The 144,179-nt window shown below is 40.2% G+C and overlaps 1 long non-coding RNA gene across 1 annotated transcript; it reads right to left on the bottom strand.

Annotated features, from left to right (window-relative positions):
• Positions 1 to 28,601: 28,601 nt before the first annotated feature.
• On the bottom strand, positions 28,602 to 138,324 carry LOC133621197 (uncharacterized). Its single transcript, XR_009817617.1, has 5 exons — positions 138,285 to 138,324; positions 134,238 to 134,279; positions 129,916 to 129,994; positions 58,870 to 59,004; positions 28,602 to 28,715 (listed from the first exon to the last, which is right to left on the bottom strand). It is a non-coding gene; the product is annotated as an uncharacterized lncRNA (long non-coding RNA).
• Positions 138,325 to 144,179: the final 5,855 nt, after the last annotated feature.

Raw genomic sequence — 144,179 nt, 5'->3', positions numbered from 1 at the left:
CCGGAAAAGGGTGAAGTGCCATCTCCGGATTGGGGAGGAGATCTTGCCCCAAGTGGAGGAGTTAAAGTACCTCGGAGTCTTGTTCACGAGTGAGGGAAGAGTGGATCGTGAGATCGACAGGCGGATCGGTGCGGCGTCTTCAGTAATGCGGACGCTGTATCAATCCGTTGTGGTGAAGAAGGAGCTGAGCCGGAAGGCAAAGCTCTCAATTTACCGGTCGATCTACGTTCCTATCCTCACCTATGGTCATGAGCTTTGGGTTATGACCGAAAGGACAAGATCACGGGTACAAGCAGCCGAAATGAGTTTCCTCCGCCGGGTGGCAGGACTCTCCCTTAGAGATAGGGTGAGAAGCTCTGCCATCCGGGGGGAGCTCAAAGTAAAGCCGCTGCTCCTCCACATCGAGAGGAGCCAGATGAGGTGGTTCGGGCATCTGGTCAAGATGCCACCCGAACGCCTCCCTAGGGAGGTGTTTAGGGCACGTCCGACCGGTAGGAGGCCGCGGGGAAGACCCAGGACACGTTGGGAAGACTATGTCTCCCGGCTGGCCTGGGAACGCCTCGTGGTCCCACAGGAAGAGCTGGACGAAGTGGCTGGGGAGAGGAAAGTCTGGGCTTCCCTGCTTAGGCTGCTGCCCCCGCGACACGACCTCGGATAAGCAGAAGAATGGATGGATGGCTACAAAGTAAACAAAAACAGAATGCTGGACGACAGCAAAGACTTACAGCGTGTGGAGCAGAGATGGCGTCCACAAAGTATGTCCGTACGTGACATGACAATAAACAATGTCCCCACAAAGAAAGAAAGCGTCCGCACCACTGAAATAGTCTTGTTTGCCAATAGAAAGCAGGGCAGGCAATAGCACTCAAAGGAAGGCGTGAGGCTGCTACAGGAAAACACCAACAATACAGGAAGAGACACCAAAATAACAGCGCAAGACAGGAACTAAAGCACTACACACAGGAAAACAACAACAAACTCAAAATAAGGCACGACAACCTGCTAGAGTTTCATTTTTTAACGTTTTCCGCTGGTGGTGTATTTTCTTTATTAAAAAATGTACCTTGGCTCAAAAAAGGTTGATGAACACTGCTCTAAAGTAACGGTACTCTTACTTGAGCACAATTTCCACTAGGGGACAATTTCCACTAGGGTACGGCGTGGCGAAGTTGGTAGAGTGGCCGTGCCAGCAATCGGAGGGTTGCTGGTTACTGGGGTTCAATCCCCACCTTCTACCATCCTAGTCACGTCCGTTGTGTCCTTGGGCAAGACACTTCACCCCTTGCTCCTGATGGCTGCTGGTTAGCGCCTTGCATGGCAGCTCCCGCCATCAGTGTGTGAATGTGTGTGTGAATGGGTGAATGTGGTAAAACTGTCAAAGCGCTTTGAGTACCTTGAAGGTAGAAAAGCGCTATACAAGTATAACCCATTTATCATTTATTATCATTTATTTATCTACTCTACCCATCTCTGGACAAATATCCTTTTATTAAGTGTGTTACATTTTAAAAGTTTGGCCAGCGATTCGCAAAATCCCTAATTGTCTTATAAGACCAGTAATTGTTAAAGGTGGATTAATCCAATTGGGCATCTGAATTTTCTCATGCATCCAATAAGACAAGTGGATGTAGGCAAATTACAAATTACTATATGTATCGTTATAGATCGGTGACTTTTTTGTTAAATTCTCTAATACTGTTATAAATACATCAAATTTGAACTTGCTCCAAATTAAACTGACCCTTCTGTTCTGCACACACACACACACACACACACACACACACACACACACAAAAATCAGCGTCCACGGTCACCTAGATGAAATATAAATACAATGTTTCCCTGTGGGATGCAATAAATGGTGTCTGAAAATGGTCAATTAACCTTGCAAGGTAGCCGAGGCATCATGCCAAGCCCAAAGCCGCTTGTCCAAAAATAACTGGACCAATCAGCATAACTCTTTTGTGGAGAAAGGGCGGGCGGCGAGGTCAATCCAAAAGTGAGAGGTGACTGCAAGTATCTGAGCAATGGCAGCCCCTGAAGAGATTAGTGGGGATGCTATCATAGCAGCGGTTTAATCAGAACTGGACAATGTGTTTTCATTAAAAGAAAGAAAAAAAAAGTTTAATAGGAGCAAAAGTGCTGTTTGAAGCAGATAGGTGACGGCTTAGAGGGCGCTCGCTCGTATTTGAACGAGTGTTATACACTATATTGCCAAAAGTATTTGGTCACCCATCCAAATGATGTTAATCAGGTGTCCTAATCACTTGTATAAAGTCAAGCACTTAGGCATGGAGACTGTTTCTACAAACATTTGTGAAAGAATGGGCCGCTCTCAGTGATTTCCAGTGTGGAACTGTCATAGCATGCCACCTGTGCAACAAATCCAGTCGGGAAATTTCCTCGCTCCTAAATATTCTGGGTTTGGAAGTTGCCAGGAGAATGGTACATTTCGGACTGCATTGTGCCGTATGTGACATTTGGTGGAGTAGGAATTATCAATCAATCCATGTTTATTAGTGATGGGTTGATGAGGCGTCATGAAGCGTTTCGACACATTGCAAAACTGTATTGATACTGTGTCGATACTGTGTCACTAAATACTGACATCTGTTGGACATTAAAAATCCCTACAGGCAACCTATGGACCGACTCAACTGACACTGATTTTATGCCCTAGTACAGGGGTCACCAACCTTTTTGAAACCAAAAACTACTTCTTGGGTACTGATTAATGCGAAGGGCTACCAGTTTGATACACACTTAAATAAATAAATATATTGTCATTTGTAAGTTACACGTAAGTGTGATTCAAACAAGAATAGCTAAATAAATACATTTATATATATAAAAAAAAATGGGTATTTCTGTCTGTCATTCCGTTGTACATTTTTTTTTCCTTTTACGGAAGGTTTTTTCTAGAGAATAAATGATGAAAAAAACACTTAATTGAACGGTTTAAAAGAGGAGAAAACACGAAAAAAAATCAAATCAAATTTTGAAACATAGTTTATCTTTAATTTCGACTCTTTAAAATTCAAAATTCAACCGACAAAAAGAAGAGAAAAACTAGCTAATTTGAATCTTTTTGAAAAAATTAAAAGAATAATTTATGGAACATCATTAGTAATTTTTCCTGATTAAGATACATTTTAGAATTTTGATGACATGTTTTAAATTGGTTAAAATCCAATCTGCACTTTGTTAGAATATTTAACAAATTGGACCAAGCTATATTTCTAACAAAGACAAATCAGTATTTCTTCTAGATTTTCCAGAACAAAAATTTTAAAAGAAATTCAAAATACTTTGAAATTAGATTTAAATTTGATTCTACAGATTTTCTAGATTTGCCAGAATAATTTTTTTGAATTTTAATCATAGTAAGTTTGAAGAAATATTTCACAAATATTCTTCGTCGAAAAAACAGAAGCTAAAATATTTATTATTCTTTACAATGAAAAAAAAAAAAATTTACTTGAACATTGATTTAAATTGTCAGGAAAGAAGAGGAAGACATTTAAAAGGTAAAAAGGTATATTTGTTTAAAAATCCTAAAATCATTTTTAAGGTTGTATTTTTTCTCTAAAATTGTATTTCTAAAAGTAATAAGAAGCAAAGTAAAAAAAAAAAAATGAATTTATTTAAACAAGTGAAGACCAAGTCTTTAAAATATTTTCATGGATTTTCAAATTCTATTTGAGTTTTGTCTCTTTTAAAATTAAAAATGTCGAGCAAAGCGAGACCAGCTTGCTAGTAAATAAATACAATTTAAAAAATAGAGGCAACTCACTGGTAAGTGCTGCTCTTTGAGCTATTTTTAGAACAGGCCAGCGGGTGACTCATCTGGTCCTTACGGGCTACCTGGTGCCCGCGGGCACCGCGTTGGTGATCCCTGCCCTAGTATATACAATAATATAAACCAAGTCATTGTATTTCATTTAGGATTATTTCATATCTTCATTTAAATAAAAATATATTTGTATCTTTTTTAGATACAGTCAATAAATAATGTGAACATGTATCATAACATGGAAATCTAAGAGAACGTGTTGTGGATGATTGTGGACTGGGAATTTTTTTAATTTTATTTTTTTACACATTTTTATAAAAAAAAAAAAAAAAAAGTTTTTCCGACGTATTACATTTTAGACGATTTCTCTTCTTAGTTATTATTTCTCGGGCTGTAGAAAAGAGCCGCTCACAGGGCACAGAGGAGGCGTCAGTGCGACACAGTTCGCGTATCGGTCACGTGACCAAAACAGCTCATGATCGGTCACGTGACTTTCTAAAAGCGGTACGCGCACCGACACAGGGTTTTGCTCTATGAGCTCGACGCATGCGCCGATGCATCGGTGTTGCCGGATCCATCACTAATGTTTATTTATATAGCCCTAAATCACAAGTGTCTCAAAGGGCTGCACAAGCCACAACGACATCCGCGGTACATAGCCCACATAAGGGCAAGGAAAAACTCACAACCCCAATGGGATGTCGATGTGAATGACTATGAGAACCCTTGGAGAGGACCGCATATGTGGGTAACCCCCCCCTAGGGGAGACCGGATGCAATGGACGTCGAGTGCGTCTGACATAATAGTGTGAGAGTCCAGTCCTTAGTAGATCTAACATAATAGTGAGAGTCCAGTCCATAGTGGGGCCAGCAGGAGACCATCTCTACAACCCCACATCAATTATGGTGTGGGGTTGTTTTTCAAGAGTTGGGCTTGGCCCCTGAGTTTAGAGTTTTGACACATTTTTGTCATAGTAACAATAACTAATTTGTGCATCATTTATTATTAGGGATGTTTTTGCTGGCATCGAACCGTAATCCAATATACGATATTGAAATCCGATGTCAAGAAAAAAAAACAAAATTATTGGGTGATATTGGCTTGCTTGTAAAATGTCCAATACAATATCCTTTATAAGCAGTCCTGCAGCAAGTTTACTTGTGCAAAGTTGGACAGCCAGTTAACACATACTTGCCAACCCTCCCGGATTTTCCGGGAGACTCCCGAAATTCAGCGCCTCTCCCGAAAAGCTCCCGGGACAAATTTTCTCCAGAAAATCTCCCGAAATTCAGGCAGAGCTGGAAGCCACGCCCCCTCCAGCTCCATGCGGACCTGAGTGACGTCAGGTGCGCAACACCACGTAAATCGTTGGCCAACCAAAAAGTAACCTCAGTACGCTATAGCCAACATTCACCAGGAGATGGCAACAGACAAACATAGATCACTATTACATTCCTCCCCTTTTAGAAATGTATAGAAGTTACTCAAAATGAATAAACAACCCAACCAAAAAATGCAGCAGCTCAATTAAAAAACTGTACTTAAGCCACATTCTTTTCTTTTTTTTTTAGTACTGAACTCTTAACCCTCATTTGTAAAAAATAACATGCTTATTATACAAACAGTATTTGTACACCTTTAACACAGATTTTTATACTGTCTTCAGAGATTCCGTTTTTTTGGTGGTACTCGAAACCTTTCTGGGTACCTGCGGAAGGGTGTTCAGCATGGTTGGAAAAATAGTGACACAGAATAGAACAAGGATGGACAATTCAACCCTTAACTCAACAATGAGTAGATGAGTGTTATGTGTGAGTATATGTGTAAATAAATGAACACTGAAATTAAAGTATTTCTTTTATTTTTATATACATATATATATATATATATATATATATATATAGATAATATATATAATAAAATAAATATATATATATATAGCTAGAATTCACTGAAAGTCAATTATTTCTTATATATATATATATATATGAAATACTTGACTTACGTATATATATTTACGTGAATTCTAGCTGTAAATATACTCCTCCCCTCTAAGCCCCGCCCCCAATCAGGCCCCCGCCCCACCCCGACCACGCCCCTCCACCCCCCACCGCCCCACCTCCCGAAATCGGAGGTCTCAAGGTTGGCAAGTATGAGTTAACATCAAAGTGTCCTCCAATAAGCACACAAGGTTGGTCTTTTCATGTATTTTAGTCAAGTCGTTTACAAAAAGGTAAAGATGGTAGGCTATAGGCCAAACTAAGGCCCGAGGGCCGCATGCGGCCCGTTGAGATTTTCTATCTGGCCCGCCGGACATTCCCAAATAATTGTTTTAGATCTTTAAGATCGAAATTGTAGCTGCCATTACGACATACTTGCCAACCCTCCCGAATTTTCCGGGAGACTCCCGAAATTCAGCGCCTCTGCCGAAAACCTCCCGGGACAAATATTCTCCCGAAATTCTCCCGATTTTCAGCCGGAGTTGGAGGCCACGCCCCCTCCAATTCCATGCGGACCTGAGTGAGGACAGCCTTTTTTTTCATGACGGGAGGACAACAGGGTGACAAGAACTAAATCATCCAGACTAGAGATAAATTGTATTATTATGTTTATCTTACCTAAAAATAAATATATTTATTAATTTAAAATTTTTTTTAAAAAAAATACATTTTTACTATATTTTGCTAAAAACATCAAAATTAATTGTATTTTTATTTGTATTTTTTCTGACTCCTTATTCCATCCAGCCATAGAATTATACATTAAAATAAACATATTGGAAATAATTAATTTTAAATGATCATAATAATTAATTTAAAATGACCATATTGAATTATTAAAATAATTGCTTGTTTATCAACAACTTTAGCATTTCATTCATTACATTTTGAAGCTCTCAGAAGCCAAGTTATGTTATATTCCTTAAGATTTATTCATGCAAGTTTGAAGTATCAGTTATCTAAACACAGTTTTGTTTGCATATTTTGAGGATGTAGATTATATATATATATATATATATATATATATATGTATGAAATACTTGACTTGGTGAATTCTAGCTGTCAATATACTCCTCCCCTCTTAACCACGCCCTCCCCCCCGACCACGCCCCCCACCCCCTGAAATCGGAGGTCTCAAGGTTGGCAAGTATGCATTATGATGTGCAGTGATGTTTACAAATTACAATAAGTATTTCACTGGTTGAAATCTGCGCTTTTGCATGATATACTAGTTACTATGGTAATGTAATTAGTTACTATGGTAATCTAAGTCACAGCAGCTCAGACGAGGCACCAAGCAGTGTGGGTGTGGAGCGTTGAGTGTTTCCGGAACGGCCAGCCTGAAATGCGGAAGGAGATTTTTACAACAAAGTTCTAAAGCTTAGTGATGCATCAGATGTATCAGATTGTAGGTGGGGTTTTTTTTACCTTTCGCGTTCATATTTCGCTGTGTTTGTTGCATTTTTGTTGTGTTTCGCTTGATTGTAAAACATGATGCAGAAGTGGTGTGACGTTCATATGTTGTCAATATTCAGTGTTTTATTGGTCATAGATGATATTGTAAATCCCACATTCTTAATTGAATGTACATTCTGGAGTTCTCATTCAGTAAAAAAACTTAAAATTCCATTCCGTTTTTTAAGGAGGTCTGTCATAACGTTTTTAGGATTCAAATCAGACATTATAGTGAGGATTTGTATTAGTGTTCCTAAAAATCAGATATACCGGCCCCCAGACGCATTATTGCCCAAGCCTGCTATAGGCTCTTAAAAGCTAGCAGCTACACAACAGCTGAGCACACAATAACAAACAAGCTAGACACACGTAGTATGTGTCCTTACTTAAAGAATATTGCAGTATAAAACACCACACCGCTGCTGACCCGTCTTCGCTCGGGATGGTTTCCTGCTGACCCCACTATGGACTGGACTCTTACTATTATGTTGGATCCACTATGGACTGGACTCTCACTATTATGTTAGATCCACTATGGACTGGACTCTCACTATTATGTTAGATCCACTATGGACTGGACTCTTACTATTATGTTAGATCCACTATGGACTGGACTCTCACTATTATGTTAGATCCACTATGGACTAGACTCTCACACTTATAACTAGATCCACTATGGACTGGACTCTCACACTATTATGTTAGATCCACTATGAACTGGACTGTCACTATTATGTTAGATCCACTATGGACTGGACTTTCACACTATTATGTTAGATCCACTATGGACTGGACTCTCACTATTATGTTAGATCCACTATGGACTGGACTCTCACACTATTATGTTAGATCCACTATGGGCTGGACTCTCACTATTATGTTAGATCCACTATGGACTGGACTCTCACTATTATGTTAGATCCACTATGGACTGGACTCTTACTATTATGTTGGATCCACTATGGACTGGACTCTCACTATTATGTTAGATCCACTATGGACTGGACTCTTACTATTATGTTAGATCCACTATGGACTGGACTCTCACTATTATGTTAGATCCACTATGGACTAGACTCTCACACTTATAACTAGATCCACTATGGACTGGACTCTCACACTATTATGTTAGATCCACTATGGACTGGACTGTCACTATTATGTTAGATCCACTATGGACTGGACTCTCACACTATTATGTTAGATCCACTATGGACTGGACTCTCACTATTATGTTAGATCCACTATGGACTGGACTCTCACTATTATGTTAGATCCACTATGGACTGGACTCTCACTATTATGTTAGATCCACTATGGACTAGACTCTCACAATATTATGCTAGATCCACTATGGACTGGACTTTCACAATATTATGTCAAACCCACTCGACATCCATTGCATTCGGTCTCCCCTAGAGGGGAGTGGGGGGTTACCCACATATGCGGTCCTCTCCAAGGTTTCTCATAGTCATTCACATCGACGTCCCACTGGGGTGCGTTTTTCCTTGCCCTTATGTGGGCTCTGTACCGAGGATGTCGTTGTGGCTTGTGCAGCCCTTTGAGACACTTGTGATTTAGGGCTATATAAATAAACATTGATTGATTGACATGTGTCAATATAAACAAAAAGCAAATAATTATAGTTGCCTATTACTTACACATACAAAATCTCCAAGGCATAAGCGTATCCAGTAACAAAGGTGTCAACATCAATCAGTTTGTCAATTAATTATTGTGATTAGTACATGTCGCCAAAAACAATTTTTACACCACTTTAACTTAAATAACTTCTACACGGGTAATGATAAATAGGTTAGTGTTTTCCATACCTACCGTTTTTCAATGTTTGACTAATTTCACTTGTTTAAGTCTTTTTTAACATTCTTAACAACAAAATAATAAAAGTGTATGATTCGTGCTGATATCGTATTGGATTGATGTTGGTATTGTCCAATACTCAAAGCTCCAATATTGGTAGTGTATCGGAACTGAAAAACTTATATCAAAACACCCCTATTTATCTTTTAATAACATCTTTGCCAGAACATGTATAGTATAATAAGGTGCTTAGCTGCCAGTGGTTTATTTGTGTACTTCTGACAACTTTTGTTGAATCTTTTTTTGTTTGTTTTGTGAAATGAACTTGTCACGGCACACATTAGTAGATGTTGGCAGGGTTCCCCAAAACACCTCTGTGGATCGTAACGACAACCAAGAAATAAACACAGGGTGGCAACATCAATCCCGACTGTCGACCAAACCTCCCTCAAAGCGCCCGAAACGTGCCCTTGCTCTGTCAATCCCGAGCCTGTTTCCTGTCAACATCGTTGTCATTGATTGGCACTTGTCCTATCTGCCACACACATGTGTGAAACATTCAGTCACTATTCTGACATCTTTAGCAGCAAAACTACTTTTAAATGTCTGAATTGGAGCGATAATGTTATGGTTTGTTATGATATTCTGTGCACAAGTATTCCGTTTGTCATAATCGAGAAGTAAGGGGATTAGAAACGTTGAGTCTTGATTAGTCTTACTAGGAAAATAGTAAACAAGATGTTAGACTTAGACTTAGACAAACTTTAATGATACACAAGGGAAATTGTTCAACACAGTAGCTCAGTTATAATGATGGAAAGTGTAAGGATGGAAAGGACAATGCAGGTATAAATAGACTAGGGATGTCCCGATCCGATATTTGGATCGGATCGGCTGTCGATATTTGCCAAAAATTGCGTATCGGAAAGGCATGGGAAAATGCCGATCCAGATCCAGTTTAAAAAAAAACTCCGATCCGTGTTTTCCAACGCACCGATTTAAATAATACATTCCACTTTTCTGCTGCTCCGTAATTTCCGATCCGCATTTTCCAGCACACCTTCAACACATCCACAGGTCTGTGGATTCTCACGCAGTTGCTTTTAGCTGCTGGCATTACACGACAGGCTCTTCAGTGGACCCCGACTTAAACAAGTTGAAAAACTTATTGGGGTGTTACCATTTAGTGGTCAATTGTACGGAATATGTACTTCACTGTGCAACCTACTAATAAAAGTCTCAATCAATCAATCAAAACACATAGAATCATCATACTGCTGTGATTATATGCATCAAGTGTTCATTCAAGGCTGAGGCAAAATATCGAGATATATATCGTGTATCGCAATATGGCCTTAAAATATGGCAATATTAAAAAAAGGCCATATCGCCCAGCCCTAGTTCAATGATGCCATTTCTGTTTGTCATGTATAATTTTGTCTATTTTGTGTTTATCCTTGAATAAACAGGTCAGTTTCTTTTCTTTCTTTCTTTCTCTTAGTTTATTTTGAACATGAACACACTTACAGCATAATACATCACACAATTTCATATCATTTCATTTTACATCATGCCCGAAAAGGAGTAGGAAGAAGCAAAGCTTATTTAATCCTACCCCTTTCCCACTTCAAAGCGTTTACAAATATATAGAATCATTTACTGACCTTTTTATATAATAAAATAACATCTATGAATTAGTATACAACAGTTTTGTAATATGTAATTAATTAATTAATTCAGTCATTATTAACATACTGAGATGAAGAATATCTTATTTTCAATAAGGTTGAAAGTATTTCTCATAATTCTTCTTCTTTGTACTCTGTAAGCACTTTTATTTTGAACAACCTCTTAAACTGGATCATATCAGTACAATTTTTAACTTCTTTACTTAATCCAGTCCATCATTTAATTCCACATACTGATATGCTAAAAGTTCTAAGTGTTGTACGTGCATACAAATGTTTTAAATTATTTTTTCCTCTAAGGTTATATTTCTCCTCTTTAGTTGAGAAGAATTGTTGTACATTCTTTGGTAGCAGGTTATAGTTTGCTTTGTACATCATTTTAGCTGTTTGCAATTTTACCAAATCACCGAACTTTAATATTTCGGACTTAATAAATAAAGGGTTTGTGTGTTCTCTATATCCAACATTATGTATTATTCTAACTTATCTTTTTTGTAACACGGTTAGCGAATGTAGCGCACATTTGTAGTTATTTCCCCATATTTCTGCAGTTTCTTGTTACCAACCATTGTGTATTATTCAAACTCCCCTAATTCAGCTGGCTAGTTGTTATCAAGAGTACTAAAACCCTTTTCAACATGATTCTGACAACTAAGTAGGCTAAATAACTTTAAACTTTAATACATGCTCGGATAGGCCAGTATCGGTATCGGTCAGTATCGGTATCATATCGGAAATGCAAAAACTATATCTGTATCGGATCGGAAGTGCAAAAACCTGGATCGGGACATCGCTAAAATATACTAATATAGTGATAAAAAAAATCTAACATATACGAATATATACATATGTGTACAGAATAATATATATACAGATATATTATATTATGTCTATAACATATACCAATGACCATGTACAATATTACAGTACTGTATAGATTAATAACTGGGAATCACTTAGTGTCTATGACTGGATCGCAATAGTTTCTCTAGTCTGTTTTGATCATGTGGTAAGAATATCATCACTACGTTAACAAACAAAAGTGCTTTTTGGAACTAACTATATTCTGAACTATTATTTTGCTCCGTGGCTCCCCCTGCAGTTGTAAAGTGTAATTTCAGTAACAATTGTAAAGATTGTACAGTGGCTCAAAACATTGAACAATAGAAAGTGGCAGAGGCTACAAAATTGCACTTAAATTGCAGGCTAATCTCACATCTTCCAAATACTATCGAAATGAAGCATATAAATATTTTAAAGTAGTCAGTGCAGAGATTGTATAGTATTATAGATTCACAATCCACTGAGAATATCTCAACACGAAGCAATTACTGTCGAAATAGCTGGCAACACAAGTGAGTACCGATATAATTGTGTCTTTGCCTAGTCAAGCATGTTGGTATCAGCTTAAAAAACGGGCTGGATGGATGTGCAGAACGATCGACCGCCAGTATCTGATTTCTGTAAAAAATGTGATCGGCAATTGCCTTTCAATGCCAATCACATTTTTGCTAACATAAATATGTTTAATAAACACTAACACATATTCTCCTTTATCTGGACACTCTTTGCTTATGCAAACTGATACATTAAAAACTATATTTGGTAAAAGGTCTGTATTTACGTAGCGCTTTTCTATACCTGGAACGATACCCAAAGCGCTTTACATTATACATCCCATTCCAGAGGTGGGTAGTAACGCGCTACATTTACTCCGTTACATCTACTTGAGTAACTTTTGGGCTAAATTGTACTTCTAAGAGTAGTTTTAATGCAACATACTTTTACTTTTACTTAAGTATATTTATAGAGAAAGAACGCTACTTTTATCTACATTCAGCTCGCTACTCGCTACTAATTTTTATCGATCTGTTAATGCACGCTTTGTTTGTTTTGGTCTGTCAGACAGACCTTCATAGTGCCTGCCTTACTGGTGACGTTTCACTTCGTTCCACCAATCAGATGTAGTCACTGGTGAAGTTGGACCAATCAAACAGAGCCAGGTGGTCACATGACCTGACTTAAACAAGTTGAAAAACTTATTGGGGTGTTACCATTTAGTGGTCAATTGTACGGAATATGTACTGTGCAATCTACTAATAAAAGTTCCAATCAATCAATCAATCAAAAGTGTGAAGGAAAAAAGATACTTTTTTATTTCAACCGTACATCCCGTCAAAAGCCTAAAGACTGACTGCACAGTTCCTGTCTTCACAATAAAAGTGCCGCTCCATCGCACCTGCGCTTTCAAAACAAGAGTCTCCGAAAGCCAGCGCAAACAAGCTAGCAAGCTAAGGAGTTTGACGCCAATATATTTCTTGTAAAGTGTATAAAAACGAATATGGAAGCTGTACAAATAAGATGCCAAAAACACACCACTTTCATGTGGTATTAGACAGAAAGGAGGAACTTTTCTTCTCCTCCATTTGAAAACGTGGACGCTATCATCACTACTGTCTGATTACAATCAATGCAAGTCATCAGAATCAGGTAATACACCAACTTATATTCTAGTCTTCATGAAAGAAAGGAATCTATATGTTAAACATGCATGTATATTCATTAAAACATCTTTAACATGTAAAAAAAAACAGCTAAATAAATACATATAAATTATATACTGTATATATCAATGTATATATATATATATATATATATATATATATATATATATATATATATATGATATGAGTGTGTATGTTACTCATCAGTTACTCAGTACTTGAGTAGTTTTTTCACAACATACTTTTTACTTTTACTCAAGTAAATATTTGGGTGACTACTCCTTACTTTTACTTGAGTAATAAATCTCTAAAGCAACAGTACTCTTACTTGAGTACAATTTCTGGCTACTCTACCCACCTCTGTCCCATTCACACACTGATGGCGGAAGCTGCCATGGAAGGCGCTAACCATGACCCATCAGGAGCAAGGGTGAAGTGTCTCGCTTTAGGACACAATGACCGTGACTAGGATGGCGGAAGATGGACTCGAACCTGGAACCTTCAAGTTGCTGGCACGGTCGCTCTACCATCTGCTCTCCACACCATACCCGTGATTACCGTATTTTTCGGACTATAAGGCGCACTTAAAATCCTTTCATTTTCTCAAAACTCGACAGTGCGCCTTGTATCCCGGTGCGCCTAATGTACGGAATCATTTTAGTTGTGCTTACCGACTATTTTATTTGGTACGTGGTGAAATGATGAGTGTCACCAGTAGATGACAGTCACACATAAGATATACGTGTAGACTGCAGTATGACTCAAGTAAACAACACCGACATTTTATATGATCCATTGAAAATATAGAACATTACACACTGCGCTCAAAAATGTTTTAGTTCGACTTTGGTAAGCTATGAAGCCGCACCGCTTGATGAATTGTACTGTGCTTCAAAATAGGAGTATTATTATGGTGTGTGTATAAGGTAAGACATTATCTGGCGTTTTGTTTCGCAATATTATGCAAAAGAAACTTTTCTTACCTTCTGGTACCTGCTGATCTGTATTTGGGATCTGCATGAGTCCTGAAAATTTGCGCGTTCCGCCTTGGTAGTCTGTAAAGACGCCGTAGTCATAAGCATCTTCTTTTCCTCTATCTTCTTGTTATGGGACATTCATCCTCCGCTGTTGCCATTTCTAATATAAAGTAGTGTAAAGTTCTTACTTATATCTGTCAGTAAACTCGCCATGAAAGCGCTAAAACATACCGGTATAGTGAGTTTACATTATCCACCCAAAGAACTTTAGTTATTCATCTATGCAACATTTTGACCAAAGAACCACCATTACATGTTATGTAGACCACAAGGAAGTGTTTTACATTTAGAAAAAAATATATACGTACAGTCGTGGTCAAAAGTTTACATACACCTGTAAAGAACATAATGTCATGGCTGTCTTGAGTTTCCAATAATTTCTACAACTCTTATTTTTTTTGTGATAGAGTGATTGGAGCACATACTTGTTGGTCACAAAAAATGTTCATGAAGTTTGGTTCTTTTATGAATTTATTATGGGTCTACTGAAAATGTGAGCAAATGTGCTGGGTCAAAAGTATACATACAGCAATGTTAATATTTGGTTACAAGTTTCACTGCAATAAGGCGCTTTTGGTAGCCATCCACAAGCTTCTGCTTGAATTTTTGACCACTCTTCTTGACAAAATTGGTGCAGTTCAGCTAAATGTGTTGGTTTTCTGACATGGACTTGTTTCTTCAGCATTGTCCACACGTTTAAGTCAGGACTTTGGGAAGGCCATTCTAAAACCTTCATTCTAGCCTGATTTAGCCATTCCTTTACCACTTTTGACGTGTGTGCACCCAAGACCCGACCCAACCATCAAGGCTGATGATTTTAGGTTGTCCTGAAGAATTTAGAGGTAATCCTTCTTTTTCATTGTCCCATTTACTCTCTGTAAATCACCAGTTCCATTGGCAGCAAAACAGGCTCAGAGCATAATAGTACCACCACCATGATTGACAGTAGGTAGGCATGGTTTTCTTGGGATTAAAGGGGAACATTATCACCAGACCTATGTAAGCGTCAATATATACCTTGATGTTGCAGAAAAAAGACCATATATTTTTTTAACCGATTTCTGAACTCTTAATGGGTGAATTTTGGCGAATTAAACGCATTTCTAATATTCGCTCTCATCACAACATGCAACGTGACGTCACATCAGGAAGCAATCCGCCATTTTCTCAAACACCGGGTCGAAACAGCTCTGTTTTTTTCCGTTTTTTTCGACTGTTTTCCGTACCTTGGAGACATCATGCCTCGTCGGTGTGTTGTCGGAGGGTGTAACAACACGAACAGGGACGGATTCAAGTTGCACCAGTGGCCCAAAGATGCGAAAGTGGCAAGAAATTGGACGTTTGTTCCGCACACTTTACCGACGAAAGCTATGCTACGACAGAGATGGCAAGAATGTGTGGATATCCTGCGACACTCAAAGCAGATGCATTTCCAACCATAAAGTGAAAGAAATCTGCCGCCAGACCCCCATTGAATCTGCCGGAGTGTGTGAGCTATTCAGGGACAAAGGACCTCGGTACCACGGCAAGCAATGGCGGCAGTTTGTTCCCGCAGATGAGCGAGCTATCGACCCTAGCTTCCCTGGCCTGCTGACATCAACTCCAAAACTGGACAGATCAGCTTTCAGGAAAAGAGCGCGGATGAGGGTATGTCTACAGAATATATTAATTGATGAAAATTGGGCTGTCTGTACTCTCAAAGTGCATGTTGTTGCCAAATGTATTTCATATGCTGTAAACCTAGTTCATAGTTGTTAGTTTCCTTTAATGCCAAACAAACACATACCAATCGTTGGTTAGAAGGCGATCGCCGAATTCGTCCTCGCTTTCTCCCGTGTCGTTTTCGTCGGTTTCGCTTGCATACGGTTCAAACCGATATGGCTCAATAGCTTCAGTTTCTTCTTCAATTTCGTTTTCGCTACCTGCCTCCACACTACAACCATCCGTTTCAATACATGCGTAATCTGTTGAATCGCTTAAGCCGCTGAAACCCGAGTCTGAATCCGAGCTAATGTCGCTATAGCTTGCTGTTCTTTCCGCCATGTTTGTTTGTGTTGGCTTCACTATGTGACGTCACAGGAAAATGGACGGGTGGTTAAAATCAGGCACTTTGAAGCTTTTTTTAGGGATATTGCGTGATGGGTAAAATTTTGAAAAAAAACCTTCAAAAAATATAATAAGCCACTGGGTACTGATTCTTAATGGTTTTAACAATTCTGAAATTGTGATAATGTTCCCCTTTAAAGGCCTCACTTTTTCTCCTCCAAACATATTGCTTGGTATTGTGGCCAAACAGCTCAATTTCTGTTTAATTTGACCGCAGAACTTTCCTCCAGAAGGTCCTATCTTTGTCCATGTGATGTCATTTTGATATTTGGCCACACATGATTTCTATATGTACATTCATATGCTCTTCAAACTGCTCATGTTTCCAGGTAGTGACCATGGACAGCCTTGTCTGTTATTCATATGTCACTTTGGCTCGTCGTCCCGCATCAACACTTGATGTGTCACATCCAATAATAAGGCAAAGTCATACCCCTAAATATTATATGAGATGATGGACACAGGCAGAAAAATGAAAGCTGAGATCAAGTTGAAAATAATGTAAAATTCCAAAACAGCATACGCCATAAACCCTGACACACTCATGTACAGTATGTATCCACAAAGGCTGGTGCAGTTCTTTCATTATTAATACACACAGACAACCTTCCTAACTGCAGAGCTATTTCAGGGGGCACAATGATCTTCAAATCATCTGCCAGTGAGCCATTCTCTCCCTGCACTCATCACTCTCATCTTTTTTCCCTCCCTCTGCACAGCACCCCTTTTTTTTCTTTTTTTTTATCCCCGAGTAAAGGAGGGAAGGTTGGGGGATGGGGTGGGCTGACAGCAGCCAGCACCGGACAGGGTGGAGGCATTGGAGACAGAGGCAGACAAATAGAGAGAATACTGAGATCATGCAGGCGATGGTGTCACTGTGAAGTCACACAGCGACCTCTATAGGTCACTAAGCAAACTGTACACTGTTATAAACGGGTCAACGAGGTCATAAGGGTGACAAGTGTAAATCACATTCAGATTTACATGTAATATAATCTGGTATAAACTATCTTCATGTTGGCAGTAGTTTACAGTTCATGCTTGCATGCACTGCAGAACATCAATTACAATCAATTCAATGTATATCAGGAGTAGGGTTGTACGGTAAACCGGTATTAGTATAGTACCACGATACTAATGAATCATTTTCGGTACTGTACCGCCTCTGAAAAGTACCGGTCTGCCATCCCCCCGCGCCCCTGTCGTCGTCACCTCGTGTCATTGCTGGTTTTACGAGCAGATGAGCATGTTTGGCAGCGCACAATCACGGAGTACTTACAAGCAGACACAGTGTGTAGCAGTGACGTGCGGTGAGGTTGATGGCTGGTGAGGCACTGACTTCATCACAGTCAGATTTACAAACATATGAACCCTAAAGAGTATCTTATTCACCATTTGATTGGCAGCAGTTAACGGGTTATGTTTAAAAGCTCATACCAGCATTCTTCCCTGCTTGGCACTCAGCATCAAGGGTTGGAATTGGGGGTTAAATCACCAAAAATGATTCCCAGGCGCGGCGCCGCTGCTGCCCACTGCTCCCCTCACCTCCCAGGGGGTGAACAAGGGGATGGGTCAAATGCAGAGGACACATTTCATTACACCTAGTGTGTGACAATCATTGGTACTTTAACTTAACTTTAACTTTACACATACAAACTGTAGCACACAAAAAAGCACATTTAATTAAAAAAACGTTATTATGGTCTTACTTTTATTTAGAAAATAAGTCCATGCGCCGCTACTAAAGTCCTCACTTCAACTTTCCACGTGCAAAATTGAATCTATTTAAAAAAGTGTAACCGAGGGTCGCCTATACTGTATGAAACTACAAAATAACAAACACGTAGGCTCCAGTTTACACGAGGACCACTTTATTTACCTTCTTTCAAAAACCTCCGCAACGTGACATCACTTCCGCTCTTAGCGCCTTCAAAATAAGAGCTCAAGGCATAAACTGTATAACAGCGCATAACAGGAACTTAACATCACAAAGAGGAAAGCCCATAAAAATAGGTTACAAAAGTTATTTAATAAGAAGCCAAAAAGTGCAAAAACAATCATGTTCGTGTTGGAGGAGTTGTGAATTAGATACACCTGCAGTCTGCAGGTGTACCTAATGTTGTGGCCCTGCAGTCATTCACAACTCCTCCAACACGAACATTATTGTTTTTGCACTTTTTGGCTTCTTATGAAATAATTTTTTAAATAGATTCAATCTTCCACGTGGAAAGTTTAAGTGTGGGCTTTAGTTGATATAACAATTCTACGGCGGGGGTGCAGGAGGCGGGGTTACTGGAGCCTCAGCCAGTGCGTCTTTTGCAGCCGTTTTATGATCGCTCAGCACAAGAAATACGTTACACACATACAGTTGTTGACAAAATACACTGTACATTATATACCTCAGATAACTAAACTATGGAAATGTATAATATAGTTCATATAGCAATACAGTCTCACTGCACAGCAGACCAACAGTTAGCCGAGTCCGGAATCCATGTTGAGGCACTGAGTGACGTGCCTCAACTAGCTGCTGTTCACCGCACCGTCTCTTCTCAGTATTTGAACGGCAAATGTGAAAATTCAGCGATTTTGAATAAAAATAATCTAAAACTGGTGAAGTTAAATGGAAAATAACTTTATAGTATAATCACTGGATACATATAACAATTTAATTATTTTGTTTTCTTTTTACATTTTTTTCTTTCCATGATGGCAGGTGAGGCCCCGCCTCACCTGCCTCTAGTGACTGCACGTCACTGGTGTGTAGACAGAAAAGGGAGAACGGACGCATTTTGGCTTAAAAAACGAACGATAAAGGTGAAGTTATAATACTGAAAATGTACCCAACTCAGGCAAGTTAATGTTATTTTCATGCAGGGTTCCCAAGCTGAAGATGACTCATTTGAGTAACATAACTAAAAGTTAAAGGAGTGTTTTTTTAGCATAGAATTAGCCAATACATGAATTATAGCCACATGACATTTAGGCAAATAGTAAGTTGACACTAGGGTTGTACGGTATACCGGTACCAGTATAGTATCGCAGTACTAATGAATCAAAAACGGTACTATTCTCTGTCTGAAAAGTACCGGTTCGTCGTCGTCACGTCGTGACATTGCTGGTTTTACGAGCAGAGGAGCATGTTCGGCAGCGAACAATCACAGAGTACTTACAAGCAGACACAGTGTGTAGACAGAAACGGGAGAATGATCGCATTTTGGCTTAAAAACTAACGATAAAGGTGAAGTTATAACACTGAAACGCCCTCAGGAAGAGGTGCTTCAAGACAGTGTTTTTCAACCACTGTGCCGCGACACACTAGTGTGCCGTGAGATACAGTCTGGTGTGCCGTGGGAGATTATGTCATTTCCCCTATTAGGGTTAAAATATTTTTGGAAAACCGGTAATTATAATCTGCAAATGATGTGTTGTTGAGTGTCGGTGCTGTCTAGAGCTCGGCAGAGTAACCGTGTAATACTCTTCCATATCAGTAGGTGGCAGCCGGTAGCTAATTGCTTTGTAGATGTCGGAAACAGCGGGAGGCAGCGTGCAGGTAAAAAAGTGTCTGATGCTTAAACCAAAAATAAACAGAAAGGTGAGTGCCCCTAAGAAAAGGCATTAAAAAGCTTAGGGAAGGGTATGCGGAACAAAACTAAAACTGAACTGGCTACAAAGTAAACAAAAGCAGAATGCTGGACGACAGCAAAGACTTACTGTGGAGCAAAGACGGCGTCCACAATGTGGAACATGACATGACAATCAACAATGTCCCCACAAAGAAGGATAAAAACAACTGAAATATTCTTGATTGCTAAAACAAAGCAGATGCGGGAAATATCGCTCAAAGGAAGACATGAAACTGCTACAGGAAAATACCCCAAAAAAATAGGAGCGCAAGACAAGAACTAAAACACTACAAACAGGAAAACAGCAAAAAATACAAAATAATTCAGGGGGTGATGTGACAGGTGGTGACAGTACACCTACTTTGGGACAAGAGCTATATTGATGCATGCTTGGTTATGGTTTAAAGTCATATCCAAAAATTGCGACGACGACTTTTTACTGTCACCTGAGTTTTGTTTTTTAGTGATTTCTGCCGGTGGTGTGCCTACGGATTTTTTCAACGCAAAAAATGTGCCTTGGCTCAAAAAAGGTTGAAAAACACTGCTTTAAGACATGGCGAGCTAGTTAGCGGCTAACGTCCAGCTGCAGTCTGCAGTGTTTTAGTTACTTCTAAATCACTAATCCTCACCTCCATGGCGACAAATAAAGTGAGTTTCTTACAAGTATCATCCCTGCAGGACGAGGAACAGCTAAACATGCTTCACTACACACCGTAGCTCACCGGCGTCACAATGTAAACAAACGCCATTGGTGGATCTACACCTAACATCCACTGTAATGATATCAAGTACAGTAGCGTATCTAGTCGATACTACTATGATTACATTGATATTTTTTATCATCACAAACATTTTTTTCATTGAAATAAAAATGATATTATGTTTATAAACTCAGGAAATACGTCCCTGGACACATGAGGACTTTGAATATGACCAATGTATGATCCTGTAACTACTTGGTATCGGATTGATACCCAAATGTGTGGTATCATCCAACACTAATGTAACCTGTGACTCATCATACAAACACCAACCAATCATTATGGATTTTCTTCTGCATGTATAGATGTTCTCATTCATCCAGGTCATTGTATTTTCCCCATATTTTATTTATTTTTTGGCCTGTATTCACAGTCCATTTTCTCTTTTTGTAGCTTGTAGCTTTGATGTTAGCTACCTCACTACATGGGTCTAAAAGGTAGCTGAGCTACAGGAAAAGCTACTGGAAAATGTGGTTAAGCCACATAGCTTAGCTACATGTAGCTTGTTACTGCCCATCACTGCAAATATATATCACTTACTATATATATACTGTATATATATATATATATATATATATATATATATATATATATATATATATATATATATATAAGAACATAATGTCATGGCTGTCTTGAGTTTCCAATCATTTTTACAGTTCTTTCATGAATTTATTATGGGTCTACTGAAAATGTGACCAAAAAGTATACATACAGCAATGTTAATATTTGCTTACATGTCCCTAGGCAACTTTCACTGCAATAAGGCGCTTTTGGTAGCCATCCACAAGCTTCTGGTTTCTTCAGCATTGTCCACATGTTTAAGTCAGGACTTTGGTAAGGCCATTCTAAAACCTTAATTCTCGCCTGATTTAAAGTTAAAGTTAAAGTACCAAAGATTGTCACACACACACTAGGTGTGGCGAGATTATTCTCTGCATTTGACCCATCACCCTTGATCACCCCCTGGGAGGTGAGGGGAGCAGTGGGCAGCAGCGGTGGCTGCGCCCGGGAATCATTTTGGTGATTTAACCCCCAATTCCAACCCTTGATGCTGAGTGCCAAGCAGGGAGGTAATGGGTCCCATTTTTTTATAGTCTTTGGTATGACTCGGCCGGGATTTGAACTCCCAACCTACCGATCTCAGGACGGACACTCTAACCACTAAGCCACTGAGTAGTTAGCCATTCCTTTACCAATTTTGACGTGTGTTTGGGGTCATTGTCCTGTTGGGACACCCAACTGCGCCCAAGACCCAACCTCCGGGCTGATGATTTTAGGTTGTCTTAAAGAATTTGGAGGTAATTCTCCTTTTTCATTGTCCCATTTACTCTCTGTAAAGCACCAGTTCCATTGGCAGCAAAACAGGCCCAGAGCATAATACTACCACCACCATGATTGACAGTAGTCATGGTGGTCCTGGGATTAAGGGCCTTGTCACGCCAATTTTCTTCCCCCTACAAAAACCTCCCCCCCATTTCCTCTTACTTACGTAATTTCCTCTTACGTCATTGACAGCGATCGATACAATCCAAATCTCCTGAAAATGGTGGTGTCACTGAATGACATTTGTCTTTATCTTTCCCAGGGGACTTATGTCAAACACCAGCAGGCTTCGAAAAATTCCAGGTGGAGTGTGTCGCGTTTTGGACCAGTTGTTCCTCCCAGGGAATTCAAGTCACAAGTCGCTCCCAAGCTCTTTACGACACTTAAAGCTGAGTTGAAAAACCACCAGAGACAGAATAGGTATTTTGTAATATATTTGCAAAGCTTTGCAGATATACATTCGGACCAGTCCAGCATAGAACATTCAATTGCGCCCCTAAGATCGTCTGTCCCCCGAAACACCCTCTCCCCTCTTAAGTCCCTGGCAGTCCTGTGTCTCTAGCCAAAACAAATGTCCATTATCTCTCTCTCTCTCTAACATTCCTCATTCAAGGTTAAGCACACAGTTTTGCAGACAACCAAAAGACATAGTATAATCACTGGATACTGTTGCGTTTTGGACCAGTTGTTCCTCTCAGGGAATTCAAGTCACAAGTCGCTCCCAAGGTCTTTACGACACTTAAAGCTGAGTTGAAAAACATCACCAGAGACAGAATAGGTATTTTGTAATATATTTGCAAAGCTTTGCACATATATATACATTTGAGACCAATCCAGCATAGAACATTCTATCGCGCCGCCAAGATGGTCTGTCCCCCGAAACACCCTCTCCCCTTAAGTCCCTCTTCCTCCCCCCCTGGCAGTCATGTCTCTCTAGCCAAAACAAATGCTTATTATCGCTCTCTCTAACATTCCTCACTTCAAGGTTAAGCACACAGTTTTGCAGACAACCAAAAGACCACAATTGGAAGAAAAACACTAGCTGTTTTGTAATATGATTATGAAATCAAAAGAAGTAACACTTAAATTCGGATATATGTAAATATCTGCCTCCGACAATTGTTAGGGAAAATTTCAGGCGGAGTGTTAGGGCCGATGCTGGGAACTTCTGTCTTCGTGGTATTGTGCAAAAAATATTAATATATAATACTGTTAAATGTCTGTACTTTAAATCAACATTATTGTTGAAACCATTTCACTAATATTAATTCATATATAATACTGTTAAATGTCTGTACTTTAAATCAACATTATTGTTGAAACCATTTCACTACAATATTGTCACACCGCGGTGAGGGAAGTCTTGTCTTGGTTTTTTCTGTCTTGTGATTTACATGTTTTATTTTGAAAAGCAACTCCTCTTGTTTCAGATCACGGGTCCTTCCTCTTGTGTCACCAGTCTGACGTCATTCCTGACCCTTGATTGTTTCCACCTGTTTCCCATTACCCTCATGTTCTTTATAAGCCCAAGCCTCCCCTTGTTCTGTGCCAGATTGTCTCGAGCTTTCGTGCCTGTCTTGCGTTCCATGTCCCTGTTCATGTCCATGCCTTGCCTTGTCTCACGTCTACGTCCTTGCTCCCAGAATATCCCACGCTGTAATTTTGAATTGACTTTTTTCCTCCCTCAGAGCGACTTTTGTTATCCTACCTTTTTCTACCGCAGTGGTGAGTTATTATTTTTCCTTAAAGATTTTTTCCTCAAAGTTTGTTGAGTGATTTTTTGTTTACATTGATTAGAGTAGCTAAGTCTTATAGTCTTTATTTTCTTCCTCCTGTTTGGAGCGGTTTTTTTTGTTAAAGTTTTTGATAACAGATACGGTGCTAATTATATCGTCCTTATTTTTGTATTCCTCCTTTTTTTTGGAGTGATTTTCGGTTTTTCCCTTTTGGAACATTTTGTCAATAGTATTTTTGTAATTTATAGTAATTGAATTTACTCGGCTCTGGAGGCTTAAAAGAGTATTTCAAAATAAAAGCTTTATTTGGAATCACCTCTCTGCATCTGAGTCCCTTCCTCCGTCCAAGCCTGACAAATATTGTGTGTGCTGCTGTCCTGTGTCAAAGCCGAAGTGTTATCGATCGATGTCAATGACGTAAGAGGAAATGACGTAAGTAAAAGGAAATGACGTAAGAGGAAATGACCCCGGAACATATTGCTGGGTATTGTGGCCAAACAGCTAAATTTTTGTTTCATCTGACCACAGAACTTTCCTCCAGAAGGTCTTATCTTTGTCCATGTGTTGTCAATTATTGGAACCTCAAGACAGCCATGACAGTATGTCCTTCACAAGTGTATGTGAACTTTTGACCACGACTATATATGTCATTTATTGCACAACCCTAATACAAATATGAATACGATTTTAATAATTTGGGTGATGTTTGGCCCGTGGGCTGCCTATTGCAGACCCCTAGTCGTAGGCAGTGGTACAAGATGGCCTGAATATAAAATGGTCCCTTTAAAAATTTAAAAATGTCAGTATATCTCTTGGGTCCTGGTATTTAAAAAACTTTTTTTCAGCTTTGTGAGGAGCCGTACTTGGTACAATAGTCCCTCTTTTCATTTCAACTGCTAACCATGCGTGGTATTAAATACAATATGCATGTACTGTAGTGTGTGGTTTTTCAAGTTCTTATTTTGGACCAGTATTTTTTTTATCCTCAGAGTATTCTGTTGCAGAGCTACAGTGCATGTTTGTTTATGTATAAGTGTGTGTGCATGTGTGTGTGTGTGTGTGTGTGTGTGTCACCCACACGCTTTGACTTTAGTTCCTGCCAGGGCTCCCTGCAGGTATCGCTGCACTCCTATTTCATTACTCACCGCATCATGACTCCTACCTCTCGTCTTCCTATCACACACACGCCTCATAACTGTTAAGCTGCCTCCCCACTGAATCTTCCACAATGAAAAGCTCCTGTGGTGTGGCGAGAACGAACAAATAAAATAAAAATAACTTCATGAGAAAGAGCGTGTGATCGTCCCTCTCGTCCGTGCTTTCACTCGGTTTATCCTCCTTTGGTTTGTGAAATTACAGTTTTTCCACCATGCGCTTTTTTTTCGCTGTTTGAAAAAAAAATGAGAAAAAAAAGATACAGGTGGTCCTTGTTTTGTGGTCACGACGTACTCATGAATTATCACAGTAATGTTGTACATAAAGAAATAGAACGACAAGCGTGTGGCGGGAAAATAATATACAGTATATATATATATATATACACATACATATATATATACTGTATATATATACATATATATATATATATATACATATATACATATATATACATACATATATACATATATATATATATACACATATATACATATATATACACATATATATATACACATATATACATATATATGCATATATATATATATATATACACATACATATATACATATATATATACATATATACATATACATATATACATATATATATATACATATATATATATACATACATATACATATATACATATATATATATACATACATATATATATATATATATATATATATATACATACATACATACATATATATATATATATATATATATATATATATATATATATATATATATACTAGAGATGCGCGGATAGGCAATTATTTCATCCGCAACCGCATCAGAAAGTCGTCAACCATCCGCAATCCACCCGATCTAACATGTGATCAGAACCGCATCCGCCCGCACCCGCCCGTTGTTATATATCTAATATAGACGATGCAAGGCATTAGTGAGGTTATAAAGCTTTTGCCTGTTAAAGAAAGGAGACTGATCCAATGCAGCACAGACATTCGCGTGCCACGCTGTCACGACCCAGACGCACACCAGTGCGCAATCATATGAGAGCCGCGCTGAGCGCACCTCCAAGCGCGTCTCGCTGCCGGCGACGGCCGGGTATATGGGCCCGACGCTCCAGCGCCATCCATTTTCAGGGCTAGTTGATTCGGCAGGTGGGTTGTTACACACTCCTGAGCGGGTTCCAACTTCCATGGCCACCGTCCTAGCTGCTGTCTATATCAACCAGGGTGAGCCCCACCCCTTTCGTGAGCGCACTGCGCGCGGAGTGACCCCTGTTACGCGCCCCCGGCAACAGGGGTGGCGGGCAGGTAAGCTGCGTGGGCGGAGCGCGCGGAGTGACCCCTGTTACGAGCCCCCGGCCACGGGGGTGGCGGGCAGGTAAGCTGCTTACCTGCTGCGCGTGACGCCGGCCGCGGCGCAGGCGGACGAGGCGGGGTGTCGGTGCAGTGGGTGCGGTGGTGACCCTGGACGTGCGTCGGGCCCTTCTCGCGGATCGCCTCAGCTACGGCTCCCGGTGGGGCCCTCTCGGGGGAAGGGGCCTCGGTCCCGGACCCCGGCGAGGCGTCCCTTCTCCGCTCCGTAAAAGTGTCCATCTCTTTTTTTTTTTTTCTTCCGTTGTGGCATATGCAGCAGGTGCCTGCTCGTTTTTCGTATGTGGGTAACAACATTTAACTATGTATATATATTTCCGAATTGGTTTAACTGCCACCCACCTGAATCTATTTAAAATCTAATTTTTTTTTTTATTTCAACCACCCGACCCGACCCGCGGATAAAATCTAATTTTTTTTCATTTCATCCGCCCGATCCGCGGATAATCCGCGGACTCCGCGGTTGTGCCCGCAAACCGCGCATCTCTAATATATACACACACAGTCGTGGTCAAAAGTTTACATACACTTGTAAAGAACATAATGTCATGGCTGTCTTGAGTTTCCAATAATTTCTACAACTCTTATTTTTTTGTGATAGAGTGATTGGAGCACATACTTGTTGGTCACAAAAAAACGTTCATGAAGTTTGTTTTGGCAAGTTTCACTGCAATAAGGCGCTTTTTGGTAGCCATCCACAAGCTTCTGCTTGAATTTTTGACCACTCCTCTTGACAAAATTGGTGCAGTTCAGCTAAATGTGTTGGTTTTCTGACATGGACTTGTTTCTTCAGCATTGTCCACACGTTTAAGTCAGGACTTTGGGAAGGCCATTCTAAAACCTTCATTCTAGCCTGATTTAGCCATTCCTTTACTACTTTTGACGTGTGTTTGGGGTCATTGTCCTGATGGAACACCCAACTGCGCCCAAGACCCAACCTCCGGGCTGATGATTTTAGGTTGTCCTGAAGAATTTGGAGGTAATCCTCCTTTTTCATTGTCCCATTTACTCTCTGTAAAGCACCAGTCCCATTGGCAGCAAAACAGGCCCAGAGCATAATACTACCACCACCATGCTTGACAGTAGGTGTGGTGTTCCTGGGATTAAAGGCCTCACCTTTTCTCCTCCAAACATATTGCTGGGTATTGTGGCCAAACAGCTAAATTTGTGTTTCATCTGACATCACATGGTCAAAGATAAGACCTTCTGGAGGATGTGGATGGCTACCAAAAGCGCCTTATTGCAGTGAAACTTGCCAAGGGACATGTAAGCAAATATTAACATTGCTGTATGTATACTTTTGACCCAGCACATTCGCTCACATTTTCAGTAGATCCATAATAAATTCATATAAGAACCAAACTTCATGAATGTTTTTTGTGACCAACAAGTATGTGCTCCAATCACTCTATCACAAAAAAATAAGAGTTGTAGAAATGATTGGAAACTCAAGACAGCCATGACATTATGTTCTTTACAAGTGTATGTAAACGTTTGACCACGACTGTACTTTAATATGATTGTTCAAGACGATGTCTTACGTCGCAAAAAAAAAAAAAAAAATCTATGAAAAAATAAAAATAGTTCCCCAGTGTTTGCTCTTATAACAATTTTGCTACAGTTTGGCTATTATACAAGATACGGTATGTAAAATAATAGTCTTGTCTCTTATTAGGATTGAGAACGATAGGCCAGTGTTTTTCAACCACTGTGCCACGGCACAGATACAGTAAGTGCCGTTGTTGGGTGTCGGTGCTGTCTAGAGCTCGGCAGAGTAACCGGGTTATACCATACCATATCAGTAGGTGGAAGTCGGTAGCTAATTGCTTTGTAAACGTCGTATCTAATGCTTAAACCAAAAATAAACAAAAGGCGAGTGCCCCTAAAAAGGCATTGAAGCGTGGAAAACGAAACTAAGACTGAACTGGCTACAAAGTAAACAAAAACAGAATGCTGGACGACAGCAAAGACTTACAGCATGAGGAGCAGACGGCATCCACAAAGTACAGCCGTACATGACATGACAATCAACAATTTCCACACAAAGAAGGATAGTCTTGATTGCGAAAACAAAGCAGGTGCGGGGAATATCGCTCAAAAGGAAGACATGAAACTGCTACAGGAAAATACCAACAAAACAGGAAACGCCACCAAAATAGGAGCGCAAGTCGCTACACACATGAAAACACCAAAAAACTCCAAATAAGTCAGGGTGTGATGTGACAGGTCGTGACACTTACTTTGTCAACGTTGAACATATAGTAACTAGTTGCCCCAAACACCGGCCGCCGAATGTCGAACAAGGTCTGATTGACCTGGATGATGACACGTTGACCTGGCTTGCCTCAACAGAGCTGAAAATCGAAAGACACACAACAGAAGAAGACTTACTTTGTGACAGTACACCTACTTTGAGACAAGAGCTATAATGATGCATGCTTGGTTATGGTTTGAATTTATACCCAACAATTGTGACAACGACTTTTTACTGTCAATATCAACTACTGAGTTTATATTTTTTATGTTTTCTGCTGGTGGTGTGCCTCTGCATTTTTTCAATGAACAAAAATGTGCCTTGGCTCCAAAAAGGTTGAAAAACACTGCGATAGGCAAAATTTCCCAAATAAAAGGGCAGTTCCCCTTTAAAGGGGAACATTATCACCAGACCTATGTAAGCGTCAATATATACCTTGATGTTGCAAAAAAAAAGACCATATATTTTTTTAACCGATTTCCGAACTCTAAATGGGTGAATTTTGGCGAATTAAACGCCTTTCTAATATTCGCTCTCGGAGCGATGACGTCACATCGGGAAGCAATCCGCCATTTTCTCAAACACCGAGTCAAATCAGCTCTGTTATTTTCCGTTTTTTTCGACTGTTTTCCGTACCTGGGAGACATCATGCCTCGTCGGTGTGTTGTCGGAGGGTGTAACAACACGAACAGGGTCGGATTCAAGTTGCACCAGTGGCCCAAAGATGCGAAAGTGAGAAGAAATTGGACGTTTGTTCCGCACACTTTACCGACGAAAGCTATGCTACGACAGAGATGGCAAGAATGTGTGGATATCCTGCGACACTCAAAGCAGATGCATTTCCAACGATAAAGTCAAAGAAATCTGCCGCCAGACCCCCATTGAATCTGCCGGAGTGTGTGAGCGATTCAGGGACAAAGGACCTCGGTAGCACGGCAAGCAATGGCGGCAGTTTGTTCCCGCAGACGAGCGAGCTAAACCCCCTGGATGTCTTGGCTACCGAAGATGATCAAGAGAAGAATATCGACCCTAGCTTCCCTGGCCTGCTGACATGAGGGTATGTCTACAGAATATATTAATTGATGAAAATTGGGCTGTCTGCACTCTCAAAGTGCATGTTGTTGCCAAATGTATTTCATATGCTGTAAACCTAGTTCATAGTTGTTAGTTTCCTTTAATGCCAAACAAACACATACCAATCGTTGGTTAGAAGGCGATCGCCGAATTCGTCCTCGCTTTCTCCCGTGTCGCTGGCTGTCGTGTCGTTTTCGTGGGTTTCGCTTGCATACGGTTCAAACCAATATGGCTCAATAGCTTCAGTTTCTTCTTCAATTTCGTTTTCGCTACCTGCCTCCACACTACAACCATCCGTTTCAATACATTCGTAATCTGTTGAATCGCTTAAGCCGCTGAAATCCGAGTCTGAATCCGAGCTAATGTCGCTATAGCTTGCTGTTCTATCCGCCATGTTTGTTTGTGTTGGCATCACTATGTGACGTCACAGGAAAATGGACGGGTGTATATAACGATGGTTAAAATCAGGCACTCGGAGAAAATAAAGTTCAATCTTAGGGGGGCACCTGGGAAGTTTGATTCTGTTTGGGGCTGTGTGGTTGACTACATAGCTAAATTAAAGACGCTACAGGACACATGAAAAGTTCACCTTTCATAAACCAGCTTCCTTTTTGTTTCTTTTAATTTATATTTATTCTGGGTGTATATTTACTATCTGCCTGTGTTGAGAAGAAAGTGATGTACTAATTATTTTCCATTTGTGACTGTACCTTTAACTTACTGTATGTAGGACCTGGGGGGTGGGGGGTTATGTGTGTATGGGGTATGTGTCGGGTTGCTGTTCTTGGAAGTGGGTGGGTAAAAAAGGGGAAAATGTGACTACTGTTCTATTGTATATTGTAATACCTGTCAAATTTAATAAAAACATTTATAAAAAAAATTAAAAAAATCAGGCACTTTGAAGCTTTTTTTTAGGGATATTGCGTGATGGGTAAAATTTTGAAAAAAACTTCGAAAAATATAATAAGCCACTGGGAACTGATTTTTAATGGTTTTAACCCTTCTGAAATTGTGATAATGTTCCCCTTTAAGCCTTGCATCCTTTTGCTTTTTAACAGTGTGTAATGTTCAGTCCACTGCAGAGAAAACCACTGAGGTGACTCCCGCGCTATGACCCAGTCAATAAGTGGCAACTGCACTCTTTAGTGAGGAAGAAAGAAAAAAAACTCAAGCTATCCCTGTGATTGCATGATTTCAGGCTTAACTACAGCAGCAAGGCCCGCAGATGTGTTGGTGACCCGAGAGTCATTTTTGAGATATGAGTCAAGTTTATGGTGGGCAGCAATGTCTGCACTTACACCAACTCTGTAGCCTCCCTCATCAGTCTAAGAGGCTGGAGGAAAGCAGAAGCACGGATGATGCCGTTGCATCAGCATATAGTAGTTTCATGCTTCCACATAGCTTCAGGGTGAATGCAATATTTGATTGAGGGAATCATTACAGTAAAATAAGTCAAAAGGTCAAAGCGGGGTATGAGAACACTTCATTCAGTGATGATATAAGAATTGACGTTTTGTTTTTGGCAGCAGTTTACAAAACCCTGCAAAAGAAATAAAAGTAAAAAAAACAATATTGAAATCTAATTGTCGCGATCCAGCATTCAGATTCAGCTCTATGAAAAAAATACAGGGAAGCCCACTTGGCAGTTTTGATAGTACTGACAATATTGTGCCCACTAAATCAAAAGCCAAGTAGATTTCAAAGCAATTCAATGACTACTCTCAGGGCCGGCCCGTGGCATAGGCCGTATAGGCTAAGGGCGCCGTCCATCAGGGGGCGCCATGCCAGTGCCACAAATGTTGGAGAGAAAAAAAAAGAAAAAAAAAAAGTTGTTACTATTATTTCTAAATACAAAAAATAATCTCACGTTAATTAAAATGCAAAGTAAAGCCTATTTAATAGAAATATTATTTGTTACAACATTACGCCCCCCCTCCTCCCCCCGCACGGTGCGCCCCCTCCCTTCCCGTATCATGACTCTTTTTGGACGTCACCACATCAAAAAACCAACACAAGATGTCAAAACGGCCAAAACTGTCAGGTGCCCAGGGAAGAAAAAAGAGAAAAGAAGAGGAGAAACGAGAAAAAGACAGAGGTAGCAGGTAGGTAACGTTAGCCTACATGAAATTATTTGTCTGTTACAGAATGTGATAGTAACCTGGCTTTTTAGCATTAAGCTAATGTTACATGATTCGGCAATTGCTAATCAATAAATAGCTAGTTCTGTTTTAACGTCTGGTTAATATTGTGGAGGGGGCTAAATTGTTATGGAAAATAATAATGTAACGTTAGGTAATTACAGTACTCCCACCTTACATTCCTCAGGGACATTTGTATTAGATCTTTTAAGCAGGTGTTTTTTGTTTACATTATTGCCTTCTGGTTAGCTAATGTTTGCCCTACAGGTAATAGTCACTTTTCCACCTCTTTATATATTAGGTATAGTTGTAAGTAAAAAAAAAAAGGTCAAAGACAAAGCTATTCGGGTTCTTGTGAGTATATACACTTCACTGCCGATGTGTGGGGGCGCCACCTAAAATCTTGCCTAGGGCGCCAGATTGGTTAGGGCCGGGCCTGACTACTCTGCATTAAAATGTGTCGGCAAAATGAAAAGTAGTGTTTATTTTGATTGAAACATCAGTATTCTCTTTCAAATGTTCTTTTTTTGTACATATACATTCATTGTACAAACACATATACACATTCTGTACATATACAAGTACATATGCATACTTACACTCATGCACATAATCACGTTTCATCAAACATATATTAACGTTGTTGCCCTAGGGTAAACTGGGTGTAACATATGGCACACTGACAAAGCTTAACCTATTGTGACTATAACAATCTACAAGGTTAATGTAGGTTGCTTCTCTTTCTCCCCCTCCATTTTTCTGCATTCTTTCGTATCTCAAGTTATCATTACGTATATGTATTGTTGCATTTAAACAACTGTATTGTTGATAATAAAGGTAAATTATTGGTATTGTTCATTATCAATAGCGCTATTTCTATTGGTATTTGTACTGATCCATTTGTAGTGTAATAATGCTCATTGTCATTTCTGTATTATTTTTTGCTAACTGCTTATTTGCTATTACTTTTATCATCATATTTGTACATGTCGTATTTGCTGATGTTGCTCTATTGTTGTTGTTGTTGTTGTTTGCTGTTGTTGTTTTTGTCTCTCTGTCTAATCCCCCTCTTGTCCCCACAATTTCCCCCTCTGTCTTCTTTTTTTTTCTCTTTCTATCCCCTCCTGCTCCGGCCCGGCTGCACTAAATGATAATATAAATACATTTAATAAAGTCAAATACAAATAAGGCAACAAGAGAAGTATCCTACACTTCTCTTTTGTAAAGTAAATCTGAACAGCCGACATGGGCATCTACATCAACTATATGATTTGCCTGAGAAGCTGGACAGGACACAAAAGAAAATGTTCTTTTTTTTTTTTTTCCAGGACACAATTTTTTAAAAATAAGTCAAACAGGTTTCATGGAGTAATTAAAGCTGCAAGCAGCGATGGACGGGACCTACTTTGACGGCACATAAAATCCAAACCGGAGCAGTAATTAAAACTCTTTTGTCAACTTTTAATCAGAAGAGTTCAATCTCTATCCTGTGCTAGTTTGAAGCCGACACGACAAACGTGCTCAGAGGAGATAATGTTTGAAAAAAGGTGACCGGTTTTTACAAAACTTTTGTTTTGAAGGGGGAATTGCAAACTTCCTGTTGATTTTTGCTGGGGGTTGTCAATACATGAAATGTAGGTCTAAGTGAGACCTACATAGAGGTTTTTGTTGTCTCGACGACATTCCTACTGGAAGTTACAGGCAGCTTTGCCTGAGTTTTCTTCCTAGGAGCAGTTGTGTCTGTGTTTTCTACCTCGGGGGCGCTAGAGCGCAATTTTGAGTTTTGGGGTTGGGTTTTTTTTATTAAATCGCAAATTTTGCCAGTCCTGATGTGTGTGTCCAGTTTGGTGAGTTTTGAAGCATGTTAAGAGGGTCAAATTGTAGCTCAAAGAGGCAAAAGTGACTGTTTTTACAAAACTTTTGTTTTGAAGGGAGAATTGCCAACTTCCTGTTGATTTTTGCTGAAGGGTATCATTGTATGAAATGTAGTAAGTAAGTAAGACCTACATAGAAGTTTTTGTTTCATGTCGCTACAACGTTCTTACTGGAAGTTATAGGCAGTTTTGTCTGTGTTTTCTTCCTAGGGGGCGCTAGAGCGCAATTTTGAGTTTTGGGGTTGGGTTTTTTTTATTAAATCGCAAATTTTGCCAGTCCTGATGTGTGTGTCCAGTTTGGTGAGTTTTGAAGCATGTTAAGAGGGTCAAATTGTAGCTCAAAGAGGCAAAAGTGACTGTTTTTACAAAACTTTTGTTTTGAAGGGGGAATTGCAAACTTCCTGTTGATTTTTGCTGGGGGTTGTCAATACATGAAATGTAGGTCTAAGTGAGACCTACATAGAGGTTTTTGTTGTCTCTACGACATTCCTACTGGAAGTTACAGGCAGCTTTGCCTGAGTTTTCTTCCTAGGAGCAGTTGTGTCTGTGTTTTCTACCTCGGGGGCGCTAGAGCGCAATTATGAGTTTTGGGGTTGGGGTTTTTTATTAAATCGCAAATTTTGCCAGTCCTGATGTGTGTGTCCAGTTTGGTGAGTTTTGAAGCATGTTAAGAGGGTCAAATTGTAGCTCAAAGAGGCAAAAGTGACTGTTTTTACAAAACTTTTGTTTTAAAGGGGGAATTGCAAACTTACTGTTGATTTTTGCTGAAGGGTGTCATTGTATGAAATGTAGTAAGTAAGTAAGACCTACATAGAAGTTTTTGTTTCATGTCGCTACAACATTCTTACTGGAAGTTATAGGCAGTTTTGTCTGTGTTTTCTTCCTAGGGGGCACTAGAGCGCAATTTTGAGTTTTGGGGTTGGGTTTTTTTATTAAATCGCAAATTTTGCCAGTCCTGATGTGTGTGTCCAGTTTGGTGAGTTTTGAAGCATGTTAAGAGGGTCAAATTGTAGCTCAAAGAGGCAAAAGTGACTGTTTTTACAAAACTTTTGTTTTGAAGGGGGAATTGCAAACTTCCTGTTGATTTTTCCTGGGGGTTGTCAATACATGAAATGTAGGTCTAAGTGAGACCTACATAGAGGTTTTTGTTGTCTCTACGACATTCCTACTGGAAGTTACAGGCAGCTTTGCCTGAGTTTTCTTCCTAGGAGCAGTTGTGTCTGTGTGTTCTACCTCGGGGGCGCTAGAGCGCAATTTTGAGTTTTGGGGTTGGTTTTTTTTATTAAATCGCAAATTTTGCCAGTCCTGATGTGTGTGTCCAGTTTGGTGAGTTTTGAAGCATGTTAAGAGGGTCAAATTGTAGCTCAAAGAGGCAAAAGTGACTGTTTTTACAAAACTTTTGTTTTGAAGGGGGAATTGCAAACTTCCTGTTGATTTTTGCTGGGGGTTGTCAATACATGAAATGTAGGTCTAAGTGAGACCTACATAGAGGTTTTTGTTGTCTCTACGACATTCCTACTGGAAGTTACAGGCAGCTTTGCCTGAGTTTTCTTCCTAGGAGCAGTTGTATCTGTGTTTTCTACCTCGGGGGCGCTAGAGCGCAATTTTGAGTTTTGGGGTTGGGTTTTTTTATTAAATCGCAAATTTTGCCAGTCCTGATGTGTGTGTCCAGTTTGGTGAGTTTTGAAGCATGTTAAGAGGGTCAAATTGTAGCTCAAAGAGGCAAAAGTGACTGTTTTTACAAAACTTTTGTTTTGAAGGGAGAATTGCAAACTTCCTGTTGATTTTTTGCTGGGGGTTGTCAATACATGAAATGTAGGTCTAAGTGAGACCTACATAGAGGTTTTTGTTGTCTCTACGACATTCCTACTGGAAGTTACAGGCAGCTTTGCCTGAGATTTCTTCCTAGGAGCAGTTGTGTCTGTGTTTTCTACCTCGGGGCCGCTAGAGCGCAATTTTGAGTTTTGGGGTTGGGTTTTTTTATTAAATCGCAAATTTTGCCAGTCCTGATGTGTGTGTCCAGTTTGGTGAGTTTTGAAGCATGTTAAGAGGGTCAAATTGTAGCTCAAAGAGGCAAAAGTGACTGTTTTTACAAAACTTTTGTTTTGAAGGGGGAATTGCAAACTTCCTGTTGATTTTTGCTGGGGGTTGGCAATACATGAAATGTAGGTCTAAGTGAGACCTACATAGAGGTTTTTGTTGTCTCTACGACATTCCTACTGGAAGTTACAGGCAGCTTTGCCTGAGTTTTCTTCCTAGGAGCAGTTGTGTCTGTGTTTTCTACCTCGGGGGCGCTAGAGCGCAATTTTGAGTTTTGGGGTTGGGTTTTTTTTATTAAATCGCAAATTTTGCCAGTCCTGATGTGTGTGTCCAGTTTGGTGAGTTTTGAAGCATGTTAAGAGGGTCAAATTGTAGCTCAAAGAGGCAAAAGTGACTGTTTTTACAAAACTTTTGTTTTGAAGGGAGAATTGCCAACTTCCTGTTGATTTTTGCTGAAGGGTGTCATTGTATGAAATGTAGTTCTAAGTAAGACCTACATAGAAGTTTTTGTTTCATGTCGCTACAACATTCTTACTGGAAGTTATAGGCAGTTTTGTCTGTGTTTTCTTCCTAGGGGGCGCTAGAGCGCAATTTTGAGTTTTGGGGTTTGGTTTTTTTTTATTAGATGGCAATTTTTGCCAGTCCTGATGTGTGTGTCAAATATGGTGAGTTTAAAAGCATGTTAAGGGGGTCAAATTACAGCTCAAAGAGGCGGCGGAATAATAATAAAACGTTACAATAACAATAGGGTCCTCTGTCCCAAAGGGACATTGCGGTCCCTAATAAATGAACATTATAATAGGGATGTAAATGATGCATGTGTTCGAAAATGGATAACATATTAAAATATTTTAGAAAAATATATCATAAAAGGATATTTGCATTCTTTAGATCAGTGGTCTCAAACTTGCGGCCCGTGGGCCAATTGCAGCCCCCGAGACGATATTTTGCAGTGCCCACCTTAATATGAAAGTCTAATGTTAGTGCAGCCCTTTTATATGAATGGCACTTTACAGTGCGGAGCTGAACAGACCTATCAATCACGGTGAGCTATAGAGCTCTCAAGGGCGGGACATCGACCGGGCTTGATGCAAGCAGAGAAACATTTCTCAATGAGTGAAAGTGACAGCAGCGTTGCCATGGAGTGTTTTCTTCCGTCGCTGTATGCTTAAAATGAGCAAAAAAACGTAAATATAACATGTTATGAATGTGCCTGTTACTAGATTACATATATACTTACAACATGTATATATAAACGATGCTGGAGGCGTTTAGGTGTTTTTAGAGCACTTTATAGGCGGAAGAGAGCAAATCCCATTAGCTCCATTGTTAACTGACTTTTGCTGGCGTTTATTTACAAGTCAGAATCTGTAAAATAAAATAAAGTATTGTGAAGGATTGACAAAATCCCCCCCCAAAAAAGTGCAGTTCCACTTTAAAGTTCAAGATTTCCTGTAAACGTGACATTCAATGCAAAAAGTTTTTCTGTTTTTAAATCCAGTACTTTTGGGCGTATTTGCAATTCACCTGAAGGAACACAAGCGTAAACGTGAAAATTCCTGACGGTCTATCAATTAAAATGTTATTTAGCGACTTGTGGACAAGAACAAATCTTCTTTTTATTGTCATTCAAATTTGAACTTTGCAGTACAGATAAGAACAAAATGTTGTTGCATTAGCTCGTAGTACAAAATAAAGGAGCAATAAAGTGCAGATATAAATAAATAGATTTCTGTACAGATAAATATGTTGCACTTTTGCATATGCGTCCACGTTTATGGATGTATGTTATATTGTCTTTATATTCCAGCCAGTTAATCCGTTTTTGGGGGGAATTGAACGAATTATTATGATGCGTTCAAGAGTCTTACGGCCTGAGGGAAGAAGTTGTTACAGAACCTGGAGGTTCTGCTACGGAGGCTGCGGAACCTCTTTCTAGAGTCCAGCAGTGAAAACAGTCCTTGGTGGGGGTGGGAGGAGTCTCTGCAGATTTTCTGAGCCCTGGTCAGGCAGCGGCTTTTTGCCATCTCCCGGATAGGAGGAAGAGGAGTCCTGATTATCTTTTCCGCCGTCCTCACCACTCTCTACAGAGACTTCCAGTCTGAGGCACTGCAGGCTCCAGTCCAGACAGAGATGCAGATGATCAGTAGGCTCTCTATAGTGCCTCTAAAAAATGTGCTGAGAATGGGGGAGGTGTGGCTGTGCTCTTTTCATCTGACGCAAAAAGGGCATGCGCTGCTGAGCTCTTTTTACAATGACTCTGATATGACCTGATCCAGTATGCCTGGATCAGGTCATATTGTCAGTTATCTGCACCCCCAGGAACTTGGTGCTGCTTACGAACTCCACTGCTGTGCCATTGATGAAGAGTAAATTGTGGCTGGACTGGTGCCTCCTGAAGTCGACGATGATCTCTTTGGTCTTGTCGACGTTCAGGACCAGATTATTGGTTCTGCACCAGTCAACTACATGTTTCACCTCCTCCCTGTAGTCCATGTCGTTGTTGTCGTCATGGATGAGGCTTACTACTGTTTTGTCGTCCGCATACTTCACAATGTGGTTAGTAGTGGACCTGGCGCAGCAGTCATGGGTCATCAATGTGAACATCAGTGGACTCAGGACGCAGCCGGTGCTCAGGGAGATGGCACTGGAGGTGTTGTCGCCCACTCACAGACTGTGGTCTGTCTGTGAGGAAGTCAAGCAGCCAGTTGCATAGGGGGGTATTATGTCGGAATATGTCGATTAGGTTGAGTAATAGTTGCAGCCTTATAGTTTCCAAAACCAAAATGTAAATCCAGTATGTGTAAGAATGCAAAACAGTTCCATCTGCTGGGCCACCACACACCCACAACGTAGAGCAATGAATGTCGCAATCCATATCTATTTCCTACATTAAAGTCAACAATACAATCAAAGTTGGAGCTAATCTACATACACAAACTTTCCAAGAAAGGACAGGTCGATCTGACTGTCACGACAGAAACTTTATCTACACTGCCAGCCCCAATGATAAAATTCCAGGTGCTGCAATTCCTGTGGGTTTAAATTTTACCCTCGTATACTGTATTTGATGTTTTGTTTGGTTTTCCTCAGGAAATGGGTGTTAAAAGTCTTAAAGCACGGCAGAATTAAAATGAAAGTGTTCAGGCTCTATTGAGTCACATCATATCATTCAAGATTATGTCGCACCCCAAATTGAAAAACATGCATAAGAAATATCCCTGCCGCATAAAACACATCAGTCTCAGTTGGAAAGGTACTCATCTGTATTCCGTTACAGGGGAAAACAAAGCATTTCGTTCGCCACACACATCATGAATATAAAACAGGTGCATCAGGATAGAGGCTTACCAGATTGTCTTCTTTCTAAACAGAGTTTTTAATGCATTTTAAATGTGTTAAAAATTATGTTCTGCAGATGTAAACTGATGACTGACCCGTTTGGTTTGCAAGGCAATTCAGGAGCAAAGTCACTATTATGGAAAGTAGTTCATAACCTTTACCAAGAAAGTTTGGGCAGTTTACTTGCTTGTCTTCTAAAAATATACAGCCTTTCTGACTATAGATTTGAGTTGATAATACTGGATTTAATCAATTTGATCAATTTATCAACGCAAAAATGTCCAATACCATTGCAGACAATTGACTTTCATTTGTTTGGCATTTGCTAACCAAATTGCAATGCATGTTATCACTACGTGCAGGACTGGGGTGAACCAGTACGGTAACGTTCCCAGTATGCCTTGTGTAAGGTGTTTTGCTGACGTTGGTCAGTGTTTTGGGGTCCTAGCAGCAGGCAGTGCAATTATGTTATGCACTTTCGATGTCTTGATAAATAATAAAGTAACCCTAACTTTCCGCATGATTTATTTTGTTCAATTCTACAGAGGAATATTTAGTTATTTTATTAATTTTCAAAAACGTTTTTTTTTCTATGCTACATATGTGCCTCTTAAAAGGAGAACTACACTTTTTAGGAATTTTGCCTATCGTTCGCAATTATGAGAGATAAATAATTTACAGGGGGTTTTTTTCTGCTTTCTAATCGGCTTGTTCTAGGTGGCTAGCAATCCAGCTAATTGGAGCAATCAATTCTACATCTAATTCACTTTTAAAATGCATTCAAAAACCGTCAACAATACTTCATTTACGTTCCGTAACCCATGTAATAACCAAGCTGTAGCAATATTGTTATTGTAAGAGCAAACACTGAGGAATTATTTTTCTAGTGTACTAACACACCGCCATGCTACGGTATTAGCTGTAAAAGCTAGCAACGGAAAGAGACAAGCTAGCTTCTACTTCAACACGAAAAACGTTTGAGTTTGTAATTCACAACACTGCGATACAACACCAATCTGTACTGACTGAAAACATGATCATATTACAGTATCTGTAAAGTATTAGCCCACATTTCATGTTTTGTTTGTACACTGAGTAAGCCAGACAGTGTATGTATGCACTATAGTTGTAGAACACGCATAGCGTGCTGCGTATATCATGGTTGATGTATAGTGACTCACTCGATGGTTAGTTTTTTGTCTGGTACAGCTAGCCGGGAACCTTTACTGTTGATTTTGGGTAAGCAATCCATTTATGTCGAAATAGCTTGGCTCCAAGTTCCATATTCAAGCATTTTTAAATTATCTTTAAAATCGTAAATAAAAAAAGACATGTGTTCTTGTCTCTCATAACGATTGTGAACGATAGACAAAATTCCAGAAAAAGTGCAATTCCACTTTAAGACTTCACTGTAGGCTTTTTAAAGTCATTTTAGCTATAAACTAAACAACATTGACGCTAATCCACCTCTTTGTTCTCTTTTTTTCCAAATAATCGATATGAGAACCCATAAGAAATCGAATTGTTAAGCAGAAGCGGAATCGGAAGAATCTTATCAATTCCCATCCCTACCCAAGCAGCACTTAGCGGACACACAGTCAAACTCTAAGTAATGTTGCAATGTTCCAACAGTATGCCTGATAGAAAATGTTCAAAGGTAAAGAAAAGCTCCAAAATGCCCTGGCTCAATGCTAATTTACATTGATTTTGCCATATGGGTGGTGTGGCTCGGATGGTAAAGCGGGTTGCAGGTTCAAACCTTGCTTCCGCCATCCTAGTCACTGCCGTTGTGTCCTTGGGCAAGATACTTTACCCACCTGCTCCCAGTGCCACCCACACTGGTTTAAATGCAACTTAGATAATGGGTTTCACTACGTAAAGTGCTTTGAGTAGAGAAAGGCACTATATAAATATAATTCTCTTCACTTCACCATATACATGCTACTGATTAGTATTAGCGATTTTATATGGCAATTTACAAATTTGGTAATGAAACTCCAAAGAATATGCACGTTACATCAATGTGTTTAGTAAGTAAAATACTTAAGAGTATAATCTCTTTGTAGGTCTCAACTAGGGAAGTCCCGATCCGATATTTGGATCGGATCGGCCGCCAAAATTTGCCAAAAAATGCGTATCGGCAAGGCATGGGAAAATGCCGATCCAGATCCAGTTAAAAAAAAACTCCGCTCCGTGTTTTCCAACGCACCTATTTAAATAATACATTCCACTTTTCTGCTGCTCCCTAATTTCCGTTCCGCATTTTCCAGCACACCTTCAACACATCCACAGGTCTGTGGATTCTCACGCAGTTGCTTTTAGCTGCAGGCATTACACGACAGGCTCTTCTCACTCTTTCCTGTGTCTCCCTCTCACAGACAGCAAGTGCACCTTCTTACACACGTCACATACTCTCACGTCATACGTCACATACGTATACGTCCTCTCCCAGTAGAGAGGTAGCAGCATGGCTAACGTTAGCTGTGATGCTAGCGCAGCCGCGTGACCAACGTTCTCTCTAAGGTGCGCGTTTGTGTAATTGCGCACTGCTTAAACGTCCTCTGCGCATAGCAATTATATGCCACGCACAAAATCAAATAAAAAAATAAGCGCATAACAATTTTCGACACACGGACACGACAGAGAAAACAGTTTTCGTCATCATTGTTCAAATATTGTAACGTCTGTCGAGACGCTTATCTCCATTCGGTGCCACACGCCCACACCATCAAAATGCCGAGGCAAAAATTTCCACATCAACACCGTATGAAAAAATTTGTGATTTTTTTAGTTGTGATTTCCTTCTCTGCATGAAAGTTTAAAAGTAGCATATATTAATGCAGTATGAAGAAGAATGTTTTAATGTAGACATGCAAGCCTTGAAAGAAAATTTTGAAAATCAAGACTACATTTCCTGCAAATGGGTGCATTTCTACCCTATATTTTAACTTTAGATTTATTCTCATATCAAACTCTTTTGGCTGTCTTTTTGACACTTACATCCGGCGCCCCCCTCCACACTCTGGATTATAAATAATGTAAATAATTCAATGTGATTATTTTGTGTGATGACTGTATTATGATGATAGTATATATCTGATAGTATATATGTGTATCATGAATCAATTTAAGTGGACCCCGACTTAAACAAGTTGAAAAACTTATTCGGGTGTTACCATTTAGTGGTCAATTGTACGGAATATGTACTTCACTGTGCAACCTACTAATAAAAGTCTCAATCAATCAATCAAAACACATAGAATCATCATACTGATGTGATTATATGCATCAAGTGTTCATTCAAGGCTAAGGCAAAATATCGAAATATATATCGTGTATCGCAATATGGCCTTAAAATATCGCAATATTAAAAAAAGGCCATATCGCCCAGCCCTAGTTCAATGATGCCATTTCTGTTTGTCATGTATAATTTTGTCTATTTTGTGTTTATCCTTGAATAAACAGGTCAGTTTCTTGTTTCCAATCATTGTGTATTATTCAAACTCCCCTAATTCAGCTGGCTAGTTGTTATCAAGAGTACTAAAACCCTTTTCAACATGATTCTGACAATTAAGTAGGCTAAATAACTTTAAACTTTAATACATGCTCGGATAGGCCAGTATCGGTCAGTATCGGTATCGGTCAGTATCGGATCGGAAGTGCAAAAACAATATCAGTATCGGATCGGAAGTGCAAAAACCTGGATCGGGACATCCCTAGTCTCATGTTAAAAGATTACTTCCTGGCTCGGCAACACACTGCAGCCTATACACTACTGCCATCTAGTGTCTTGAAATTGCAAATGCATGCAAAGTTTACTATATAATACTTGCAAATGAGACTCAAGTGTATAAAACAACTGGACAGAACAGTTATATTAATATGCTCATTGACAAATGAGATTTTATTATTAAAGAATAACATTTTAACACATCAACACACAAAAGTAATAAAAAATTGGTACCGGTATCGATTCCAAGGTACTGGGAATTGACAAATGTGAAAAAAAATTGTTTTTATTATTAATTATTGAGTTGTTTTTAAGAACTACAGTATCCTTATGATACGTCGGTGGAAACCCATCCTATTGCCCGAGCAAGAACAAGTCCAAAAAAAATAAAAAGCCTTTACGAGAAAAAAAAGCTCTCGCCTTGTGGCTCTACTGCGTTTAACACGTCTTCCGTGCAGACTTTGGTCAGGCAGGTAAAAACCATCACCTGCATAACAATGCAAAAGAGCAGTCACAATTAATCTACAACTCTGAGCGTACTTTTGCTTGTTAAAATGAGAGAGCAGTGTTGGCAACCTCCTCATCATCCGCTTCCACTCCACTTCCTTGCTATCCAACGTGATTACCAGGAAATTGCTCATTTCAGGGATACATATTGCAGCCCGTGATTAGGCCCTTCAAGACAAACAAGGGCACATCACACTGAGACGAAATATGACATCAATTGCTTCTGCATGGCTGCCTGTGGCGCTTTTTTTATTTATTTTTTTTTATAAGAGGTTCTGTGATATTACACCGTAGTTTCATGAGGGCAAGAGAGCTGCACTGTAGCTTCGCTTCGTACAAGGTGAGTACACAACCCGATCTAAAAGGACACTGCAGGGCAACAACAAAACAGAGCAAGTGAGCGGAGTGGGAAATAACATGAAGACGGGGGAGCAAGTATCTACCAAATGAGAAACAATGCTGAGGTGCTCAAAAGACAGGGACAAAATAGTTCCCCCCTTGAAGCCTCTTCCTCAGACATGACTAATCCATCACCCTGAGCCCATCAATCACAGGACTCAAACCATCGATCCACAAGCCTCTGCATCTTTGGAAAAACACGGAGTAGATACAGCACATAACTACCGTCAGGTATGTAGGGGACTCACATGGGAAAAACCCAGGGTAACACAATTCATAATGTACGTTAAATAAACATACCGCTGCAACCATTAAGTGTGTCCGTCTTCGTGTACATGCAGAATATGTATATACAACAGTAGTGGGCCTCATCCGTGACAACAACGACATGGACTACAGGGAGGAGGTGAAACATCTGGTTGACTGGTGCAGAACCAACAACCTGGTCCTGAACGTCGACAAGACCAAGGAGATCATTGTCGACTTCAGGAGGCACCAATCCAGCCACACTCCACTCTTCATTAACGGCACAGCAGTGGAGATGGTAAGCAGCACCAAGTTCCTGGGGGTGCAGATAACTGACAATCTAACCTGGTCCCTACACACTGGTAAAAAGAGCTCAGCAGTGCATGCACTTTATGCGCCTCAGCACAATCTACAGAGGCACTATAGAGAGCATACTGACCAACTGCATCTCTGTCTGGGCTGGAGCCTGCAGTGCCTCAGACTGGAAGTCTCCGCAGAGAGTGGTGAGGACGGCGGAAAAGATCATCAGGACCCCTCTTCCTCCTGTCCGGGAAATGGCAAAAAGCCGCTGCCTGACCACGGCTCAGAAAATCTGCAGAGACTCCTCCCACCCCCACCAAGGACTGTTTTCACTGCTGGACTCTAGAAAGAGGTTCCGTAGCAGAACCTCCAGGTTCTGTAACAGCTTTTTCCCTCAGGCCATAAGACTCTTAAACGCATCATAATAATTCCCACAATTCCCCCCAAAACGGATGAACTCGCTGGAATATAAAGACAATATAACATACATTACATTGGGGCGGCATGGCGTAGTGGGTAGAGCAACCGTGCCAGAAACCTGAGGGTTGCAGGTTCGCACCCCGCCTCTTACCATCCAAAAATCGCTGCCGTTGTGTCCTTGGGCGGGACACTTCACCCTTTTCCCCCGGTGCCACTCACACCAGTGAATTGAATGATGAATGATAGGTGGTGGTCGGAGGGGCCGTTGGCGCAAATTGCAGCCACGCTTCCGTCAGTCTACCCCAGGGCAGCTGTGGCTATGAAAGTAGCTTACCACCACCACATGTGAATGATTGATGGGTTCTACATGTAAAGCGACTTTGGGTACTTAGAAAAGCGCTATATAAATCCCAGTTATTATTATTATTATACATCCATAAACGTGGATGCATATGCAAAAGTGCAATATATTTATCTGTAAAGTAATCTATGTATATCTGCACATCATTGCTCTTTTAGCCTGCACTACAACGAGCTACTGCAACAACATTTTGTTCTTATCTGTACTGTAAAGTTCAAATTTGAATGACATTTGCAATGGGATAAACAAGCCGGTATGGTATGGTATGGCAAGCCTGAAACTGTTCTGCGGCCACTGTTTAACTTCTAAATTTGGAACGTCAGGAGAGTATGGGCAAACTGGCACAGTTACGCACAAATGGCTGTGAGAAAGGAGGTGATCGTGGGATAGAGAGAGAATCCTCCGTCCGTGTACGTATCAACATATTTGGACTGTCAGAAATACAAATATTACATATCGTCCATTTAGTAATATTTTATAGCTGCTTAATGACTGAATGTGCTGATTAAAACTATTTAAATTGAGTAGATTTTGGTCTTTTTTAAATGGCGTTCGTGTTCTTACATTATTATATCTCTTATGTGGAAAAAAAGAGTGCAGTCAAACGATTTTGTTAAAACAGATGAATCACTGTTGAATTTGGATTAATCACGATTGATCACAGTTGCTACAAAAGCTTTGCTTAACTTATCCAAGGTACGTTTGTTGACATCATCAACTTGGGTATACTCCACCAGCACGGTTTGTCATCCACTGATTGTTGACAATGTACGAGTAGCATCGTTGTTGTCATTGCATACCTGCCAACTTTTGAAATCAGAAAAACCTAGCGCAAAATGATTATTAGCATTCAGACAGGTTAAAATGTTGCTAAAACCATCACTTTTCTATCAGTCACAGTGACTTTTCAAAACAAAAATATTACAGCAAAAATCATATGGGTTGATTGACATGTTTATTCTGTAAGCTAACTTCAATAGTTTGAAATTATTTTGACAGTTAATGCCAGTTATCCTGTCAACCTTTCACAAGACTTCAATTTGTTAATTGAAAGTATAAACAGTATAAACACTTTTTACAGTAAACAAATGGTAAAACAGTACTAAACAATTCCATTAAAAAAAAAATTGGTGTCATTAACTTTCTGTCCAAGCTTGTATAATCTACTGCCTTGTTCAATTGTAAAAAATATTCTGTGCCTAAAATTCACATTTCTATCACAATTATCATACTGTAAACATGGTAAGCTAACTTCATTACAATTAATAGTCCTGTCAATAGCATGGAATTACAATTCAAATGTAGTTTTTTTGTAAGCCTTTCAAAAGAATTCAAAATATGAAAAATTAATGAAAATTAATTGAAGCCATCAGACACTTGAAAAGTGGCACATCACATCTCTAATGTAATCATTTTAACTTTTCAACAGAAATAGCACTGCAAAAATATTCAGGACATACTTCTGTATTTTGGTAGTTATGCTGTCAACATTCAACAAGATTTCTTCAACTTGGACTTGAAAGCATAAATAGTATAAACACTTTTAACAGTATAATAGTACTAAACAATTCCAATAGATAACATTGGTGTCATTACCTTTTTGTGGCTAAAATCCGAAAAACGTTGAAAGTTTTCCACTTGTATCGCTAGCAACGGCATTAGACTTGTGTTCTTTTGTCCCAACGTGGTCTTTTACATCGCTAATTCCTCCGTGTCCGATCGAAAAATCTTGTCTGCACAAGGTGCAATTCGCGTAGTTTTCACCCTTTTTGGAACGGATAATTATTCCCGGATAGGCTTTTGAATATTCTTCACGGAATGACTGCAGTTTTCTTTTCGGTTTAAGACTCGTTTGCGATTTTTCTCCGGCTGATTCCATGATTGTTCGCTCGTTTGGAAACAATGGCAACTGGTGCCTCGTGCTTGGCAGCGGTGCTATAAATAGCCTCGCGCATTTAAAAAAAAAAAAAAAATTTTAATTAATGAAAAACCGTATTTTTTATCACTGCAACCGTAACCCGGAATAGGTTGATGAAAACCGTACTAATTACGGGAAAACCGGAGTAGTTGGCAGGTATGTCATTGGCGTTCTAAGACAATTCATAGCTGCAATGTGATCAGTGCCATTTGCTTGTGGTAACTCTTAAAAATGTACTAACAAACTAATTAAGTCTTTTCAACTCTAAATATGATAATACAGATATTAAAATGTGCATTAGCCTACCCCAGGAAAAACTATTTTCATTGTACCTTATGGTAAAGATGACTCCGTTGAGCAACAGGAGTGACATTTTGAGCATAGAATTAGCAAACACGAAATATAGCCACATGATATTTATATTAATAGCATATTAGTGAATAAATAAATAAATAAACTATTTCGATAACAGGACTGTGGTGTAATGAGTTTTCAAATGTCAACAATACCAGGCTCTCTCCAATTATTGCCCCCTTTCAATTAACGTATTCTTCTTTGTGGTTAAGGTAAATCAATTTAAAAGGTTATAGTGAGAGCATTTATGGTACATAATTGCCGTTTGACTATTGACGACAATGGGAGGTCCGTCAGAGGTCACTGATCTAGTCTGAAGCTCAACCGGAAGTCGCCCTCTTGGAAAAGCACAAAGGTTATCAAATCAGAACTAGCGTCTTTAATTGATTTGATTTTTCACCTGGAAAAAATATGTAATACAAGACAATTCTCCATGTCAACAAAGCAAGCATGCCTGATAAAAAGCACACAAAAGGCTCCACTTTTCAAAATGTACTAGCTCAATGCTAATTTATATTGGATATGCCATATACATGCTACTAATTAGCATTAACAATTATTACAATCAAACTGGTGTGTGATAATTACAATGGTTAGAGTGTAGATGTCACACCCCGGTGAGGGATGTCTTGTCTTGGGTTTTTCTGTCTTGTGATGTGCATGTTTTAGTTTGAAAAGTAACTCTCCTCTCGTTTCAGGTCACTTGCCCTTCCTTTTGTGTCATCGATCTGACGTCATCCCGGTTCCCTGATTGTTTCCACCTGTTCCCTATTACCCTCATGTGTCTTATAAGCCCGCTCCTCCCTTTGTTCTGTGCCAGATTGTTTCGTTTATTCGTGCTCTCTAGCATCCATGCCCATATCCATGCCCATATCCATGCCCTTGTCTTGTCTTGCCTTGCCTTGCCTCGTCTTGTGCTTATGTTCTTTGATCCTGAATCCCTTCGTTGCTATTTTGAGTTTTCCTTTCTTCCTCCTCAGCAGAGTGATTTTTTGTTATTTAGTTTATTCAGCCGAAGTGGTGAGTTTCAGTTATTTTTCATTCTTTCCTCAAATTTTTGAGTGACAATTTTTGTTAAAACTTTATTAGATTAGTGTAGAATTTTTCATAGCTGTTGTTTTTTTCCTCCTGTTGGAGCGTTTTTTGTTTATACATTTTATAGCATATACGGCGCCAATTATAGTTAGTCTTTGCTTTTGTGTTTTCCTCCGTTCGGAGTGATTTTTGGTTGTTCCTATTTTTTTGGAACCTTTTTTGCCGATTAGTTTTTGGTTAAAATAGATATTGTAATCCGTGACTTTGGAGGTGAAAAGGAAGCTGTCAAAATAAAAGCCTGTCTAAGTTCCCTACTCTGCATCTGAGTCCTATCCTTTTTACCAAGCCTGACAGTAGAGACTTTAAATGTGTATTATTCATTCATAAAATAAACAATTAAACCAAAAAAAACAAACTTTTTTTCATGTTTGTCTCCAGACTCAAAAGGAAAAAAACATAACGAATAGTTTTTCCGACTTCCAATTTTGTGCACAATTGGAAAATTAACTTAAACTTGATTTAAACCCCCTCAGTCCTCCTGTCTTCAACATTTTTTAAATGAATAGCTAAGTCCACGTAAAACCACTGAGTAAACGCGGTGTATCAAGTGGATTCGCAGAAAAAAAAAAAAAAAAATTTTAAATTGTGCACAACTTGGAAAAACACTATTTATCCGTTGTTTCGTTTTGGGTCGGGAAACTAAAATTTGTTATTTCGGGTTTTTTTATTATTTTGGTTTTATTTAAAAAAAAATTAATGAACGGATGTGACACTGATTACTTTGTAGGGCTCAACAAAAGACCAGACCTGCACATTCAATTAATGGCAAAGACTACTTCCTAACTACGGCAACACACCTACTTGCAAATAAGACTCTGCAGTCTGAGAAAACAAGATATAACATTTGGACAGCACAGTTATCATTATCAGCTCAGAGGTGAATATTAAAATTTAAAAACATAACTAGTAATTTTACAATTATTACTATACGGGGTGGTGGTTCCTCTCTTTAAAAAGGGGAACCGGAGGGTGTGTTCCAACTATCGTGGGATCACACTCCTCAGCCTTCCCGGTAAGGTCTATTCAGGTGTACTGGAGAGGAGGCTACGCCGGATAGTCGAACCTCGGATTCAGGAGGAACAGTGTGGTTTTCGTCCTGGTCGTGGAACTGTGGACCAGCTCTATACTCTCGGCAGGGTCCTTGAGGGTGCATGGGAGTTTGCCCAACCAGTCTACATGTGTTTTGTGGACTTGGAGAAGGCATTCGACCGTGTCCCTCGGGAAGTCCTGTGGGGAGTGCTCAGAGAGTATGGGGTAACGGACTGTCTTATTGTGGCAGTTCGCTCCCTGTATGATCAGTGTCAGAGCTTGGTCCGCATTGCCGGCAGTAAGTCAGACACGTTTCCAGTGAGGGTTGGACTCCGCCAAGGCTGCCCTTTGTCACCGATTCTGTTCATAACCTTTATGGACAGAATTTCTAGGCGCAGTCAGGGCGTTGAGGGGATCTGGTTTGGTGGCTGCAGGATTAGGTCTCTGCTATTTGCAGATGATGTGGTCCTGATGGCTTCCTCCGGCCAGGATCTTCAGCTCTCACTGGATCGGTTCGCAGCCGAGTGTGAAGCGACTGGGATGGGAATCAGCACCTCCAAGTCCGAGTCCATGGTTATCTCCCGGAAAAGGGTGGAGTGCCATCTCCGGGTTGGGGAGGAGATCTTGCCCCAAGTGGAGGAGTTCAAGTACCTCGGAGTCTTGTTCACGAGTGAGGGAAGAGTGGATCGTGAAATCGACAGGCGGATCGGTGCGGCGTCTTCAGTAATGCGGACGCTGTATCGATCCGTTGTGGTGAAGAAGGAGCTGAGCCGGAAGGCAAAGCTCTCGATTTACTGGTCGATCTACGTTCCCATCCTCACCTATGGTCATGAGCTTTGGGTCATGACCGAAAGGACAAGATCACGGGTACAAGCGGCCGAAATGAGTTTCCTCCGCCGAGTGGCGGGGCTCTCCCTTAGAGATAGGGTGAGAAGCTCTGTCATTCGGGGGGAGCTCAAAGTAAAGCCGCTGCTCCTCCACATCGAGAGGAGCCAGATGAGGTGGTTCGGGCATCTGGTCAGGATGCCACCCGAACACCTCCCTAGGAAGGTGTTTCGGGCACGTCCGACCGGTAGGAGGCCACGGGGAAGACCCAGGACACGCTGGGAAGACTATCTCTCCCGGCTGGCCTGGGAACGCCTCGGGATCCCCCGGGAGGAGCTGGACGAAGTGGCTGGGGAGAGGGAAGTCTGGGCTTCCCTGCTTAAGCTGCTGCCCCCGCGACCCGACCTCGGATAAGCGGAAGAAGATGGATGGATGGATACTATATGAAAATATCAAAAATTGGCATCATGAGTACCGGTATCGTTTCCCCAGGTACTGGGAATTGGCACGAAAGCGGTAAGAAAGTAAAAACTACCCATTTCTAACTGTGTTAAAAGACAAAAGCGTTTTCAATCTCAATCAATCTTTATTTATATAGCCCTAAATCACAAGTGTCTCAAAGGGCTGCACAAGCCACAACGACATCCTCGGTACAAAGCCCACATAAGCAAGCACCCCTCAAAGGGTGCTTGCTTTTAGATACTTCCATTATGGTCGATATTTCCTCATTTGTAAAGTCCCTCCTAACAGAGGAAAACTTTTTGAACCTTGAACCCCAGTTTCCTTCTGGACATTCTTTGGGAAATTGCTATTTTCGCTGCACCAAAGCAGGGGAGACACATTAAATGCCTTGAGGCTTTTTTTTCAAATGCCTTCAACTCAACAGCGGTGAATGTTTTGAATAACATTGGAAAATCAATTTTTGATTGACAGACATTCCGCAGCTAATCAACTTCAACAATTAAACTGCCGTGACAAGGAAGTGAACTCGCGGGAAAGAAGCCACGCAGCTCTACTTCCCTTGGCCGTTCATTCCGTAAAACACACAAACAGTTGGCATTTAATTGAAATTTTACAGAAGCCGCAAACTAAATAAATGTGCGCGTGTTTACAGGAGATAAATGTACACATCCGTGCATCGCTGATTTTTTATTTTTATTTTTTTTTGTTAATTCTGCCAAATGAAACAAAATGTCTCTCGGCTGCAGGGACAGCTTGGGCTCGTCATTCTCCTTTAAAAGAGACACTGTCCCAAAACGTGATCACAAAGTCAACTGGCTGCTGGGCGAAAGGTGAGGAGAGGAGAAGAATGGCATGGTTTGACAATACAAAAGAACCCAGAAATAAAGTTTTGTGAAGACGAAAGTAAAACTGCACTTTCTTTGGAATTTTGCCAATCATTCACATTCCTTATGTTGGACAAGACCACACGTCTTTCCCTTTTCTGTGCATACGAAATAGTGAAAAACGGCTAGTAAGAGGCGGCTAACAATACAGGTAATGGGAATATCATCTTATCCGCCTATAAAGCCCTCTAAAAAACATCCAAAAACCTCCAACACTTTTATATACATGCTGTAAGTATGTGTGTAAAATACAGTAGTAACAGGCACATTAATAAAAACAAGTAATATTTACAGTATTTTTCGGACTATAAGGCGCACTTAAAATCCTTTCATTTTCTCACAAAATCGACAGTGCGCCTTATAACCCGGTGCGCCTAATGTACGGCATGATTCTGGTTGTGCTTACCGACCTTGAAGCAATTTTATTTGGTACATGGTGTAATGAGTGTGACCAATAGATGGCAGTCATACATAAAAGGTACATGTAAACTGCAAGATGCCGCCAGTAAACAACACCAAAACTTTAAATGTCCCATTGAGAATATAGAACATTACACACAGCTCAAAAATCTGTCAAAATATTTTTAGTACGACTTCGGTAAGCTATGTAGCCGCACCGCTTGATGGATTGTCGGTGCATTAAACATATGAGTATTACTATGGTGCGTGTATAAGGACCGCAAAATGGCACCTATTAGCAGACATTATCTGGCGTTTTGTTTCGCAATAATATGCAAAACCAACTTTTCTTACCTTCTGGTACCTGCTGATGTGTATTTGGGATCTGCATAGGTCCTGAAAATGTGAGCGTGTCCGCTAGAGATGCGCGGATAGGCAATTATTTCATCCGCAACCGCATCACAAAAGTCGTCAACCATCTGCATCCACCCGAACTAACATTTAATCAAAACCGCACCCGCCCGCACCCGCCCGTTGTTATATATCTAATATAGACGATGCAAGGCATTAGTGAGGTTATAAAGCTTTTGCCTGTTAAAGAAAGGAGACTGATCCAATGCAGAAGAGACATTCAATGCGTGCCACGCTGTCACGGCCCAGACGCACACCAGTGCACAATCATCTGGGAGCCGCGCTGAGCGCACCTCCAAGCGCATGGAGGTACGATGTCCCTCGCACCCGCGGCGGCTCCACCCGGGCTCGCGCCCGAGGCTTCAGCGCGCACCGCGGCGGCCATCCTACTCGTCGCGGCCTAGCCCTCGCGGCTCTCGCTGCCGGCGACGGCCGGGTATGGGCCCGACGCTCCAGCGCCATCCATTTTCAGGGCTAGTTGATTCGGCAGGTGGGTTGTTACACACTCCTTAGCGGGTTCTGACTTCCATGGCCACCGTCCTGCTGTCTATATCAACCAACACCTTTTCTGGGGTCTGATGAGCGTCGGCATCGGGCGCCTTAACCCGGCGTTCGGTTCATCCCGCAGCGCCAGTTCTGCTTACCAAAAGTGGCCCACTCGGCTCACCAGGGTGAGCCCCACCCCTTTCGTGAGCGCACTGCGCGCGGAGTGACCCCTGTTACGAGCCCCCGGCCACGGGGATGGCGGGCAGGTAAGCTGCTTACCTGCTGCGCGTGACGCCGGCCGCAGCGAAGGCGGACGAGGCGGGGTGTCGGTGCGGTGGGCGCGGTGGTGACCCTGGACGTGCGTCGGGCCCTTCTCGCGGATCGCCTCAGCTACGGCTCCCGGTGGGGCCCTCTCGGGGGAAGGGGCCTCGGTCCCGGACCCCGGCGAGGCGTCCCTTCTCCGCTCCGTAAAAGTGTCCATCTCTTTTTTTTTTCTTCTTCTGTTGTGGCATATGCAGCAGGTGCCTGCTCGTTTTTCGTATGTGGGTAACAACATTTAACTATGTATATATATTTCCGAATTGGTTTAACTGCCACCCGCCTGAATCTATTTAAAATCAAATTTTTTTTTATTTAAACCGCCCGACCCGACCCGCGGATAAAATCTAAATTTTTTTTATTTCAACCGCCCGACCCACGGATAATCCACGGACTCCGCGGTTGTGTCCGCAAACCGCGCATCTCTAGTGTCCGCCATTGTAGTCCGTGACGACACCTGACTTAAACGTGTGCATAATGCTGAAGAAACAAGTCCATTTCAGAAAACCAACACATTTAGCTGAACTGCACCAATCTTGTCGAGAGGAGTGGTCAAAAATTCAAGCAGAAGCTTGTGGATGGCTACCAAAAGCGCCTTATTGCAGTTTAACTTGTAAGCAAATCTTAACATTGCTGTATGTATACTTTTGACCCAGCACATTTGCTCACATTTTCAGTAGACCCATAATAAATTCATAAAAGAACCAAACTTCATGAACTGGCGGCCCGCAGGCCACATTCGGCCCGCCAAAGCTTTTCATTTGACCCTCAAATTTAAGTTTAAAGGGGAACATTATCACCAGACCTATGTAAGCGTCAATATATACCTTGATGTTGCAGAAAAAAGACCATATATTTTTTTAACCGATTTCCGAACTCTAAATGGGTGAATTTTGGCGAATTAAACGCCTTTCTATTATTCGCTCTCGGAGCGATGACGTCACAACGGGAAGCAATCCGCCATTTTCTCAAACACCGGGTCAAATCAGCTCTGTTATTTTCCGTTTTTTCGACTCTTTTCCGTACCTTGGAGACATCATGCCTCGTCGGTGTGTTGTCGGAGGGTGTAACAACACGAACAGGGACGGATTCAAGTTGCACCAGTGGCCCAAAGATGCCAAAGTGGCAAGAAATTGGACGTTTGTTCCGCACACTTTACCGACGAAAGCTATGCTACAACAGAGATGGCAAGAATGTGTGGATATCCTGCGACACTCAAAGCAGATGCATTTCCAACTGGACTGGACAGATCAGCTTTCAGGAAAAGAGAGCGGATGAGGGTATGTCTACAGAATATATTAATTGATGAAAACTGGGCTGTCTGCACTCTCAAAGTGCATGTTGTTAGATTAGATTAGATTTATTGGTCCCCTTGGGGAAATTCATTGTCACTGCCGTACATTTAAACACTAGACATTACACATCACACAAAAAAAAAATAACAAAAAGACATCATACATGACTAACACACATTTACAGGCTTGTCAGACAGGTCGGCCGGGCCTGCTGTTAAGGGCGGCTATAGCTGCAGGGATCAGGCTTTTCCTGAGGCCAAAATGTATTTGTTGCCAAATGTATTTCATATGCTGTAAACCTAGTTCATAGTTGTTAGTTTCCTTTAATGCCAAACAAACACATACCAATCGTTGGTTAGAAGGTGATCGCCGAATTCGTCCTCGCTTTCTCCCGTGTCGCTGGCTGTCGTGTCGTTTTCGTGGGTTTCGCTTGCATACGGTTCAAACCGATATGGCTCAATAGCTTCAGTTTCTTCTTCAATTTCGTTTTCGCTACCTGCCTCCACACTACAACCATCCGTTTCAATACATGCGTAATCTGTTGAATCGCTTAAGGCGCTGAAATCCGAGTCTGAATCCGAGCTAATGTCGCTATACCTTGCTGTTCTATCCGCCATGTTTGTTTGTGTTGGCTTCACTATGTGACGTCAAAGGAAAATGGACGGGTGTATATAACGATGGTTAAAATAAGGCACTTTGAAGCTTTTTTTTAGGGATATTGCGTGATGGGTAAAATTTTGAAAAAAACTTCGAAAAATAAAATAAGCCACTGGGAACTGATTTTTAATGGTTTTAACCCTTCTGAAATTGTGATAATGTTCCCCTTTAAATAGGCTTGATGAAACCATTAAAACTAATGTAGTGCTAAATGTGTCCAGTAGAGGGCGACAAAGCTAATAGTGATAAGTCACAATGTTTGGTGTGTAAAAGTTGTGTAATATAAATACTGTATGTGTAAACATTTGTAGTTAATTGTGTGAATATCCATCCATCCATTTTCTACCGTTTGTCCCTTTTGGGGTCGCGGGGGTGCTGAAGCATATCCCAGCAGCATTCGGGCGGAATGCGGTGTACACCCTAGACAAGTCGCCACCTCATCGCAGGGCCAACACAGATAGACAACATTCACTCTCACATTGACACAACAGAGCCAATTTAGTGTTGCCAATCAGCCTATGGCGTTAACGCACTTTTTGTGTCTTTTTACGCATTGAAATGGGTTGTACTTGTATAGCGCTTTTCTACCTTCAAGGTACTCAAAGCGCTTTGACACTACTTCCACATTTACCCATTCACACACACATTCACACACCGATGGAGGGAGCTGCCATGCAAGGCGCTAACCAGCACCCATCAGGAGCAAGGGTGAAGTGTCTTGCTCAGGACACAATGGACATGACGAGGTTGGTACTAGGTGGGGATTGAACCAAGGACCCTCGGATTGCGCACGGCCACTCTCCCAAATCAGAAAGGACGCACAATTCCAGAAGCCCACACGTCCCCCTGACGTGGATATATATATATTTTTTTACTGCTCGGTTGGCTTGTGTTTTTTTGGGGGTTTTTTTTATCTTTCGGACGGTGCTTCGTTTTGTTTATATTTACCGGATCAAATTTCATCCCCGTTTATTGTGTTTTTATTGGTCGTAAATTTTGATTCGCCGAAAGTTTTATCAATGACAAATACTGCCTCAGTTTGCACTCGGACAACTTTACCGCGAGGGGTTGTCAAAAGAAAGACTCCATGGTAAACACTAAGGTGAGTGTAAAGTCAACATTTTTAACTTCATCCTGTGCCATGTCTCCAGTAAATGACTTGTTTTAGTCTTTGTGAGTCCATGGAAACTTCACTTTTCTCTCCCGCTGAAGCGACATCGTACGAGAATGGAGAAAGGTTAGCTGTTAGCTTCAAGGAAACCAGCACCCGACCAAACTCCACCCCAAAAACATACTTTGCAGGTCAAACGGGGCGAATATGTGCCTTTTGAAGAATCAATGTGCGAGGAGTGTTCAAAAGGAGTCTCTTGGAGAAGTGGCTGACAAGTTAGCAAGTGTCGCTCGCATTGACAGTGACATCATCACCGTCATTGTTTACTGAAGCAGAGATGCTGACTGTGCGTTATGATAAACGCGCTCTGCTTTTTATCCATAGACTTACCAGATTTAATTTTTTATTATCTATAACAGGGGTGTCAAAAGTGTGGTCCGGAAGCCTTTTGCGGTCCTCAGCTAATGTTTTACAGGCCCACGGCACATTCTAAAAATACTATTAAAATAAACAAAAACATAACTAAAGTGGAATAAAAAAAAGCTTACAGGTGAAAAGTTGCAATGTTGACTAATAAAACAAAGCTTTTTTTTTTCTTTAAAACTGTCATTGCTCAAAACATAATATTGAATCAAAATCAAACTACTGTAAAAATGTGCACATGTGATTTTTCCTTTTCTGTTGTGACACACTGAACATCACACTATAGTTAGTTGTAATGGTAAATACACTATATTGCCAAAAGTATTTGGCCACCTGCCTTGACTCACATATGAACTTGAAGTGCCATCCCATTCCTAACCCATAGGGTTCAATATGATGTGGGTCCACCTTTTGCAGCTATTACAGCGTCAACTCTTCTGGGACGGCTGTCCACAAGGTTGCCGAGTGTGTTTATAGGAATTTTCGACCATTGTCCCAAAAGCGCATTGGTGAGGTCACACACTGATGTTGGTCGAGAAGGCCTGGCTCTCAGTCTCCGTTCTAATTCATCCAAAAGTTGTTCTATCGGGTGCAGGCATACTTGCCAACCCTCCCGAATTTTCCGGGAGACTCACGAAATTCAGCGCCTCTCCCGAAAACCTCAAGGGACAAATATTCTCCCGAAAATCTCCCGATTTTCAGCCGGAGCTGGAGGGGGCGTGGCGGACCTGAGTGAGGACAGCCTTTTTTCACAACAAGGGTGACAAGAACTAAATCATCCAGACTAGAGACAAATTGTATTATTATGTTTATCTTACCTAAAAATAAATATATTTATTAATTAAAAAAAAAAAAAAACTAAATACATTTTTACTATATTTTGCTAAAAACATCAAAATTAATTGTATTTTTATTTGTATTTTTTCTGACTCCTTATTACATCCAGCCATAGAATTAAAATAAACATATTTGAAATAATTAATTTTAAATTATCATAATAATTCATTTAAAATGACCATATTTAATTATTAAAATAATTGCTTGTTTATCAACAACTTTAGCATTTTATTCATTACATTTTGAAGCTCTCAGAAGCCAAGTTATGTTATATTCCTTAAGATTTGTTTGAAGTATCAATTATCTAAACACAGTTTTGTTTGCATATTTTCAGGATGTATATATATATGTATATATATATATATATATGAAATACTTGACTTGGTGAATTCTAGCTGTCAATATACTCCTCCCCTCTTAGCCACGCCCCCAACCACGCCCCCCCACCCCCGACCACGCCCGCCACCCTCCACCTCCCGAAATCGGAGGTCTCAAGGTTGGCAAGTATGGGTGCAGGTCAGGACTCTGTGTCATCCATGTCTTTATGGGCTTTGCGCACTGGTGCAGCTGCGCGGCGATGGAAACCCGTTCCATGAAGCTCTCTGCGTACTGTACGTGGGCTAATTGGAAGGTCACATGGAGTTAGGAGCTCTGTAGCAACTGACTGTGCAGAAAGTCGGCGACCTCTTTGCACTATGCACTTCAGCACCCGCTGACCCCTCTCTGTCAGTTTACGTGGCCTACCACTTCTTGGCTGAGTTGCTGTTGTTCCCAAACTCTTCCATTGTCTTATAATAAAGCCCACAGTTGACTTTGGAATATTTAGGAGCGAGGAAATTTCACGACTGGATTTGTTGCACAGGTGGCATCTTATGACAGTTCCACGCTGGAAATCACTGAGAGCGGCCCATTCTTTCACAAATGTTTGTAGAAACAGTCTCCATGCCTAAGTGCTTGATTTTATACACCTGTGATTGGGACACCTGATTGTGGCCAAATACTTTTGGGAATTGTTCATTCTCACTCGTGGCGTGACGATAAAAGGACAGTAAAATTTGGCTTGTCAGTTTGTTTTCACACAAAAACAAATGATTGGGGATCATGAGTCGTATCAGGGAAATACATCCAAACTCATAGGTGGAGCAAAGCTGTGCTGAGCTTTTGCCAGGGTTTGGTAAGTCTGCTTCATATTCTGCTGGAAGAGGTGGATGACACCGCTACATGAGGAATAGACTTCCCTGAAATGTATTCCTTAACCTCATTCACTCCTTTCCCCATCTCCTAATTAAATCCACCCCACACCTCCTTTTTTTTTTTACCTCGTTCTTTTCATTCCTCTTTGTATCTTTCACTCCAGCTCTCAATCTTTCTGCAGGCTCTGCGGCCGCTGCTGATTGATGACGAGACAAATCTCTCAAGGACAGACACCTTGTTAGGAGACCGACCAGCTTGTTCTATATGGGGGACAAAAGTAAGACGTAGGGGTTAAGTTAAGCCTGATTACAGTCCAAATACATGCAGGATATGATAACGAGGCTTGCGAACTGGCAGACATTTCAAGAATATTCAAGGTTGGAAAAAGTTTGAAATATACAACACTATCAGAATTAAACAAGATTTGGATGTAAAAAAAAACATGTACCGTATTTTTCGGAGTATAAGTCGCACCTGCCGAAAATGCATAATAAAGAAGGAAAAAAAACATAAGTCGCAGTGGAGTACAAGTCGCATTTTTTGGGGAAATGTATTTGATAAAAGCCAACACCAAGAATAGACATTTGAAAGGCAATTTAAAATAAATAAGGAACAGTGAACAACAGGCTGAATAAGTGTACGTTATATGAGGCATAAATAACCAACTGAGAAGGTGCCTGGTATGTTAACGTAACATATTATGGTAAGAGTCATTCAAATAACTATAACATATAGAACATGCTATACGTTTACCAAACAATCTGTCACTCCTAATCGCTAAATCCCATGAAATCTTATACGTCTAGTCCAGGGGTCGGCAACCCAAAATGTTGAAAGAGCCGTATTGGACCAAAAATACAAAAACAAATCTGTCTGGAGCCGCAACAAATTAAAAGCCATATTACATACAGATAGATAGTGTGTCATGAGATATACATTAAATTGAGATGACTTAAAGGAAACTAAATGACCTCAAATATAGCTACAAATTAGGCATAATGATGCAATATGTACATATAGCTAGTCTAAATAGCATGTTAGCATCGATTAGCTTGCAGTCATGCAGTGACCAAATATGTCTGATTAGCACTCCACACAAGTCAATAACATCAACAAAACTCACCTTTGTGCATTCACGCACAACGTTAAAAGTTTGGTGGACAAAATGAGACAGAAAAAGAAGTGGCATAAAACACGTCCTAGAAAGTCGGAGAAAGTTATACATGTAAACAAACTACGGTGAGTTCAAGGACCGCCAAAATTAGTAGGACAAAACGGCGCTCGCCAAATACTTGAGTCAGTGAAGCATGTTTAATATAAACAGTGTGCTTTATAACAATTAGGGAGGTTTGTGTCATGTTTGTCCTCCTACAGAAACCATATTAACACAAAAAATATCTTTTTTCCACCTCATCTTTTTCCATTTTTCATACATTTTTGAAAAAGCTCCAGAGAGCCACTAGGGCGGCGCCAAAGAGCCGCATTCGGCTCTCGAGCCGCGGGTTGCCGACCCCCGGTCTAGTCTCTTACGTGAATGAGCCAAATAATATTATTTGATATTTTACGCTAATGTGTTAATAATTTCACACATAAGTCGCTCCAGAGTATAAGTCGCACCCCCGGCCAAACTATGAAAAAAACGGACTTATAGTCCGAAAAATACGGTAAACATTTTGTTTTGTGGTTAAAACTGATTTAAGGGCTATTCCACTGACACAGTTTGATTTTCCTCAAAGAGTGTATTGGCCCATCTCGGACAATTTGATTCGACTACTGTATGTTCCTATGTTTCCAGCAAGCCAATGACTCATTTGAGTAACAGGACTACAAGTAACAGGAGTGAGTTTTTAGCATAGAATTAGCAAATAAAAAATAAAAAAAAACAGCGAAGTGGGCACGTTGTGTACGGTAAATGGTAAATAAAAACAGAATACAATGATTTGCAAATCCTTTTCAACTTATATTCAATTGAATAGACTGCAGATATTATTGCAAACATTAGCTCATTTGGAATTTGATGCCTGCAACATGTTTAAAAAAAGCTGTCCTAAGTGGCAAAAAAGACTGAGAAAGTTGAGGAATGCTCATCAAACACTTATTTGGAACACCCCACATGTGAACAGGCTAATTGGGAACAGGTGGGTGCCATGAACATCTTGAAAAAGAAGAAAAAGAAACCCAAAACAAACAAAAAACAACGACAACGATGATTAAAAGAAAATACAAATATAATAGTGATTTTTCGAACATGTTCACATTCTAACATGTTCGAAGAAGCAGAGCTTATTTAATCCTACCCCTTTTCTGTCTGGAAATAATTTCTGACGCAAGTGTTTACTTATCTTTTCGTTCTTAAAGGCCTACTGAAACCCACTACTACCGACCACGCAGTCTGATAGTTTATATATCAATGATGAAATCTTAACATTGCAACACATGCCAATACGGCCGGGTTAACTTATAAAGTGCAATTTTAAATTTCCTGCGAAACTTCCGGTTGAAAACGTCTAGGTATGATGACGTATGCGCGTGACGTCGATGGTTGAAACGGAAGTATTGGGACGCCATTGTATCCAATACAAAAAGCTCAGTTTTCATCGCAAAATTCCACAGTATTCTGGACATCTGTGTTGGTGAATCTTTTGCAATTTGTTTAATGAACAATGGAGACTGCAAAGAAGAAAGCTGTAGATGCGATCGGTGTATTAGCGTCTGGCTACAGCAACACAACCAGGAGGACTTTGACTTGGATAGCAGACGCGCTATCCGACGCTAGCCGCCGACCGCATCGATGATTGGGTGAAGTCCTTCGTCGCTCCGTCGATCGCTGGAACGCAGGTGAGCTTCGGTGTTGATGAGCAGATGAGGGTTGGCGTAGGTCAGGGATGCTCACACTTTTTCTGCAGGCGAGCTACTTTTCAATTGATCAAGTCGTGGGGATCTACCTCATTCATATATATCATTTATATTTACTTATTTATGAACAAGTTAAAGGTGTTTAATGATAATGCAAGCATGTTTAACACATATAGTTAATATTAATAATACATTAAAGGTGTTTAATAATAAAACAAGTATGTTTAATACATATAGTTAATATTGTTAACAAGTTAAAGGTGTTTAAAGATAATGCAAGCATGTTTAACACATATAGTTAATATTGTTAACAAGTTAAAGGTGGTTAAAAATAATACAAGCTTGCTTTCGGTCTCCCCTAGAGGGGGGGGGTTACCCACATATGCGGTCCTCTCCAAGGTTTCTCATAGTCATTCACATCGACGTCCCACTGGGGTGAGTTTTTCCTTGCCCGTATGTGGGCTTTGTACCGAGGATGTCGTTGTGGCTTGTGCAGCCCTTTGAGACACTTGTGATTTAGGGCTATATAAATAAAGATTGATTGATTGATTGATTTAACACAAATAGTTAATATTGTTAACTTAAAGGTGGTTAAAGATAAAACAAGCATGTTTAACACATAGTTAATATTGTTAACTTAAAGGTGGTTAAAGATAATACAAGCATGTTTAACACATAGTTAATATTGTTAACAACTTAAAGATGGTTAAAGATAATACAAGCATGTTTAACACATATAGTTAATATTGTTAACAAGTTAAAGGTGGTTAAAGATAATACAAGCATGTTTAACACATATAGATTCCTTTCTTTCATGAAGACAAGAATATAAGTTGGTGTATTACCTGATTGTGATGACTTGCATTGATTGGAATCAGACAGTGGTGATGATAAGGTCCGCATTTTCGAATGGAGGAGAAAAAAAGTCCTCCTTTCTGTCCAATACCACATGAAAGTGGTTGGTTTTTGGCATCTTATTTGTCCAGCTTCCGTACTCCTTTGTATACACTTTACAAGAAATACATTGTCGGCAAACTCCGTAGCTTGCTAGCTTGTGCACGCCAGCTTTCTGAGACTCTTATTTTGGTAGCGCAGGCAGGATGAAGCAGAGCTTTTATTGTGCAACTGTGCAGTCGGTCTTTGGAGTGTTGACGACAGGTACGGCGCCAGAGTCTGTTGAAATAAAGTGTTTCTCGCCTTCCAGTCGGTAATTTTAATGAGCTGGCAGCAGCCAGCGTCATCTCAGAAGACCCTCAGGTGCCGTGAATGTCAATCAAGTGACGAAAGTGACGTCATAGTGAAGATTTATGATCGCTCATTTTTAGGACTATTTTTTTAATGCCTGGCTGGTGATCGACTGACACACCCTCCGAGATCGACCGGTAGATCGCGATCGACGTAATGAGCACCCCTGGCGTAGGTGGAGAGCTAATGTTTTTAGCATAGCTCTGTCGAGGTCCGTAGTTAAGTTAGATTAAATGGCGTCGTTAGCAACAGCATTGTTAAGCTTCGCCAGGCTGGAAAGCATTAACCATGTAGTCACAGGTCCATGGTTTAATAGTATTGTTGATTTTCTGTCTATCCTTCCAGTCAGGGGTTTATTTCTTTTGTTTCTATCTGCAGTTAAGCCCGATGCTATCACGTTAGCTCCGTAGCTAAAGTGCTTCACCGATGTATTGTCGTGGAGATAAAAGTCACTGTGAATGTCCATTTCGCGTTCTCGACTCTCATTTTCAAGAGGATATAGTATCCGAGGTGGTTTAAAATACAAATCCGTGATCCACAATAGAAAAAGGAGAGAGTGTGGAATCCAATGAGCCCTTGTACCTAAGTTACGGTCAGAGTGAAAAAAGATGCACTCTCATACTTCACTCTCACGTTCCTCATCCACGAATCTTTCATCCTGGCTCAAATTAATGGGGCAATCGTCGCTTTCTCGGTCCCAATCGCTCTCGCTGCTGGTGTAAACAATGGGGAAATGTGAGGAGACTTTCAACTTGTGACGTCACGCTACTTCCGGTACAGGCAAGGCTTTTTTTTTTTTAATCAGCGACCAAAAGTTGCGAACTTTATCGTTCTAGACTAAATCCTTTCAGCAAAAATATGGCAATATCGCAAAATGATCAAGTATGACAGGCAGTAAGTCGGACACGTTTCCGGTGAGGGTTGGACTCCGTCAAGGCTGCCCTTTGTCACCGATTCTGTTCATAACTTTTATGGACAGAATTTCTAGGCGCAGTCAAGGCGTTGAGGGGATCCGGTTTGGTGGCTGCAGGATTAGGTCTCTGCTTTTTGCAGATAATTTGGTCCTGATGGCTTCATCTGGCCAGGATCTTCAGCTCTCACTGGATCGGTTCGCAGCCGAGTGTGAAGCCACTGGGATGAGAATCAGCATCTCCAAGTCCGAGTCCATGGTTCTCGCCCGGAAAAGGGTGGAGTGCCATCTCCGGGTTGGGGAGGAGATCTTGCCCCAAGTGGAGGAGTTCAAGTACCTCGGAGTCTTGTTCACGAGTGAGGGAAGAGTGGATCGTTAGATCGACAGGCGGATCGGTGCGGCGTCTTCAGTAATGCGGACGCTGTATCGATCCGTTGTGGTGAAGAAGGAGCTGAGCCGGAAGGCAAAGCTCTCAATTTACCGGTCGATCTACGTTCCCATCCTCACCTATGGTCATGAGCTTTGGGTTATGACCGAAAAGACAAGATCACGGGTACAAGCGGCCGAAATGAGTTTCCTCCGCCGGGTGGCGGGGCTCTCCCTTAGAGATAGGGTGAGAAGCTCTGTCATCCGGGGGGAGCTCAAAGTAAAGCCGCTGCTCCTCCACATCGAGAGGAGCCAGATGAGGTGGTTCGGGCAACTGGTCAGGATGCCACCCGAGCGCCTCCCTAAGGAGGTGTTTAGGGCATGTCCGACCGGTAGGAGGCCACGAGGAAGACCCAGGACACGTTGGGAAGACTATGTCTCCCGGCTGGCCTGGGAACGCCTCGGGATCCCCCGGGAGGAGCTGGATGAAGTGGCTGGGGAGAGGGAAGTCTGGGCTTCCCTGCTTAGGCTGCTGCCCCCGCGACCCGACCTCGGATAAGCGGAAGAAGATGGATGGATGGATCAATTATGACATAGAATGGATCTGCTATCCCCGTTTAAATAAAAAAAATGTCATTTCAGTAGGCCTTTAAACGCAACAACAATAAATGAATGCAAATATCAATACAAGATTAAACGAGAAATGCAACTGAAGGTAATTTGCGTTCAGGGTGGTTTGAGATACCTTCAAAATTCCTAATGACTTCCCTGAGTGGAAGCATTTAAACGGATAGGGCACAAAACTGAACCCTGGGGCTCGACAAAATGAGAGGCATGGACTCTGACTTATGACGGCCAACAGCCACAAAAGATTTAAACCATTGAAGAGCTATCCCTAAAAAGTCCTCTTAAACCACCATGTGTGTGTGTGGACACGGATAAGGTTAGGTGGGATTTACCCTGGATAGTGTAAACGGGGTCTAAGTAGGAAAGGAAGAGATGAACGGTGGTATAATATTGGCCTTACACTGACAACTTTGTTTACAAAAAACATCAAAAAAAAGATATCTGCACTCCTTATCAGAGGACACAGGTGGATGTCGAAAATGATAAAAGGGTTTCTCTTATTGGAGGTGATAAGATGTGCAAAACAGGCCTGTGGCCACATAGGTATAGAATTGAATTCGACTAACAGGTCTTACAGTAGATGGAGACGATGGACGGGAAGTTTGGTTGACTTCCACATGAGCTCAACTCAATATTTGCGACAAAGGCGACGGATATCGTCGTTTAGCCGGGAAAGGGATTAGCGATAAGATTGTACGAGGCTTTAGAGGAGCAATCTCATCAAGCATTGCAGAGCAGTGGAATTTGAAATGTCCCTTTTTATTATTCTCTCACTGGACCTGGCATGGGGAGGACAACTGTCGTGGGTAAAGACGAGAGATGGAGAAAAGAGGAAGAACAGGGATCGGCTGTCTGTGGTGACCCCCCCCTGAGTCGTTTGGACAGAAAGTGGGAAGCTGTGGTCTGATTAATGACAGGGAAGTCATTGTATTTATCACTGCTTCAAAGACAGGGACTGTTTGAGGCCAAGAATTGGGGTTTTTCTGCTTGTAGATGATTGTTTTCAGAAGTTAAAATGACGGATGGCTAATACAACCAAATCAGCTGCCACAGAATGACAAAGAAATGTTATTTAATGGAAAATTTTGCAATTGGTTGGACTTTTACTTTGACAGATAACCATCACTTCCTGTCCTTGTATTCCACTACTAGCAAGTTGTAGAAAGATGACAGAGTCAGTGGTTGAAGATTGCCAGATGTAAGATAATTGTGTGAATGCTCCAAAGCATTCACACATATGGTTTTCTACACCAAAATTCATCTATTTATTATTATTAATTATTATTATTATTATTATTGTTGTTCTTTCAAAAAAATTCCCGCTTTTCCCGAAATTCACAAATTTTTTGGAAATGCCCATTGAAATTAATGGGACATTCTTCAAACTTCCACAATTCCCACATTCATCAACCCATTGAAATCATTCCACCTTCTACACATTCCACCATTCTGGAAATTCAAACTACCCTTTTTCCAAGTTCAAAAAAATTCCCGATTTTCCCTAACACCATTTACTACTTCAACATTATTTGCCCGATTTAAACAATTCTAACACCAACCAATTCAGCTCATTCAGGAGATTCATGCTCCTAATCATTTTCCAAAAAATCAGGCTTTTCCCAAAATTCCCAAATTTCCAGGAAGTTCCCATTGGGATATTTTTCCAAGTTGCACAATTCCCACCTTTTTCAACCTATTCAAACTAGAGATGTCCGATAATATCGGGCTGACGATATTATCGGCCGATAAATGGTTTAAAATGTAATATCGGAAATTATCGGTATAGGTTCGGAAATTATCGGTATCGATCTCGAAAAGAAGTAAAAGTTATGACTTTTTAAAACGCCGCTGTATGGAGTGGTACACGGACATAGGGAGAAGTAGAGAGCACCAATAAACCTTAAAGGCACTGCCTTTGTGTGCCGGCCCAATCACATGATATCTACAACTTTTCACACACACAAGTGAATGCCATACATACTTGGTCAACAGCCATACAGGTCACACTGAGGGTGGCCGTGTAAACAACTTTAACACTGTTACGAATATGCGCCACACTGTGAACCCACACCAAACAAGAATGACAAACATTTCGGGAGGACATCCGCACCGTAACAACATAAACACAACAGAACAAATACCCGGAACCCCTTGCAGCACTAACTCTTCCAGGACGCTACAATATACACCCCCCGCAACCCACCCACCGCCCCCACCTAAACCCCGCCCACCTTGTTGTTTAATGCATCCAGCATGGCATCACACCAAAATTAGGCTTAATGATGTGTTAATTCCACGACTGTATATATCGGTATCTGTTGATATCGGAATCGGTAATTAAGAGCTGGACAATATCGGGATATCGGATATCGGCAAAAAAGCCATTATCGGACATCTCTAATTCAAACCATTCCAACATCAACACATTCCACTCATCCTGGACATTCAAACTAACCCTTTCCCACGTTCCAAACCAAATTCCCGTTTTCCTGGGAATTCAAGCTCTTCAACATTCAAACTATTCTTACATTCATACTACATTATGTCAGCATTTCAGTTCAACTTCAGCATTGGAGCATTCACATGCAATTCCTTCAGGACCTGCCTCTTCTAGTTACTGTATGTATTAGTATGTCTGATAATGTCACCCTCTGTACGATGTCCACTGTTTATTGTTTATTTTAAAAAGGTAAAACTTCGTAAACAATTTTGACTTGAACAGATTCTCTTTAAAATTGAATATGTATGATCATTTTCCTCAAAATACAATAATTTTAAGCTTCTGGTATGATAATTTTTCAATAATTTTCCATCTGGCAAAACACGTTTGGACTGGTCTCTAATTGTTTCGATGTGTCCAAGCTAACAGGAGGAAATATGGCACTGACAAGAAGACAACAAATATAAAGCTGTGTGTATAAGAAAATACACAAAAGTACCACCTAAATGACGTCGATTTTATTGACAAAATAGGACTTTGCTGCATCTAGGCAAAGATCACGGCTCCCACTGCTTCGGCATTATTGTAAGTTGTATTCATTATGCACGTTATTATGTTTCATTATGCACAGTTGATCGCCTGTCCAGTAAAATTGACTTTTAAAAACTCAAAGGCTGCTGTGGTAGACCTCTTCGGGGCCTGCGAGACCAAATTAAATGTGACAGCATAAGAGATGACAATTTGAGAAGCCATTTGTATCAGTTTGAAACTAAGACGGAGACAAAATGTGTGGATTTGGACACCAAAATGTCCCACTGAGTAAAAACAAACAACTTTTGTGACTTTAAGTGAACTATAACGTATTTTTAATAACATTACACATTTTTGGTTTACTTTAAAACAATCATTCTGCATGTAAAACTATAATTATCTTTGGATTCATATTTTTGGGAAATTAACCCATCTGAATGATTTAACTGGATTTGCATTATTTTTTTACAGGTAAAATTGCTTCGATTTCTGTGTGATTTGGTCTTCACCAGACATCTTAGAGCAGGGGTCGGCAACCCAAAATGTTGAAAGAGCCTAATTGGACCAAAAATACAAAAACAAATCTGTCTGGAGCCGCAAAAAAATAAAAGCCATATTACATACAGATAGTGTGTCATGAGATATAAATTGAATTAAGAGGACTTAAATGAAACTAAATGAGCTCAAATATACCTACAAATGAGGCATAATGATGCAATATGTACATATAGCTAGCCTAAATAGCATGTTAGCATCGATTAGCTTGCAGTCATGCAGTGACCAAATATGTCTGATTAGCACTCCACACAAGTCAATAACATCAACAAAACTCACCTTTCATGCACAACGTTAAAAGTTTGGTGGACAAAATGAGACAGAAAAAGAAGTGGCATAAAACACGTCCTAGAAAGTCGGAGAAAGTTATACATGTAAACAAACGGTGAGTTCAAGGACCGCCAAAATTAGTAGGACAAAACGGCGCTCGCCAAATACTCGAATCAGTGAAGCATGTTTAATATAAACAGTGTGCTTTGTAACAATTAGGGAGGCTTGTGTCATGTTTTTCCTCCTACAAAAACCATATTAAAACAAAAAATAAATTTTTTTCCCCTCATCTTTTTCCATTTTTCATAAATTTTTTAAAAAGCTCCAGAAAGCCACTAGGGCAGCGCTAAAGAGCCGCGGGTTGCCGACCCCTGTCTTAGAGTGAAAACTGATGTCTATCTTGAATGACGGTCAGAAGAAAGGTGGATGACTTTTGGAATAGCGGGAATGAAAAAGTTTTTCTTCATGTCTTTTGTGTCACACCACAACACTTTGCCAAAAGCAACCGGTTTGTTCCATGAAATCGCAACATTCCTATCACGCAGTTGTTCAGGTGCATTTGCTTTTTTTTTTTTTTTTTTTTTTTTAAATCATGCAACGTTTAGGTCAGACGTGGGCAAATTAAGGCCCGTTAAACTTTTCAATCTGGCCCGCCGGACATTACCAAATATTTTTTTTTACATTTTTAAGATGGAAAATGTAGCTGCCATTATGATGTGCAGTGATGTTTTCAAATTAGCGGAAGTCTTGAACTATACAAAGTATTGGAATGGTTTGAATCTGCGCTTTTGCATGATATACTAGTTACTATGGTTATCTAATTAGTTACTATGGTAATTTAAGTCACAGCAGCTCAGACGAGGCACCAAGCAGTGTGGCTGGGGAGCGTTTCCACAGAGTGTGAGCCTGAAATGCGGGTGTCAGGGACAGACGCGGAAGGAGATTTTTACAACAATGTTCTAAAGCAGGGGTGCTCATTACGTCGATCGCGATCTACCGGTCGATCTCGGAGGGTGTGTCAGTCGATCACCAGCCAGGCATTAAAAAAATAGTCCTAAAAATGAGCGATCATAAATCTTCACTATGACGTCACTTTCGTCACTTGATTGACATTCACGGCACCCGAGGGTCTTCTGAGATGACGCTGGCTGCTGCCAGCTCATTAAAATTACCGACAGGAAGGCGATAAACACTTTATTTCAACAGACTCTGGCGCCGTACCTGTCGTCAAAACTCCAAAGACCGACTGCACAGTTGCACAATAAAAGCTCTGCTTCATCCTGCCTGCGCTACCAAAATAAGAGTCTCAGAAAGCTGGCGTCCACAAGCTAGCAAGCTACGGAGTTTGCCGACAATGTATTTCTCGTAAAGTGTATACAAAGGAGTACGGAAGCTGGACAAATAAGATGCCAAAAACCAACCACTTTCATGTGGTATTGGACAGAAAGGAGGACTTTCTTTCTCCTCCATTCGAAAATGCGGACGTTATCATCACCACTGTCTGATTCCAATCAATGCAAGTCATCACAATCAGGTAATACACCAACTTATATTCTTGTCTTCATGAAAGAAAGGAATCTATATGTGTTAAACATGCTTGTATTATCTTTAAACACCTTTAACTTATTAACAATATTAACTATATGTGTTAAACATGCTTGTATTATCTTTAAACACCTTTAAGTTGTTAACAATATTAACTATATGTATTAAACATTCTTGTATCATCATTAAACACCTTTAATTTTTTAACAATATTAACTATGTGTTAAACATGCTTGTATTATCTTTAACCACCTTTAAGTTGTTAACAATATTAACTATTGTGTTAAACATGCTTGTATTATTTTTAACCACCTTTAACTTGTTAACAATATTAACTATGTGTTAAACATGCTTGCATTATCTTTAAACACCTTTAACTTGTTAACAATATTACCTATATGTATTAAACATACTTGTATTATCATTAAACACCTTTAATGTATTAACAATATTAACTATATGTGTTAAACATGCTTGCATTATCATTAAACACCTTTAACTTGTTAACAAAAACATATATTTCATAAATAAGTAAATATAAATGATATATATGAATGAGGTAGATCCCCACGACTTGATCAATTGAAAAGTAGCTCGCCTGCAGAAAAAGTGTGAGCACCCCTGTTCTAAAGCTTAGTGATACATCAGATGTATCAGACTGTAGGTGGGGTTTATTTTTTTACCCTTCGCGTTCATATTTCGCTGTGTTTGTTGCATTTTTGTTGCGTTTCGCTTGATTGTAAAATATCAATCAATTAATCATTGTTTATTTATATAGCCCTAAATCACAAGTGTCTCAAAGGGCTGCAAAAGCAAGTATGTCGATCGAGAGGGGGTGTGACGTTCAAATGTCAATATTCAGTGTTTTATCCTTCATAGGTAATATTGTAAATCCCACATTATTTTCATGTACATCCTGGATGTCTCATTCAGTAAAAAAAAATTAAATTCCATTCCGTTTTTTAAGGCGGTCTGTCATAACGTTTTTAGCATTCGATCAGACATTATTGTGAGGTTTTGTATTAGTGTTCCTAAAAATAGGATCTAAGCACACATACTGTACAGCAGATTTTCACAGCTTACATATACTCATAGATATTGCGGCCCCCAGACAATTTTTTTCTCAAAATTTTCCCCCCCAGGACAAAATAATTGCCCAGGCCTGGTTTAGGTGATTGTCACATTGTTATTTCACAGCATTTGTTTTGTGGTGTTTGTGTGTTTGGATGATTTCACCAACAAGATTAACAAATATGAAAGTGATTTGACTCATTTATACGGTATGTATTTCATATTGTTTTCTGCACGCAAAACTATAATTATTCTTTGTAAAATGTGTTTTGGATTTATATTTTTGGGGAAAAAAATCCGTCTGGAACGAATCAACTGTCCGTCCATCCATTCTCTACCGCTTGTCCCTTTTGGATCATGTCTGTGTTTCCCCAAAAAAGTCTTCAACAAAGATACAAGTGATTTCATTCATCCTTTCAGTGACGTGCGGTGAGGTTGATGGCTGGTGAGGCACTGACTTCATCACAGTCAGATTTACAAACATATGAACCCTAAAGAGTATCTTATTCACCATTTGATTGGCAGCAGTTAACGGGTTATGTTTAAAAGCTCATACCAGCATTCTTCCCTGCTTGGCACTCAGCATCAAGGGTTGGAATTGGGGGTTAAATCACCAAAAATTATTCCCGGCGCGGCGCCGCTGCTCCCCTCACCTCCCAGGGGGTGATCAAGGGGATGGGTCAAATGCAGAGGACAAATTTCACCACACCTAGTGTGTGTGACAATCATTGGTACTTTAACTTAACTTTAACTTTACACATACAAACTGTAGCACACAAAAAATCACATTTAATTAAAAAAAACGTTATTATGGTCTTACCTTTACTTATAAGTGCGGGAACAGTGGTGTTCGTGTTGGAGGAGTTGTGAATGAATGAAATATGAAATCCGTGCTGCAGTCTGCAGGTGTACCTAATGTTGTGTCCCTGCAGTCGTTCACGCTCCTCCGGCGCGAGCATTGTTGTTTTTGCACTTTTTGGCTTCTTGTTAAGTGACTTTTTTTGGGTGGATTCGGTCTTGCACGTGGAGGGTTTGGGTGTGGGCTTTGGTTGGTGTGGAGCTCCCGTCGGGGGGTGCGTTCTGCGGCGGGGGGTGCATTAACCGGCACCAGGAGGCAGGATTACGCGAGCCTCAGACAGTGCGTCTTCGCAGCCGTTTTATGATTGCTCAGCACAAGAAATACGTTACACACATACAGTTGTTGACAAAATACATTGTACATTATATACCTCAGCTAACTAAACTATGGAAATGTATAATATAATTCATATAGCAATACGGTCTCACTGCACAGCAGGCCAGCAGTTAGCCGAGTCATTGCGCAATCCATGGTGAGGCACAATTGAGTGACGTGCCTCAACTGGCTGCTGATCACCGCACCGTCTCTTCTCAGTATTTGAATGGCAAATGTGAAAATTCAGCGATTTTGAATAAAAATAATCTAAAACTGGTGAAGTTAAATGGAAAATAACTTTATAGTATAATCACTGGATACATATAACAATGTAATAGATTTTTTTTCTTTTTACATTTTTTTTCTTTCCATGATGGCACGTCACTGCATCCTTTATATGTATTTCATAATGTTTTCAGCATGTCAAACTATAATTATTCTATTCGGATTCATATTTCTGGGAAATGTTGTACATGGGAAAACCACCTGTACAGTTTAATTTGATTATTTCTTACAGAAAAAAATTGCTTCAGGTTTTGTAAGACTGTGTCTCTGTCAGACATTTTGGAGTTTAATCTTGAAAAACAGCCAGAACAAAAACAAGCAACAAAGAAAAAGGTACAGTAGTGGTCAAAAGTTGACATACACTTGTAAAGAACATAATGTCATGGCTCTCTTGAGTTTGCAATATTTTTTTTTTGTGATAGAGTGATTGGAGCACATACTTGTTGGTCACAAAAAACATTCATGAAGTTTGGTTCTTTTATAAATGTATTATAGGTCTACTGAAAATGTGGCCAAACCGCTCAATTTTTGTTTCATCTGACATCACATGGACAAAGATAAGACCTTCTGGAGGAAAGTTCTGTGGTCAGAAGAAACAAAAATTTAGCTGTTTGGCCACAATACCCAGTAATATGTTTGGAGGAGAAAAGGAACCCCATAACTACCGTCAAGCATGATGGTGGTAGTATTATGCTCTGGGCCTGTTTTGCTGCCAATGGAACTGGTGCTTTACAGAGAGTAAATGGGACAATGAAAAAGGAGGATTACCTCCAAATTCTTCAGGACAACCTAAAATCATCAGCCCGGAGGTTGGGTCTTGGGCGCAGTTGGGTGTTCCAACAGGACAATGACCCCAAACACATGTCAAAAGTGGTAAAGGAATGGCTAAATCAGGCTAGAATGAAGGTTTTAGAATAGCCTTCCCAAAGTCCTGACTTAAACGCGTGGACAATGCTGAAGAAACAAGTCCATGTCAGAAAACCAACAAATTTAGCTGAACTACACCAATTTTGTCAAGAGGAGTGGTCAAAAATTCAAGCAGAAGCTTGTGGATGGCTACCAAAAGCGCCTTATTGCAGTGAAACTTGCCAAGGGACATGTAAGCAAATATTAACATTGCTGTATGTATACTTTTGACCCAGCACATTTGCTCACAGTTTCAGTAGACCCATAATAAATTCATAAAAGAACCAAACTTCATGAATGTTTTTTGTGACCAACAAGTATGTGCTCCAATCACACAAAAAGAGTTGTAGAAATGATTGGAAACACAAGACAGCCATGACATTATGTTCTTTACAAGTGTATGTCAACTTTTGACCACGGCTGTATGTTATTCTTCATGTCTTCTGTGTCACAACACAGAAAAAACTTGGCTGCGATAGTTTATAATATGAAGAAGCAACCCATTTATGTAGATAGAATTAAATTGCATTTCTATCATGTAGTTTTTGAGGTGTGTGTGCGTGCGTGTGTTTTCTTTGGCATTTGCAGAATTGTCCATTTGCTTTTTTTTTTTCCATTAGTGTGTTTTGGAGCTTTAAGTTGTAAGTATGTCACAACTAAAAGATCTACATTGTTTTCAAAGTGTTTTATTCGGAATAATTACAAGTGGAGTGTAAATCCAGTCTTAAAGACTCATGATCCAAACAATATCCAGCATGATTGATACATGTTTTTTTATGTGGTAACAGACTATAATTGTAACTTAAACCATACCTGCCAACTTTTGAAATCAGAAAAACCTAGTAGCCAGGGTCCAGGGGCCGCAGGCCCCGGTAGGTCCAGGACAAAGTCCTGGTGGGGGGTTCAGGCTTCGCCCCCCGACGCAAAATGATTATTAGCATTCAGACAGGTTAAAATGTTGCTAAAACCATCAATTTTCTATCAGTCACAGTGACTTTTCAAAACAAAAATATTACAGCAAAAATCATATGGGTTGATTGACATGTTTATTCTGTAAGCTAACTTCAATAGTTTGAAATTATTTTGACAGTTAATGCCAGTTATCCTGTCAACCTTTCACAAGACTTCAATTTGTTCATTGAAAGTATAAACAGTATAAACACTTTTTACAGTAAACAAATGGTAAAACAGTACTAAATAATTCCATATAAAAAAAAATTGGTGTCAATATTAACTTTCTGTCCAAGCTTGTATAATCTACTGCCTTGTTCAATTGTAAAAAATATTCTGTGCCTAAAATTCACATTTCTATCACAATTATCATACTGTAAACATGGTAAGCTAACTTCATTAAAATTAATAGTCCTGTCAGTAGCATGGAATTACAATTCAAATGTAGTTTTTTTGTAAGCCTTTCAAAAGAATTCAAAATATGAAAAATGTATGAAAATTAATTTAAGCCATTAGACACTTGAAAAGTGGCACATCACATCTCTAATGTAATAATTTTAACTTTTCAACAGAAATAGCACTGCAAAAATATTAAGGACATACTTCTGTATTTTGGTAGTTATGCTGTCAACATTTAACAAGATTTCTTCAACTTGGACTTGAAAGCATAAATAGTATAAACACTTTTAACAGTATAACAGTACTAAACAATTCCAATAGATAACATTGGTGTCATTACCTTTTTGTGGCTAAAATCCGAAAAACGTTGAAAGTTTTCCACTTGTATCGCTAGCAACGGCATTAGACTTGTGTTTTTTTGTCCCAACGTGGTCTTTTACATCGCTAATTCCTCCGTGTCCGATCGAAAAATCTTGTCTGCACAAGGTGCAATTCGCGTAGTTTTCACCCTTTTTGGAACGGATAATTATTCCCGGATAGGCTTTTGAATATTCTTCACGGAATGACTGCAGTTTTCTTTTCGGTTTAAGACTCGTTTGCGATTTTTCTCCGGCTGATTCCATGATCGTTCGCTCGTTTGGAAACAATGGCAACTGGTGCCTCGTGCTTGGCAGCGGTGCTATAAATAGCCTCGCGCATTTAAAAAAAAAATTTTTTTTTAATTAATGAAAAAACTTATTTTTTATCACTGCAACCGTAACCCGGAATAGGTTGATGAAAACCGTACTAATTACGGGAAAACCGGAGTAGTTGGCAGGTATGTTAAACACATTAAAAACAGTAAAAAGGACAGTGGCGGCCTGAAAGACGGAGGAACGAGAAGAATCACATCTGCATTCACAAAACAAGCCTCCTTGTCCAAACAGATGATTTCTCATTGCGTTCCACTTGCAGACGGAATAAAAAGGAGCACTCAGTCGCAGGCCATGAGTACCTGAACAAATTGTGATAAATTGGTGTCCCTCGCAGTCAAATCAAGAGAGCTTGTTCTGAAATCAGCCAGCCACTCACAAATGGAGATTAATGTAAATCGCTTTGTTTTAATGCAACCTATTGAGCACTCTGCCAGCCTGATCACGACCAAATCATGGTCATTCAAGGCCAGTCCTAACTACGCTAAACATTTCCCACACCCCTCCACTCACAGCAACATTCCTTATGACTGAACGTGATCAAAATTCAAAACTCCCTCCAAGATTTGGATTTTTTTGTTTGTTTTTTTTGTGACTGTTGCAGCCTAAAACTCTTGATTTCGCTGCAAAGTGCTGCAAAAGTCGCGATAGTTTCAACATCGCATCCAGAGGTGGGTAGTAACGCGCTACATTTACTCCGTTACATCTACTTGAGTAACTTTTGGGATAAATTGTACTTCTAAGAGTAGTTTTAATGCAACATACTTTTACTTAAGTATATTTATAGAGAAGGAACGCTACTTTTACTCCGCTACTTTTATCTACATTCAGCTCGCTACTCGCTACTAATTTTTATCGATCTGTTAATGCACGCTTTGTTTGTTTTGGTCTGTCAGACAGACCTTCATAGTGCCTGCCTTACTGGTGACGTTTCACTTCGTTCCACCAATCAGATGCAGTCACTGGTGACGTTGGACCAATCAAACAGAGCCAGGTGGTCACATGACCTGACTTAAACAAGTTGAAAAACTTATTGGGGTGTTACCATTTAGTGGTCAATTGTACGGAATATGTACTGTACTGTGCAAACTACTAATAAAAGTTCAAATCAATCAATCAAAAGTGTGAAGGAAAAAAGATACTTGTTTTATTTCAACCGTACCGTCAAAAGCCTCAAGACTGACCGCACATGAGGACGTTCCTGTCTTCACAATAAAAGTGCCGCGCCATCGCGCCTGCGCTTTCAAAACAAGAGTCTCCGAAAGCCAGCGTAAACAAGCTAGCAAGCTACGGAGTTTGACACCAATATATTTCTTGTAAAGTGTATAAAAACGAATATGGAAGCTGGACAAATAGGATGCCAAAAACCCACCACTTTCATGTGGTATTAGACAGAAAGGAGGAACTTTTCTTCTCCTCCATTTGAAAACGTGGACGTTATCAGTACTACTGTCTGATTACAATCAACGCAAGTCATCAGAATCAGGTAATACACCAACTTATATTCTAGTCTTCATTAAAGAAAGGAATCTATAAGTTAAACATGCATGTATATTCATTAAAACACCTTTAACATGTAAACAAAAACAGCAAAATAAATACTTATAAATTATATACTGTATATATCAATGTATATGTATGTATGTATGTATGTATATATATATATATATATATATATATATGTATATATATATATATATATATATATATGTATATATATATATATATATATATATATATATATATATGATATGAGTGTGTATGTTACTCATCAGTTACTCAGTACTTGAGTAGTTTTTTCACAACATACTTTTTACTTTTACTCAAGTAAATATTTGGGTGACTACTCCTTACTTTTACTTGAGTAATAAATCTCTAAAGTAACAGTACTCTTACTTGAGTACAATTTCTGGCTACTCTACCCACCTCTGATCGCATCACACAATGCTTCTCAATTACCTTCTGCCATGGCATGTAAATCAGAATTGTATTCTATATTTGACCCTATGAATCAAAATCACTATTGAGAAAAATATATAATATTATATATATAATATTCATGGTCAAAAGTTGACATACACTTGTAAAGAACATCATGTCATGGCTGTCTTGAGTTAGCAATCATTTATACAACTCTTATTTTTTTTGTGATAGAGTGATTGGAGCACATACTTGTTGGTCACAAAAAACATTCATGAAGTTTGGTTCTTTTATGAATTTATTATGGGTCTACTGAAAACTGCTGGGTCAAAAAGTATACATACATACAGCAATGTTAATATTTGCTTACATGTCCCTTGGCAAGTTTCACTGCAATAAGGTGCTTTTGGTAGCCATCCACAAGCTTCTGCTTGAATTTTTGACCACTCCTCTTGACAAAATTGGTGCAGTTCCGCTAAATTTGTTGGTTTTCTGACATGGACTTGTTTCTTCAGCATTGTCCACACATTTAAGTCAGGACTTTGGGAAGGTCATTCTAAAACCTTAATTCTAGCCTGATTTAGCCATTCCTTTACCACTTTTGACGTGTATTTGGGGTCATTGTCCTGTTGGAACACCCAACTGCGCCCAAGACCCAACCTCCGGGCTGATGATTTTAGGTTGTTCTGAAGAATTTGGCGGTAATCCTCTTTTTTCATTGTCCCATTTACTAATGACTCATCTTTTCTCCTCCCAACATATTGTTGGGTATTGTGACCAAACAGCTAAAAAAAATGTCATCCGACATCACATGGAAAAAGATAAGACCTTCTGGAGGAAGGTTCTGTGGTCAGATGAAACAAAAATGTTGCTGTTTGGCCACAATACACCACACAGCACATAGGGCTGTGAGCGCACCTGTTTTTATTAGCACACACAAATTGGCACGATCAACCACGGAAGCATTTCAGCTGTGCGTGTCAGCCTTCAATTATGAAAACAGGCGTTTAGGAAATAAAAGCCAATTAGGCCAAACGCAATAATTGAGGGCACATCTTAACATGTATAATTAAACCTTAATTAAACAAAAATATTGCTCTGGCCCGGCTGCGCCAAACAATAATATACATCCATTTAAAGGGGAACATTATCACAATTTCAGAAGGGTTAAAACCATTAAAAATCAGTTCCCAGTGGCTTATTTTATTTTTCGAAGTTTTTTTCAAAATTGTACCCATCACGCAATATCCCTAAAAAAGCTTCAAAGTGCCTGATTTTAACCATCGTTATATACACCCGTCCATTTTCCTGTGACGTCACATAGTGAAGCCAACACAAACAAACATGGCGGATAGAACAGCAAGCTATAGCGACATTAGCTCGGATTCAGACTCGGATTTCAGCGGCTTAAGCGATTCAACAGATTACGCATGTATTGAAACGGATGGTTGTAGTGTGGAGGCAGGTAACGAAAACGAAATTGAAGAAGAAACTGAAGCTATTGAGCCATATCGGTTTGAACCGTATGCAAGCGAAACCGACGAAAACGACACGGGAGAAAGCGAGGACGAATTCGGCGATCGCCTTCTAACCAACGATTGGTATGTGTTTGTTTGGCATTAAAGGAAACTAACAACTATGAACTAGGTTTACAGCATATGAAATACATTTGGCAACAACATGCACTTTGAGAGTGCAGACAGCCCATTTCAGGCGCGCTAAGAACATATATTTTTCCACGATTTCAGCATTTTAAATGTGCTGTTTTTGATTTTAAAAAAAAAATGTTTTTAAGCTAAATTATTGGTAAACACAGTTTATGTATAATAATTTACGTAAAACCGCGAGTAATGAATAACGTTTTCATCAATTAATATATTCTGGAGACATACCCTCATCCGCTCTCTTTTCCTGAAAGCTGATCTGTCCAGTTTTGGAGTTGATGTCAGCAGGCCAGGGAAGCTAGGGTCGATATCCTTCTCTTGATCATCTTCGGTGGCATAAGGGACGGTGTGAGCCAAGACATTCAGGAGGTTTAGCTCGCTCGTCTGCGGGAACAAACTGCCGCCATTGCTTGCCGTGCTACCGAGGTCCTTTGTCCCTGAATTGCTCACACACTCCGGCAGATTCAATGGGGGTCTGGCGGCAGATTTCTTTGACTTTATCGTTGGAAATGCATCTGCTTTGAGTGTCGCAGGATATCCACACATTCTTGACATCTCTGTCGTAGCATAGCTTTCGTCGGTAAAGTGTGCGGAGAAAATGGCGGATTGCTTCCCGATGTGACGTCACGTTGTGATGTCATCGCTCCGAGAGCGAATAATAGAAAGGTGTTTAATTCGCCAAAATTGACCCATTTAGAGTTCGGAAATCGGTTAAAAAAAATATATGGTCTTTTTTCTGCAACATCAAGGTATATATTGACGCTTACATAGGTCAGGTGATAATGTTCCCCTTCAATAAAGTCAAAATACAATAAGGCAACAAGAGAAGTATCCCACACTTCTCCTTTGCAAAGTAAATTTGTACAGCCGATATGGGCATCTACATCAACAATATGATTTGCCTGAAAAGCTGGAAAGGACCAAAAAATACCTACCAATATGTTTGGAGGAGAAAAGGAGAGGTCTTTAATCCCAGGATAACCATTCCTACCGTCAAGCATGATGGTGGTGGTAGTATTATGCTCTGGGCCTGTTTTGCTGCCAATGGAACTGGTGCTTTACAGAGAGTAAATGGGACAATGAAAAAGGAGGATTACCTCCAAATTCTTCAGGACAACCTAAAATCATCAGCCTGGAGGTTGGGTCCTGGGCGCAGTTGGGTGTTCCAACAGGACAATGACCCCAAACACACGTCAAAAGTGATAAAGGAATGGCTAAATCAGGCTAGAATTAAGGTTTTAGAATGGCCATCCCAAAGTCCTGACTTAAACGTGTGGACAATGCTGAAGAAACAAGTCCATGTCAGAAAACCAACACATTTAGCTGAACTGCACAAATTTTGTCAAGAGGAGTGGTCAAAAATCAAACCAGAAGTTTGCCAGAAGCTTGTGTATGGCTACCAAAAGTGCCTTATTGCAGTGAAACTTGCCAAGGGACATGTAACCAAATATTAGTGCGACCTATGTTTTTTTCCTTCTTTATTATGCATTTTCGACCGGTGCGACGTATACTCCGCAGCGATTTATAATCCGAAAAATACGGTAACCAAATACTAACATTGCTGTATGTATACTTTTGACCCAGCAGAGTTGCTCACATTTTCAGTTGACCCATAATAAATTCATAAAAGAACCAAACTTCATGAATGTTTTTTTTGTGACCAACAAGTATGTGCTCCAATCACTCTATCACAAAAAAAATAAGAGTTGTATAAATGATTGCTAACTCAAGACAGCCATGACATGATGTTCTTTACAAGTGTATGACCATGACTGTAGATAGTTTGCATCATGTTTCCTGGACAGTAACCACATTGTTTTGGGGGCTTGGTACATTTGCGTGAATTCAATGCTAATTCCTGAAGGATCTGTCTTTTTATGAAAAAGATTTGAGTTTCGTGTATGAAGCAATGTTTTTTTTAAGCAGTGAAGCCAACATCATTAAGTAGTCTTTTTCCTCATGGTACACTACGCCATCAGCTCAAACTCATGCAAACAAACAGAGTGAATATTTTAGACGGCATACAGATGAGCTTGCGGTCTTACACTCATTTAAATTTGTATTCTTTTTTTTTTCCAAGTGCTACCATCCAAACATCTCATTTTCTTCTCCTGTTTCTCTCTTCCTCCTCTCCTCGAGCCTTCCACTGACTCATTCAACATTTATGGCTGTCTGGAACATACGCAGGAGGGAAAAAAAATGGAAGGGCATATACAGTCATCTTATCTTAACCTAACACCGGCAACTAACACGGCCTATTTGGTATCTGACTGTGGGTGCCTTTCTTTTCCACCGCTGTATTACATCAATTCTCCAGTGGCATCTCACTGCTGAGAACTTTCACTGGGGCAAACAGTGTCTGGAGTCCATGACCAATATTCCCTGCGGGGGCGTCCTCCTAATCTTGTCAATTCCACCTGTCATCCAAATGGAAATCGCAAGAATCCATGTCTGGGTTGAATGGCTAATGCAGTGCAGGGTGCAGGACAGACGACTTAGAACAGTGTTTTTCAACCACTGTTCACAGTCTGGTGTGCCGTGGGAGATTATCTAATTTCACCTATTTGGGTTAAAAATATTTTTTGCAAACCAGTAATTATTGTCTGCAAATTATGTGTTGTGGAGTTTCGGTGCTGTCTAGAGCTCAGCAGAGTAACCGTGTAATGCTCTTCCACAGTGACGTGCAGTCACTAGAGGCAGGTGAGGCGTGGCCTCACCTGCCATCATGGAAAGAAAAAAATATATATTAAATTGTTAAATGTATCCAGTGATTATACTATAAAGTTATTTTCCATTTAACTTCACCAGTTTTAGATTATTTTTATTCAAAATCGCTGAATTTTCACATTTGCCGTTCAAATACTGAGAAGAGAGTTGAGGCACGTCACTCAGTGCCTCAACATGGACGGACTCGGCTAACTGCTGGTCTGCTGTGCAGTGAGACCGTATCGCTATATGAATTATATTATACATTTCCATAGTTTAGTTAGCTGAGGTATATAATGTACAGTGTATTTTGTCAACAACTGTATGTGTGTAACGTATTTCTTGTGCTGAGCGATCATAAAACGGCTGCAAAAGACGCACTGGCTGAGGCTCGCCTCCTGCACCCCCGCCGTAGAATGCACGGCAACCCCTGACGGCAGTGTTATATCAACTAAAGCCCACACTTCAACTTTCCACGTGCAAGATTGGATCTATTTAAAAAAGTTATTTCATAAGAAGCCAAAAAGTGCAAAAACAATAATGTTCGTGTTGGAGGAGTTGTGAATGACTGCAGGGCCACAACATTAGGTACACCTGCAGACTGCAGGTGTACCTAATTCACAACTCCTCCAACACGAACATTGTTTTTGCACTTTTTGGCTTCTTATTAAATAACTTTTGTAACCTATTTTTATGGGCTTTCCTCTTTGTGATGTTAAGTTCCTGTTATGCGCTGTTATACAGTATATGCTTTGAGCTCTTATTTTGAAGGCGCTAAGAGCGGAATTTTGACACGGAGTGGAGCGGAAGTTTTTGAAAGAAGGTAAATAAAGTGGTCCTCGTGTAAACTGGAGCCTCCGTGTTTGTTATTTTGTAGTTTCATACAGTATAGGCGACATTTATAAACCCTCTGTTACACTTTTTTAAATAGATTCAATCTTGCACGTGGAAAGTTGAAGTGAGGGCTTTAGTTGATATAACACTCCCATCAGGAGGTTCATTAATCCAGCACAACAGCGGCGCATTTATAAGTAAAGGTAAGACCATAATAACGTTTTTTTATTAAATGTGCTTTTTTGTGTGCTACAGTTTGTATGTGTAAAGTTAAAGTTAAGTTAAAGTACCAATGATTGTCACACACACACTCGGTGTGGTGAAATTTGTCCACTGCATTTGACCCATCCCCTTGTTCACCCCTTGGGAGGTGAGGGGAGCAGTGGGCAGCAGCGGCACCGCGCCCGGGAATCGTTTTTGGTGATTTAACCCCCAATTCCAACCCTTGATGCTGAGTGCCAAGCAGGGAAGAATGCTGGTATGAGCTTTTAAACATAACCCGTTAACTGCTGCCAATCAAATGGTGAATAAGATACTCTTTAGGGTTCATATGTTTGTAAATCTGACTGTGATGAAGTCAGTGCCTCACCAGCCATCAACCTCACCGCACGTCACTGCTCTTCCATATCAGTAGGTGGCAGCCGGTAGCTAATTGCTTTGTAGATGTCGGGAGACAGCGTGCAGGTAAAAAGGTGTCTAATTCTTAAACCAAAAATAAACAAAAGGTGAGTGCCCCTAAGAAAAGGCATTGAAGCTTAGAACGAAACTAAAACTGAACTGGTTACAAAGTAAACAAAAACAGAATGCTGGACGACAGCAAAGACTTACTGTGGAGCAAAGACGGCGTCCACAATGTACATCCGAACATGACATGACAATCAACAAAGTCCCCACAAAGAAGGATAAAAACAACTGAAATATTCCTGATTGCTAAAACAAATATCGCTCATGAAACTGCTACAGGAAAATACCAAAAAAAGAGCCACCAAAATAGGAGCGCAGGACAAGAACTAAAACACTACACACAGGAAAACAGCAAAAAATTCAAAATAAGTCAGGGCGTGATGTGACAGGTGGTGACAGTACACCTACTTTGAGACAAGAGCTATATTGATGCATGCTTGGTTATGGTTTAAAGTCATATCCAATAATTGCGACAACGACTTTTTACTGTCCTAGGCTCAAAAAAGGTTGAAAAACACTGTTGGAGCCTATCTATATTATTTATTTATTAATTGTTTTGACAATGAAATCAAATAATGTCAATAATGATGTTGATGAATTATTGGATGTTTTAGATTTCATTGTGATTGACGGATTGTTTTCAGCTGCTCACGCTCCTACTGGTGAGCCACTTCCTCCTCCTATAATTAAGAAGACGGGACAGCTGGGTGCCCTTTGTCTGTCTATCATGTTAAAAAAAGTGAGGAGTGAAACAATTTGTTTACCGCTAAATTATATTGAAGCCACGCTAAATAAGTTATTTTGATTATTTTGAAAGTCAACCACGGAGAATATGTTTTGTTTGTGAAAATAAATGATGATCATTTGGAATCTCGACATATCTCCGCGAGTGCTTATTAAGGAATTTAGTGAGTCAAACACCTCCTCCTCAGGACTACTCTGCATTACTTTATTTTTATGAACTTTTTTGAATGCAAGAGTAGCCGTAACAAACACTGTTGTTTTTTTATTTTTTATTTATTTATCTCCTTCATTGATGTGCATCTTTGATCGATAGACAATTATACCTCAATTATTCAATTATACATTTACACACCAATGCCTGAGAAGGAGCAGGATGAAGAAAAATCTTATATTTTCCTGCCCCCTTCAACAGAATACGTAGTCTTTCTTATTGGATATCATTAAGTTAGACTTAGAAAACGTGCAAATGCTACAATTTACCAGATTATTACACTTTTTTTAAATGACAAAAAGAGGGCAATCTCCGTCCTTTTGCTAAAATTGTTCTCACTTCTGCACCACTTGCATTTTTTTCTCTGCGTTCTGTTGCTTTAAGGACATTTATTTCAAAAAGATCCGCTTGGTAGTGAAGCTAATCCATTAGCAGTCTGCTTTAAATGGAAAGAGTTAGGAATAAGAAAATGAAAGGGGTTAAGAAGAGGTTAGCGATGGCCTTGAATTATTGATACACTCGCTGGCAACTTTAATGATGTCAAATGCTGAGCTAATTGGAGACCCTAAATTATGTTGTATGTTTGTCTATTCTGCATGTACCCAGCAACATTTTTAAAAAGTACCTTAGTTTCATGCACAAGAGAGGAACAGAAAAAAGAAAGTGTTTTTTTATGTACAGGTAAAAGCCAGTAAATTAGAATATTTTGAAAAACTTGATTTATTTCAGTAATTGCATTCAAAAGGTGTAACTTGTACATTATATTTATTCATTGCACACAGACTGATGCATTCAAATGTTTATTTCATTTAATTTTGATGATTTGAAGTGGCAACAAATGAAAATCCAAAATTCCGTGTGTCACAAAATTAGAATATTACTTAAGGCTAATACAAAAAAGGGATTTTTAGAAATGTTGGCCAACTGAAAAGTATGAAAATGAAAAATATGAGCATGTACAATACTCAATACTTGGTTGGAGCTCCTTTTGCCTCAATTACTGCGTTAATGCGGCGTGGCATGGAGTCGATGAGTTTCTGGCACTGCTCAGGTGTTATGAGAGCCCAGGTTGCTCTGATAGTGGCCTTCAACTCTTCTGCGTTTTTGGGTCTGGCATTCTGCATCTTCCTTTTCACAATACCCCACAGATTTTCTATGGGGCTAAGGTCAGGGGAGTTGGCGGGCCAATTTAGAACAGAAATACCATGGTCCGTAAACCAGGCACGGGTAGATTTTGCGCTGTGTGCAGGCGCCAAGTCCTGTTGGAACTTGAAATCTCCATCTCCATAGAGCAGGTCAGCAGCAGGAAGCATGAAGTGCTCTAAAACTTGCTGGTAGACGGCTGCGTTGACCCTGGATCTCAGGAAACAGAGTGGACCGACACCAGCAGATGACATGGCACCCCAAACCATCACTGATGGTGGAAACTTTACACTAGACTTCAGGCAACGTAGATCCTGTGCCTCTCCTGTCTTCCTCCAGACTCTGGGACCTCGATTTCCAAAGGAAATGCAAACCAAACCAACCCAAACCATCAATGTACAATAGTACATGCTCATATTTTTCATTTTCATACTTTTCAGTTGGCCAACATTTCTAAAAATCCCTTTTTTGTATTAGCCTTAAGTAATATTCTAATTTTGTGACACACGGAATTTTGGATTTTCATTTGTTGCCACTTCAAATCATCAAAATTAAATGAAATAAACATTTGAATGCATCAGTCTGTGTGCAATGAATAAATATAATGTACAAGTTACACCTTTTGAATGCAATTACTGAAATAAATCAAGTTTTTCAAAATATTCTAATTTACTGGCTTTTACCTGTAAACTGGCAATCAAAGAGTGTAAAAGTCTTATATTATAATTACCGTATATTTCCGGACCACAGGGCGCACTGCGGATGAGTTAAATATGCATATTATCAGATTTAGAGTGGAAACTAAGACAAAAGTGTGAATTATTTTGAGAGTTTTACCAAGCAACTGGCACGGATTCAGTGCTAAGTTTATTGTACATTTAGGATGATTTAAGGGTCATTTGTGTTGTGATGGTCCATGGACAGCCATGTTCCTGGGGAATGCTAGCCTTTACAGAGAACTGCACTTTTTTTTTTTGTTTAATTTGCCTATCTACAATCCCACGTAAGAAAAGAAAAAAATGTTTTATTCTAATTCGTAAATAAACAGTGAAAGTCAGCCAACAATGGAGTCAATGGCAGTCGCTCTATTCTGCCTATACAGCACTCTAAAAAAACATCGAAACACCTTCATCATGTTTTATATACACGCTGTAAGTATACTGTATATGTAATGTAGTAACAGGCTCGTTCATAACATGTAACATAACATAACATGTATTGCTCATTTTAACCATACGGGGGCGCATTAATTTCACAGACGCATCACAATGTTTGCTTTTCCCTTCAACAACTACTACTACTACATAATAAAATTATCCCTTACTGTACAATGTCTGCTCTCACTGGGATGACAACTGATGGTATGTTTATATCTTCCCTTTAAATGATTTATAATCCTTGCAAAAAGTTAAAAAAAAAAAGGGTGGGTGCAAACGAGGGTCTTCTAGTGTCTTTCTTGCCATCTGTCCAGGTCAGCTGTTAAAGTTGACTAATTTCTTGACTTGTGACCACAACCTTCTACTACTAGGTGAGAAGCATGATTTATAATCTCGAATCAACTTTTACCAACTAAGGCTATGTCTACACTAAGCCGGATAACCCCTTAAACGAATAATTATTTAGCCTAAGCCCCGTTTCAGCCACACTAAACCCCCCTCAGACAATTTTTTCCGCGGGTAAGTGCGCCGTGTATTTCTTGAATCTCCGGCTCTTAGCTTTGTATGTGTTGGAATAATTGTTTGTAAGTTATCACAAAAGAAACGTTGTGTTGCATTGTGTTCCTGATAAGAAGATGAAGGCTGTCTTTCGAGGCCTAACAAGAGGAAGAAGGCTCGTATAACTCCACTGTGATTTCAACACGGACAGATGGCAGGATCTGCTCAACTTCCAGAGGAACTCTCTTTGAAGTGTTAAACGAACTCTCTCTGAAGTATTTCACAAACTCTCTTCCAACTATTTGGTAACCGAGGTCAACGCTATTTACGACCCGCTGCCCTCTTGAAGTTGCTGTGGTCAGGAGACGGGAGGGGTTATCCATTGTCCTCCAACACCTGCCCCAGCTGGATCCAGGAAGAGCCCAAGCCCGAGAAATCCTCGTTGGCCTCGGTTACCAAATAGTTGGAAGAGAGTTTGTGAAATACTTCAGAGAGAGTTCGTTTAACACTTCTTTTTTTTTTTTTTTTTTTTTTTTTTTTTTTTTTTTATGTCCTGTCCAGCTTCTCAGGCAAATCATATAGTTGATGTAGATGCCCATGACGGCTGTTCAGATTTACTTTACAAAAGAGAAGTGTAGGATACTTCTCTTGTTGCCTTATTTGTATTTGACTTTATTAAATGTATTTATATTATCATTTAGTGCAGCCGGGCCGGAGCAGGAGGGGATAGAAAGAGAAAAAAAAAAGAAGACAGAGGGGGAAATTGTGGGGACAAGAGGGGGATTAGACAGAGAGACAAAAACAACAACAGCAAACAACAACAACAACAACAATAGAGCAACATCAGCAAATATGACATGTACAAATATGATGGTAAAAGTAATAGCAAATAAGCAGTTAGCGAAAAATAAAAAATAATACAGAAATGACAATGAGCATTATTACACTACAAATGGATCAATACAAATACCAATAGAAATAGCGCTATTGATAATGAACAATACCAATAATTTACCTTTATTATCAAAAATACAGTTGTTTAAATGCAACAATACATATACGTAATGATAACTTGAGATACGAAAGAATGCAGAAAAATGGAGGGGGAGAAAGAGAAGCAACCTACATTAACCTTGTAGATTGTTATAGTCACAATAGGTTAAGCTTTGTCAGTGTGCCATGTGTTACACCCAGTTTACCCTAGGGCAACAACGTTAATATATGTTTGATGAAACGTGATTATGTGCATGAGTGTAAGTATGCATATGTACTTGTATATGTACAGAATGTGTATATGTGTTTGTACAATGAATGTATATGTACAGAATGTGTATATGTGTTTGTACAGTGAATGTATATGTACAGTATGTGTATGTGTATGTTTGTATATTGAATGTGCGTGTGGATGTACGAACATTAGGTAGGTAAATATGTACTGTATTTGTGTATGTATGTGGGAGCGTAGGTACCTATGTACGTATGTGAGCATATGTGAATTTGCATGTACAATACATTCGACTCCCAGAGTGCGTGGGAGCCAGAGCACGGCCCCATCACCCCCGAGAGCCCAACCCACAAACAGGAGGCGTGGTGCCCAGGGAACCAGGGACCACCGCCCCCACGCAGCCAAGCCGGCCAGCGACAGGAACCCCAGAGCCCGACCCACCGTACCGCCCACAAGGGCCAGCAGCAGGCCGCAGACAGACGCACCCGGCAGAGGACAGGGCACGAGAAAAGCAGGGGACAGCCAGACCCCAAGCCAGCGAGAGACTACACCCCACACGGGCAGAAAGGCGAGACGCCCCGCCCGAGGGACCCAGAGACTCCCCGCAACCGGACGGGAAGACCGCCCCCGCCCCACCGGCAACCGGGCCCCCACGAGCCCACCCCCCACCCCCGGAGAGCGCGGCGAGGCCAGCCCCCGGCCACCCCACCCAAACCGGCCGCCGCAGGACCACCCAGGCACAGGGCCACGGGAACCACCCACCCCACCCGCAGGGACCCCAACGATGGAGATGGAACAACCAGCAACCGCCCCGCCGAGCCCCCCCCCTGAGGGAGGGGAAAAATTAAAAAATAATATTAATAAAATATATTTAAAAAAATAAATAAATAAATAAATAAATTAATTAATTAATAAAAAAAAAAAAAAAAAAAAAAGAATTAAAAGAAGATCACAGACATGCTGACAAACAAGGTCACTACCCCAGCAACTGGCCGACTCGCAGCACCTCGGAATACCTTGCAGCACCAAGCTACCACAATAGACGCAGGGACTAGGCCCAACAGGCCCCAACCAAGACGGGCACCCGGAAGGGATGGACAGCGGGACCCAGGAGCTCCAGACACGCAGTTCGGATGCAGTAGCCTGAGGCGTCGACCCCCGTCTGACAGGCAGGCCCAGAGCGTACCCCCAGAAATATACATACATACATACATACACACATACACATACACATACACACATACACGTATACATACCCACACATACACATATATACATATACATACACATATGTACACATACACATATATAAACATACATACATACACACACATATACATACATATACACAGTTCGTCAGCCCCGACAGCCATCACGCGCACGCGCTGCCACCAGTCACAACATCAGCCACACCCCTGCACCAGACCCAGCAGCCACGGGCGCCCACACCACAAACAAACGGCAGCAGAAACAGCAGCCGCAATAACCCCAGACAGCCAGCACCAGCCAATCAAATCAAAGCGATCAAAGAAAAACTGCGAACAGCAACCACACGCCACCAGGGCCATGGAGACCAGCCAGCGCCAGCCCGCCGGTCAGCCCGAACGCCAACACGCAAACAAGAGACACCAACAACCCCCCCAACCAAAAGGCCCCCCACCCCAACCCAAACCCGCACAAACACACCACCGCCCAAACAACCGGGACACAGCATCCAGACCAGACACGGGGGCTGCGCCGCCACCACACCAAGTCACCAACAGAGACCCCACAGCGCAAGGTCGGGCCACACGGGCACGGACCCCATCCAACAGGAAGTGAGACCCGCGCGACGCCACACACAAATAAATAATAAGATTTAAAAAAAAAAAAAAAAATGAAATAAAATAAAATAAAATAAAAATAAAATAAAAAATAAAATTTAAAAAATAAAATAAAATAAAAATGAGTAATAATAAAAATAAAAATAATAAATACATTAAAAATAAAAAATATATATATAACAATAATAAATGAATAAAAGCCTGGCAGGCCACCAGACCGCAGTCCCCGCCGGCCGACGAGGCAATGAGGGGTGCGCCGAACCCCAAACCCCCCATGCATGTGTACAAGGCCCCCAGAGTGTCTACTGTGTAGTTAAAATTAGGAGGTCAGCCGTTACAGCCGACCTCCAGTCCCTATTGATGTGTGTACTGTAGTGTGAGTGAGATATGTATGCTTGTGGGAACTAATAATGCGATTAAAATTGGGGGACATCAAGGTCATGGTGGGTCCCAACCAAACCAAGCCCCCCAAATCCTAAGTGTCTAATATGCAGCTAAGATTGAGGGATGGACGAGCAGGGGACAAGAAAGGAGGACTGGAGCCCCATTAGAGGCATCCTCAACCCCCCGCCATGCCTCCCCGCAGGACAATCCCCAAAGTCCTATATATGTGTGACTGTGTGCGCTATAAGTAGGAGGAGTAGAGGGCCCGGACATCCCCCCAGTCCACGCGGCCGACAACCAGGAACTACGGCCAGGAGGCCGCCACCCCCCGCCACAGCCCGTGACCCACACCAGACCACTTTAACGTGACGCCACGCGAGCCCCTCCCCCCGCCAAACAAAGCCAGCCCCCGCCCGCCCCAACCCAACCCTGCAGAGCCCATACCGGCAACCAAATGCAGAGAAACCGCACAGCCCCCACGCCCAATGCAAACACCGCATCCCGGCCATCCACACAGCAACGTGCCCATACGAGTCCCGGCCAGGGGAAGGAGCCCCCCAACGGGGGAAGAAGCCAATGCATCCCGTCCGCCTGCCAGCCCCCAAACCAGCCGGCAAGCCAACGCCAGCCATCCCCACAACCCCACAAGCGCACAGACACCAGCCACAGTCCCCCAACCACTCCAACCCAACACAGCGATGCCAACCGCTGGTATCACCGCAGCAACCATCACCACCACCGCCCGTCCGCAGCGTAAACACCCGCGGCCGCCGAAACCAAAACAAAAAAGCGACCGACCCCGTAAACCACAACAACGCACACCCCCGGCTACCACCGAGGCCACCAACCCACCTACCCCAACTCATTCACAGCCAGGCCAATTGAGCCACCGGACATCCACACCCATGCACACACCTACACATTCATATACACATACATACACACATACATATATATACACATACACACATTTCCACACGCATGCATATACATATAAACATACACATCCACACATATATACACATTAATACACCCACACACATATACATAAGCCCACATATACACAAACACATACATACACAACACACACAAAAAAAATTTAAAATAAATAAATAAAAAATTAAAAAAAATAAAATAAAATAAAATAAAATAGAAAGAAAAGAAAAAAAAAAAAAAAAAAAAAAAAAAAAAGTTTAACACTTCAAAGAGAGTTCCTCTGGAAGTTGAGCAGATCCTGCCATCTGTCCGTGTTGAAATCACAGTGGAGTTTTACGAGCCTTCTTCCTCTTGTTAGGCCTCGAAAGACAGCCTTCATCTTCTTATCAGGAACACAATGCAACACAACGTTTCTTTTGTGATAACTTACAAACAATTATTCCAACAGTATGGACTCATTGATCGTTTACAGAGTTCGGAGAGGAAGTGACACCAGAAAGACCGCGCCCCACACAGGAAGTGACATCAGAAAGTACACGCCACAGCCTGCTTCATCGTAAAGCGGTTTCGTAACTGGGAGCTAACCACTGGAAATATGGAGGCGAGTCATCCAGACATGCCCGTGTTTCTCCTTCCGTCTGTACAGACCTTTGTGGAAATCACACATGAATACCTTAAGAGAAAGCGATTGCAGCTATTTGGGAAACAACACTTCTCAGACGGCAAGAGAACTTTCCAATGTCCAGGTCAGCTGTGATTCTACTGAGCGAAAAACGTTGTCCATTTGTCGAAGGAGAGTCAACGAGAATGCGGGCTCCCGTGGATGTGATGAAAATGGTAGCGTGTGCTTTGTATTACCTGGCCGTCGAGGGAATACTAACTGCGGAAAACGGTGAATACTTTTGGACTGGCAAAGCAGACTGTATCAGTTATTGTCCGCCATGTATGTTGCGGACTCAACGTCTAGGTCCAGAGTATATAAAGTCACCAAAAAGTAATGGACAATGAAGGTGAAGGTAAAAGAGTGAGGAGTGTCCTGACCAGATATCTAGATCCCTAGATTGATTGTTGTCAAATGTTCTTTGTCACATTGTTTACTTTTACGTGTCCAATAAAGTTTGGATTAATTTATGATGTCTCAGGTGTGATTCACTACAATAGGGCCCCACAGCACACTGGATTCCAGTTAATTGAAATACCACAACACTGGATATTGTTCAGATAAGTTACATTTAAGAACTTGCACACAAAGCAACACTGGAGGTGACTATGACGTGCGCATTTTCCGCACATGCGTACTAAGTCGTGTTGCGCCGGCTGACGGGGGGGGGGGTCTTAAACGACCATTGTGTGTGTGTGGACACGGATAAGGTTAGGTGGGATTTACCTTGGATAACCTTAGTGTAAACGGGGCCTAAGAGGCCAGAGAGTAGCCCCCCAGCTCATGATGTTAATATAGCAGCACAAGCATAGTTACTAGAGATGTCCGATAATATTGGACTGCTGATATTATCGGCCGATAAATGCTTTAAAATGTAATATCGGAAATTATCGGTATCTGTTTCAAAAAGTAAAATTTATGACTTTTTAAAACGCCGCTGTACGGAGTGGTACACGGACGTCGGGAGAAGTACAGAGCGCCAATAAACCTTAAAGGCACTGCCTTTGCGTGCCGGCCTAATCACATAATACCTACAGTTTTCACACACACAAGTGAATGCCACGCCATACAGGTCACACTGAGGGTGGCCGTATAAACAACTTTAACACTGTTACAAATATGCGCCACACTGTGAACCCACACCAAACAAGAATGACAAACCCATTTCGGGAGAACATCCGCACCGTAACACAACATAAACACAACAGAACAAATACCCAGAATCCCTTGCAGCACTAACTCTTCCGGGACGCTACAATATACACCCCCCTCAAGCACACTCCACCCCGACCCCACCCACCACAACCTCCTCATGCTCTCTCAGGGAGAGCATGTCCCAAATTCCAAGCTGCTGTTTTGAGGCATGTTAAACAAAAATAATGCACTTTGTGACTTCAATAATAAATATGGCAGTGCCATGTTGGCATTTTTTTCTATAACTTGAGTTGATTTATTTTGGAAAACCTTGTTACATTGTTTAATGCATCCAGCGGCGCATCACAACAAAATTAGGCATAATAATGTGTTAATTCCACGACTGTATATATCGGTATCGGTTGATATCGGAATCTGTAATTAAGAGTTGGACAATATCGGAATATCGGATATCGGCAAGAAAGCCATTATCGGACATCTCTAGTAGTTACCTCTCTGTGACGAATGCGCCGCTAAAAATAGGTCCTTAACATTAGCGCTAGTAATGGCAATATCCCTAAAATGTATTAATATTCAGGACACAAAATGTAAATGGAGTATTGTTGGCGGTTTTTGACGGTAAATTAGGGGGATTTGTAGGCAGAATAGAGAAACTCCCATTGACTCCATTGTTAGTTGACGTTTATTTACAATTGAAAATGCATTGAATTAAGTTTTTGTCTTACAAAAGGGATTGTGAATGTTGGCAAAATTCCCCCCCAAAAAAATCAGATTTAGTTTAAGTAACAGTACCTATGAGAAAAGCACAATAAGTAAGGAATGTATTGGATTATGGTGCGACACTGTGAGAATGGTATGGGCATCTTTCACAACATGCACTTTATTGGCTTTAACCCTCTTTTTATGAAACTTAATGGCCAAGCATTGACATGCTAAGCACAATGCTCGCACCGAAATAACAGATTCAGCGGTTCACTTTCAGAGGTCCTCTGATATCCTGCCTTGCCGGCGTGGCCATTACCTGCCATCATGTGTGTTAATAATGAAATAGGTGGTCGTCTTTTGTTGCTAATCTTCCTTATTTGCCATTCAGCCACTAAGGGCAATTTCACTAGATCTTGGTGTTTGACGACTTGGCCCAGCGGGCATTAAAATTAGATGAAATGGGATTATAATAATGTGAGAACCCTCAAAGGAGGCAAAGCACTCACAGTTCTCTTCTCTCAGGCTCTGCCGCAATCACTGCGGGGGAATATTAATTACTGTCAAAGCAGTATGAATGTTATTAGGATTTCTCATTATGCATCTTGCAAGTTGCTGCTACGGCTAAAAACATGTAGGAGCCACTTCTAATCAAATTTACAATGATTGCTTTTTATATAACCTCTTAATTTATTCAGATAAAAAAAATCCAATAGAAAATAATAAAAATGTAATTAATTCATTACAACTTTTGCCACCGTAATACCATTAAGTGTGAAGGCGATGTGTTTTTTTTTTTTTTATGCAAGTAAAAAGACAAGTAAACCAGTGTAATACAACTACTATGATGTAGCAAAGTGGACACAACATGGATTATGCTTTTTAATAGGTCTAAAACCTAATTCAACAAAATCAGAAGGCTTATTTTGAATCATTATGGTATAATTGTAAGGTAAGGAATGAGCTACAGTCGTGGTCAAAAGTGTACATACACTTGTAAAGAACATAATGTCATGGCTCTCTTGAGTTTCCAATAAGTTCTACAACTCTTTTTTTTTTTTGTGAAAGAGTGATTGAAGCACATACTTGTTGGTCACAAAAAAACATTCATGAAGTTTGGTTATTTTATGAATTTATTATGGGTCTACTGAAAATGTGAGCAAATGTGCTGGGTCAAAAGTATACATACAGCAATGTTGATATTTGCTTACATGTCCCTTGGCAAGTTTCACTGCAATAAGGTGCTTTTGGTAGCCATCCACAAGCTTCTGCTTGAATTTTGACCACTCCTCTTGACAAAATTGGTGCAGTTCAGCTAAATTTGTTGGTTTTCTGACATGGACTTGTTCTTCAACATTGTCCACACATTTAAGTAAGGACTTAAATTTTTGTTTCATCTGACATCACATTGACAAAGATAAGACCTTCTGGAGGAACTGAGCTAATTTTGTCAAGAGGAGTGGTTCAAGCAGAAGCTTGTGGATGGCTACCAAAAGCGCCTTATTGCAGTGAAACTTGCCAAGGGACATGTGCCGTATTTTTCGGATTATAAGTCGCAGTTTTTTTCATAGTTTGGCCGGGGGTGCGACTTATACTCTGGAGCGACGTATGTGTGAAATTATTAACACATTACCGTAAAATATCAAATATTATTATTTAGCTCATTCACGTAAGAGACTAGGTGTATATCAGCAATCGTCACACACACGTCACCCAATAAAAATTTGGCGGGGGCGGGTCATGGCAGAAGTGCATTGTGGGTCATGGCAGACGTGCATTGTGGGAAAAAAAAGATGCTACCTGCTACTACTTCCGTAGCTATGAAAATGGATCATTTCAACATTGGCGGTAACTTATAAAAACTGAGAAGGGCTGAACAAAAATGGCACCGAAAAGGAAATATACTGCAGGTTACAAGCTGGACGTAGTGAAATATGCAGCAGAAAATGGCGAGAGGAAGCGGCGCATTGTCTACCTTGGCAGAGTTGTTTAGAACATGCTATGGTAAACGTATAGCATGTTCTATATGTTATAATTATTTGAATGACTCTTACCATAATATGTTACGTTAACATACCAGTTGGTTATTTATGCCTCATATAACGTACACTTATTCAGCCTGTTGTTCACTATTCTTTATTTATTTTAAATTGCCTTTCAAATGTCTATTCTTGGTGTTGGCTTTTATCAAATACATTTCCCCCAAAAATGTGACTTATACTCCAGTGCGACTTATGTTTTTTTCCTTCTTTATTATGCATTTTCGGCCGATGCGACGTATATTCCGCAGCGATTTATAATCCGAAAAATACAGTAACCAAATACAAACTTTTGACCCAACAGATTTGGTCACATTTTCAGTAGACCTATAATAAATTCATAAAAGAACTAAACTTCATGAATGTTTTTTGTGACCAACAAGTATGTGCTCCAAACACTATATCACAAAAAAATAAGAGTGGTAAGAAATTATTGGAAACTCGAGACAGCCATGCCATTATGTCCTTTACAAGTGTATGTACACTTTTGACCACGACTGTAAATCAGGCAGTAGGGATGCGCGGATAGGCAATTATTTCATCCGCAACCGCATCAGAAAGTCGTCAACCATCCGCCATCCACCCGATGTAACATTTGATCAGAACCGCATCCGCCCGCACCCGCCCGTTGTTATATATCTAATATAGACGATGCAAGGCATTAGTGAGGTTATAAAGCTTTTGCCTGTTAAAGAAAGGAGACTGATCCAATGCAGCACAGACATTCGCGTGCCACGCTGTCACGGCCCAGACGCACACCAGTGCGCAATCATATGGGAGCCGCGCTGAGCGCACCTCCAAGCGCATCTCGCTGCCGGCGACGGCCGGGTATGGGCCCGACGCTCCAGCGCCATCCATTTTCAGGGCTAGTTGATTCGGCAGGTGGGTTGTTACACACTCCTTAGCGGGTTCCGACTTCCATGGCCACAGTCCTGCTGTCTATATCAACCAGGGTGAGCCCCACCCCTTTCGTGAGCGCACTGCGCGCGGAGTGACCCCTGTTACGCGCCCCCGGCAACAGGGGTGGCGGGCAGGTAAGCTGCGCGGGCGGAGCGCGCGGAGTGACCCCTGTTACGTGCCCCCGGCCACGGGGGTGGCGGGCAGGTAAGCTGCTGCGCGTGACGCCGGCCGCGGCGAAGGCGGACGAGGCGGGGTGTCGGTGCGGTGGTGACCCTGGGCTTGCGTCGGGCCCTTCTCGCGGATCGCCTCAGCTACGGCTCCCGGTGGGGCCCTCTCGGGGGAAGGGGCCTCGGTCCCGGACCCCGGCGAGGCGTCCCTTCTCCGCTCCGTAAAAGTGTCCATCTCTTCTTTTTTTTTTTCTTCTGTTGTGGCATATGCTGCAGGTGCCTGCTCGTTTTTCGTATGTGGGTAACAACATTTAACTATGCATATATATTTCCGAATTGGTTTAACTGCCACCCGCCTGAATCTATTTAAAATCTATTTTTTATTTTTTTCAACCGCCCGACCCGACCCGCGGATAAAATCTAATTTTTTTAAATTTCATTCGCCCGATCCGCGGACTCCGCGGTTGTGCCCGCAAACCGCGCATCTCTATCAGGCAGTGTTTACTCACATCACTTGCTTTGGTTGCCTCAATATTAAAGGGGAACATTATCACCAGACCTATGTAAGCGTCAATATATACCTTGATGTTGCAGAAAAAAGATCATATATTTTTTTAACCAATTTCCGAACTCTAAATGGGTGAATTTTGGCGAATTAAATATTCGCTCTCGGAGCGATGACGTCATAACGTGACGTCGCATCGGGAAGCAATCCGCCATTTTCTCAAACACCGAGTCAAATCAGCTCTGTTATTTTCCGTTTTTTCGACTGTTTTCCGTACCTTGGAGACATCATGCCTCGTCGGTGTGTTGTCGGAGGGTGTAACAACACGAACGGGGACGGATTCAAGTTGCACCAGTGGCCCAAAGATGCGAAAGTGGCAAGAAATTGGACGTTTGTTCCGCACACTTTACCGACGAAAGCTATGCTACGACAGAGATGGCAAGAATGTGTGGATATCCTGCGACACTCAAAGCAGATGCATTTCCAACGATAAAGTCAAAGAAATCTGCCGCCAGACCCCCATTGAATCTGCCGGAGTGTGTGAGCAATTCAGGGACAAAGGACCTCGGTAGCACGGCAAGCAATGGCGGCAGTTTGTTCCCGCAGACGAGCGAGCTAAACCCCCTGGATGTCTTGGCTCACACCGTCCCTTATGCCACCGAAGATGATCAAGAGAAGAATATCGACCCTAGCTTCCCTGGCCTGCTGACATGAGGGTATGTCTACAGAATATATTAATTGATGAAAATTGGGCTGTCTGCACTCTCAAAGTGCATGTTGTTGCCAAATGTATTTCATATGCTGTAAACCTAGTTCATAGTTGTTAGTTTCCTTTAATGCCAAACAAACACATACCAATCGTTGGTTAGAAGGCGATCGCCGAATTCGTCCTCGCTTTCTCCCGTGTCGCTGGCTGTCGTGTCGTTTTCGTCGTTTTCGCTTGCATACGGTTCAAACCGATATGGCTCAATAGCTTCAGTTTCTTCTTCAATTTCGTTTTCGCTACCTGCCTCCACACAACAACCATCCATTTCAATACATGCGTAATCTGTTGAATCGCTTAAGCCGCTGAAATCCGAGTCTGAATCCGAGCTAATGTCGCTATAGCTTGCTGTTCTTTCCGCCATGTTTGTTTGTATTGGCTTCACTATTTGACGTCACAGGAAAATGGACGGGTGGTTAAAATCAGGCACTTTGAAGCTTTTTTTAGGGATACTGCGTGATGGGTAAAATTTTGAAAAAAACTTCGAAAAATATAATAAGCCACTGGGAACTGATTTTTAATGGTTTTAACAATTCTGAAATTGTGATAATGTTCCCCTTTAAGTAATGTTTAAAATGGCTGTAAAGAAAAATAGTTTTTTAGGAGGGTATTTGTGCCATTGTTAGAATAAAACAAACAAATCAAAACAACAAAAAGTCAACAGGAGTTAAATTATTGAGTTGAAGTCGAATGAGATGTTTTTGTGCACCAAGTTCCTTTTGAGATGTTTTACTGTAGTCTAAATTAGAGCTTTTCATTCATTAATAAGAGAATCACGTTATTTGGATCGGCCTAAGAGCAAGGTCAGAAGATCATATCCAATCAAAGTGCTCTGACGCCTCTTCCAATTAATCAATTTAATCTTGGCGACCGCATCCCTCAGCACAATTTCGACTTTTCTGGCTGAACTGTTTTTTTTTTTTACACTTGCTCTTTTCTGCTTTCTTAGCTTTTTGTGTAACTTTCTTCTTCTTCCTCCGTCAACCGCCGCCTTCCTCCCACCCTCCATCTACCTGTCTCTTTCTCCCTCCCACAGGCACAGTGGATCAAAGCTTTTTCAGGTGATAAATACCTTGGACCAAGGGCTCACCAGCCAGCGATTCCTGCCACTTTACTGTGTCACATTGTGGCCGAGGCCTCATTAAAAAGGCATTAGCCTCCTCTTGGTCCCATGATGGCCATGTCTGGTTCAGTCCCTGCCGCGGGGATTTATTTAAAAGTGGCGGCTGGAATGGATAAGGACAGGAGAGTTAGTGGAAGAGAGAGAAAGTGAGAAGGAGGGAGAGCAGGAGATGTAATGAAATGAAAATTTGGTCCCGTGTCTGATGATAAACCCAAAGTCCGGTGGTCCAGGGAGGCGAAAGAAGTAGAAGTCCCGCAAGAGTTCATGTGCTTCCCGCTCTAATTGATACCGGCCAATTAAAGACACCCGGGTCCCACCTTGACGGGGTCAGGGGGTCGGGAGGAGGATGAAGGGGATGCTGCTGGGGGATGAGGGTATGGGAGAGGTGAAAAGACGAAGTGGAGGGACTGGAATAAAAAAAAAAACACGGGTAAGCATTTGCTGCACATCATTAGTAAATAAGCAGTCTGGAGGGGAAGGAGTAAAGACGTGGAGGAAGGAAGGAGAGGATGTGCCTGCAATACGGAAACTGTGGAAACCTATAAATCATTTAATTAGGAACCCTCGCGGTAAAATTTTAGCATTAGTATAATGTTTTGATGTTAAATTAAAGTACAAATGATTGTCACACACACACTAGGTGTGGTGAAATTACCCTCTCCATTTGACCTATCACCCTTGATCATCTCCTGGGAGGTGAGGGGAGCAGCGAGCAGCAGCGGTGGCCGCGCCCTGGAATCATTTTGGTGATTTAACCTCCAATTCCAACCCTTGATGCGGAGTGTTTTTATAGTCTTTGGTATGACTCGGCCGGGGTTTTAACTCACGACCTACCGATCTAAGGGCGGACACTCTAACCCAGGGGTGCTCATTACGTCGATCGCGAGCTACCGGTCGATCTCGGAGGGTGTGTCAGTCGATCACCAGCCAGGCATTAAAAAAATAGTCTTAAAAATGAGCGATCATAAATCTTCACTATGACGTCACTTTCGTCACTTGATTGACATTCACGGCACCCGAGGGTCTTCTGAGATGACGCTGGCTGCTGCCAGCTCATTAAAATTACCGACTGGAAGGCGAGAAACACTTTATTTCAACAGATTCTGGCGCCGTACCTGTCGTCAAAACTCCAAAGACCGACTGCACAGTTGCACAGTTGCGCTAACAAAATAAGAGTCTCAGAAAGCTGGCGTGCACAAGCTAGCAAGCTACGGAGTTTGCCGACAATGTATTTCTTGTAAAGTGTATACAAATGAGTCCGGAAGCTGGACAAATAAGATGCCAAAAACCAACCACTTTCATGTGGTATTGGACAGAAAGGAGGACTTTTTTTCTCCTCCATTCGAAAATGCGGACATTATCATCACCACTGTCTGATTCTAATCAATGCAAGTCATCAGAATCAGGTAATACACCAACTTATATTCTTGTCTTCATGAAAGAAAGGAATCTATATGTGTTAAACATGCTTGTATTATCTTTAAACACCTTTAACTTATTAACAATATTAACTATATGTGTTAAACATGCTTGTATTATCTTTAAACACCTTTAACTTATTAACAATATTAACTATATGTGTTAAACATGCTTGTATTATCTTTAAACACCTTTAACTTATTACCAATATTAACTATATGTGTTAAACATGCTTGTATTATCTTTAAACACCTTTAAGTTGTTAACAATATTAACTATATGTATTAAACATTCTTGTATTATCATTAAACACCTTTAATTTTTTAACAATATTAACTATGTGTTAAACATGCTTGTATTATCATTAAACACCTTTAACTTGTTAACAATATTAACTGTATGTATTAAACATGCTTGTATTATCATTAAACACCTTTAATTTTTTAACAATATTAACTATATGTGTTAAACATGCTTGCATTATCTTTAAACACCTTTTACTTGTTAACAATATTAACTATATGTATTAAATATACTTGTATTATCATTAAACACCTTTAATTTTTTAACAATAGTAACTATATGTGTTAAAAATGCTTGCATTATCATTAAACACCTTTAACTTAACAAAAACATATATTTCATAAATAAGTAAATATAAATTATATATATGAATGAGGTAGATCCCCACGACTTGATCAATTGAAAAGAAGCTCGCCTGCAGAAAAAGTGTGAGCACCCCTGCTCTAACCACAAGGCCACGGGAGTAAAAAAAACAAAAAAACATTACATTTATCGTATTTTTCGGACCATAGGGCGCACCGGATTATAAGACGCACTGCCGATGAACGGGTCTATTCAGGTCTATTTGCATACAAAAGGCACACCGGATTATAGAGCATTAAAGGGGTAATATGATTTTTTTTCTAAAGTTAAAACATTTCCTTGTGGTCTACATAACATGTAATGGTGGTTCTTTGGTGAAAGTGTTGCATAGATGATGTTTTACAGACCATTAGAAAGAAGTTTATGACCACGGTGCCGGCACGGACTACAATGGCGGACGCGCGCGCATTTTCAGGACTTATGCACATCTCAAATTCCGTTTTTAGCGCTTCCATAGAGAGATATAAGTTAGAACTTTAAGCTACTTTATATTAAAAATGGCAACAGCAGAGTGTGAATGTCCCATAACAAGAAGGTAGAGAAAAAGAAGAAGCTTACTGACTACAGCATCGGCACGGACTCCAGTGGCAGACCTGCGCAAATTTTCAGGACTTATGCAGATCCCAAATACACATCAGCAGGCACCAAAAGGTAGGAAAAGTAGGTTTTGCATAATACTGCGAAACAAAACGGCAGATAATATATGTCTTACCTTATACACACACATCATAATAATACTTGTATGTTTAATGTGCCGACAATCCATCAATCATAGATTCGTATAGTTTATTTCAAAAGGGGACAATGCAATTTCATAAAACACATGACGACACATGGTTAAAAAAAGCCAGAATTAGCCAGACGGCTAGTTTTCATCTGTAGTCCCCTGGCCATGATGTGAAAAAGGCAGTAAAATTAAAATTTTTAAGAAAAAGAAAAGAAAGAGAAAAAGAAAAAGAAAAAAGCACAATACATATACAATATGATAAAAAATTAAATACAACATAACATTTAGCTTGGCATCAAAACAGGCTCATCTTTTAGTGCTGGAAGCTGCAGGCGTTGATAAGCCACATTTTCAAATTTGTTTGTAAAGGCCTTGTAAGTGGTGACCAGTTTAACCTCCTCAGGTACTGAGTTCCACACATTTGCACTCCTTACTGACTACCTTACCGAAGTCGTACCAAAAACATTGACAGATTTTGGAGCGCCGTGTGTAATGTTCTATATTCTCAATGGAGAAATATGGAAAAGCCTTATCCCTGCAGCTTTAGCCGCCCTAAACAGCAAGCCCGGCCGACCTGTCTGACAAGCCCGTAAATGTGTTGGTCATGTATGATGTCTTTTTGTTATTTTTGTTTGTGATGTGTAATATCTATTGTTCAAATGTACGGCAGTGAAAATAAATTTCCCAAAGGGGGACCAATAAATCTAAATCAATCATATTCTCAATGGAACATTTAAAGTTTTGGTGGTGTTGACTGGTGCATCTCTTATGTATGACTGCCATCTATTACTACAAAATCAAATAAAAGTCGCAACACCCTAAAAATGGGTGTTTTTTAAGTGAAAATAAATGAAAGTAATATCATGTATGAATGGATGTACAGTATATAGTGTAATATACAGTATTTGGGAGGGTTTTAATCTTTTAGTGTCTGTTAAGTAGAGGAGACACAGACAACAGCGTGGATCTATGTTAGCTTTATTTTTCAACTCACATGTAAGCAAATGCACCACAGTGTCAATTCCAGTCTTTTAACAATCGCTATTTCTTTGGAATCAAAAAATATATTCATATATTACATTTAGTCTATTATTTGCGTACTATTGACAAGAGATGCACCGAAAATTTGGTCGTCTTAAATAGACTTTTCTCACTGGTCACACTTATCACACCATGTACCAAATAAAATTGCTTTAAGGTCGGTAAACACAACCAGAATTATGCACACCGGGTTATAAGGCGCATTGTCGATTTTTGAGAAAATAAAAGGATTTTAAGTGCGCCTTGTAGTCCGAAAAATACGGTACACATTACAATACATTCAAAAAGACCAGGTTCACCGGTTCTAATCTGCCACATTAGCCCTGACTGAAACTTTTAAAATGACTAACACTGTCCTGTACATACACTTTTTAACTAAATGTGGCCCGTGCACAGTAACTAAACAAAAGCCAAAACTATAAATTGGCTTCCATTTAAATCATTTGGGGTTTGCCCTCAACGCCTCCCTGAGTTTGTAAAAAAAATAAAAACTAGCCCAAAAAAACATGTCGTATTAAGAAATACAAATATATAGATCTGAGCCCTTTAGTATTGTTTATATACTGATACTAAACGAGGTATGGATAGTATTGACATCTGGATCGATCACCTCTACTTCACACTGAAGCTTTAGCTGTTGGCGTCTTGTGTCGTCCTGCTTGGTGTTTGTGTGGCATGCTTGGCCATGCCTTTTCCTCTAGTCCTCCAGTGATAATGAAACTTGGTAGATAGTTTATTTCCCACCATAGTGGTGAGGATTAGTATCTCAGAAGCTGTGGATAGACGTAGCGTTCTTTGCAGCTTGCTCTCAAATAGGGTTGTACGGTATACCATTACTAGTATAGTATCGCAGTACTAATTAATCAAAAACGGTACTATACTCTATTTAAAAAGTAACGGTTCGCTATATTTTTTTTTTATAGGCATGACGGCCCATCCTTACATCATGATATTGCTGGTTTATGAGCAGAGGAGCATGTTCGGCAGTGCACAATTACAGAGTACTTACAAGCAGACACAGTGAGTAGACAGAGAAGGGAGAATGGACGCTTAAAAACTAATGATAAAGGTGAAGCTATAACACTGAAACGCCCACAGGAAGCGGTGCTTAAAATATGGCTAGCAAGTTAGCGGCTAATGTCCATCCGCAATCGGCAAGCCTCCATGGCTACAAATAGTGAGTATCATCCCTGCAGGACGAGGAATAGCTAAACATGCTTCACTACACACCGTAGCTCACCCGAGTCACAATGTAAACAAACGCCATTGGTGGATCTACACCTGACATCTACTGTAATGATGTTTTACAGCTTGTCCTTTATCATTTTGACAAATTAATAGGTAGATAAATGACACAATATGTTACTGCATATGTCAGTAGACTAATTAGGAGCCTTTGTTTGCTTACTGACAACTAAAAGACAAGTTGTCTACTATGTTCACTATTTTATTTAAGGACAAAATTGTTCTTCAATTGCAATGAGAAACAGATGTTTAATGTACCCTAAGAGTTTTTGTTAAAATAAAGCCAATAATGCCAATATTTTGTGGTGCCCTTTATTTAGAAAAGTATCGAAAAACATTTTGGTGCCGGTACCAAAATATTGGGATCGAGACAACCCTACTCTCAAATTTAAGTTTGTGTTCTGGCACGACACACACTCTGCTGAAATGCATGCATCTCCTGCATGTGTGTATCAAGGAATATGGAAATATAACTGTGTCTCGCTGAGTGTGCATCTATTTTGGAGGAATCTTTCACGCGAGTACAATCAACTGGGCTCGGCAGCTCATCAGCCGATCGGTTAAAAGAGGCAAATATCAGCCCCTGACCCGATCCAATGATCACGATTGCGACATCTCTAATAAAAATGTATAAAATCCAGACTGTATGGAGTTTTAGGTTTTTAGTTTATAATAAAGCCGACAGTTGACTTCGGAATATTTAGAAGAGAGAACATTTCACGACTGGACATACTTGCCAACCCTCCCGAAGTTTCCGGGAGACTCCCGAAATTCAGCGCATCACCCGAAAACCTCCCGGGACAAATATTCTCCCGAAAATGAGTGAGGACAGCCTTTTTTCACAACGGGAGGACAACAGGTTGACAAGAACTAAATCATCCAGACTAGAGATAAATTGTATTATTATGTTTATCTTACCTAAAAATAAATATATTTATTAATTTAAAAAAAAAAATAAATAAATAAATACATTTTTACTATATTTTGCTAAAAACATCAAAATGAATTGTATTTTTATTTGTATTTTTTCTGACTCCTTATTACATCCAGCCATAGAATTATACATTAAAATAAACATATTTGAAATAATTAATTTTAAATGATCATAATAATTCATTTAAAATGACCATATTTAATTATTAAAATAATTGCTTGTTTATCAACAACTTTAGCATTTTATTCATTACATTTTGAAGCTCTCAGAAGCCAAGTTATGTTATATTCATGTTATATTTATGCAAGTTTGAAGTATCAATTATCTAAACAAAGTTTTGTTTGCATGTTTTCAGGATGTAGATATATATATATATATATATATATATATATATATATATATATATATATATATATATCAAATACTTGACTTGGTGAATTCTAGCTGTCAATATACTCCTACCCTTTTAACCACGCCCCCAACCACACCTCGGCCCACCCCCGACCACGCCCCCCACCCCCCGAAATCGGAGGTCTCAAGGTTGGCAAGTATGCGACTGGATTTCAAGTGGAGGAGTTCAAGTACCTCGGAGTCTTGTTCACGAGTGAGGGAAGAGTGCATCGTGAGATCGACAGGCGGATCGGTAATGCGGACGCTGTATCGATCGGTTGTGGTGAAGAAGGAGCTGAAGGCAAAGCTCTCAATTTAGCGGTCGATCTACGTTCCCATCCTCACCTATGGTCATGAGCTTTGGGTTATGACCGAAAGGACAAGATCACGGGTACAAGCGGCCGAAATGAGTTTCCTCCGCCGGGTGGCGGGGCTCTCCCTTAGAGATAGGGTGAGAAGCTCTGTCATCCGGGAGGAGCTCAAACTAAAGCCGCTGCTCCTCCACATGGAGAGGAGCCAGATGAGGTGGTTCGGGCATCTGGTCAGGATGCCACCCGAACGCCTCCCGAGGGAGGTGTTTAGGGCACGTCCGACCGGTAGGAGGCCACGGGGAAGACCCAGGACACGTTGGGAAGACTATATCTACCCGCTGGCCTGGGAACGCCTCGGGATCCCCCAAAGAGCTGGACAAAGTGGCTGGGGAGAGGAAAGTCTGGGCTTCCCTGCTTAGGCTGCTGCCTCCGCGACCCGACCTCGGATAAGCGGAAAAAGATGGATGAATGGAAAATTTCACGACTGGATTTGTTGCACGGATGGCATCCTATGACAGTTCCATGCTGGAAATCACAGAGCGCCCCATTCTTTCACAAATGTTTGTAGAAACAGACTCCATGCCTAAGTGCTTGATTTTAGACACCTTTCAACTGATTAGGACACCTGGTTCTCTTCATTTGGATGGGTGGCCAAATAGTTTTGGCAATATAGTGTATTATTAGAGTAGAACTGGTGTCGATTTGCACTTGCTTTCCCTTAGAGGTGTTAGTATTTTGCCCCATTAATGTACCTCAATGATATATAATTCCACTCGGTCCTGTTGTTTACAGCGGGTGTATACTTTTATATGGAGTGTGTAGGTTCACACTCCGGTTGGAAAAGCCTGCCGCAGAATAAATGTGGGAGTGAAAGATGCAGGGATAAAGTCAAGCAAACATGAAATACTGTGACAGGCAGATAAGCGTTCTGTGTTGCAGCAGCAGCCTTCAGGTGGGCCTGAGAGAGATACAAGACGACAGACTATTTATCTAAAGCCCCCATTCAAATGGCGCTGCCCTCTGCCCTCCTCCCTGTGATGGATGGATGTAAAATAATTGTGTGGTTGGCTGTCACCGCCGACGCATGTGTGTTTCCGTCCAACTGTTGACAGGCGCAGGAAATAAAGCACGGGTGTGGGCAGCTCAAACGCAGGACGGGGTCAGACAGTTGAGCATTAGTCAGGTGCTGAGGAGTCGGGTGTTGGTGGTAAAATAGCTGCAGACAGACAGATGGGCTGTCAGTTGTCAGACAGTCCTCAGTCCTCACGCTTGGTAGTTCAGAGATCAGATAGGAATGACTGAGGGGAACTTGTGTACCAATGCAGATCAGAAGGATAAGGTCACCCAGACAAGGAGGTCTCAGGTGGAAGAGAGTTAATTAGCTAGTTTCCTTTCATTGCACACTTCTACACAAGAAGTTTGTATAGGAGAGACTTTGTGAGTTCCAACTTGTTTGACTTTCTAGGGCATTGTTTTTCCAACCACTGTGCCGTGGCACACTAGTGTGCCGTGAGATATTGTCTGGTGTGCCGTGGGAAATGATGCAACTTCGCCTAAATGGTCCAAAAAATATTTTTTGCAAATCAATAATTATAATAATAAATCCATCCATCCATCCATCCATCTTCTTCCGCTTATCCGAGGTCTGGTCGCGGGGGCAGCAGCCTAAGCAGGGAAGCCCAGACTTCCCTCTCCCCAGCCACTTCGTCCAGCTCCTCCCGGGGGATCCCGAGGCGTTCCCAGGCCAGCCGGGAGACATAGTCTTCCCAACGTGTCCTGGGTCTTCCCCGTGGCCTCCTACCGGTCGGACGTGCCCTAAACACCTCCCTAGGGAGGCGATCGGGTGGCATCCTGACCAGATGCCCGAACCACCTCATCTGGCTCCTCTCGATGTGGAGGAGCAGCGGCTTTACTTTGAGCTCCCCCCGGATGACAGAGCTTCTCTAAGGGAGAGCCCCGCCACCCGGCGGAGGAAACTCATTTCGGCCGCTTGTACCCGTGATCTTGTCCTTTCGGTCATAACCCAAAGCTCATGACCATAGGTGAGGATGGGAACGTAGATCGACCGGTAAATTGAGAGCTTTGACTTCCGGCTCAGCTCCTTCTTCACCACAACGGATCGATACAGCGTCCGCATTACTGAAGATGTCGCACCGATCCACCTGTCGATCTCACGATCCACTCTTCCGTCACTCGTGAACAAGACTCCGAGGTACTTGAACTCCTCCACTTGGAGCAGGGTCTCCTCCCCAACCCGAAGATGGCATTCCACCCTTTTTTAATAATAAATGATAAATGATAAATGGGTTATACTTGTATAGCGCTTTTCTACCTTCAAGGTACTCAAAGCGCTTTGACACTATTTCCACATTCACCCATTCACACACACATTCACACACTGATGGCGGGAGCTGCCATGCAAGGCGCTAACCAGCGGCCATCAGGAGCAAGGGGTGAAGTGTCTTGCCCAAGGACACAACGGACGTGACTAGGATGGTAGAAGGTGGGGATTGAACCCCAGTAACCAGCAACCCTCCGATTGCTGGCACGGCCACTCTACCAACTTCGCCACGCCGTTGTCGAGTGTCTGTGCTGTGTGGAGCTCGGCAGGGTAACCGTGTAATACTACATATCAGTAGGTGGCAGCAGGTAGTTCATTGCTTTGTAGAAATCAAAATGCGTCGAGGATGGTTTGTTGTGATCCCAATATAATAACTAATAATAACTGGGATTTATATAGCGCTTTTCTAAGTACCCAAAGTCGCTTTACATGTAGAACCCATCAATCATTCACACCTGGTGGTGGTAAGCTACTTTCATAGCCACAGCTGCCCTGGGGTAGACTGACGGAAGCGTGGCTGCAATTTGCGCCAACGGCCCCTCTGACCACCACCTATCATTCATCATTCAATTCACCGGTGTGAGTGGCACCGGGGGCAAAGGGTGAAGTGTCCCGCCCAAGGACACAACGGCAGCAATTTTTGGATGGTAAGAGGCGGGGAGCGAACCTGCAACCCTCAGGTTTCTGGCACGGTTGCTCTACCCAATACGCCATGCCGCCCCAATATGCAGAGCACAGCGGGATACGGCATGCAGGTAAAAATGTATGTAAGGTTTAAACCAAAAATGAACAAAACAGAAATGAAAAGGCAATGAAGCATAGGGATGGCTATGCAAAACGAAAGTAAAACTGAACTGGCTACAAAGTAAACAAAAACAGAATGCTGGACGACAGCAAAGACTTACAGCGTGTGGAGCAGAGATGGCGTCCACAAAGTACATCCGTACATGACATGACAATCAATGTCCCCACAAAGAAGGAAAGCGTCTGCACAACTGAAATAGTCCTGTTTGCCAATAGAAAGCCGGTCAGGCAATAGCGCTCAAAAGAAGGCGTGTAGCTGCTACAGGAAAACACCAACAAAACAGGAAGGGCCACCAAAATAACAGCGCAAGACAGGAACTTAAAGCACTACACACAGGAAAACAACAACTAACTCAAAATAAGGCACGACAACCTGGTGTAGTTTCATTTTTTTAACGTTTTCTGCTGGTGGTGTGCCTCCGTATTTTCTTTAATAAAAAAATGTGCCTTGGCTCAAAAAAAGGTTGAAAAACACTGTTCTGGGGACTTTCCTATCATTCAGTCACTATGGTTAAAAAAAAAAAAGAAGATTGTACGGTATAAAAATGTTTGATAGATGCCAGCTTGTATGGCTTTTGGCTGATTGCTGGGCACTGCTGCACTTAACTCTCATTCAGTGGGAATTTGGAGACCCACTGCGTGCAGGGAGAGACTGTACGAATGGCCACTCATATTTTAGCATAACATTGCGTTACACATGGAGTTGCACTCCGCTGCTGCTCACTGCTACACTCACCTCCCAGGGGGGTGATCAAGGGTGATAGGTCATATGCAGAGAATAATTTCGCCACACCTAGTGTGTGTGTGACAATCATGGCTACTTTAACTTAACATAACACAGCATACAGTGCATTAGCCATCCAATGGTACCCATAAGGGTATCATTCAAAAGCCATATACCCCATTGGAACTGCATTCGTAAACAAGATTGTGATGTTACAAGATTAGACTGGCTACAATTGGGACTATTCTTCAAATAACAGCCAAGGTAATTAGTAACATGAAACATAATTGTTTTATTATAATATTAATCAGAATTACAATTAAAACATTGTTATTTTCTACTTCAGTTAGAATGTATTAACCAATACAAACCCTCACAATTAGACAAAAGTAATTGAAGACCCCTGCTATAAGGCGCTGAGTCTATTTTCTTCTTCTCTATACCAGGTGTGCCGCGGGATACAGTCTGGTGTGCCGTGGGAGATTATCTAATTTCACCTATTTGGGTTAAAAATATTTTTTGCAAACCAGTAATTACAGTCTGCAAATTATGTGTTGTTGTTGAGTGTCGGTGCTGTCTAGAGCTCGGCAGAGTAACCGTGTAATACTCTTCCATATCAGTAGGTGGCAGCCGGTAGCTAATTGCTTTGTAGATGTTCGGAAACAGCGGGAGGCAGGGTGCAGGTAAAAAGGTGTCTAATGCTTAAACCAAAAATAAACAAAAAGGTGAGTGCCCCTAAAGAAAAGGCATTGAAGCTTAGGGATGGCTATGCAGAATGAAACTAAAACTGAACTGACTAAAAAGTAAATAAAAACATAATGCTGGACGACAGCAAAGACTTACTGTGGAACAAAGACGGCGTCCACAACGTACATCTGAACATGACATGACAATCAACAATGTCCCCACAAAGAAGGATAAAAACAACTGAAATATTCTTGATTGCTAAAACAAAGTAGATGCGGGAAATATCGCTCAAAAGGAAGACATGAAACTGCTACAGGAAAATACAGAAAAAAAGAGAAAAAGACACCAAAATAGGAGCGCAAGACAAGAACTAAAACACTACACTAGGGCTGCAACTAACAACTAATTTGATAATCGATTAATCTGTTGATTATTACTTTGATTAATCAATTAATAATCGGATAAAAGAGACAAACTACATTTCTATCCTTTCCAGTATTTTATTGGAAAAAAAACAGCATACTGGCACCATACTTATTTTGATTAGTTTCTCAGCTGTTTGTAAATGTTGCAGTTTATAAAAAATAAAGTAGCCTCTGCGCATAGCATAGATCCAACAAATCGATGACTAAATTAATCGCCAACTAAATTAATCGCCAACTATTTTTATAATCGAATTTAATCGATTAGTTGTTGCAGCCCTACACTACACACAGGAACACAGCAATAAACTCCAAATAAGTCAGGGTGTGATGTGACAGGTGGTGACAGTACACCTACTTTGAGACAAGAGCTATAGTGATGCATGCTTGGTTATGCTTTAAAGTCATATCCAACAAATGCGACAATGACTTTTTATTGTCTACTGAGTTTCGTTTTTTAATGAGTTCTGCTGGTGGTGTGCTTCTGCATTTTTTCAATGCAAAAAATGTACCTTGGCTCAAAAAAGGTTGAAAAACACTGCTCTATACAGTACAGAATGTGTGCACAGTTTCTCCCTCTTGTATCAAAACAAATCACAACTGTTGTTTACCCTACAGCATTACCACAATGAGGCAATAAAAAAGTGGTCCTCCAGAATTGCAGAGCTTAAGACAATTCTAACTATTCAGGACATCATCGCAATGGTTCCCATCTAATTAACATTAGCGATTCTTGCAAGGAAAACATCGACTGCAACCACAGCATGTTAAGCCCTCTGCTGTCTAGTACGCACATTTATGATGCATCAGACTAGAGTTTATTTTTAATACATATTATTTATTACTCCATCCATATCATACACTATATTGCCAAAAGTATTTGGCCACCCATCCAAATGATCAGAATCAGGTGTCCTAATCACTTGGCCCAGGGTATAAAATCAAGCACTTAGGCATGGAGACTGTTTCTACAAACATTTGTGAAAGGACGGGCCGCTCTCAGTGATTTCCAGCGTGGAACTGTCATAGGATGCCACCTGTGCAATCCAGTCGTGAAATTTCCTCGCTTCCAAATATTCCAAAGTCAACTTTATTATAAGAAAAGTGAAGTGTTTGGGAACAACAGCAACTCAGCCACAAAGTGGTAGGCCACCTAAACTGACAGAGGGGTCAGCGGATGCTGAAGCGCATAGTGCAAAGACTTTCTGCACGGTCAGTTGCTACAGAGCTCCAAACTTCATGTGACCTTCCAATTAGCCCACGTGCAGTACGCAGAGAGCTTCATGGAATGGGTTTCCATGGCCAAGTATCTAAGCCAGGGGTGCTCATTACGTCGATCGCGATCTACCGGTCGATCTCGGAGTATGTGTCAGTCGATCACCAGCCAGGCATTAAAAAAATAGTCCTAAAAATGAGCGATCATAAATCTTCACTATGACGTCACTTTCGTCACTTGATTGACATTCACGGCACCCGAGGGTCTTCTGAGATGACGCTGGCTGCTGCCAGCTCATTAAAATTACCGACTGGAAGGCGAGAAACACTTTATTTCAACAGACTCTGGCGCCGTACCTGTCGTCAAAACTCCAAAGACCGACTGCACAGTTGCACAATAAAAGCTCTGCTTCATCCTGCCTGCGCTACCAAAATAAGAGTCTCAGAAAGCTGGCGTGCACAAGCTAGCAAGCTACGGAGTTTGCCGACAATGTATTTCTTGTAAAGTGTATACAAAGGAGTACGGAAGCTGGACAAATAAGATGCCAAAAACCAACCACTTTCATGTGGTATTGGACAGAAAGGAGGACTTTTTTTCTCCTCCATTCGAAAATGCGGACCTTATCATCACCACTGTCTGATTTCAATCAATGCAAGTCATCACAATCAGGTAATACACCAACTTATATTCTTGTCTTCATGAAAGAAAGGAATCTATATGTGTTAAACATGCTTGTGTTATCTTTAACCACCTTTAAGTTGTTAACAATAGTAACTATATGTGTTAAACATGCTTGTTTTATCTTTAACCACCTTTAAGTTGTTAACAATATTAACTATTTGTGTTAAACATGCTTGTATTATTTTTAACCACCTTTAACTTGTTAACAATATTAACTATATGTGTTAAACATGCTTGCATTATCTTTAAACACCTTTAAGTTGTTAACAATATTAACTATATGTGTTAAACATGCTTGCATTATCTTTAAACACCTTTAACTTGTTAACAATATTAACTATATGTGTTAAACATGCTTGCATTATCTTTAAACACCTTTAACTTGTTAACAATATTAACTATATGTATTAAACATACTTGTGTTATCATTAAACACCTTTAAGAACTCTGCTGCTCGTCTGCTAACACAGACCCGCAGACGTGAGCACATCACCCCCATTTTAGCGTCCCTTCACTGGCTCCCTGTGCGTTATCGAATCAATTTTAAACTCCTTTTATTTGTTTTTAAATGTCTAAACAACCTCGCGCCAATCTATCTCTCCGACCTCCTTCAGCCTTACTGCCCCACCCGATCCTTAAGATCAGCCGATCAGCTGCTGTTGACGGTCCCTGACACAAGGCTGAAGCTTAGAGGTGACAGAGCTTTCGCCATTGCTGCTCTCAAGCTCTGGAACGACCTACCTCTGAGTGTTAGACAAGCCTCCTCTCTTCCTGTTTTTAAATCTCTCTTAAAAACATACTTTTATTCCATGGCTTTTAACACTGAGTGATATCCATCCTGCAATGGCGCCCCATAATACACCTGCTGTGAACCTGTTTTTATGTTTTTATTTATTCTATTTTTATTTATTTTTTTTTTTATCGTGTTCTGTTTGTGTTGTGTTTGCTCGGTACTCGTTTTATCTTTTAACCTGTCCATTGTACAGCACTTTGGCTACCCCTGTGGTAAATTTTAAATGTGCTTTATAAATAAAGTTGATTTGATTTGATTAATGTATTAACAATTTTAACTATATGTGTTAAACATGCTTGCATTATCATTAAACACCTTTAACTTGTTAACAAAAACATATGTTTCATAAATAAGTAAATATAAATTATATATATGAATGAGGTAGATCCCCACGACTTGATCAATTGAAAAGTAGCTCGCCTGCAGAAAAAGTGTGAGCACCCCTGATCTAAGCCATACGTCACCAAGTCCAATGCAAAGTGGGATGCAGTGGTGTAAAGCACGTCGCCACTGGAGTCTAGAGCAGTGGAGACGCCTTCTCTGGAGTGATGAGTCACGCTTTTCCATCTGGAAATCTGATGGATGACTCTGGGTTTGGAGGTTGCCAGGAGAACGCTACATTTTTGGACTGCATTGTGCCGAGTGTGAAATTTGGTGGAGGAGGAACTATAGTGTGGGGTTGTTTTTCACAAGTTGGGCTTGCTTTAGTTCCAGTGAAAGGAACTTTGAATGCTCCAGGATACCAAAACGTTTTGGACAATTCCATGCTCCCAACATTGTGGGAACAGTTTGGAGCGGGCCCCTTCCTCTTCCAACATGACTGTGCACCAGTGCACATAGCAAGGTCCATACAGCAGAGGTGGGTAGAGTAGCCAGAAATTGTAATCAAGTAAGAGTACTGTTACTTTAGAGATTTATTACTCAAGTAAAAGTAAGGAGTAGTCACCCAAATATTTACTTGAGTAAAAGTAAAAAGTATGTTGTGCAAAAACTACTCAAGTACTGAGTAACTGATGAGTAACATACACACTTATATATATATATATACATATATATATATATATATATATACATTGATATATACAGTATATAATTTATATTTATTTATTTTGCTGTTTTTGTTTACATGTTAAAGGTGTTTTAATGAATATACATGCATGTTTAACATATAGATTCCTTTCTTTCATGAAGACTAGAATATAAGTTGGTGTATTACCTGATTCTGATGACTTGCATTGATTGTAATCAGACAGTAGTGATGATAACGTCCACGTTTTCAAATGGAGAAGAAAAGTTCCTCCTTTCTGTCTAATACCACATGAAAGTGGTGGGTTTTTGGCATCGTATTTGTCCAGCTTCCATATTCGTTTTTATACACTTTACAAGAAATATATTGGCGGCAAACTCCGTAGCTTGCTAGCTTGTTTGCGCTGGCTTTCGGAGACTCTTGTTTTGAAAGCGCAAGCGCGATGGAGCGGCACTTTTATTGTGAAGACAGGAACGTCCTCATGTGCGGTCAGTCTTTAGGCTTTTGACGGGATGTACGGTTGAAATAAAAAAGTATCTTTTTTCCTTCACACTTTTGATTGATTGAAACTTTTATTAGTAGATTGCACAGTACAGTACATATTCCGTACAATTGACCACTAAATGGTAACACCTCAACAAGTTTTTCAACTTGTTTAAGTCAGATCATGTGACCACTTGGCTCTGTTTGATTGGTCCAACGTCACCAGTGACTGCATCTGATTGGTGGAACGAAGTGAAACGTCACCAGTAAGGCAGGCACTTTGAAGGTCTGTCTGACAGACCAAAACAAACAAAGCGTGCATTAACAGATCGATAAAAATTAGTAGCGAGTAGCGAGCTGACTGTAGATAAAAGTAGCGGAGTAAAAGTAGCGTTCCTTCTCTATAAATATACTTAAGTAAAAGTAAAAGTATGTTGCATTAAAACTACTCTTAGAAGTACAATTTATCCCAAAAGTTACTCAAGTAGATGTAACGGAGTAAATGTAGTGCGTTACTACCCACCTCTGCCATACAGACATGGATGACAGAGTCAGGTGTGGATGAACTTGACTGGCCTGCACAGAGTCCTGACCTGAACCCGATAGAACAACTTTGGGATGAATTAGAACGGAGACTGAAAGCCAGGCTTTCTCGACCAACATCAGTGTGTGACCTCACCAATGCGCTTTTGAGATAATGGTCGAAAATTCCTATAAACACACTCCGCAACCTTGTGGACAGCCTTCCCAGAAGAGTTGAAGCTGTAATAGCAGCAAAAGGTGGACCCACATCATATTGAACCCTATGGGTTAGGAATGGGATGGCACTTCAAGTTCATATGTGAGTCAAGGCAGGTGGCCAAATACTTTTGGCAATATAGTGTACTCCTTTGGTAAAATTTCAATTACTATTCTGGTATTTGTCCAATCTAGTCCCTTGTTGCAAGAGAGTGAAATCTCTTTGTATCAAAAGTGCCTCGGTGAAGTTTGGACACCCCTGCTTGAGACAGACAGTACAATATTGTATTAATTAATCTGAATAAACTTTTCACCATTCATATTAACATTTAATGTTTGTCACAGGAGACGAAGAGGCGCGTAGGTTTTAATCAGCACTCTTCGCAGGCAGTCTCTTCAGACTGACTTGCAAATTCATAACTTCTCCTTGTTTATGTGCAACATCTTTTTAATAATCTCGCCGAGCGCGGCACGGAGCGCGGGACGCCGAGGACGCTGCTGAAATAGCTGGACAGTAATGAGACGACGGGACGTTTTTGCTGACGCCTCTGGAGTTCTCCAAAGTAATTAATAATACAATTCCTTACATCCCCCTACTATTACTTAATTCCTGCTCAGAGGGCATGGCGCTCCCATGAGGATCGCCCTCCCAAAAACTAAAAGGTCAAAGAAAGTTGAAAGGCAATCAGTCGCCAACCTTATTCCGTCACAGGTGATTTACTTCTTCTGTTTGCACGCAGGGTTTACCCCAGGGACTCGACTGAGGTGAGTCGGGACACTTTCATGACACTATGGTCAGGTGGCCTGTTTATTCAAATAATAAATTATCCTCATATCGGGGTTAATGATTAATGGAAAGTGTGTGCAGAACCTGAACTGATAGGTAGCAGTTATTACAAATGTCCACATCTCACCACAACAAGCCTGCATGCAATTATTTCTGCTCAAGCTAATTGAGCTCTTATCTTCTTTTAAAATGCTCACTGGGGTATTAAAACTGCATTGAATAAGTATTACAACGGTAATTGAAAAAGGTATTGTTAGTTGCAGCGTTATCAATAGAGATTTGTTTGCATCTTTCTAACACCAACTCCACTATGCATATTTGTTATGACATTTTCATTACTTACAATAAGCCAAAAAAAAAAAGCAACAACTAAAATATATGGAATGTTTTGGGAATTTCGCCTGTCGTTCACAGTCATTATGACAGACGGATGGATTTTTTGAATGCATTCTAAATATTAAATGTGATCAAAAGTCCGCTTACAATGGAGCCTATGGTAGCCGTTCAATTCTGCCTACAGCAGGGGTCGGCAACCCAAAATGTTGAAAGAGCCATATAGGACCAAAAATACAAAAACAAATCTGTCTGGAGCCGCAAAAAATTAAAAGCCATATTACATACAGATAGTGTGTCATGAGATATAAATTGAATTAAGATGACTTAAAGGAAACTAAATTACCTCAAATATACCTACAGACAGAGGTGGGTAGAGTAGCCAGAAATTGTACTCAAGTAAGAGTACTGTTACTTTAGAGATTTATTACTCAAGTAAAAGTAATGAGTAGTCACCCAAATATTTACTTGAGTAAAAGTAAAAAGTATGTTGTGAAAAAACTACTCAAGTACTGAGTAATTGATGAGTAACATACACACACATATCATATATATATATATATATATATATATATATATATATATATATATATATATATATACATATATACACACATACATTGATATATACAGTATATCATTTATATTTATTTATTTTGCCGTTTTTGTTTACATGTTAAAGGTGTTTTAATGAATATACATGCATGTTTAACACATATAGATTCCTTTCTTTCATGTTGACAAGAATATAAGTTGGTGTATTACCTGATTCTGATGACTTGCATTGATTGTAATCAGACAGCAGTGCTTAACGTCCACGTTTTCAAATGCAGGAGAAAAAAAGTTCCTCCTTTCTGTCTAATACCACATGAAAGTGGTTGGTTTTTGGTATCTTATTTGTCCAGCTTCCATATTCGTTTTCACACGCTTTACAAGAAATACATTGGCGGCAAATTCCGTAGCTTGCTAGCTTGTTTGTGCTGGCTTTCGGAGACTCTTATTTTGAAAGCGCAGGCGCGATGGAGCGGCACTTTTATTGTGAAGACAGGAACTGTGCAGTCAGTCTTTAGGCTTGTGACGGGATGTACGTTTGAAATAAAAAAGTGTCTTTTTTCCTTCACACTTTTGATTGATTGATTGAAACTTGTATTAGTAGATTGCACAGTACAGTACATATTCCGTACAATTGACCACTAAATGGTAACACCCCAATAAGTTTTTCAACTTGTTTAAGTCAGGTCATGTGACCGCCTGGCTCTGTTTGATTGGTCCAACGTCACCAGTGACTGCATCTGATTGGTGGAACGGAGTCAAACGTCACTAGTGACTGCATTTTATTGGTGGAACGGAGTGAAACGTCACCAGTAACGCAGGCACTTTGAAGGTCTGTCTGACAGACCAAAACAAACAAAGCGTGCATTAACAGATCGATAAAAATTAGTAGCGAGTAGCGAGCTGAATGTAGATAAAAGTAGCGGAGTAAAAGTAGCGTTTCTTCTCTATAAATATACTCAAGTAAAAGTAAAAGTAAGTTGCATTAAAACTACTCTTAGAAGTACAATTTATCCCAAAAGTTACTCAAGTAGATGTAACGGAGTAAATGTAGCGCGTTACTACCCACCTCTGCCTACAGATGAGGCATAATGATGCAATATGTACATATAGCTAGTCTAAATAGCATGTTAGCATCGATTAGCTTGCAGTCATGCAGTGACTAAATATGTCTGCTTAGCACTCCACACAAGTCAATAACATCAACAAAACTCACCTTTGTGCATTCATGCACAACGTTAAAAGTCTGGTGGACAAAATGAGACAGAAAAAGAAGTGGCATAAAACACGTCCAAGAAAGTCGGAGAAAGTTATACATGTAAACAAACTACGGTGAGTTCAAGGACCGCCAAAATTAGTAGGACAAAACGGTGCTCGCCAAATACTCGAATCAGTGAAGCATGTTTAATATAAACAGTGTGCTTTATAACAATTAGGGAGGTTTGTGTCATGTTTGTCCTCCTACAGAAACCATATTAAAACAAAAAAATATATATAATTTTTTTCCCCCTCATCTTTTTCCATTTTTCATACATTTTTGAAAAAGCTCCAGAGAGCCACTAGGGCGGTGCTAAAGAGCCGCATGCGGCTCTAGAGCCGCATGCGGCTCTAAAGCCGCGGGTTGCCGACCCCTGGCCTACAGAGCCCCTAAAAAGGCATCCAAACACCTCCATTAAAGGTACATGATGTAAGTATATACAGTAGTGGTCAAAAGTTGACATACACTTGTAAAGAACATAATGTCATGGCTGTCTTGAGTTTCCAATCATTTCTACAACTCTTATTTTTGTGTGATAGAGTGATTGGAGCACATACTTGTTGGTCACAAAAAACATTCATGAAGTTTGGTTCTTTTATGAATTTATTATGAGTCTACTGAAAACTGCTGGGTCAAAAGTATACATGTTAATATTTGCTTACATGTCCCTTGGCAAGTTTCACTGCAATAAGGCGCTTTTGGTTGCCATCCAAAAGCTTCTGCTTGAATTTTTGACTACCACTCTTGACAAAATTGGTGCAGTTCAGTTAAAGTTGTTGGTTTTCTGACATTGACTTGTTTCTTCAGCATTGTCCACACGTTTAAGTCAGGACTTTAGGAAGGCCATTCTAAAACCTTAATTCTAGCTTGATTTAGCCATTCCCTTACCACTTTTGACGTGTGTTTGGGGTCATTGTCCTGTTGGAACACCCAACTGCGCCCAAGACCCAACCTCTAAGAGGCTGATGATCTTAGGTTGTCCTGAAGAATTTGGAGGTAATCCTCCTTTTTCATTGTCCCATTTACTCTCTGTAAAGCACCACTTACATTGGCAGGAAAACAGGCCCAGAAAATAATACTGCCACCACCATGCTTGACGGTAGGTCTGGTGTTCCTGGGATTAAAGGCCTCACGTTTTCTCCTCCAAACATATTGCTGAGTATTGTGGTCAAACAGCTCAATTTGTGTTTCATCTGACCACTGAACTTTCCTCCAGAAGGTTTTATCTTTGTCCATGTGATGTCAGATGAAAAAAAATGAGCTTTTTGGCCAATCACGTTTGCTTTTTTTTTTCTTTAACACCGATTTCTGCTCACTGCAGACTTTATGAGAGCCAACAAACATAATAAAACATCACTTACTGTATAAGGTATGCTTGTCATTAGGATGCAGACAGCTTGGATGTTGATATATTCCCGTTTGAAGATGAAAAATGTCTCATAATACTCGCCAAGAAAGTGCTTTTCATGTCGTTCTCGCCAGTTCCGGATCCTAAATAGCTATCAATGTGTCCAAACTTGTCGGGTTATATCTTCAGTCATCTACTTTTCAGATGAGAGGCATGATTTATTGATCTACAATACACTTAGAGAGCAGGGAAACGAGGAAGCAACTGATCAGTCGATGTAAACATCGGCACACAGAAAGTGATCACGGTGCCGCTATAAATAGTTTGTCTGCGTTAGTGCTTGTAATACCAATATCACTAATACTTGGTTTATATTCAAGTCACAAAATGTAAATGGAGTATTGTTGGCACTTTTTGAAAGGTTATCTGATTTTATTGCCGGAATACTGGGGCTGCCATTGGCGCCCCTGTAAGCAGACTTTTATTTATTTATTTATTTAGTTGTTTATTTAATATTTAGAATGCATTAAAAAAATACATCCACCGTCATGCCTTTCTCTCTAATAACTCTCTAATAACTAAAGTTCCTTGGGTGAATAATGGAAACTCACTACACAGGTATGTTTTAGCGCTTTCATGGTGAGTTTACTGACAGATATAAGTAAGACCTTTTCACTACTTTATATTAGAAATGGCAACAGCGGAGGATGAATGTCCTATAACAGGAAGATAGAGATAAAGAAGAAGCTTATCGACTACGGTGTCGTCACGGACTACAAAGGCGGACGCGCGCAATTTTTCAGGTCTTATGCAGATCCCAAATACAGGTCAGCAGGTACCAGAAGGTAAGAAAAGTTGCTTTTGCATTATATTGCGAAACAAAACGCCAGATTACCTTATACACACACCATAATAATACTCGTAAATTGAAGCACAGTACAATCCATCAAGCGGTGCGACTTCATAGCTTACCAAAGTCGTACTAAAACATTCTGATAGAATTTTGAGCGCCGTGTGTAATGTTCTATATTTTCAAATAGAACATAAAATGTTGGCGTTTACTTGAATCATATTGCAGTCTACACATGTCTTATGTTTGACTGCCATCTACTGGTCACACTTATCATTTCACCATTTACCAAAGAAAATAGCTTTGAGGTCGGTAAGCAAAACCAGAATTATTCCGTACATTAGGCGCACCGGGTTATAAGGCGCACTGTCGAGTTTTGAGGGGGAAAAAAAGGATTTTATATGCGGATTATAGTCCGGAAAATAGGGTAATAATTTTTCCACAATTTGTAGTTTGTTTTGGTTCTGGTTTTGTTACATTAATGAACTCACAAAGTTGTTTTAAAGCAAGTTGTATGCCAACAACAGCACATTTTACAACCCTACCACTTTAAGGCAAGGGATGTAATTTGGGAAAGAGGGTAAGGGGGACATGTCCCCTGCACTTTTTGCAGTGGAAGCCCTATTTACGAACTCCTCGTTATACGAACTCCTTTACGTGCCACCGGCCGAATACAAATATGCTTTGTTGAACGAAACTTGTCACAGTGTATAAAAGGTTTAATTTACCCATTATCCATTCATCAACAGGGGGTCTATTACCTCCAGGGGGTCCACAGAGGTACGGCAGGGGAGTCATGAAATTTTTGGTTGATTAGACTCAATTTAAAAAATGTCTTTATGCCTTATTGCAATTTTTTTCACATTAATACACATTACAATTCATCTAATACACTTAAGAGTAGTTTAAAAACGGCAATGGCGTGGTCCCCCTACTCACTGTACCTTGGTTTAAATTATTTTCTATACTCATGTTAGCATTTAAGATATCTAGTGATTAGTGCTCTAATTGCCAGCTAGCGATCAGAGCGCCAGTTGCAGGGTAGCTATTAGTGGAATTGTACTGTATTGTTTGAATATCTTAGTATTGCACAATAAGAAGATACCATTAGGACCAGTTCAAATTAAAACAGTCACACTTTTATACAGGATATATACATATGTAAGTAGGAGATCTCCACGCCATCTCTCCCAAAGTTTGGTGGTCCTAGACCAGGAAAATGTTTAATTGTTGTTTTCTTAAATCTATTGCTTGTAATTTATTTTACATGAGACGTGTCACTAAACTGAGCGATCAAGACATCACAGAAGTGATGAATTAGCTCAACTGATTTAATATATCCCCGCAAAGATTACCATCTTTAATCTCCTGGCATGGGTGACATTGATCGCATTTAAACATTATTAATAAGCGACAAAAGCCCAGGTGTGGATTTATTCATCCAGGAAAACAAAGAAAATCAATATTTGTAGTGGATGATTAGTTTGTAATGAGATCTGCGCCCTTGTTCCTCTTTTGGCTGTTAAAATGCTGTATTAGGTGGATTTATCCATGCAAACTCAAAGGGGATCATGTCTGCCATTTACTGAGATATACACTATATTGCCAAAAGTATTTGGCCACCTGCCTTGACTCACATATGAGCTAGAAGTGCCATACCATTCCTAACCCATAGGGTTCAATATGATGTGGGTCCACCTTTTGCAGCTATTACAGCGTCAACTCTTCTGGGAAGGCTGTCCACAAGGTTGTGTTTATAGGAATGTTCCACCATTCTTCCAAAAGCGCATTGGTGAGGTCACACACTGATGGTGGAGAAGGCCTGGCTCTCAGTCTCCGTTGTAAAACATCCCAAAGGTGTTCTATCGGGTTCAGGTCAGGACTCTGTGCAGGCCAGTCAAGTTCATCCACATCATCCATGTCTTTATGGACCTTGCTTTGTGCACTGTCATGTTGGAAGAGGAAGGGGCACGCTCCAAACTGTTCCCACAAGGTTGGGAACATGGAATTGTCCAAAATGTTTTGGTATCCTGGAACATTCGAAGTTCCTTTCACTGGAACTAAGGGGCCAAGCTCAACTCCTGAAAAACAACCCCACACCATAATTCCTCCACCACCAAATTCCACACTTGGCACAATGCAGTCCGAAATGTACCATTCTCCTGGCAACCTCCAAACCCAGACTCCTCCATCAGATTGCCAGATGGAAACGCGTGATTCGTCACTCCAGAGAACACATCTCCACTGCTCTAGAGTCCAGTGACGTGCTTTACACCACTGCATCACATGCTTTGCATGTATGGCTTAGAAGCAGCTGCACGGCCATGGAAACCCATTCCATGAAGTTCTCTGCGTACTGTACGTGGGCTAATTGGAAGGTCACGCGAAGTTTGGAGCTCTGTCGCAACTGACTGTGCAGAAAGTCTTTGGTACAGGATCATACATTGATCCCACATTCCTTCTGCTTCCTTAGATCGAGCAGTGCGCCTCGCTTCCCTGGACTCCCCCCTGGAATTGGACTGCCTCCCTCCATGCTCGACCCCCGCTTGGACACAGACCTCTGACGCACTGACTCCCTGCTTGCTCACGGACATGCGAGCCTGCCCAGCGCCTTTTGGACTTGCCTCTCATTCATCACTCCAGAGAAGGTGTCTCCACTGCTCTAGAGTCCAGTGGCGACGTGCTTTACACCACCGCATCCCACGCTTTGCATTGGACTTGGTGATGTCCGGCTTAGATGGAGCTGATTGGCCATGGAAACCCATTCCATGAAGCTCTCTGTCTACTGCACGTGGGCTAATTGGAAGGTCACATGAAGTTTGGAGCTCTGTAGCAACTGACTGTGCCGAAAATTGCAACCTCTTTGCACTATGCGCTTCAGCATCGGCTGACCCCTCTCTGTCAGTTTACGTGGCCTACCACTTTGTGGCTGAGTTGCTGTTGTTCCTAAATTCTTCACTTTTCTTATAATAAAGCAGACCGTTGACTTTAGAATATTTAGGAGTGAAGAAATTTCACGACTGGATTTGTTTGCACAGGTGACATCCTATGACATTTCCACGCTGGAAATCACTGAGAGCGGCCCATTCTTTCACAAATGTTTGTAGAAACAGTCTCCATGCCTAAGTGCTTGATTTTATACACCTGTGGCCGGGCCAAGTGATTAGGACACCTGATTCTGATCATTTGGATGGGTGGCCACATACTTTTGGCAATATAGTGTATCTATATAGAATATTGTTGCATCTTGTGTAAAGAAGTCCGTCAAAGTGGTTATTGCACCCTTGTAGTCTTTGTAAATGGCAACTCAACCGCTGGAAAAGTACACTCTCGTTAAACTGAGCAACCGACTCTCTTGACATTTACAAGCGCTCCAGAATATCATGTGAGCTTCCAATCCCCACACTAAACCACCCCTACGATGGAACAGACTGCTTATAGCGGCTAAAGTTTGCAAGCACTTTAACTCTTGAGTTTTCGAGGAACTTTCAGTCAGGTTATGCGGCCCCAGGTGAGCTTCAGCTTGAGTGACAGACGGTGAACTAGGGGGAGGTCAAAGGTGACTGCCTTCTCAGGCCGAACATTAAACTTAACCACTCCGAATTCAGAGCTTTGCTAGAGTGGAAGCAACCCGGACTGCGGGCTCTGACAAGGACTGATAGCCTCGTATTAATCACTCTACATTCCCATGTTCTTTGCTTGGGTGATCAGAATGGAGAATATCAGCAGCATGGGTGAATTAATAGTTAAATATATAATTTGTTCAGAATATAAGCATGTATTTAGACACATTTTGCTAAACGATATATCTATCCCCACAAATCATTGCAGACAAGCGATATTATTGTCAACATTTTGATTACTTTAGCACTAGTTATCATAATGTATAATAACAAATAACGCAAGTACCGTATTTTTCAGACTATAAGGCGCACTTAAAACTCTTTCATTCCTCAAAAATCGACAGTGCGCCTCATAACCCGGTGCGCCTAATGTACGGAATAATTCTGGTTGTGCTTACCGACCTCGAAGCTATTTTATTTGGTACATTGTGTAATGACAAGTGTGACCAGTAGATGGCAGTCACACATAAGAGATACGTGTAGACTGCAATATGACGCCAGTAAACACCGAAACTTTAAATGTTCCATTGAAAATTAAGAACATTACACACGGCACTCAAAAATCTGTGAAAATGTTTTAGTATGACTTTAAAGCCGCACCACTTGATGGATTGTCGGCCCATTACGGCTACCGTAGTCAGAGATAAGAGTATTACTATGGTGTGTATAAGGAACGCAAAATGGCACCAATTAGCAGACATATCTGGCTTTTTGGTTCACAATATTATGCAAAACCAACTTTTCTTACCTTCTGATGTGTATTTGAGATCTGCAAAAGTCCTGAAAATTTGCGCACATCCGCCAATACCGTAGTCGATAAGCTTCTTCTTTTTCACTATCTTCTTGTTATGGGACATTCATCCTCTGCTGTTGCCATTTCTAATATAAAGTAGTGTAAAGTCTTAACTTATATCTAGCTATGGTAGCGCTAAAAACTACCAGTGTAGTGGGTTTACAAAATTCATCCACGGAACTTTAGTTATTAGAGAGTTCCGGTCGAACGGCTTTTCACGGGACACATTTCCGGTGTTGTTGCACTAGTGAGCCACGGATGAGGAGATGCTGCTCCTTTATCGATTGAAGTAAAGTGTGAATGTCATTAAAACAGTTAGCGCCATCTTTTGACACTTCTTCCACTCCCGTCCTTGCACGCTACACCGCTACAACAAAGATGACGGGGAGAAGACGCTGTCGAAGGTGAGCCACGTAAATAAGACCGCCCACAAAATGGCGCATCCTGAAGAGACTGTCAGAAAGCGGCTTGAAGATGATCTGTAAAACATCATCTATGCAACATTTTGACCAAAGAACCACCATCACATGTTATGTAGACCACAAGATAGTGTTTTACATTTAGAAAAAACCTAGTAATATGACCCCTTTAATGCGCCCTATAATCCGGTGCGACTTTTGTATGAAAATAGACCTGACGAGACCCGCTCATCGGCAGTACGCCTTATAATCCAGTGCACCCTATGGTCCAGAAAATACGGTAATAACACAAATCATGCAAGTAACCCTTTAAAACACAATAAACGTATTTCTCATTAGTATTTAGAGACAAAGATTGTGGATGACTGACAAGAGGGTTTACTCTGATTTAATTCTGCTATTAAATAAACACGCTCAGGTGCTGAGATCGATGCACAGACTGACCCTCTTGCATCCCGTTTGAAAGAGAGAGATTAGGGAAAAACAGCAATTTATCGACGCACAGAAAGTTTGAGTTCATTTTCATTTATCATTCGATTAATTAATCTGTTTTTGTATTTTTTCCCAATCATATTGTCCCACACCTACATGTAATATTTTTTACAACTTTTTCCCACCAAGTTGTATTAAAAAAAAAAATTACTTCTTTAAAGAACAATAGTTTGTTTTGCAGCAGTCTCTATTCAAAAGCCCATACTTAGCACAATTGATTTACCGTATTTTTCGGACTATAAATTGCAGGTTTTTTTCATAGTTTGGCCGGGCTCCAGTGCAATTTATATATGTTTTTTTCCTTATTTATTATGCATTTTCGGCAGGTGCGACTTATACTCCGGTGCGACTTATACTCCGAAAAAATACGGTACAACTGTATTTTTTATTTTTTGTTGTTTTTTTTAAACCACACCCGTATTATTTACGTTTATATTGTAGCCGAACATTTTTCCAAAAGGTACACTGACACAGAAAATTGTTTGTTTCATCTCATTTATTATGTTATGGTTACTTTCTTGACTGACAACCAATCAGTATAGTTATTTTAAATTGGCTTTAAAACATACTTGCCAACCTTGAGACCTCCGATTTCGGGAGATGGTGGGGGTGGAGTATATTTACAGCTAGAATTCACCAAGTCAAGTATTTCATATATATATATATATATATATATATATATATATAAATATATATATATATATAAAAGAAATACTTGAATTTCAGTGTTCATTTATTTGCACATATACACACACAACACTCATCTACTCATTGTTGAGTTAAGGGTTGAATTGTCCATCCTTTTTCTATTCTCTGTCACTATTTTTCTAACCATGCTGAACACCCTCTCTGATGATGCATTCTGCTTCGTCTCCTTGTTGTGTGCGCAGTTGTGCACTGCACTCTCTAAAAGCCCGAGATGTTATTGTCACATATGCATGTACAGTAGATGGCACTATTGTCCTGTTTAAGAGTGTCACAACATTGCGGTTTACGGCAGACGAACTGCTTTACGGACGTGAAAACAGGCTGTCGACACGTCACTCAGGTCCGCATGAATTTCGGGAGATTTTCGGGAGAAAATTTGTCCCGGGAGGTTTTCGGGAGAGGCGCTGAATTTCGGGAGTCTCCCGGAAAATCCGGGAGGGTTGGCAAGTATGCTTTAAAACAGTGCATGAATTGAATGAACCTATAACTGAAAACATAATGTATGAAAGTAAACCAGTAACCAGGCTTCAAAGCTAATCGGATACAATGGCGACATGAGAGTGGTTGGATTAAGAGGCAGGTCCAAGGACAAAATGCACCACCGATACTAACTTGTGATAGAATATTCCTTCAATGATGTACAACTTTCTCATACCACTATCCAAAAATCAGTTTTTTAACATTTAAATAACTGGAGTTACAAAAGTTGCACATGTGCTGTCCAATAACGAAAACCCCTAATGGACAAGTTTTGTAATCTCACCCACATTCTATCAATTTTCAATCTCTTGCTCCCAAAAAGTAATCAACTCATTGACCAGCCTGCTGAATTATGTCAAATTCTATCGATCCCCACACACACACACACACACACACACACACACACGCGTACACACGCACACAGTGAAAACAATAGTTGAATTATTTGCAATGGGGTAATCCTTTAGTACAACGTATTCTATTCCACAAGCGCTTCAAATAGGTTGTCGATTACACAAACGATCATGCTCTTATATTTGCCTTTAATATGTGCGCCATATCGAGCCAACTTAAAGAAAAGGCGTTCAAATCCTTTTACAACGCCATTGGAAGTAATAACCTTTTTCATTAGGGTCTCATCACTGACGCTGCACTTTGTGAATAAACCAGAGAGATAATGGTAGTCATTACAACTCTGTCAGTGCATTTTATCCCTGCGGATGATAAAATGGAGGCTGTAGTAAAATTAAATCAATTGAACAATCTATTAAACATTTTTTATATAAGTTTTATATACACAGTATGTGCAATGTAAGAAGAGTTTTACTGCCATGTTCATTCATTTGGCATCCAAAGCAACACTGTCAGGAATTGGAAGGGGTGGGCAGATCTGGCCAAATATAAATTATATCAATACGGTTTATATTCACAATTGTGGCTGGGATATGCTCCAGCCCCCACCCTCTGCGACTCTAAAAAGGAACAAGCAGTAGAAAAATGGATGGATGGATATTTGTGTTCCCATTAAATGCGTTGAAAGTTCAAATGCATAGGAATCGATACCGGTACACAACTGTACCATTTTCAGTACTTTTGTGTGTTCAAATGCGTTAATTGTTTAAAAACAAATCTAAATTGCTTTACTAAATATTTAATACCAAGCAGTGCTGTCCAGTTATCTTGTTTTCTTACACTTCTGTGTCTCATTTGCAAGTACACCCAACTGCGCCCAAGACCCAACCTCCGGCCTGATGATTTTAGGTTGTCCTGAAGAATTTGGAGGTAATCCTCCTTTTATATTGTCCCATTTACTCTCTGTAAAGCACCAGTTCCGTTGGCAGCAAAACAGGCCCAGAGCATAATGCTACCACCACCATACTTGACGGTGGAGATGGTGTTCCTGGGATTAAAGGCCTCACCTTTTCTCCTCCAAACATATTGCTGGGTATTGTGGCCAAACAGCTCAATATTTGATTGCGAGTGTATGGCATGTAAATGGCCAAGAAGAGCTTTTGTAACCTGTAACCTGTTTTGAAAAGCTTTTTCTAAAATAATTTTTATACCAAATAATAAATTGTGATAATCAGTTTGAATCACCCCAAGAATCGGAATCGAAACGTGAGCTGTTGTAGTATTCACATTGCTACATCAAAATAGCCCCGTTTTGCAAAACACAAACGTCCACAGCAGCGCACAACGGTTCTCAGGAGGATGTGAAAACAATGATTTGTCATGTGTATTAATCTGAATAAAATTTAAATCCACAAATTGAAGAAAAAAATCTTTCATTTTTGAAACATTTAAGAAAAGGTATCGATACTTTCCTATACTCACTTGATTTGGGATCGATACAAAAATTTGGAGAATCCCCAAAGCCTAAAAATGAGCTGTTATGTGCTGACAAGGTAATTTTACAAAAAAAGGGTATTTTGTCTGCAATTTTCCTTTTTTTTTTTTTTTTTACTTTTCAACATTCTCTATGCTTGCACACCCCGCTTTTCCTCCATCTTAGTTACACCCCACCTCCTTTGGTGTAAAGCCTATAAATCATATGGTGATAGATTAGCCCCGCTGGGGATGTCCCAACCCGAGGCTCGTGCAGGGCGTGCTCACCTGATACACTTGTTCTTTGTTCTGAGCCCACGTCACCGGGGGATATTTACATGAAGGCCACTGATACCAGCCATAGCAGCTAGGAAAAAGAGAAAAGAATAGGTTATATTCACAGGAACACTCCAAGGACAGTAAAAAAAAAAAAAAAAAAGACGACAATAACAGGTATTTCCAAGGGACGAAATTCCAGGTTATATTCAGACTCTGTACTCTGGTGGGACAGAACGCTATGGTTGTCTCTATTTATATTACAGCTTTGCGCCAAGGATGGGTCATCAAATTAAAGACGTTGTAACAGAGAAAGCGAAGCATGTTGCAATGTGAATGTGACCTCAATCTGTATTTTTTGTTGAGTTCCTTTAATACGGACATGACCTTCATCCTGACATACGGTCTGTCGCCAGGGTGTGTCACACTGTGAGGGGCCTCGCACCATCCATCACACAATTCTACCTGAACAGTGGCCATGGTTTGTTGGATTTCAACATTCCTTATGAGTTACATGAAAGTGTACCTATGCTGCTCATTTCAGGGCTTTTGAAATTATACTGTATCCCAGTTGGGCACATCCATCCATCCATCTATTGTATTCCACTTATCTGTCAGGTCGTGGGGGCAGCAGCAGAAGCACAGAAGCCCAGACTTCCCTCTCCCCAGCCACTTCGTCCAGCTCCTCCCGGGAGACAGTCTTCCCAACGTGTCCTGAGTCTTCCCCGTTGCCTCCTACCGGTCGGACGTGCCCTAAACACCTTCCGAGGTAGGCGTTCGGGTGGCATCTTGACCAGATGCCCGGACCACCTCATCTGGCTCCTCTCCATGTGGAGGAGCAGCGGCTTTACTTTGAGCTCCCCCCGAATGACAAAGCTTCTCACCCTATCTCTAAGGGAGAGCCCCGCCACCCGGCAGAGGAAACTCATTTCGGCCGCTTGTACCCATGATCTTGTCCTTTCGGTCATAACCCAAAGCTCATGACCATAGGTGAGGATGCGAACATAGATCGACCGGTAAATTGAGAGCTTTGCCTTCTGGCTCAGCTCCTTCTTTACCACAACGGATCGATACAGCGTCCGCGTTATTGAAGACGCCACACTGATCTCGATCTCACGATCCACTCTTCCCTCACTCGTGAACAAGACTCCGAGGTACTTGAACTCCTCCACTTGGGGCAAGATCTCCTGCCCAACTCGGAGATGGCACTCCACCCTTTCCCAGGCAAGAACCATGGACTCAGACTTGAAGGTGCTGATTCTCATCCCAGTGCGAACCGATCTAGGGAGAGCTGAAGATCCTGGCTAGATGAAGCCATCAGGACCACATCATCTGCAAAAAGCAGAGACCTAATCCTGCAGCGACTAAACCGGATGCCCTCAACGCCCTGACTGCGCCTAGAAATTCTGTCCATAAAAGTTATAAACAGAATCGGTGACAAGAGGGCAGCCTTGGCGGAGTCCAACCCTCCTGGATACGGGTCTGACTTACTACGGGCAATGCAGACCAAGCACTCGGGCACAATGGTATGTTTATTTTGATAATATATACTCCATAAATCTCAAGTTGTGTACAGGGTAACCCTGTATTCTTCCCCTCTTGGTCAATTGTTTTCCCCCTTCCCATTTCCCAGCCTCCTTCTCTTTTGCGATTGGTCAGGGAAGAACGAAAGAGATCAGTCTTTCGCTCCCCAGTAAACAAACATTTCCATTGTTACCTTACCTTTGTTTAGATACTATGGATGTTCCGATCAGGGTATTATGCTGCCAATTCTAATACCGATCAAACATGAGTGTGATAAGCCGATCCCAATATCAATACGGTGAATTTGTATACGGTGATTGCTACTGACAGTTTAATAATATCAACAAACTAAAGTGATTCCTTATTGTCTCATATTACAAACAATTATTTAAACAAAACAGTCAACAGTACACAATACCTGAACAAAAACTACTATCTACTTTTTAAAAATCATTTGGTGTTTGCCCTCAAAGTCGTCTTGTATCCAGGGCAGGTAAGGTGGTTCCATCTACACTTCTTAAACTGTAATTCCTTCACAACATATGTTCAACATGTTGACACGTACAATAATTTATGTGTTTATATCTTTTCAGTGCACTTATACGCGATCCCCTAATACACGGATGACAAAAGCGTCAAGGTCGCCGGCTGACATCATAATTTGAGACGCTTGTCATAAGTCACTCACCATAAATTTTACCCCCAGGCGGATCTCACAATAAGATTAAATATTTATACCACACAGCGAACGATTCACTGTTTCAACAGCACAAGTAGCAGCGTTTAACACAATGTCAGGCAGTTGTAACCTTTTCGTTAATGACGAATGACAGGCATTACTAGGACACTTGGCAGGTTGTTATGGCTTGCTAGTACCTCTACACTCAATTATAACTTAACACTTTCCAGAGTGCTCATCAAAATTCTGCTAAAGATAGTATGTATTGCCTGGCTCAGTCAAATATGTCACCCCATGTTATAAAAGTACGATATCATTTTTATTCAATATATTTTGATGTTTATAGTATTTTAGAACAGATTTAAATACATCATATGAAAAAAAATACTGGCCTAATGCAAGAATTTAGAAAAGTTCTACTTAAAACTACTTTAAATCTACAGTACAGGCCAAACGTTTGGACACACCTTCTCATTTCATTGAGTTTTCTTTATTTTCATGACTATTTACATTGTTGATTGTACCTGAAGGCATCAAAACTATGACACCCGTAAAGCGAAAACACTCTTGAAGCTCATCGAGAGAACGCCAAGAGTGCGCAAAACAGTAATCAGAGCAAAGGGTGGCTTTTTTTTGAAGAAACTAGAATATAAAACAGTTATTTCACCTTTTTTTGTTAAGTACATAACTCCACATGTGTTCAATCATAGTTTTGATGCCTTCTGTGACAATCTACAATGTAAATAGTCATGAAAATAAAGAAAACACATTGAGAAGGTGTGTCCAAACTTTTGGCCTGTACTGTATATCCCCACAAATTATGATATTGTCAACATTTTGAATACTTTAGCACTAGTAATCATAATGCATAATAACACAAATAATGCAAGTAACCCTTTAAAACCTAATAAACGTATTTCTCATTAGTATTTAGGGACCAAGATTGTGGATGACTGACAAGAGGGTTTACTCTGTTGATTTAATTATGCTATTAAATAAACGTGCTCAGGTGCTGAGAGTGATGCACAGACTGACCCTCTCGCATCCTGTTTGAAAGCGAGAGATTAGGGAAAAACAGCAGTTTATCGACGAACAGAAAGTTAGAGTTCATTTTCATTCATCATTCGATTAACTAATCAGTTTTTTTGGGGGGGGGTTTTAATCATATTGTCCCAGGCCTACATTTACATATTTTTTACAACTTTTTCCACCAAGGGTCAGAAACAGGAAAAAAAAAATCTAAAAATTTTGCATTAAAAAAAATATTACTTTTTTTTAATGAATAATAATTTTAGTTATTTCATGTAGTCTTTTGGAATTAATTTATTTTAAAAAATGTAACATCATTCTAAAAATCATTCTGAAAAAAATCGATTTTTCAGTAAAAAAAATTAATAAATAAAACTGGCAGTTGAGTCGTCACAACTTCACTGTAAAATATACGATGGTTTTACAGCATATTACTGTAAATGGAAAAACAGTACTAGTTTTTTTTTTACTGTAAAATCCTGGCAACTGAGCTGCCAGTTTTTTTTATGTAGAATCTATTGTCATTTCTATAGTGTACAATTTGATGAATAACTTGCTTTGATATTTATTTTATTTTCATTTTAAAGTTTGAAATTAATGACAGTATTATATGTGTTGCATCATTAGATAATACAGGTTTAAAATATACTCAATAGCATGCAGTACATGCATTTCTGTCTGTCACAATGAAAATATTACATTTAGGAAATGATAAAATGCTTTATTGACTCATATTACAGGTCTTTCGCGGGCCGCATTAAATTATTTGGCGGGCCAAATCTGGCCCCAGGGCCTTTAGTTTGACACCTGTGTTCTAACATGATGAAACCTATTTTTTCCTCTTTCCTTGTTTGGCAACCTTTTTAAAGTCAGTTAAGAGAGTTGATATTTTAAATGTCGGATTTAACAACACAGGTGACGCTTAAAATCTTACGCTTTATTGACTTAGAATAAAGGAAGTTGACCATGAGTTGGTGCATTTTCACCTGGTTTAAAAATGCATAACTTCCTTAATAATTATCACAGGAATGATCTTTATTAAACTGTCTGATAAAACCAGTTTCATTTAAAAAAACACATTTTAAAAAATGTACACAAATACCTAGTTATGGACTTTGCAGCTCATTTGCCCCTGTCGGCCACCCTAGGAAACAGACAGAAATACAATCAAAACATTACAACAAGCACGATAAGAACAGAGGTAAAAATAGTAACACAACCATCCACCCATTTTGTACCGCTTGTCCCGTTCAATTATCAGTAAAACATACAAGTAGAGCAGTGTAAAAGACGTATTATAATGCATACTTGCCAACCCTCCCGGATTTTCCGGGAAACTCCCGAAATTCAGCGCCTCTCCCGAAAACCTCCCCGGACAAATTTTCTCCCGAAAATCTCCCGAAATTCAGGCGGACCGGAGTGACGTGTCGACAGCCTGTTTTCACGTCCGCTTTCCCACAATATAAACAGCGTGCCTGCCCAATCACGTTATAACTGTAGAATGTTCTTGGTTTCTTATGTGGGTTTATTTGTTAAGCAGTTTCATTAACGTCCTCCCAGCACGGTAACAACACACAACAACAGCAGTCACGTTTTCGTCTACCGTAAAGCAGTTCTTCTGCCGTAAACAGCAATGTTGTGACACTCTTAAACAGGACAATGCTGCCATCTAGTGTACATGCATATGTGACAATAACATCTACGGCTTTTAGAGAGTGCAGTGCACAACAAGGAGACGAAGCAGAATGCATCAGCAGAGAGGGTGTTCAGCATGGTTAGAAAAATAGTGACAGAGAATAGAACAAAGATGGACAATTCAACCCTTAACTCAACAATGAGTAGATGAGTGTTATGTGTGTGTATATGTGGAAATAAATGAACACTGAAATTCAAGTATTTCTGTTATATATATAATAAATATAAATAGCTAGAATTCACTGAAAGTCAAGTATTTCTTATATATATATATATATACAGTATATATTAGTGATGGGTCCGGCAACACCGATGCATCGGCGCATGCGTCGAGCTCATAGAGCGAAACCCTGTGTCGGTGCGCGTACCGCTTTTAGAAAGTCACGTGACCGATCATGTGCTGTTTTGGTCACGTGACCGATACGCGAACTGTGTCGCACTCCCGCCTCCTCTGTGCCTTGTGAACGGGTCTTTTCTACAGCCGGAGAAATAATAACTAAGAAGAGACGACTGAAGTGTTGATAACAACCAAACTTAACCCCCCCCCCCCCTCTCTATATCCCACACCCCGGATTGTAAATAATGTAAATAATTCAATGTATATACTCTGATGATTAATTTGTGTGATGACTGTATTATGATGTTAGTATATCTCTGTATCATGAATCAATTTAAGTGGACCCCGACTTAAACAAGTTGAAAAACTTATTGGGGTGTTACCATTTAGTGGTCAATTGTACGGAATATGTACTTCACTGTGCAACCTACTAATAAAAGTCTCAATCAATCAATGAAAGAAATCGTCTAAAATTGAATACGTTGGAAAAACTGTTTTTTTTTTAATAAAAATGTGTAAAAAATTTAAAAAAATCCCAGTCCACAAGCATCCTCATTCACAACACATTCTCTTAGATTTCCATGTTATGATACATGTTCACATTTTTTATTGACTGTATCTAAAAAAGATAAAAATATATTTTTATTTAAATGAAGATATGAAATAATCCTAAATGAAATACAATGACTTGGTTTATATTATTGTATATACTAGGTCATAAAATCAGTGTCAGTTGAGTCGGTCCATAGGTTGCCTGTAGGGATTTTTAATGTCCAGCAGATGTCAGTATTTAGTGACACGTATCGACACAGTATCAATACAGTTTTGCAATGTGTCGAAACGCTTCATGACGCCTCATCAACCCATCACTAATATACAGGTAAAAGCCAGTAAATTAGAATATTTTGAAAAACTTGATTTATTTCAGTAATTGCATTCAAAAGGTGTAACTTGTACATTATATTTATTCATTGCACACAGACTGATGCATTCAAATGTTTATTTCATTTAATTTTGATGATTTGAAGTGGCAACAAATGAAAATCCAAAATTCCGTGTGTCACAAAATTAGAATATTACTTAAGGCTAATACAAAAAAGGGATTTTTAGAAATGTTGGCCAACTGAAAAGTATGAAAATTAAAAATATGAGCATGTACAATACTCAATACTTGGTTGGAGCTCCTTTTGCCTCAATTACTGCGTTAATGCGGCGTGGCATGGAGTCGATGAGTTTCTGGCACTGCTCAGGTGTTATGAGAGCCCAGGTTGCTCTGATAGTGGCCTTCAACTCTTCTGCGTTTTTGGGTCTGGCATTCTGCATCTTCCTTTTCACAATACCCCACAGATTTTCTATGGGGCTAAGGTCAGGGGAGTTGGCGGGCCAATTTAGAACAGAAATACCATGGTCCGTAAACCAGGCACGGGTAGATTTTGCGCTGTGTGCAGGCGCCAAGTCCTGTTGGAACTTGAAATCTCCATCTCCATAGAGCAGGTCAGCAGCAGGAAGCATGAAGTGCTCTAAAACTTGCTGGTAGACGTCTGCGTTGACCCTGGATCTCAGGAAACAGAGTGGACCGACACCAGCAGATGACATGGCACCATCACTGATGGTGGAAACTTTACACTAGACTTCAGGCAACGTGGATCCTGTGCCTCTCCTGTCTTCCTCCAGACTCTGGGACCTCGATTTCCAAAGGAAATGCAAAATTTGCATGGTTGGGTGATGGTTTGGGGTGCCATGTCATCTGCTGGTGTCGGTCCACTCTGTTTCCTGAGATCCAGGGTCAACGCAGCCGTCTACCAGCAAGTTTTAGAGCACTTCATGCTTCCTGCTGCCGACCTGCTCTATGGAGATGGAGATTTCAAGTTCCAACAGGACTTGGCGCCTGCACACAGCGCAAAATCTACCCGTGCCTGGTTTACGGACCATGGTATTTCTGTTCTAAATTGGCCCGCCAACTCCCCTGACCTTAGCCCCATAGAAAATCTGTGGGGTATTGTGAAAAGGAAGATGCAGAATGCCAGACCCAAAAACGCAGAAGAGTTGAAGGCCACTATCAGAGCAACCTGGGCTCTCATAACACCTGAGCAGTGCCAGAAACTCATCGACTCCATGCCACGCCGCATTAACGCAGTAATTGAGGCAAAAGGAGCTCCAACCAAGTATTGAGTATTGTACATGCTCATATTTTTCATTTTCATACTTTTCAGTCGGCCAACATTTCTAAAAAATCCCTTTTTTGTATTAGCCTTAAGTAATATTCAAATTTTGTGACACACGGAATTTTGGATTTTCATTTGTTGCCACTTCAAATCATCAAAATTAAATGAAATAAACATTTGAATGCATCAGTCTGTGTGCAATGAATAAATATAATGTACAAGTTACACCTTTTGAATGCAATTACTGAAATAAATCAAGTTTTTAAAAATATTCTAATTTACTGGCTTTTACCTGTATATATATATATACATATAAAAATACTTGACTTGGTGAATTCTAGCTGTAAATATACTCCTCCCCTCTTAACCACGCCCCCCCGCCCCCCACCTCCCGAAATCGGAGGTCTCAAGGTTGGCAAGTATGTTATAATGACAACCTAAAAGCAGAGTACTTTTTTTTTTTTTTTGGAAGGGGGAACAAAAAAAAAAAAAGGGTCTTTTCTTAGTACCTGTACTATGATTTCCCTATTAAATGAATAAATAAATATTAAATAAATAAATAAATTAGAGCAGAGTTAAATGAGCTAGCATTACTTCTACTGCTAAATTAGCATGTACCTTGTGGAAGGGATACTGTATCCGCTTGTGGATTATCCGTCAAAAACGGGCACCAAACTCACCCCACTTCTTTTTTTTGTTTTTGTTTTTAAGACACAATTTGACAAGTAAAAAGTCGTTTTTGGTGTCCAGAGACCACAAGTTAAGTGAATAACTCTACTGACCTTGCTAGCTAACTAGCTGCTGTCAAACTGATCCTCTGACATTTTACAGACTATTTATGATTGTTAATCCGGACAAATTAATAAAGGATGATTACAATTTTTTAAGGTATGTCTGGAAACTTTACTAAAACAAGTGACGATGTATAAAACTTAAAAGTGAGCAAACTTACCCACTCCGGTGGTTAACTGGCTTCAGGTGGCCAACTAACAAGAGCTTTAATGTGATTGGCTGCTGCCTTGTAAGTGGGCGTGGCAAACTTGACAAAGCCAAATGATTGACAGGCACTTCTGTAGAAGCTTCACTGACAAAAAAGAACATATAAAGTGTAAAACTCCCCTTGACAGCATGCATTAAGGATTTTATTGTTCTTTAAAGGGCAATAAAAAGAAAAAAGGCATGTAATTGCATGCATTTAAAATCGTTTTAATCATATTTATTTTTATATTGTTTTTATATTGGTTTTATATTTATTTATTTTTTGTTTTTATTCAGTCATTGGTGGAGCCAGGGCTGGCCCGTGGCATAGGCCGTATAGGCAAATGCTAAGGGCGCCGTCCATCAGGGGGCGCCACGCCAGTGCCACAAATGTTGGAGAAAAAAAAATAAAAAATAAAAGTTGGTGCTATTATTTCTAAATACAAAAAATAATCCCACGTTAATTAAAATGCAAAGTAAAGCCTATTTAATAGAAATATTATTTGTTACAACATTACGACCCCCCTCCTCCCCCCGCACGGTGCGCCCCCTCCCTTCCCGTATCATGACTCTTTTTGGACGTCACCACATCAAAAAATCAACACAAGATGCCAAAACTGTCAGGTGCCCAGGGAAGAAAAAAGAGAAAAGAAGAGGAGGAGAAATGAGAAAAGACAGAGGTAGCAGGTAGGTAACGTTAGCCTACATGAAATTATTTGTCTGTTACAGAATGTGATAGTAACCTGGCTTTTTAGCATTAAGCTAATGTTACATGATTCGGCAATTGCTAATCAATAAATAGCTAGTTCTGTTTTAACGTCGGGTTAATATTGTGGAGGGGGCTAAATTGTTATGGAAAATAATAATGTAACGTTAGGTAATTACAGTACTCCCACCTTACATTCCTCAGGGACATTTCTTTCTTTCTTTAGTTTATTTCGAACATGAACACACTTACATCATAATACATCACACAATTTCATATCATTTCATTTTACATCATGCCCGAAAAGGAGTAGGAAGAAGCAAAGCTTATTTAATCCTACCCCTTTCCCACTTCAAAGCGTTTACAAATATATAGAATCATTTACTGACCTTTTTATATAATAAAATAACATCTATGAATTAGTATACAACAGTTTTGTAATATGTAATTATTCAGTCATTATTAACATACTGAGATGAAGAATATCTTATTTTCAATAAGGTTGAAAGTATTTCTCATAATTCTTCTTCTTTGTACTCTGTAAGCACTATTATTTTGAACAACCTCTTAAACTGGATCATATCAGTACAATTTTTAACTTCTTTACTTAATCCATTCCATCATTTAATTCCACATACTGATATGCTAAAAGTTCTAAGTGTTGTACGTGCATATAAATGTTTGTATTAGATCTTTTAAGCAGGTGTTTTTTGTTTACATTGTTATTGCCTTCTGGTTAGCTAATGTTTGCCCTGCAGGTAATCGTCACTTTTCCACCCCTTTATATATTAGGTATAGTTGTAAGTAAAAAAAAAGGTCAAAGACAAAGCTATTCGGGTTCTTGTGAGTATATACACTTCACTGCCGATGTGGGGGGGCGCCACCTAAAATCTTGCCTAGGGCGCCAGATTGGTTAGGGCCGGGCCTGGGTGGAGCTAAGAATAATATTTGAATATTGTTTTTAATATTGTTTTTAATATTGTTGTGCGGCACTTTGGAATCATTTTTGTTGTTTAAATGTGCTATATAAATAAAGTGGATTGGATTGGATGCATTATTAAATGGCCCAGCACACACCCTTACATTTAATAATCTGGGGTTCCATTCCTCTTTTCCTCTGCAACTTTCCTCCTTCTGCAGCAACACGAGGCGGTCGGGGGCGATTTCCTCCAAGAGATCACCTGCAATCATGTACAATTCTCCGTGACAAGCTATAAGGCTTTTAATAAATGAAAATAAGAAGACATTTCTACCAGCAGACAGGAACCCGGAACCTTTTTGCCGGCTGCCTGTTTAAAAGTGTCTCGCTCTGTATTATACTGTGGAGTTTTGCAGGGACCGCTCCAGATAAGAGTAAATAAAGTCTTTTATTGCTTTGATTCCTTCAAAGATAGGCCCGGCCGTGTAATATATCCACCTTGATATCAGGGGATTGGTGAAAAATAAGATCGGGAGCCAGGGAAGATGGGTTTTTTTCTGCACTGTTGAGGAGCAAAAAAGCAATGTCGCATGTTATTTATTACACAAAACGTACAACAAATGTGGTTGTCGAATTAAAAATAAAATCAACAAATGCATGGAGCCGTGTGGTGAACATGTTTTATCATAACCTGCAGACACCCCAATAAAAGGGTCAAACTATTACTGCTCACAAACTGTACAGTGCAGACGACGTGTATTGATCTTGTATTAAAACTGCCAAATCGATACTTGTCCACACCTTTAAAAAATCTCTTTGTGCAGCACAGAGCGCTGAAGTGGTTCGATTCATTTCTGACAGCATTTCGCCCTTTTTAAATGACTTTTTTTACATATTCAAAGGGAGGCAGAGTCAGGTATTAATCCGATATCAAATATATCGTCGATACTGATGCTTTTTTCTTGGAAAGGAGAAAAACATGTTTAGTTTAGTCTTTATTTGAAGGGACAATGCACAGAGAACTTAAGCTCAAAGACAGATATGTTTGTGGAGGGGGGCGTGGCCTGCGGGCCTGCCGCGGAACGGGGTGTGCAAGGACCGGCCTCGAAGACAGCGACAGGTGAGTAGATGGCCCAGGTTAGCCTTGTTATCTAATCACCTGTCGCCTTTATTAGCAGCAGCCGGTACGAGACACGGGGGGGGGGGCGCTGGAGCCCGAGAAAGACACACGGACTGAGACACGCTGGACTGAAAAGTCCCAAAATATATTGCTGGAAAGCGATCCCTGCATAAAAATAAAAGACTGTTACCTCAGACTGCCGGGCTCACAAGAAAAATCTTTGTGTCAGGAGAACCCACAGGAGGGCAACCTTTACAATGTTCTGCACAAGATTATAGCTAATTTAGCTCATTTCCATCTGAATTTAAGATATACAAAAACATGCAATAAAATTATACTATAGCATGTAATCAAATTAAGAAAAGTCCTAAAATGCCCTTTCATGGACACACACCGTATTTTCCGGACTATAAGGCGCACTTAAAATATATATTTTTCTCAAAACTCGACAGTGCACCTTATAACCTGGTGCGCCTAATGTAAGGAATAAGTTTGGTTGAGCTTACCCACCTCGCAGCTATTTTATTTGGTACATGGTGTAATGATAAGTGTGACCAGTAGATGGAAGTCAAACATAAGAGATCAACATGATATATGTACATACATACATACATATATGTATGTACATATATGTATATGTATGTATGTATGTATGTATATACATACATATATATGTATACACATATATATACACATATACATATATATATACATATACATATATATATACATACATATATATATACATACATATATATATATACATACATATATATATATACATATATATATATATATATATATACATATATATATATATATATATATATATATATATATATATATATATATATATATATATATATATATATTAGGGCTGCAACTAACGATTAATTTGATAATCAATTAATCTGTCGATTATTACTTCGATTAATCGATTAATAATCGGACAAAAGAGACAAACTACATTTCTATCCTTTCCAGTATTTTATTGGGGGAAAAAACAGCATACTGGCACCATACTTATTTTGATTATTGTTTTTCAGCTGTTTATACATGTTGCAATTTATAAACAAAGGTTTATAAAAAAAAATAAACATTTAAATTAAAAAATTAAATTTGCCTCTGCGCATGCGCATAGTATAGATCCAACGAATCAATGACTAAATTAATCACCAACTATTTTTATAATTGATTTTAATCGATTTAATCGATTAGTTGTTGCAGCCCTAATATATATATATACATACATATATGTACGTACATATTCATGTATATATATATATATATATATATATATATATATATATATATATATATATATATATATATATATATAAATATGTATATATATATATATATATATATATATATATAAATATGTATATATATATATATATATATATAAAAATAAATATGTATATATATATATATATATATATATATATATATATATATATATATAATTGATTTTAATGGATTTAATCGATTAGTTGTTGCAGCCCTAATATATATATATATATATATATATATATATATATATATATATATATATATATATATATATATATATATATATTAGGGCTGCAACAACTAATCGATTAAATCCATTAAAATCAATTTTATATATATATATATATATATATATATATATATATATATATATATATATATATATATATATATAAATATATATATATAAATATGTACGTACATAAATGTATGTATATATATATTAGGGCTGCAACAACTAATCGATTAAATCCATTAAAATCAATTATAAAAATAGTTGGCGATTAAGTTAGTCATCGATTCGTTGGATCTATGCTATGCGCATGCGCAGAGGCAAATTTTATTTTTTAATTTAAATTTTCTTTTTTTTTTATAAACCTTTATTTATAAACTGCAACATGTACAAACAGCTGAGAAACAATAATCAAAATAAGTATGGTGCCAGTATGCTGTTTTTTTGTTTTCAATAAAATACTGGAAAGGATAGAAATGTAGTTTGTCTCTTTTATCCGATTATTATTAATTGATTAATCGACAGATTAATCGATTATCAAATTAATCGTTAGTTGCAGCCCTAATATATATATATATATATATATATATATATATATATATATATATATATATACACACTGCATATATACATACATATACATACTATATGTATATGTATACACATATATATATACATACATATATATATATACATACATATATACAGTATACATATATAGATATACCGGCCCCTTGACACATTTTTTTCTCTAAATTTGGCCCCCCGAGTCAAAATAATTGCCCAGGCCTGCAGTAGAGAAGGTGGAAGTAGTAACACTTTTAACCGTTTCAAGCCCCAAATGCTGGGTTCTGATCAACTTGAGTGGAATTGTTTCATTCTTCCTTTCGCCAGCCTTGTCTTTGTTAATTAGCCGCGTACATTAAACGCATCCTCTTGTTGACTCCTGACTCCAATTTGCACATCAGTGGGCTGTGATTTTCAAGCTCTGCAATTTCCTGAAGGCACTTGAGAGGGTAAGAAGGCGGCCATCTTTCAAACTTGTTTCAAGGCGGCCTCAGGCTGAGAGTCACCGCGGTACGACGTGAAGACTCTTTGAAAGGCCGTGTTTTTATAGCTTTGCTGCGTTCGGGAACATTTTGTTATCCACGGGGGAACGTCTGTCCTTGCCGGAGAAGGAAGGTGTGTCTGTCTAAGACGGGGGGTCAGCAACCCGCGGCTCTTTAGCGTTGCCATAGTGCAGGGGTCGGCAACCTTTACCAGTCAAAGAGCCATTTTGACCCGTTTCACAAAATAAAGAAAACAATGGGAGCCACAAAGCTCTTTTGAAATTTAAAATGAAATAACACTGCATACAAAGTTTTTTTTTTGCTTTGTGCTATGTACAAATAAACCAGGGGTCTCAGACACGCGGCCCGCACCTTAATAAGAAAATTGAATGTTAGTGCGGCCCGTGAGTTTTATATGAATGCCGCTTGACAGCATCACACTTGCAGAGGTGGGTAGTAACGCGCTACATTTACTCCGTTACATCTACTTGAGTAACTTTTGGGATAAATTGTACTTCTAAGAGTAGTTTTAATGCAACATACTTTTACT

The sequence above is a fragment of the Nerophis lumbriciformis genome, linkage group LG21 (genome assembly GCF_033978685.3).
Source record: "Nerophis lumbriciformis linkage group LG21, RoL_Nlum_v2.1, whole genome shotgun sequence".
NCBI classification, from domain to species: domain Eukaryota; kingdom Metazoa; phylum Chordata; class Actinopteri; order Syngnathiformes; family Syngnathidae; genus Nerophis; species Nerophis lumbriciformis.
Note: the sequence above shows the minus strand (reverse complement) of the source record. Positions and strands in the feature narration are given on the sequence as shown.